The sequence below is a fragment of the Equus przewalskii genome, chromosome 2 (assembly GCF_037783145.1).
Source record: "Equus przewalskii isolate Varuska chromosome 2, EquPr2, whole genome shotgun sequence".
NCBI lineage: Eukaryota > Metazoa > Chordata > Mammalia > Perissodactyla > Equidae > Equus > Equus przewalskii.
In genome coordinates this window covers 88,230,582-88,364,875 of record NC_091832.1, presented here as the reverse complement: position 1 = coordinate 88,364,875, position 134,294 = coordinate 88,230,582, and the positions used below count along the sequence as shown (strand labels likewise).

General features: G+C 39.5%; 1 protein-coding gene and 1 pseudogene across 1 annotated transcript; both read right to left on the bottom strand.

The window, feature by feature from the left end:
- Positions 1-15,441: 15,441 nt before the first annotated feature.
- Positions 15,442-99,662, bottom strand: FREM3 (FRAS1 related extracellular matrix 3). The gene is made up of 8 exons (XM_070608961.1): positions 94,481-99,662; positions 92,734-92,823; positions 48,553-48,699; positions 44,730-44,960; positions 41,705-41,830; positions 33,572-33,823; positions 19,233-19,382; positions 15,442-16,296 (listed from the first exon to the last, which is right to left on the bottom strand). Exons 1-8 carry the CDS (start codon positions 99,660-99,662, stop codon positions 16,055-16,057), a joined length of 6,420 nt encoding a protein of 2,139 aa, XP_070465062.1. The 3' UTR covers positions 15,442-16,054.
- A 32,668-nt stretch (positions 99,663-132,330) lies between these two features.
- LOC103565491 (ethanolamine kinase 1-like) lies at positions 132,331-133,600 on the bottom strand (annotated as a pseudogene).
- Positions 133,601-134,294: the final 694 nt, after the last annotated feature.

The following is a 134,294-nucleotide window of genomic DNA, read 5'->3' as shown; positions in this document are numbered from 1 at the left end:
CATATGTTTATCTAGAGTAAAGCCAGATTTTTATTTATACTGTTAATTAAAGGAAGGAAAAATGATCAACTGTTTTAAAGTGAAGTTGATGGTGAAGAAGATAGACTCAAAATTAGAACTCAATTTCCAATTGATTTCCTCAATTTCCACTTGAGGAAGAGGAAGCCTTAAACTAGAATATAGTTTAGAATGGTGCCTAAAGCCAATGCAGAGGAGGCTGGGTGTTCACATAGGTGTTGGGGTTACAGTGATCTGCTATGGTAAGGTTTCATTTAATAAATGAGTAAGGCTGTCTACGTTATTTTTGTTAGGAAAATTATATTCTATTGGGAAGATAGCGAGGTAAAACTAATAAAATGTTTTTATTACTTTCAACTAAAATATTTTAAGAATGTTAAAAACCTTGGAGAAGAAAAGATAATCCTAGAAGGTGACATGAAATGTTTGGTATTAACTTTTGAACTCTAGTATTAAAAAGTGAATGGTCCATCAGTTCCTCCCTGACTAAAGTATAAACTTTTGATTTCAAGAATTGCCATTGAATAACTTTCATGAAACTGGGCTCAACAGATCTCATTGACCAGCCACACTGTCCACTGGTAGTAATAATATTCCCTGTTCGTCATTTTCTTTCTCCCTATGGTAGTATGCTTCTGACCATAGAGCAGATGGTTAACACAAGAACAAAAATCACATTACAGGATTTTGAACCTGTAGAGTGGGGAGGGTGAATCAGCCAAGCAGCCATGTTCCTTATGTTCTGGACTGTATTTGGGAACATATCCGTCTGCTCCTGTGCATGGGAACACCTTCTCAATGAAAGAGTCACTTGAATTTTGAACTGGGTCCACTATTACATGACCGTAGATCGTTGAACCTGAAAGAAAATATATGTCTGATGTCATGTTGATGATAAAGAAGTCAGATCAGATGAGAGTTGTGTGCTAAAGTGTGTTCATGAGTTTGGCATCTATGTTTTCTTTTTTTAGATGCAAATCCAGTGATTGAAATGTTTCTGAAGAGTGAAAACATCATAAAGACCTAAAGGAGACATTTTTCAGATTTTGTCAAAAGCAGCCAATACATGAGATGCCAAATGTAGGGTTTTCCTAGAATTTCCTAATTGCGAAATGCTATACAGTCATGCGTCACTTAATGACGGATCATACATCGTTAGGCCATTTTGTTGTGCAAACATCATAGAGTGTACTTAGACCTAGAAGTTATAACCTACTACACACCTAGGCTATATGGTACTAATCATATGGGACCACTCTTGTATAATGTGGTCTGTTGTAGACTGAAACGTCATGTGGTGCATGACTGTACAAATTATTGAGATAGATGATGGCATCACTCTCTCCAGATCTTTTTTTTTTTTTAATAAATAGGTTACTTATCCTGAAAAAATGAGAGACTTTCAAAGTCTTATTACTACAGACTTGGAGATTTTGAGGGTTCAGCAGAAGGGAGAACATGGTTAACATGTTTGTCTTTAAGTTTAGAAAGAATGATGTCACACTCTACATGGGCCATTTATTTGCCAGCCCTAGGCTAGAGATTGTGGACTGAAATGTGTACAAACTATGAATATAACTAAATAGTTCCTTAGATAGAGAAGGGCCTTTACCTTCAGAAAAGACCAAATCAGTTCCTTCCTCAAAGCCCACAGACCCATCAGCTATCCAGAGCTCCTTTATGGAGAAGAGAAACGTCTGGGTATGGAGACTGAATTCAGCTGCAACTGGATCACTGATCTAAATGTAAGAGGAACAGAGACAGATATATAAGGAAAACCAGAGAATTCAAAATAGATTTATGACTTATAAATCTAAAATGAATTAGTAAGCAACATAGATGTTTTACTCTCATACTTAAAGGTAGATGATCCATTTACTCTCATACTTAAAGGTAGATGATCCAAAGTTCTCAGCAACACTATGATGGTGATAGATCAAATGATATTGTGGTTTAAAGACATGATTAATATCACCATGTTAAATATTCTGAGAATTCCTAGTACAAGTTATAAAAAATAAATATGTATTATTTTTTAATAAATATATATTGGAGACCATAACTTCTTGAAGAAAAGACCTTCCCTGAAGGGTGAGTGCCAGCGTTCCCATGCTGATCCAGGATTTGCTGAATATCTAATAAGGTCAAAGGTACTTTTCTAGTCATTGAGAACAGAAAGGAAGACTAAACAAATGTCTGGTATCATATTTTGGAAAACAGTGTGGATCCAAACGCCTTTTAATATATATGCATAAAAAGCTAAGCTTTGAGAATAAGTGAGCAAGACAGACACAGTGCCCTCTGTGGAGTTTATATTAATCTTGGGGAGACAAATGATTAATATATAGGAGTTTCTCAACCTCAGTTCTATTGACATTTTGGACCGTGGAGATGATTATTTATTGCGGGGACCTGTCTTGTGCTCTGTAGGATGTTTAGCAGCCTCTCTGGCCTCTACCCACCAGATGCCAGTAATACTCCTCCTATTGTGACAACCAAAAATGTCTCCAGACATTGCTAAACGTCTCCTGGGAGGCAAAGTCACCTCTGACTGGGAACCGCTGATAAATCACTCTTGCATGAAGTGATAAATGCTGTGAAGAAAAACAAAGCAGGGTTTAAAGGACTGGAGAATACTGAGGAAGAGACGAAGGCTAATCTAGACAGCATGTTCTCTGAGAGGGTCCATTTAAGCAGAGACTTGAAGTGAGGGGTGAGCTTTGTGCAAATAACTGGGTAAAGTTTTCATGCAAAGAAAAGAGGAAGTGCAAAGACTGTGAGGTCAGAGGAAGTTAGAATTATCCAGAAACAGCAAGCTAGACCTTTGTGGCTAAAAAGGAATGAACTAGGGGAAGAGTGGGTTGAGGCTGCAAAGAGACAGGGCCCAGTGGTAGAGGGTCTTGCAGGCTATGGTGGGAGTTCATGTTTTCATTCTGAGTGATATGAAAAACAACGGAAAGATTTTGAGTAAAAGAGTGATATCTGTAGTTGCTCAAATCAAATATTTTTTTTAGATAGTCTTCAAAACTAACTTATTCCAAAATAAGTAGAGAAAACTAGCTATAAATTATTTCTATTTTTCTCAAAACCATATATCATTATTTACACATTCTTGAATTACTAAGATTACTGCAAAGCCATAAATATTACAAAGGTAATTAAGCACACCTTTTCTGTTGCTTAATTGTACATCTGACAAAATAAAGTGCTGGCAGCTGTTATAAACTATAAAATATTATTTTGGAAACCATTTGACATACTCAAACTGAATGTGTCCTGGATTATATACTTTTAAAAGCAACCAAAACACACCAAAAAGCAACACCATATTTCTAGGTCATTCATAAAGTTGAGAGAAGCAGCTCCTAGGCATAGAATACTTGGACTATTAATTTAATATGGGCCGATCATTTGAACTGATCTGCATTTAATGATAGAAGCTATCTTTGGCTTAGGTACATTTCTGAATCTCAACTTTTAAAAGTATTTATAAAATACCACTCTGGCTTTCCAGAAAAACTCTGAGTGAAAAGAAGCTTAATTTCTTTTTCTATCTCTTTTGAGTCTAAAAAATCTGTTTGGGATGATGTGCTATATTTCAAGGCAATTGTTTGCGGGTAGAAAGGCGTGTGGCTAGACACTCCTAAAATATAGGGATCAAAGGGGGAGATTTATACAAGTAAAGTGAATTGATAACTCAATATGAATTGATAAATCCAAACTAAGAGAATGCTAGAAGGCATGTATTAACTGAGTAGAAACCTTGAAATACACAGCTGTTATCAAAAACTATCCTCACCTGTTGGAACCTGATGTCAAGGTCAAAGGTGACGGGATCCTTCGGGTGACAGATAATGGGTAAAATGCATTCTAGGTGTGGAGCAGTGATGCATGGAATTGACTTCACTGTGTACATCCCAGAATAGTCTCAGATCTGCTAAGGTTTTTATTAAAATAATTAAACAAGGTTTTTGCGGCATTAACTTGACAGTGATTTTCAGAAGAGATGGTGATACAAGAACCAATATTAAAGTGAGAAAAAAAGACTGAAATGATGTGATTCTAAATAGGAAAATAAGGTAGCGGAATAGTTTACTGGAAGGTGTGGTGGGCAGAGCATTGTTTCTGAGCATTCAGAGCAAGTAGCCCTTATTTCTGTACCTTAAACTGTTGTGAACTCCCAATTTGTCTAATTCACGTGACTATCAGCAAGTTTTCTTTATTACTCTTCCTCCATCACTGAAGAACCCAGGATTTGAATGCCATACTCAATAACTACAGAATCTCCCTTTTCATCCCAAACGAAATCCTGTCCTGAAAACTTCCTGGAAAATCTGAGATGAAACTCTAGTGCCGTGCTGGCTGATGGAAGGTGGGGTCACTTCTCAAGAGGCTCAGCGTGAAGGTGACATTTACATGGTCTGCAGACATCACCCAAGAGGACAGAGAGGTACCTGGGTGTTTGGGAGAAGGAGTGATCAGAGACAACAGCAGCATCTTTCCAGAGCTCGGTGACAGTGAACGGCGGCATTACTCATCTGACACTCTCTTGTTTCAAAAAGCCTGGAGAAATCCAGCAAGGAATAAGCACCACTTCTACAGGCCACTGGCGTGTGTCTGCAGCCGATGTTTGAACTTTTGTCAAAGCTTCTGTGATCTCATGCAGATTGGTGACTTCTTTGCATGAGGCGGTGCTGTTGCTCAGAAGCAAGGCTTACCTGGGGGCGACATTACCAGCTGCCCTCCTGAAGCTTACCACCAACTGGCCTTCCTCGTTGATGCACATGCTGGTTGGGAGTAGGGAGCCTCAGCAGAGGGAAGAAGAATATAGACGACACGGGTTTACTGTGGAGAGGTAGAGTTCTTCCTGGCTCTCCTTCTCAAAGAGGTTGGTGGTTATCTGACTTGCTGACTCTTTTCTAGGAGGTGGCTAGGGGCCACCCGCTCATCTGGCTTTGCAAGGAGTAACTTAGCTCTTTTTCCCATAATCCTAGACCATGAATATGTTTGCTTTCTTAGTATGTTTTCCGGTTGTAAAGCCTTTTTCTCTGGGTACTGTTTTTTGTTTGGTTTGCGTTTTTCCTATTTCTTGCCCCTCTCTTTTCCTGGGAGCCAGTTGGAGGAAATGAATGGCCCACGTCCTGCAGGACGCTCCTGCCAGTCTCTTTCTAAGTGTGGCAGACGCTGCAGCACTTCTCACTCTTCATCGTCATCAGACAAGTTAGAGGGAGTTCCTTCAAAAGTAGACTGACCCTAGTTTCTCCACAGCAGGACAAACCTTTTAAAAAATTAACATTTGAATCCTCGTTGCCCCTGGATAGGACTGGGACCCAGTGCTTGAAAAGCGCAGGAATCGTTTTAGTAGTTAAGTGAAATTGCGGGTCCCTATAGAGGTCTCCCCAAGGCTCACCTTGAAGCTCTGACTCTGGGGGGCTGCAGACCCCCTCTCTCCACAGGATGGCAGTCATACACAAGGGTGAGCCGCTGCTCCCATGGCAGGTCAACATGCTGCCAGCCGCCCCCATGGCTGGGCTATGAAAGATGTTGAAGACGAAGAGCGGCATGCACGGGGTCACGGAGGACTGGACCAGGTGTAACACTTGAAAAGGTGAGGAAGGTCAGAACCCTCCTAAGTATGTGTTGGGAACACTTTTGATTTTCTAGCACCAAGACTTGTAAATACGGGGACAAACTATCCCTTTGATTGTAACTCTTCCTCAGTTCAAATCTCTTGATGCTTTTTTCTTTATTTTTAACTCTTGCTTTTTCCATTGCTTCAGTCTCACCTCATGGGTTGAGGTTGGCACCCACTGACAGCACGCACAAGCATATTTTTCTCTGGAGTGGTAGCCTCCGGTTTCTGACTTGTTGCACACCTCAGTCCTGCATAGTTCCCTATCAGACAAACCTCTAGGAGCAGAAGGCATCTTCTCGACATTTTAGAGGCCAGGAAACCAACAAAGAAAGGTGTTAAGAAATCTGATTCTTGGTTACACTATAAATAAGTAGTAGAAGGCAATTTTCCAAGTTCTTCATATCGGGACGTATGTCTGTTGTCCCTCCTGCAGCCGTTTGACCTCCTTCTGCTTGGCCCCAGAGGAAGCCTTGGGCATGTGGTCACGCACACAGGTGCATCTCAGCAGTGGAAATTCTGGATCCGGTGAGGCTTCCTGTTTGACTCTTACACTGAGCCCAGCAGAACACTGCACTTCCAGCACTAAGTTGTTTTGAAGAAGCTACCCAAGAAGTCTGAGACTTTGCTTTAAATCTAAAAGAAGAAGATAAGTCTAGAAAGGCTCTAAGAATGATCTTTCCGGGGCTGGCCCTGTGGCATTTTGGTTAAGTTCAGTGCATTCCACTTCGGCGGCCTGGGTTTGTGGGCTCAGATCCTGGGTGCAGACCTACACCGCCTCTCAGCCACGCTGTAGCGGTGACCCACATATAAAATAGAGGAAGATTGGCATAGATGTTAGCTCAGGGCTAATCTTCCTCAAGCAAAAAACAGGGAAGGTTGGCAACAGATGTTAGCTCAGGGGTAATCCTCCTCAGCAAAAAAAACCCTTTCAAATTCCTCTCTGTTAGAAGCAGTGAACACTGAACTAGCAGCCTGGAGAACAGAGTCCTAGTCTCGGCTCTATTGCAGCCAGTGTGATGCTGGGGAAACCAATTTGCTTAAACTGAACATGAATTCACCATTTTAAAGCACTTTTGTCTGTATATTTCAGCTGAATAAACCCAACCCTCAGTTTGCTCAGCTTCCATGGTTCTTTGTATTAGCTCCCAACCTATCAGCTCTGTGTTTATGTTCACTGACAGATCACAGGCACTTCAATGCACGCTCTACTTTTTATGGCATGACGTGGAAGAGGTGTAGAATTGAAAACCAGGTGATAAGAGTGCAAGTCTTAATTCTGCCCCTATAATCTGAGTGACTCAGGGGTGTTTTTATTTTTATCATGGTGGTGTTTGTAAACACTTCACATGAGACTAAGGAGGATTAAATGAAAAAATGACAAGAAAGCAGTTTGTTAACTTCAGATAAGCCAGCCAGTGATAGTGATGATGATGGTGTCTAAAGTCCCATGTGGAAGGACAGTTCTGGGGCCCCCTCTCCTATGAACCAGTTTAGCCAGAGATCACCCACACTTAGGGTTGCTCCTAGCCTTTCGTGGGCTGTTCTGTACTCATTACAGAGTCTGGATTGCTGCTCTGCTTCAAACCTTCCACCTGTCCCTTCCCAGCGGTCTCCCCTCAGAAGCGACCTGGCCATCAGTGCCCAGGGAGCCACGCCTAGGGAGTCAGCAGTTCCGACGCGTCAGAGGAACAGACGAATTCCCAGAGCGGCGCCTCCAGCGTGAGGTTCTGGTAACGCCGAGGGTGCTGGCGGATCTCAGGGAGGCGCTGTACCGCTAGGGGGCGCTCTGGTCAAGAACTTCCTGGCCCCTGGCGTGGGTCCCTGCGAAGGCCCGCTTGGTGTGGAGCTTGCTGTGGTCCAGGAGACTGGAGCACTTGTGGTTGCCCACATGGGTGCCATCAAGGCTGAGGGTGAGCTCAACGTTGTCCAGAGGCCACGTAGGGATGATGGTCAGCATTCCGGGAACAGAGAGAGGCAGCCTGCATAGGGCAGATGTTGGGGACAGGGGCACCTGGGTGCCACCTGTATCTTCAGCTCTTCCCGTGGCTTGAGGCATGGCCCTGAGGTTCCCCTCTCCTCCCAGTGACTGCACGATTGTGCCTTTGGTTTTATGCTAACACCTACCATCTGTGTGCGCGTCATCAGTTACTTTGATCAGATTGGGGTAATCAGGGTCATGAGTCCCCGTATATTGAATCTTGGCGGAGAAAGATTCGGGCCCCACTGTGCCAAGCAGACGAGGCTGACAGAGACCTGGGGAGACAGACGCTAAGGAAAACGTACGGACCGTCCAGTCCAGGGTTAATAAGAAAAAGAAATAATAGTAGTAGTTACGGTTTGTTGATGCTAGTAAGTACTAACGTACATGTATCGCCACATTTATTCCCCACAATCCTACAGAGGAGATATTCTCATTTTGCAGATGAGAAAACTGAGTCATTGACATGAGAGTCTTTGTAAATTATTGACTTCTATATTATAAAGGGAAAAGGCTTAGAATAAATTAAGAATAATTATCTGATGTATTTCTCTCAAAAAATTCCTTGTCCAGAGGAGGCCTGATTTCCTGTTACTTCAACAAGAGGCAAACATGTGGGGCACTTCCCCTAGTGGCCGGCTCAGCTGACCCTGTGACTGGGGTCTCTTCTAGTCCTCGGAGGATACGACTGTCGACATAGAAAATCATAAACATGTACATATGCTCACAAACACATATTTAATGAAATTATTTCATATTTGTTGATTGTTATGTAAAAACCCCACACGTAGTAGATCTGTATTTATTTGGAATGGCTTGAGAAAGAAAGAGGGGGAAGCTCAAGCATACTTAGGGCTTACGATGACCTGCCAGCTGGGGAGAACTGAGCAGGATATCTGGACCCAGGGAAAAAACATTAGGGTTAAACATTGTTACATGAGGTTTGCATTGGTATGAGTTCCAAGGGGAGCCCCAGCCCACCCAGCCCTGACCTGGGCCCTTTACACATATATCTCATGAATGGGGTTTTTTTATCTTAGATAAAGTTGCTGTCCACCTCACACGCTGACCCTAGGCGTGCATTCTGATGCCTGGAAGTGGCTATCCCTTTGATTTAACATTCCCTTTAATGGGTACAAGAATTGTGAATTTCAAGGTTCCTCCTCCTTGTAGCGTTGTATCTATTTGAGTTGAACAATTCAATTCAATTGTAGATACCTTACAATTCAAAAAAATACCTCATATTTACATATTATACATGATATATACAATGCAATCTGTTAAAATAGACATTAGGAATATGTTGATCCTTATATCGTATGAGCAATATTGATAATTGTTAAAAATTACTGTCTAAGGGATGCTTACAGATCTTACAGCACTTGGGCGTCATCATTACATTTGGCTTTTATTACTGAGCGATGCCATATGAGGCACAGAGTGAACTTGCTTTAGAATCCGGCTGAGGGGCAGCCTTGACTCTGAATGATCTTGGACAAATTGTCTAACCTCTCGGAACCTCAGTTTCATTACCTATAAAATAGTTCATTCTCCTGAAGACCAAATAGAAATGTTGTGAAAATTAAATGAAAAAATGTGTGTAAAGCACTTAACACAGTTGCTGGTTGATGGTCAACTCAAAATAAACGCGAGAACTTGATATCATACGGTCCTGCTAACATGGACGTGGGGACTGGACTTCAAATTTGCAAAACTTATAACATCTTGGAAAGTTAAAAAAAAAGCTATCTTCCATTTGTCTCTTTAAAAATAATATTATTAATTATTAATAATATTATAATAAAATGCAAAATATACGTTAAAAAATCCCTACTCCCAGCTCTGGTTTAATATGCTCTTAAATGTTTTACATAAATATTTTACATAAATGATGATGTGTTATTTTAGTGCTGAAAAATGAATGTCACGTGGAGCAAGTTCCATAATTTTCTCTTTTCATTATGGAGCCCTTGTGGCAAGGGATTTCCTTTCAGGCCACCCCTGCTTACTATCCTCTTTGTTTACAATGACTATTGGACTCAGAAGCTCAGGCCCCACGTGATGACCAGCACTAACAGTGCAATCTGCATGCTACAGCCTTGACCTGGTTTGGAAATAGATGGAGTGTGATAGCTTTCATGTCAGTGAAGAAAGTGTTGAGGTCCACTTCCTACATTGGGCTGGTGACCCGGTCACTTTTGTTGGGAGCCCCGACCAGCCAGTGGCACAGGATCAGGATGTCATTAATGCTCTCAGCCGAGCAGAGACTCCTGTCTTCTCATAAATGGAAGATTTGTGATTAGAGACCTAAAATGGGGCAAAAAAATGGAGAAAAAGATGGATTCTTTTAGTTTATGTCTGTATAGATCAAATGTTTGTACTGATGGCAGCTCTGGCTGCAAACAGACTGAATATGTGTCACCCTGGGGATGTGAGCAAGAAGCAGAAATGGCAAAGTGTTTTTAAAGTTTGTGGCTTGTCTTAGTAAGGCAAATTTTCTGTTTTAGTGCATAGTATTATTTGTTTTCATTAAAATGTTTCAGATGCATCTCACTAATGCTTGAGGGAGTGTTATGCACCTACGGCTCCTGCTTCTCTCTCCCTGGGGCTCCAGTTCTTGTTCTTTCCAGTTCTGGTCACACTGCTCTGTCCTTGTCTCTTCAAGCCTTGCAGTGGTAGTGGCTCCTCATTGCTGCTGGATCCTCGGTGCTTCTGCACCCCTTTGGGCTCCCTCAATCCTGCCCGCACCTCTGCAGCATGCCCCTCATTGAACACACTTCAGTTTGAGTGTGCCATGGTTTTCCTGCTGGGACCCTAAAAACCCCTTTAGGAAGAATAGCACTTTAATCATACACTTGGAGTCATCAATTTAATTGCTCATTTATTCATAATCTTGGAACACTTCCTATGTGTGGTGTTAGGTGCCGGAGATAAGAAGAGTAATACGACATCGACTCATCCTTTCTCTTACTGAAGATGTTTTAGGAATTTAGAATGCAGCATCTGCCTTAAGGCATTCATGGAGGTGCTTTGTAATATTCACAATAAAGGAATAAGGCATAAAGTAGAACATTCCAACCTCATCTTCTTACAGAGCAGTCTCATATCCACAGTGTTCATTGTTGACATCAATAAAATATTTTTTTCATGCATTTTAACATTTACAGAACAAGTAGATCGTATAATAGTTAAGAACAATAAGTAAACTACTGAATCTCTAGAAAGATGAGTTAAGAGTAGTTCTAGTTAATTAAACTTTTGGTTAGTAGAGAGTTACCACCTGAATCACCAATTTTTAAAGAAATAAAATATAATAAGATATTCTTAGCACAAAATTATGGTTAGACATTTCTTTTGGTTATAATTTTGAATTCAAATTCCTAGTTTAATGTTACAAATGCAGTTTCTGAAAACTAGGGGATGCTCACTCCCATGGTTTTTTCCATTAACAAGGTACAAGGTGTCACTTAATGATAGCGGATTTGGAAGTTGGAAATGCCCTCAGAAGTTAATGTCTATTGAACATATATGATTACCAACATAACCATAAAAGTTAAAAGGCTATATGCATGACAGTCCCTCAAAAGGATAGTTATAGAGTTACCATATAGTTTCCCAATTCCTTTCCAAGTATCTACCCAAGAAAAATGAAAACATGCATCTACACAGAAACTTGTACACGAATGTACATAATAGCATTATTCATAATACCCCAAAGTAGAAGCAACCCAAACGTCACTCAACTGCTGAATGGGTAAGTAAAATGTGGTACATCCATAAAATGAAATCTTTTTTAGCCATAATAAGGAAGGAAGTACTGATACATGCTACCATGTGGATAAGCCTTGAAAATATCATGCTAAATGAAAGAAGTCAGTCACAAAAGAATCTTATATTTTATGATTCCATTTACAAGAAATGTCCAGAATATGCAAATCTATAGAGACACAAAGTAGATTAGTGGTTGTTTAAATCTTAGGGGGAGGGAGTTTGGGAAGAAATGAGGAGTAACTGCTAAATGGGAATGGAGTGATAAAAATCTTCTAAAATTGATTGTGGCGAGGATTGCACAACTCTGTGAATATACTAAAAACTAACCTGTATACTTGAAATGGATGAATTGTTAATCCAAGGGCATATATAGGTGAGTTTTACTATATTTTAAACTTTAAAATGTATAAAATTTAATGGGAGTAAGGTGGGGAAGGCAAGCTCTTGTGGCCATTCCTGACTGCCTATCATTTTGTTTCTTATTGATGTTCCATTGTAGAGTCAAAGAACAAGGTTTTACAAAAAGTCCAGTGTATTTGTGTTTGCTCTCAATTGAATTCAGTTGACATATTGTGTTGTCAAGATATGCCACGAGACCAAGAATGGAGGAGTCTGAAGCACTGGTCTTTCAAATGACAATATAAACTTCAGGTCAAGAAGTGAGATTGGTTAACTAGTCTTATTGTGGTGATCATTTCACAGTACATACAAATATTGAGTCATTATGTTGTATACCTGAAACTAATATAATGTTATATGTCAATTATATCTCAATAGAAAAATTGAAAAAAAAGTAAGATTGGTGAATGAGTCAAGAAAAAAAAAATGGAGATAGAGCTGCACAAAGGCCCCTGCTCTGAAAATATTCTTTCAAGGATATGAGGATCAACTCATTACTTGCCCTTCATCTGATCATTATGAATTTGATTTATAGAGGGATATATAGAGGGGGGTAATATATCCACTATAGAGAGAAATATATATGTATTTTTTTCTCCAGTCACGCTCCAAATTTGGAGTCTTATTCTACAGTCTTGAGATCACCAGATTTCTTAATACTTAGATTGCTAGTATTCTTGATACTGGACAGCATACAGCTTCTTTCTAAACACAGCTTTCCTGAAGCTGCAGGTTGGAATTTACATTGCTTTCACGACACGGCATATCTGTTGGTGCTGCTTGCCAAGGATTCCCTCTGGAAGACAAACTGAGTTGTGCCTTCAGATTAGAGTCTTGAATCTGTACAAAGTTTACCTCCTAGCAGAACACTGAGTGCCAGACTCTGTCTGGAGTCTCTGAGTGTGTTTTCTAGTTTTCTTCATTTTACTTCTCAACCAACATCAGCAAACTCTGCTGATCTGTAATTACCTGTGGTACTGGTTTCCTGTAGCTGCTATAACAAATTACCATAAACCTGATGGCTTAAAACAACAGAAATGTGCTCTTTCACAGTTCTGAGGGCCAGAAATCTGAAACCAGTATCACTGGGACAAAATCTAGGTGTCAGCAGGGCTGTGCTCCCTCCAGAGGCTCTAGAGGAGATCCACTTCTTGCCTCTGCCAGATTCTGGTGGCTGCCAGCCTTTCTTAACATGTCACTCCAAACTCTGCTTGCCTGGTCACATCGCCTTGTCCTTTTCTATGTGTGATCTCCATCAGCTTCTTCTTATAAGGACACTTGTGAATACAGTTGGGGCCTACCTGAGGTGATCTTCTCCCCTCAAGATCCTCAACTTAATCCTATCTGCAAAGATGCTTTTTCCATATAAGGTTAAACTCACAAGTTCCGGGGGTTAGGATCTGAATTATTTGGGGGCCATTATTCAGCCTATTACACATGTCAAATTCCGTGTCTTGTTTCCACCTTATCATATTTGGAGACACACTTGGTGACATGTAGTTTTTGAACTCTATTTACCTTTTATTTTTGTTTTCACTTCTGTTGCACTTAATTTTGGTGACGTGCTTATATCTCTTGGTATCTGACCCATTTTTCTAAAGTCAGGGCTAATGTCCCCAAAGGGACCCCATGAAACTCTGTCACAAGTTGTGATAATATAACAGAATAAGGTCATTATAACCTGGTTAATTTCCTTAATTTCATAAATAGCAACAACTTGCTATTGAACACATGTATTTACCGATATAACAGTGGAATAAGTTTGGGAAAAAATGACTAATAATCTCATTACCCTAACACAAAGTTGTTATCTTTTCTAAACATATTTTTAAGAGTTGCAATAGCAACACGATCACTGGTAATCTAGAATTCATATTATTTTATCAAGTGGATATCCCATAAATCAATTAACAATTTCCCCAGTATTGGGCATTTAGGTTGCTTTTAATTATTCATTATTATAAATAGGTTAGGAGGAGCAACTCTGTGGTGCCTAGTGTCAAAAAATTTTTAGAATGCTTACTTGGCAGAAAATTAATTGCGGAGTCATCAGTGTTGGGCCGCTCCTCATAGTCTGTCGTCACCTGGGCTGAGCCCTGGTGGGTATAGCAGTGCACTGAGGACCTACGGCTGGTGTCTTCACTCTGGTAAATGACTGAACTTAGCTGCCTACCTTTTTCTTTCATCCTGTAAGTGGGCTCCTTAAATTGGGCCCTGGGTACTGGAATAAAATATACAACATCTTTCCCTTTAAAGTTTACACAGTAGCAGCAACATCTTGGGGCACCTTGTACATCTGCATTATGCTTTCCAAATCCCTAAGAAAAGTATTAAATGAGAAAAAAATGTATATACCTTTTTTCCATGAAAAATGTTAACATAGGGTAAGAATATGTGAGAAATTAAAATGAGCCCAATTTTTCATAGAGTGTGATTCCATTCTTGGTAGGAAATCAGGCATTTTTCACTCTTTTAGGTCACTAGAACTCTTTCCCTATCCAACTATAGAATATACTATCGGTTGTATCTAGAATACACTAGGTTTTATCCTAGAAGCCTAAAACCATGTAGTTTTGCTCCCCTGGCATGTCTGACTGGGAGGAAACTAGGAATGGAACAGACTGACTTCATGGAAAGCACTGTTGGCAATGTCATGCCCGCAAAAGATGTATGCATAAATACTGCATTCATCTCGATGTAGTTTCTTAACAAAAGACAGAACAAGAAAGAGAAAGAGTGATTTTCTGCAAAACACTGAAAGACTGGGATTAATTTCATGTTCAAAACCAAATCCTCCATGGCTCTCTCTACAAGCCTGACAATGTGAATTTTTCCTGGGCACAGAGGTACTCAGTGGGAAGTTCAAGATGTTTGCTTTATTTGGGGTCTGAATCAGGGCCTCTGTGGGGCCTGTTGGGTGTATCTGAGAGTTATCCTGGCCAATAGGTAGTTTTTCTCATTTTAACATTTATGAAGGGTTCATGTCTCTCTGATGTGTTAGAGAAGCCCAATAAATGTTTGTTGAATTAATTGAGTTTACAAGATTTTTGATCCTGGTAGCTGGGCAAATTGCAAGACGAGGGAGTGTGATTTTCTGTTGGTAGATATGTACTCAGACAGCAATTAGCCAGAACTGGAAGGGACTTAACAAATGGAGTCCAAGCTTCTCACTTTACAAAGGGAGAGTGAGGGCAAGAGTTACAAAGTAGTTTGGAAAAATCTCCTCTCCGGTTGGGGAAGCTGATGTTGTCTAGCAAGGAAGCAAAACCCGGGCTGGTAGTAGATAAGGACATCTCTATCCACATAGGCAGACCACATGGCAGTCAAGAGCCTTCTTGGCCCTTCCTCAATATTTGCGAGGAAGGCTTCTTAAAATGGCTTCGATCATGTGCCATGTTGGCTTGAGAATAGGTTAAGTCATGTCTGAAACACAAATTTAAAAAAGGGTTGCACGAGAAGTATCTAAAAGATAATGATGGGGCACAGAGATGTGGTTTTCAAAACAATTTGTAAACTCCAATTTGTGTAGCATTAGCTGAAGCATACTAATGGTTATTTGTATTGTCACATGAAAATTAGTTAAGACCTAATTGGGCAGTTTGGGGATTATACAACTCTTCGACTCTTCTTTCTTCCCCCTTCTGCTACTTGTATTTTTTTTTTTTTATCACTTTCTTTTGTACTATCCTTTTTTATAAAGTAGTTTGTAAAAGAAGGGAGAGTTGATGAAAGGATTTCCCTACCCAAGTGCCTCTGATAAAGACTTGTTGTGGAGGAAAATTGAGCATTTGGTAAGAAGGAGCTTTAGGCTTATCTGCAAATTTCAGTTAGGGCACTCTTATCCCAGTAACCTGAAAAACTGAAGGAGGATGATGATACATAAATATATATATATATAGTTGAAAAAGATTCAAGTCCACCATCCATTGGTAAAGGAGGTCAACCCTTTTGTTCGTAACTGTTGATTTAATTGATGGCAATGGGTTTCACTGGCCTTAGAAACAAAGTAAAATAAAACAGGAAAACAAGAGCACGGTCTAATCCTTTGTGGGCTCAGTCTTTTCTCTGTATCTCTCTCTCTATATATATCCATACAGTAACATAAACTATATTTGCACATATCACCAGACTATATATAACACAAATGACAGTATAATGTCATTGACATCCCAGAGTTGCTAACGTCTAGAAACAGAGTTTCATTCTGTTGTTCAGAGACATCTTTTGGCTGTTTCCTTCCCCTGAAAAGTCTTTCAATCAAAGGAACTCCAAGCACTCTGCTCACAGTCAGTGATGGTGTCATTGATGAAAATGGTGGTTTTATTGGGTTCTCCAAGCACTGCACCCATAGGCATCTGGAGAAATAATTCAAACCTCTCTGGACCCTCCAAGATGGGCTTTTCCGGGTCATCAAGGATCGTCACTTGGAATATCTGCATGCGCACTCCTGGAGCAAAGTCCAGATTTCGGCTGACACCAATATAATCTATTCCAGCTAGCGGGAAAGGAAAAGTCAAGAGTTAGACTGTAGAAGTCACTGTCATGAGTTTTCCTTTAGAGAAGAATGAGAAGTCTGTAGCATTCTTTTTTTGTGCCCAGCACTCTCAGAATCATATTTTGTGGGCTCGATCCCTAGAAAGAGGAAATCTCCATATTCTACCAAGTGCCATCATAGTCACTCATCCATGACCAAGTGCCATCCTCATCAGCGCTCTCCCTGTTGAGACCAGGGACATCACCTTCCAAGCACTTCCACAAAAATCCCCCTGATCCACTGAAGGCTCTCTGAAGGCAACTTCAATTTGTAAGGAAAGAATTTACCTTTTTAATTTTTAACTATTAAGATAACTGTCAGGAATTTTATTTTGATTAGGTTTTACTCATTCATCTTTGTCAGACATCTGGGTTATCTTACAACATTCTGCTCAGTTTTACTCAGCCATCAAGTTTTCTGCCATTTTCTGGGTTATTGATAATTTTGCAAGCTGGCTCACCTGATCATATAGATTGTTTGCCACTTATTTAAAAAGTCATTAAATGTAATGATAGCAACAAGTTACAACTAATGGAATAAAATAGGAAACCCTGAGTGATAATAAATATATAAATAAATCAAGGAACAGAATATTTACATTGTCTCAAGGTATCTCTCCACAAAATACTTATTAATTGCAAAGCAAGACAAGTAACTTTATAGTGGAGAAACTTGCAGATACCACCTTAACCAGGTGATCAAAGATAACACTACCACTAATGGAATAAACGGAAATTGTATACCATTTGATAGACTGCACTGAGAACACAGTATCATCTCTGCGATATTCCTGCTGAAGATACATAGCCTGAATCTAATGATGAGGAAACATCAGATGATACCAAACTGGGAGACATTTTACACGCTACCAAAACTGATCAAAAATATCAAGGTCATGAAAGTTAAAGAAAGAAAATGAACTTTCTAGACTGAAAGAAACTAAACAGACATGATGACTAAATACAACGTGTGACTCTGAACAGGATTCTTTTGCTATAAAGAATGATTTGGGGGACAATTGGTGGAACTTGAGTGAAGTTTGAGGATTAGATTATAGTAACATATCCAGTTAATTTCCTAATTTTGTGCTTGTATTGTGGATATAGAGGAATATATCTTTGTAGGAACTGCATTCTAAGTTTTCAGAGAGATGCTTCTTAATTTACTGACAACCTACTCTCAATGGTTCAGGGGAAAAAAGTGTTTTACAATACTTGTCACTTTTCTGTAAGTTTGAGATTGTTTAAAAAATGTTTAAAAAGCCATTAAATAATTACATTAAGAAAAAACAAAACAAGATTATGGTGAAAAGTACCAAGGCAGGAGAGTAAGAGAAAGGTTTTTGGATCTTTTGTACTTTGGTTCAAATCTTGATTCCGTTGCTTACTTGTACAAACTATTTAACCTCTTTGAGTCTCAGTTTCTTTAACTGCAAAGTGAGGATGATTATTGCTATTTTACAAGGTTATTGTGAAGATTAGACATAATACAGCAAAGATGCTAGCACAGTCTCTGGCAAACAGTAGTCATTTAGTATATAGAAGTTTTAATTATTACTCATGTAACAAATTATAATGATATTTTATAAATATATATGCATAATTAGTATTGTTAAGTAACCAACCTGAGCAGATGTCAAATATTTACTGGATTCTGTAGATTCTCAAGTCTAAACTGTTAGCTCAGCTTTCTCCTGTTCAAGCCCATGGAGCCCACCCAAGCATAGACTTTACTTCTGTTAGTCCATCCTACCTCAGAGCTAGCAGTAGGGTCATTATGTGTATGCAAGGGGGTTTATCTCAATGAATTTGAATTTCTGTTCCCAACCACAAGCAAAAAAGTCCAATGAGCCAACTGGTCTATTCACTTTTTGTTCCACTAATACACAAAGAGTGAGAAATGACCCTCTCTGAAAATTAAGAAAAAGAAAGAAAGAAAGGAAAGAAGAAAAGAAAACAAAAGAACTTGTAAGGATCATCACTGGTTTCAGTGCAATATGCTGTAATATATTCGCTGAAATGTTGTAATATGTCAAGAGCAAGCACTGGGCTGTAAACCTAACCAGCTGTCTTATTTTCCTTAACTGTTTCTGGGTTCACATTTTCATTGATAAATTTTCTCTTTAGGCCTTGGCAGTTAGTGTAGGCTTTTAGATTGCTGAGTTTTATTTGCAGGATTTGTGTTTTCACTTTGCTTTTATCTCAAAATATTCTTGTGTGTCTTCGCTGTATAGGATGCTAATCCTGACCTATGCTCATCATCCATATGCCAGGAGACTGAAAATCCCAGATGGTAAATGAGAAAATGTGTGTATCACTGTAGATGGAGATGTCCCTCTATTTTCCTGTTGAATCCTACTGTTTTTTTTTTCTGGTAAAGCATCTGACAGGTTCACCAGAGAAAGTGGATTCAGAACTGTCTGGCCCCACCACAAGCCAGACCTTTGTTGTCCATATCAAGAAAGGCAAAGTGAGTGGGACATGAGGACACACTGCTTGAAGCCAAGGAAAATGCCTAAGAGTCAGAAGTGAAAATCTCCTACCCTTCCAGGGCCTGATAGGTGTCTGGATTCTCCCAGAGTTGGGATTTGCTCAGCTATTATAGGCACACCTTGGTCTGAAATACTGTTTATGAGCAGCTTACAGTATCTACAAATATTCTGACCTTTGGAAAATTAATTTGGACCCATGACAAGCAAGTGGGTAATAAATGAATCATAAAGGCTGCTGTTTGCATATTCTATTTATTTTGTAAACAGCAGAAGTCATTGATATGCTCAGGTAGGAAAAAGTAAATCAGAGAACGTCAACCAAGACTGGGCATGCCACACTTGACAGACTAGACCGTGCCCTATATGCACGTCATGTTATGATTCATGTCTAAAATGGCACTCTCACCTTCTGCTGACGCTGTCTCTGTCCTCCTGGAGCGCACGGCGACGGAGGATGCTTGGGAAAGGTCAGTGCCTGTCCTCCAGACGCAAACCTCCACGGAGCCAGCGCTTTCCTCCACGTGATACTCAGCGTCCCCAAAGTGCAGGGCAGGCTCTAGGGAGGAACAAAAGGACAGACTGAGAATGCTTCAGTCTCCCAGGCCTGCTGTCCCCACGGGCCCTGTGTGAGCCTGGGTGTTTGTCACCATCGTCAGACTTGACGGATCCCAAAGGCTGGAGGAGAAAAAACCAAAACACACAAAAACCACATCAAAGAGTCACAGGCCACACTTTGACTCCAGGAAGTGCAGGGAGATAAAATCAGTTGGAATTCTATTCATTTTTTTGTTTTAAGAGGTTTCTGTAGCACATAGAAATTTCCTTATTGGGGAAAATTGGCCAACTAACTGTAACTCAGGCAAGTCAGCTATTGTTTGGGAAAAGGTGGTGGGAAATTTAGGAGGCTTTTTCCAGGGAGAAAATTGCTCTTTGTGTTGAGGGTCAGTCCAGCCAGCGTTCTGAATTTGGGGACTGCTACTGTGCTGTTTCTCACGGCATTTGCTGACCACAGGAATAGACAGCAGTCCTGGGGGGAGGCGGGATCCTATGAGCTGAGATGCCAGAAACACCACCCTCAGAGGCAGAGAAGGAGCTTCCTAGAAACAGAAGACTGAGAGAAGCCAGGTTGGGCAACAGGCTTTGGGGGCGAGTGGAAGAGAAGTGTACATCTTCTAAAAAGAGGAAAAGTTTGCCAATGAGAAACTTAAGATTGGCCGAGTAGATATACCTATCCATATCCAGTTCTCTCCGTTTTCAACAGCAGTCCACGAACTTAGCTGGCTATTTAAAGCTCACACAGGCTTAACTGTTACTCTAGATAGACTGTCATGAAAAAGGTTTGGAAATGAATGTTTTTGTTTGGACTGTGAAATCTGGAGGCAAAACAATGTAAACACCGGAAAGCAGCTTTGCTACGGAGGAACGGTCCCTGAGATATAAAAGAAAAACCAACGTTAGAGAGATGACGCTTTCGCAAGCATAAGGCAAGTAAGAAGTGTATCTGAGTTAAATTTAAAAATTGGGGAGGTAGAAATCAAATCTAGTAAGTATTATTTGCTCAGGATATATTTTGGTAGATCTCTTAATCTTGAGGGAAGTTTTACTAAAAGTTTCACCATGGCATACAAGACCTCTCATAATCCGACTTGAGTCAATTTTTTCCAGAATCATCGGGTACCATCCCCAACCCCGTGTCCCAGTTGCACCAAACAGCTGACTGTGCGCCCAACACAGTATGTGTTTATGGGTCTCCATCTTTGCTGGTGATGTTCTCTGGGCTGAATTCCCTTCCCAGCTTACCAGTTTCACACACTTTTACTCACTCTTTAGGACCTTGATTAAGAGTTACTTGCTTTCTGAAGTCATATATAATTCCCTCAAGAAATTAGTCATTTTTTACCCTGTGTTTCCCTAACTTTTTGAATAGTTCTATAACTTCAGTGATGGGTCACGCCTACTATCAGCTCACCTCAGGTGGACTGCAGGTGGGACGCAAGCACACAGAGAAAGGTGGGTGGGGGGGTCATTCCCTCTTTTCTTCTTACCTAGAAGTTCCATTCCACCTCCCCATTGTTGCTAATGGATGTTTCTGATGCTTTCAAGTTTGGGACAGGAAAGAGGGAGGAGAGGCAAGAGGAGCAGGAAAGGCCTTTCATTATTTGTGGTGATGAAGATTGGCCCTGAGCTAACATCTGTGCCAGTCTTCCTCTATTTTGTATGTGGGACGCTGCCACTCACGGTGGTGGAAAGTCTGTGTCCTGGATCCGAAACCGTGAACCTGGGCGCCGAAGGGGAGCACGCCCAACTTAACCTGTACACCACTGGGCAGGCCCCAGCTAAGGCCTTTCATGATGGGTAGTTTCATGGTGATCACACTCTCTGGTCTTGGAAGATGGAAGAAAATGGATTCTCTTTATCAGGGGCACTTTTGTGTGCTCTTTGGGGACCTCTCATTCCCACAGTTGGGTATTTCTCATCTGCAGTTCCTTTGATAAGGATGATGCATCTTTATTCCGGCTGGTCACTTAATCCTTCTTCAACCCATTAGCATTTGGCAATGCTTCTGCTGAGGATTGTTCAGCCCTCTAGATGGCGCTTTTGGATAAGACCTAAGACAAGAGTATTCCGGCTCTCTTGCACGCATGGCTCACATCTCGTCCACAGCAAACCTCCTGCATCCTTTGCCTTGATAAACCCTGGGAACACTGCCAATTACCCCTTTCGCCCTCCTGCCACCCTCCGCCCCCTCTGGTAACCACCAATCTAATCTCTGTATTTATGTGTTTGTTTGTTGTTGGTGGTATTGTATTATAATGTATTCAGCAACTCATTTTCCTTCATAAATGGATGTAAAACTAAAAAAAAAAAATACTACCTAACTCTAATACAGTCTCTCTCTTTTGCGCATCCATCAAAGCAGCCAACCAGCTTGTCTCCTACATTGAGATTTTCCAGGTAGAGCCAGACGTCAGTTCACTGTGTCTTCCACATTATAGGTGACACACATTATACTTTCCAGTCTCCTTAGAAGCCCCCCGCTTGATTTAGTACCTTTTTGAAAAGTTAAAATGTTAAAGCTACTATTCCAACACACTCTTCTGTGTTTTTATCAGAGCCTTACCAACTTCTCATGGTCAGGGACCATATTCCCACATGTCTTTGTGCCTTTAGTGACACAGAGGCTGGTGTGTTATCGGTACTCAAGAATTTGTCGAAAGGATAGTTTTAACTCACTTCTGATATATTTTGAACTTATTACAAAGGTTCTTTTTTAAAGTTGGGACAAAGTGATCTAATTTTTTAGCAGAGAAATTATTTTGTGTGGTATTGGGGAAGGGAGAGAGGTGATAAAGATAAAAAATATTTGGGTCAGTTATGCCACTGTTCAGAGAAAAAAGGTAAGAATCAAGCCTCTCTGAATACAGTAAGACATAAGATGTAAGAGGAGGACAACGACACTCAGAAGAAAAATCATGAAATTCTTCTGAGATGCTCTGTGTATTGAGCATCAAGAGGTTTGTTGAAATAGAGAAAACAGCTCCTCTGTGCAGCACAGCGGTATCTCCTAGCCGTCTTTAGTCTAGCTCTGTCTAAAAAACGGAGATATTGGCAATGATTCTGACGGGTGGGCAATTCTGACAGTATGATGTTCTGACCACATTATACTTACGTTAAATGGATTCCACCAGCCATAGATGTGTTTTTATCTCCTTTAAAAGAAAATGTTCTTTAAGCATAAATCAGGAAAAGAAATATAACAAGGTGGGAAGTGAAGCTCTCAAGAGATATGACCATCACTTACAATGAGTTCAGGGGCTCGCCTGGTGGCACAGCGGTTAAGTGCGCATGTTCTGCTTTGGCAGCCCAAGGTTCGCAGGTTCGGATCCTGGGTGTGGACATGGCACCACATGGTATGCCATGCTGTGGTAGGCATCCCATATATAAAGTAGAGGAAGGCTGGCACGGATGTTAGCTCTGAGCCAGTCTTCCTCAGCAAAAAGAGGAGGACTGGCAGTAGTTAGCTCAGGGCTAATCTTGCTCGAAAAAAAAAATGAGTTCAATGTCTAGATTCAAAGACATCTCATACCAAGATCCAAAAAGGACTTGCAGGTGAAGTAACAGAAACACTTTTGGTAAACTTGAGAAACCACCCAGAACAGGATAGATGCCAAAAGATGGAAGATAGGAAAATGTTTTTTCAGTTGCCTCAAAAGAGAAAATAGGTTCTAGAAACAAACCAGTAAGCTTAATCTCTACAAAAACTCTAGAACAGCTGTTTTAACAGTTTCTGAATTATTAGAAAAGAAAGAGGTAATGAATGCCTGAATCAATATTAGTTCTTTAATATCAGGTTTTTGAAGTCAAATTCAGTTTCTTTTTAGTTCAGTCAAACAAACATCGACTGAGCATCCTCTGTGCACTGAGCACTGTGCTAGTCACTGGGGATGTAAAGAGATGTGCATTCTTGTCATTGAGGTGTTTTGGTATAACAGGGCTGCCACACCAATTTCAATTAGTAAACCCTGAGTGATACGACAAAAGAAGGAACCAACCTCAAGGCTCAGAAGGAGTTCTGCGAGAAATACTGCTGTGCTAGATCTGAGGGAATGAATGAGAATTGACCAACGAGAAAGGTGGGAAGAATGTTCCAAGCAGATGGGCTAGTATGAAAAAAAGCCACTTAAGCATGAAAAAGCCTAGTGTTTGGGAAGGAATAGAAGCATTTCTTTCTTAGTAATGTGTAAGGAGAGAGTAGGAGAATGTTGGGAGTGAGTTTAGAGAGGAAGGTAGAAGCCAGATACTGCAGAAACTTAGATCCATTTTAAATGGAGAGGACTATACTTTTTGACTCTGTAGAATGTGGGGACTGATTTTTAAGCAGTGGAAAGGTGGTTGGTTTTTTGTTTTCTGTACATCTGTCCAACTTCAGTCTAAGCCACAGATTTAAGGAAGAGTTGGGGCTACCAATTAGAAAGCTATTGCAGTTATATCCAGGTGAGACATGAGGATGGTTGGAACTGTGCACTAGTATTAGGGATGGAGAAGAGGTGAATGTGCCAAGTATCCTGAGCAGCATCCAGTGATTGGATGGAGGTGGCTTCTAAGATGCCCTGCAGGTGTGGCAGTGGCACTGTCATTAACTCAGTTAGGAGCACAGGAGGAGAAATAGTCTTGACTGGAGGTAAGAGAGGGAAAGATGTGAGTTTGGTTATAAATATGTTGAATTTGAGTTGCTTGTGGGACACCCCAGTAGATAGGTCTAGAAAGGCTTTAATGTATGAATCTGGAGTTCAAGAATCAGGTCAGTGCTGGAGATAAGATCTGGGCGTCCTAGGCACACAAGTGAGGTTGATCCCATTTTGGATGGTACGCTCATACAACCTGAATGAATAAAGAGAATTGCAGCAAGGGGCGTCAAACCTTAGGGAGACTGGCAGAGGGGAAGGAGCCCAGAAAAGAGACACGCACGCACACATGCACACACAAAAGGAATGATGGAGAGACACGAGTGGAACCAGAAAAATCAAGAAAGTAGAGAATATTGAGAAGAACAAGTGGTCACAATGTCACATGCAGCAAGCATATCCAGAAAGATATGTGTGAGAAATAGTGGCAATCAGTGGCAAAACAATCAAAATACATCCTATGAAACTTTAAGCTGCATAAAATGAACTCTAGCACCCAAGTTTAAAAAAAGAACTGAAATGAAAATTTTTCTACTTTTAAAGCCTGTAGCAGTTGTACGATAATACAACTAGCCCTACAAAGCGTAGTGATACTCTTTGTTCTGAACGCTTTCCTGGATTTTATGGCAGAGCAATACATCTTTCAAGTTTTAAAAACATTTGCATGTTGAAGTTTATCTTGGTCCATATCCACAGTATAACCACGTTTTTAAGAAAGCTGGATGTGCTGATTCCACCAAAATGACACTTCGTGTGCAATTTTTCTTTACAACGTTTTTAAAATCTGTCATCATTCTGTCAGATGCCCATTTAATTACAAAGATACTAATTTAGCTGGCAATCTTTCTAGATGAATTTCCTGCATGTTATGCAAATCCTATTGCCTCAGGACAAAACGAACAGCCCTCTGTGAGACTGGACATCAATTCTTTTTTGTGGGAGATTTCAAGAGTTTTCAGAGCACATACTAAAAACCGAAAGAAATTTGTTCAGTAGGTAAGCAGGGATCTGCTATAAAGCGTTTATGCATAGAACAGACACATTTTGCTAAGTAACAAGTGTCCTCAGCTTCATTTTGCCCCGGTACAGGGCCAGCGGAAGCTATGGTCCAAAGACCGGTGAATGCACATGAAGTCTGCCAGGCGTCCATCCAGCTGACGTTTATTGGCCGCATTCTGTGCCTCTGCCCTCACGGAGATGATGTTTTTTATAATGGTTTCTGTGGCAGTGTGGGGCCAGGGTCTTGGGTTGTGGGGTTGCCTCTGCGCCTGTACAATTTCTTTCCTCAGCATTACTCTATGGTAGTGGCCTTTCCAAAGATATTCCTGCAGGTGACTCATTTGACAATGGCATAGTCAATCTCTGTGTAAGGAAGCAGAACACTTCCCAGAGTCCAGCTAAACAGAACAAAACATTTCATTCCAGTTCTAACCGGAAAAGAAAAGTTTTCTCTTGAGCTGCTTGGGTACATCTTTAGGTTTCTGGAAATTGTGTCACCCCTTGGCCTAAATGAAAACATGCTTTAGCTACAAGATGATGGACTTGACACTTCTGAACAAAGGAAGCATCACTGATATTTAACAAGTGCCCAGACTGTGGCAAATCACACACAAAATCCTAACCCTGGAAAATGAGTGTGCACTTTCCCCAATATTTTCTCAAATAGTCAATTCGAAAGACGTGTGTTTTTATTCCTGACTGAAATACAACTAAACTACTGTCCAAGATACACTGCATACTAGAAGTTGTTAGATGATTAGTGCTTCAAGACTGAATTAGGGGAATAATTGTTTCACATCAGTATTTTAAAATATTATAATCATGTGGTAGGTGCGCTGGTAATCCTGATGGTTGTTTCCTCAAGGCCAAAATAAAATGGTACCATTTAAAGGAACCATTAGCATCATGAACGGCAAAATCTGTGAATATCTTTAGAGACTAAAGCAGAAGTAGTACCCGAAGAAGTCATTCAAGGACAGCTGCTCAATGAGCGCCCCTGCCGGATGCTTGAAAGGGCAGGAGGTGGTACTGTAGTATTTTCCAGAAGTAACACCCAGTCTATAATATCATTAATTCTGACCACAAGGATGGAGATTTTTTAGGGCATCACTCAGGAAAGTCAAACTTGGGCTTAATGGAATGTGACCATGCAGCTTCAGGAGGGTGGGGCTAGGTTAGTGTGGTCACACTGCTAGTACAACCAACTGTCTTAGCTGAAGTTCACACTGCATGGAAGCTAGAAAGATAAAGCAGCAAAAAGAAAAAAAAATGGGCTGCCCGTTTTCAGCCATGTTAAGAGAAAGGATATTCTGGCCATGGACCTTGAGGATCCAGGACCCATGGCCGTTATTTGCCCGAGATAGAGGTGGTTCTGTTGGCCTCAAGGCGTTGTTAGAATCCCATGCTCATCAAACGACTTCCTGCTGATAAAGTTGCAGCCCATGTAGAGTCTCCTTTAAGGAGAGGACATATTAACCAGAACATGCTGGTATTCTTTATTTATTTATTTAATTGTTTTTATTGAGGTCATATTGGCTTATAACATTGTGTAATTTCAAGTATACGTTATTACATATCATTTTCTGTATAGATTGCATCATGCTCACCACCAATAGTCTATGTTTTTATCCGTCACCATATATATACATGTTCTCTGTTACCTCTTTTGCCCTCCCCCACCCCCCTTCCCCTCTGATAACCGCTAATCTGTTCTCCAATCCATGGGTTTCTTTATCTTCCACATACGAGTGAAATCATACGTTGTTTGTCTTTCAGAGGATGCTGGTATTTTTAAGCTTAGCAAAGCGCTCGATCCTCTATAAATGTTATAGAATCTGAATGAAAGTTCCTTGGATCCACAATTATTAACAGTGGCTTGCTCAGAAATTTATGCAGCAATTAAGATTCTTTACACCAAACTAAGAATCTTCCTCTGTTACTTCGGTACATGCTTTTTTTTACCATTAAAAAGCCACCATGAGTTTGAGAATAATCTAATTAAAGATCAAGTCAGGTGCCGGCCCGGTGGCATAGTGGTTAAGTCCACGTGCTTCACTTCAGTGGCCCAGGGTTCACAGGTTCAGATCCCAGGCATGGACATAGCATGGCTTCTCAAGCCATGCTCTGGCAGCGTCCCAAATAAAATAGAGGAAGATTGGCATAGATGTTAGCTCAGCAACAATCTTCCTCAAGCAAAAAAAGGAAGATTGGCAACAGTTGTTAGCTCAGGGCCAATCTTCCTCACACACACACACAAAATATCAAGTCAGATGTGATAGAAGGCAGGAGAAAGACCCTACTTGACTTTGTGATTCTGAGCTAAGTGCACAGTAGGCCACCATGAATGTTTCTTGAATGAATTAATTACTTGTTAAGAATCTACTAAAACCATTTCAAACAATATTGGAAGTTAACAACTGGATCATATACTGAATTTTGTGTTAATTTTCTTCCCTCCTTTGCTCTATTTTTAAAGAAATTTTTTTAACTTTTGGCATTGGAGATTTTTGAAATTTCTCTGTTCTGAACATGGGAAGTTTTAAAACTACTAAGGTTTTAAAGTAAATAGTAAGTGGGCATATGGCAGGAGCTCAAGGAGAAAAGATTTCTTCAAGAAATAGGTATTAGGACTTCTATTTATTTTTGTATATTCCTGCATATAGCTACTCTGACAGGTTAGCCCAGTTCATCTTATCTTCCTACCTTTGTTGTTCACATAATGACTTGCTTGTTCATAGAATGCTGTGGCACCATCAAAATTCATTTCTGGTGTTTCTGGCTTTCACAACTGGAATTTGATGAGTCATTCTATTGTCTCAGTGACTGCCATGATTTTCAGATGTAAGTTTATTACTTGAAGTATAAACAACAGAGTCAAATAGGGAGAAATGCGTAGCCAAAGTGGATTACCGGGATACGCACAGGACTAATGAAGAAAGCAGTGGTGGCCAAGGAAGCCGTTTACATTCTTTATCCTCTTTCTGTCTTTTATGTGCCGCCACATGAACTATCATTTCAATTTCCTACCACTTAACTCCAATTCTGAGAAGCAAGCAATTTGCTACTTTATAAGTAAGCAAAAAATTCTCCTTTCACTGTTTTATAATGTTTATTTACTATTCTGACTATTTCATAAACAAAAAATACTATAAATACTCACTATTTCATAAAACAACTGTTAATTTAATTCCATTTTAATTTTTCTGAAAATTCAAGCATTCTTAAAGTGTTTTCTTGGGTAGGCTACTTATATTGGCACATGGTTCTCCCTTTCATTATGGGCGGTTTTCATTTCCTCATGGAATTTTGTTCAGTCTATGAAATGACTGGCAAAATGCACAAGCCCCCTTTATTTCGGATATTTGTTCACTTGTAAAGTAGAAAGTTGTTTGCATCTCTTTCTTCAAAGTCCGCTGATGAGTAGCTGGATTCTTTGTTCAGTTATGTGCACTTAGTCGGCAGGTACGCACATAAAATGAGACAATGATACAGAGCCTATAGAATTTAAAGGGGATCAGGGCCCACGACAAAACTCTGTAGTTCACCTCTGTGGAGAGAGCCACCATTAAAGGTCTGGCAACTTCTCCAGACTCCTTTTTGGCTGCTGTGTATATATAAACATGTTCTTGAAAAGGTTTGCTTGCCAAATGGTACCTGTGGAGTTACTGCATCATGGAATAGCACAGCTTTACACACACTTGAAAAGGCTGCAACCCTTTTATCTAATGATGGGGTCAAACTGGGGTGACTGGTGGTTTCCTGCTGGTTTTCAACATGAAAGTAGCTTCCTGCTAACAAAAACACTATGCCAGTGTATAGAGTGACCTTAAAAGAAAGAGAAGATTTCTCTGTGAAGGCTTGGCTATTTCTTGCTGGTAAATACATCCCAGAACCATCCCACCAAAGTGGCATAGTGGAGTGCAAAGAGCCGAGGAGTCAGGGGCAGGAATCTGAGCTTTAACCGGCTGGGTGACTTTGGAAAAGCCGCTTAGTGTGTTTGGCCTCAACAATGAGGAGGCTGAACCACATGATCTCTAGGTCCCCTTCTGTTTCTAAGAGTTCATGCTTCTGTGAATCTAGAAGGAGTTTTGTCTATTACCTGTCCTTAGGCAAGGCTTATATGAGAACAATTTTAGTAATATTATATTGCATATTCTCTTCTTAAAAGTGTTTCAAAAAAAATCATATAATCTCTCTCTGTAGTATATTTTGATACCTAGAATTTTACCAAAAAGTTCTTCCTAAAGTTAAACCTGAGCTGCAATTGCTGAAAATTTACTTGTATCCTTATACAGTCTCTGGGAAAACTCCAGAACAGTGGTTCCCCCTTAGTAATATGATAGTTCTGTATTTTTCGCTGCTGTCTACCCACTGCCTTGCACAGTTCCTGGCATGTGGTAGGGGCTCAGTAAATACTTTGGAATGAATAAATTAATGAACAAGTGATTCTTCATAAACACGAAGCATGAAGCTAGTTCTCAGTCTTATTGAGTAAAGGAGTTGACCCACGGCGTTTCTGCACAATTTCTATCCGTGCCCTTTGCATCTCTTCATTTATAACTTTTCCCAAGTTGTTCCCTCCATCTGAAATGCTGTTGCCCTTCATTTCTCCATCTTCGAGTTCCACATACCCAACCAGACAGCACATATGGTACTTTCTTCTTTGAGCTCCTCTAGCTGGAAGCAGTCTCTGCTCTTCTAGATTCCCTTAATCTTTCATCTGGCATCTCTTGCCGTGGTCACTTTTTACTTTGCACTAAAATTAGTTCACAGGATTACTAAAATTGGGATTGAAGAATTAGGAAAAGGACATGCAGCTGGAAAAGAGGAGCCCATGGATGAAGGGTTAGGTTGAGCATCTTTGGCCTCGCCTCCGATAGGCAGTGCTCTTGTAGAGATTGTGAGTGTAGCAGAGAAGGCTGTATGTGCTTTCTGACACTGGGAGGTCATCTTTTTGTTCAGATTCCACACTTTTCTCTCAACCTTATAATTATAAATTGGCTTCTTATACAGATTTCCCCACCTGGTAACAATACTTATTGTATTCGTTTTCTATTATTGCTATGACAAATTACCATAAATTTGGTGGCTTAAAACAACACAATTTGTTCTCTTACAGTTCTAGAAGTCAGAAGTCTAAACTCAAGGTGCTGGGAGATCTAGATTCCTTCTGGAAGCTTCAGGAGAGAATGCATTTCCTTGCTTTTTCTAGCTTCTAGAGGCTGCCTGCATTCCTTGCCCCATGGTCCCTTACTCTATCTTTAAAATGCATCACTCCATCCTCTGGTTCCATCATCACATTTTCTTTTTCTCACTGATCCTGCTGCCTCTCTCTTATAAGGATCTTTGTGATTACATCGGGCCCAATCGGGATAATCCAGGATAATCTCTCCACCTCAAGATCCTTAATTTAATCCCATCTGCAAGGTCCTTTTTCCATGTAAAGTAACATAACGAATTCTTGGGATTAGGACATGGACTTCTTCGGGGGCCATTGTTCAGCCTAACACATTGACCAGTGGACTTGAATGTCCACCCCTTTGACAGCCATCCATTTCTTATTGTACATACAAACACTGAAATTTGGGTTAAGAAGCTCTGTCCATGTTCTTTTGTGAGGTGGTCCTGAGTCAACTCACTTCTGAGCACACCAACAAAGTCATAGTCCAGTGAGAGCCCCGTTGAACTGCTTGCTTAGCTCTGATATCTGTTGGATCACTTATAGACATCGCTGGTGTTTGCAGCTTTTGGCTATGCTCCAGTTTGCAGACAAATTCTTAAACAGTGTTGGGTAAAGAGGTAGCAGGAAACATACTTCTCATTGGAAAAAAAGAGAATCATTGAAGCTCAGATAATTTTATTCTTAACTTTTGTTTTAATTTTTCAGTATGTTTTTAAGCTAAATTTCTTCCTAAGTGTGTAGGTAACATTATAATGCACCTCCTTATCAAAGGGTAACTCAGTATATGCTTGGAAAACGTTTAAGCATGAAAGACGATACAGTGCGTAGACATATTGTTCATGGGGTCTCCTAGCACCCAAGTGGAAAAGAATAGCATGGTCAAACAATAGAAATTCATTGATTAGTAGGTGGCCTTGAAGAAACAGAAGACAAAATGGATAGCCTAAAACACAAGACCATTTGAGTTCAGTGATTAGCGCTCTTCTTCACTTGACTTGTTCAGAGTAAAATTTTGATGCAGATTCCTAAATTTATCACATAATTTTAATGAAAAAACTCAAATATTCTACTGGATACATCATTTTCTGGACATAGGTGGTGGTTAACTGAAGCCTTCTTCTTAAGATGACTTCAAGAATCATTGCATTCCAGTGTTGGAAGTGTCCCTAGAGACAATTCATTTAGACCTTATTTTACAGACTGGGAAACTGAGCCCCGGAGAACTCAACCCTGCCCATGGCTACTGGAGAGGTAGTGGTGCCCCAGGCTCAGAATTCAAGTCTCCAGGCCTCCAGTCCAAGCTTTTCTCTACCAGCTTTTCTCCCTCTATGATTCCACTTCCTGATTCTCTTCCCTTTCTTTCCTTGTATACTTTGACTGATATCTGGGTCCAGCAGAGAAGGTGAACTGAGGTTATACTGACATCACTCTTTCTGTCTATAGAAAAGGATATAGTGGTGAAGGGAAAAGGAATTTGAAGTTATATGTTTACAGATTTCAACCTTTTCATTTTAATTCCTCATTACCACAGAAAACTAAGAATTGGTTATAAAAAGAAAGAGCTCTCATAAAGAGCAGTATGTAGAATAATGTAAAAAAGTCCCTACCTCTGTAACTTTGTTTCTCTCTCTTCTCACTTTGCCTGGTCAAGAACTTCTCAGTATCTGGGACTCAGTTCAGCCAAAACTTTTCTGACCTCTCAGTAAGAAATAGGTGTTCTAGCCATAATCCTAATTATAATGCTGATATTGAAAAACAGGCTAATCTTTCAATTAGGCTTCAAAAACCACGTAGCTTCATATTGTCATTCTTTTCTGTCAGAGTGTTCCTGTTCCTCCATTTGTTCTCCATAGTTATCAGACAGACCTGACCAACGCAGAGATTTTACAGAATCTCAAACAATTCAATTTACTCAGATTTTCCTTCTTCTCTGTTAGGAAAACAACAGACAATCTGTATATAAGACAGTGTGAGCAATATTTCTCTTTCCAAAAAATTTCTTTCCAATAAAACTAGGTAATACAGATTAATATTCTTAGCAGACACTCCATAATATTTCTGTAGTTTAACAGAGAATACAGTACAAATTCTAAATTTCCATAAAGGAATATATTAAAGATTCATACTCATTATTTTAGGAAAAACAATCACTGTCTTAATTCTAATGGGGAAATTTTTGAAAAGAAAACTACGCAATGAAGAAAGCATAGACTCCAGGGTCTGTACTTATTCTTAGCCCTTGATACTCGTGAAAATATGTTTTGGAACTGAACTTAGTCCCTGAAAACATTTTTGTAATGGTGTAAAACAAGATCTGGTCCACAGGGCACAATGTCAACAAGCAAACCCATTTAGGAGACCCAACGAGGAAACAAACAAACAGCAAACCAGCTTTAATCTCACTCATAGTTTTCCCTGTTCTATGGTTGTTCTAAAGACATCATTTCACCCAGAACAATATAGTACATGAAAAATATGTCATACCCAACTAGAGAGTATATACACTCTTCAACCTCTACTCCATCTGTGTTTATCTCTCGGCACAGCTCTCAGTTTCGTGGAAGCTGTGCTGTATCTGTAAAGCAGTCACACTAATTTTGGGTCTGTAATAGCAGCCCAGTCTGATCCTGCCTAGATCTGACCACAACAACTCACAGCCACTCAAGTCCTGATGGAGGTGTGGTTGAGAGGTGAAGTGGTCAATCTAATCTGAGACTAGTAATAAAATAGTCTGATCGCAGCGCTGTCTTTATCACATTTTCTCTTAAAAGTGCCTCTTGTAAAAAGGGCAATTGAGATCGAGGAAAATAATACTGGGCTTGATATTTTTTATCATGTCTGGCAGGGGGAGGTTGGTGTTGAGGAGTAAGGAGGCCCCTCCTCTGGCTGAATGTCAGCTGGACTCCCCAGAGCCTGAAGCCAAACTCCCTGCTGGGTAGGGCTAGGAAGAGAAGTCTGGATGCCTACACATGGGAGCTCCATGGTACCATTGTACCATTTGAAGACTCATATACTTAATGTTGTGAGGGGGCCCCTTGTGCTGCTAAGTCTCTGTGGGGTGGTCCTGGTTGGGTATTCAGATACTTAACTTAGGTCTTCTTCTTGGCTTCCTTCTAAGTTTTAGGTCAACTCCCTATGCTGTGCATTTTTTTTTTGATAAAGTTATACACAAATATTTAATCTTCCTGCATTGCTGCTTTGTCCTTGGTGTTGGTAATATCTACATATTTGAAAAGCTGATCACAGCCTTCGGAGAAACAAGAACATCAAATATACCTTTAGTAGATAATTTAAGCTAGATTTGTCTTTCAACTATTGAGAGAAAATGTGAGAAGAAGGCAGCTATCACCAAGAGTTGAAGGCAGGACATGGACTTACCATCATCACGATCGGCCTGGATAATCACCTTGGTGCTGGGGAACTTGGCTCCCAGTTGCCCTCCTATGGGCAGGCTCAGCGAAACACTGAAGGATTCCTCTTCTTCATAAAGGGAGTCATCGATGATCAGGACCTGGCAGGTCTTCTCAGTCTCATCCTTGTCAAAGCGAAGGGTGCTGGTGTGGTCTTTTGGACGTGAGACATAGTCAGAGAGAGACAACATGGTGGAAGAAATGGTGCCTGTGGCAGAACCTATGGGAATATGAGATGGAGTAGAGAAGGGGAGAAGAAATGGAATTCCAAACAGGAAGCTTCTTCCCCACTGGTTCTTTAAACTGTTTTTAGATAGTAGCTCTCTGAGTTATAAGGCACACTTATCTCTTATAGTCACAAATATTAACATTGTAATTACAAGGCTTTCAGAACAAACCCTGGTAGGTTGACATGATCCACAGTTAGCGGTCTTCAAATATGGTGTACACCTAATGAGTGTGGTTTAGATTAGAGGCTAAATAAACCGAAGGATCATAGGATGCAAGGCCTGTTTTAGCTTAATTTGTTCATGTTATAGATGGGAGAATTGAGGTGCAGGGAAATTAGGACCAGAGAATCCATACCATGATGATGGTACGGATTTTTCCTTGCCCTGCCCTTCCCATAGTGGCAGAGCTGTAGGTAGCATCTACATAATCTGACCTTCACACCCTGACTAGAGTTCTTTGCATGACACAAAAATATAGCCACAAAATTACTCGTTATTTTACAAGAAGTGCAGGATTGATTGGAAGATTTCAGTTTAGATGCAGTGCATTTTAAATTTTATTACAATAATTTACATACATTAAGATTTACCAATTTAAATGCACTATTTAATGAGTTTTGATAAATACATGCAGTCATGTAATCATTACCATAAGCATAATATAGAACATTCTTATCCACCCACAAAACTTGACGTGTACCCTTTGTAATCCATCTCCTTCCCTGTCTTCCAGTCCTGGAAACCACTAATCCATTTTCTGTTACTATGATTTATTTGCCTTCATGAGAATTTCATGTAAATGAAATCATCCGGCACTCAGTGTTTGGTTTCTTTCACTTCGCACAATGCTTTTGAGATTCCTCCGTGTATCAGGATTTTATTCCTTTTTGTTGTTGAGTAGTGTTCCCTGTTGTATGGGTAAACCACAATTTGTTTTTCCACTTACCAGTCGATAATTTGTTTTTTTTTCCAGTTTTTAGCTATTCTGAGTAATGCGGCTGTGGAGGGATTTCTGGGATTTACCGCACTTTTTTTATCATGTTAAAATAAACCTAACATTTACCATCTTGACCATTTTTAAGTGTATAGTTCAGTAGTATTGTCTGTTCATGTTACTGTGAGACAGATCTCCAGAACTTTTTCATCTTGCAAAACTGAAACAAGGGTTAACAATAATTAAACAGCAACTCTCCATTTCATCCTTCCTCCAGTCTCTGGCACCCACCATTTTACTTTCTGTGTCTATGAATTTGTCTACTATAGGTGCCTCATGTAAGTGGAATCATATAGTATTTGTCTTTTTGTTACTGGTTTATTTCACTTGGCATAATGTCCTCAAGGTTCATCCATGTTGTAGCATGTGAGATGATTTCCTTCTTTTTTAAGGCTTAATAATATTCCGCTGTATGTATATACCACATTTTGTTTATCCATTCACCCGTCTATGGGTACTTGTGTTGCTTCACCTCTTGGCTATTGTGAATAATGTTGCTACAAACATGGGTATGCAATGTCTCCTTGAGACCTTGCTTTCCATTCTTTTGGATATATACTCATAAGTGAGATTGCTGGACCATATGGTGGTTCTATTTGTAATTTTTTGAGGAATCTCTATACTGTTTTCCATAGCAGTTGTACCATCTTACAATCCCACCAACAGTGCAATTCAGAGCACTTTTTGTAGCATAAAACACATAGCAACACACAGGTTTAGAGCTAATAAAGTGAAAAGTATTCACAGCAACTTAAATAATTTAGACAGAACAAAGATTGTAAAAAATAACTCAATACATATACTAAATAAGCAATTTTTGAAAAGCATAATATTTCCTACCACACTTTTCCTTAGTAAGAAGCGATGGGGATATGACAGTGAGCTTCTGGACTGGTACTCTAGTCTTGCAAGGTCTCTCTTGCTTACAGCTATGGTATATGCATATGTGCATGCTAACACCAATGTCCACCAGCTTCTTGCTAGTATGAATCAACATAAATACAAGTTTATGTCTTTAAGTATGTGTTACCTGTATACATATAGCTTGCTAAAAAGTGAAAATGGTTTCCAAATTGACTTCAGAGGCTTTGCTCAGAAGAGCACTGACTCACAAAATGTTTCAGGATGATTTTTCAATAGAATAAACTTTAGAATTATTAGGAAGTATCAAATTGACTGTTTTGCTATTCTTGGAACCTAAAAAAAAGGTTAGAGCTGGAGAGACTGATAAGAATAAAACATGTTTACAAGGGCAGAAGGCAGAAACTGCTAGAAATGGATAGCTACAAGGGGGGGATTATCACTTGGCAGGGAAGCTAACCAAGTTCCCAGGCCAACCTGTGCTTTGAAATCTTATTCTTTCAGGATATTCCCTCCCCATTCAGTCCTGGGAAATCTACTCATGAAAGAGCTCTCTGAACTTGAGTCAGGAAGAGAGGCTGGCTCTTAGGATGTCTGAGACAAGAGCTAGCAACAGGTGCTAGAGTCAGGCAGCCCCCAACTAAATGAGGAAGTAAGTGGCTAGCAATATAGAAAGCCCACAGAACAAACTCTGTTTGTTGGGGAGACTTTTTATGCCCCAGGATACACACACAAAAAGGAAAAAAGTTCGTAAGCTCTTACAACAATCTGATTAAATAACGAACAACTGTTGGAATGCTTTTTGAAAGAGCTCACAGTTTAAAAAGGATTAAACATTGGAGAATACACTTTTTTATTTTCCCTGGTCATCTAGCATGCAGAATGTTGGTATGGCAGATGGTGTAAAAAAGATTCTTGTCAAAAACTGCACATTTAGCTCCTCAGGATAAATACCAAGAGAAGATAAACAGTAGACTTGCATAGTAAGTATCTAATACTGTCTTTATTAAATAGTAACTATCTTTATCAAATCTCTTTCTCAATATATTTAATCTAATGCATAGTAAGATAATGATTTCTCATAGTTCATGAAACAAAAGTGATTGGGATTTTCCCCTTTTCTGTTTAATTTTTTTCAGCTGACTGATCTGCAGGTTGAAATAGACATGCATTTAAGTAGACAGATTTCTGGGTTAAATGAAAGGCTGAAATATAATTCTTACTGAAAATCATTCGGCTGTGGAACTCTACTAAAATAGAAAGCAAAACAATACATTTACAAACTTCTTTTTTTTTTTTGTGAGGAAGTTTGGCCCTGAGCTGACATCTGTTGCCAATCTTCCTCTTTTTGTTTGAGCAAGATTGTTGCTGAGCTAACATCTGTGCCAATCTTCCTATGCTTTATGTGGGACACCACCACAGCATGGCTTGATGAGTGGTACTAGGTCTGTGCCCAGGATCCGAACCTGTGAACCCTGAGCCGCTGAAGTGGAGTGTGCAAACTTAACCACTATGCCATGGGGCCAGCCTCTAACAAGCTTTTACTAACAATGAGAGTTGATGCAAAAAAAAGATAGTCTAATTACATCTCATTTAAATCCTCTATGGAGAAAACATCTTCAAGTAAAGCCCCCAGATCTTTCACAGATTTGGATCAAATAAATGTGAGAAGAACTTAAATGCATAGAAAAGATAAACCACGACAAAGACGGCTTGTAGACTAATAGCAGACTTCCTAACAACAACAATGGAAACTGGAAGTTAGTGGAACAACAACTTCAAAATGCTGGAAGAAAATAACTGTCAACCCAGAATTTCAAGACTGAAGTTGAAATAAAAGCACATTCTCATATTAAAGAACTGAGAGAGTTTACCCTCAGCAGACTCATAGTCAGGGAACTTCTAAAAGTTCCAAAGGACCCCTCTGAGATGCAAGATATAACTTCTGTGACCTATAAACATGCCTATAACCAAAATAAATAAACACAGAATATTTTTTTAAAAAGGAAAGAAAGGAGAAAGCCTTTTGCCTGGATGTGCTTGGAACACTCTCAGAATAATCTGCTTTCTACTTCCTCCTTAACACGACCCAGAGAAACAGCCCAATCAGAAAAGGGGGCTGGCCCATGGCAGTGGTTTACCACACAGCCCCTTTCAACTGGAGAAAGTTGATAATTAAAAAACCTCAACATATTTGACTTGGGGCTGACCAAAACCACAAGATAATTCAATACTGCTTCTGTTCTATAGGTTTTAGGTTCTGTAGTTTGCTCTTCATTGGCTGTTTTTTTCAATAAGAGCAGTTTCCTAATAAGAAAGTGACTAATGAGAAGAAAAAGATGGATGACATCTATCTTTAGAATAAGACACGGCCAAGAGATGTCTAATTTGCACATCCTTTCCCAACGTATCCTTGAGCTTAAAACATTTCACCATAGAGCAGCAGTTCTCAGTCAATGAGGGAGTTTATTCCTCCACCCCTTCTTCCTCTTCCAAACAATGATTTTGTTTGCTTGTTTGTTTCATTTTGTTTTTTAATACAATACCCCCACAGCATTGTCTGAGAATACTGATGACAGACATTTAGGGCAGGCAACGCCACGGCAGACTGAAACTTTAATGGTGGGACCTTGAGATCCCCAGAAAAGCACAGCATGAAACTAGTCACCTCTTTCACCTACCTGTAAATGTAATACAGATTTAATATCTATGAATTATTATTAATGTACAGAGCGTGAGTCTGTTTTCCTTTCAACTAATTTATGCATAAGCTCATGTTTACTTTATTCATGGAAATAAGCAATTGGTAAACATTTATGATAACAAGAATTCCAGAAGGGTTTAAATAACCAAGTTGAACTTTCATCCTCTGAGATATTTAAGTATCTGTGGGGAGGAGGTGAGGACAAATACCACAATGATACTTAAATGTGCATAAAAAATTTACACGTTCTCCCCCCTTTATAATTCCATAGAGGGGTGCAAGAATCAGGGTGCGACTATGCACACCACGCTTCATGCTCCAGGGAAGAACCTTGACCTTGTTAGACTCTCTCTCTCTCTTTTCTCTTTCCTGTAAGCATGAGAACAGTCTTCTATGTGGGGAATCAAGGGTCAAAGGTCAGATGACAGCAGTCTGAGTAGTGTGTCAGTCTGCAGGGAGTTTTCTGGGAACACCAGCTCTTGAACCTGGAGACTTTATGGGAAGTTGGGTCCCATGGGCGAATCCTCTGGGAAGCTAAATTTGGGTGTAGCTTCCCCCACTTGGGGAGGAGGCATCCCCTTATCCTAGCTGGCTCACTGCCAGACAGTCTGAGCTTCCTGGTTCATTCTGCTTGTCCTCCCACAGCATAGGTCTTTCCAGAAGCAGAGAGATGGGCAAACCCTTGGTGGTCCCTTTCAGCTTAGCAATTGCATATAATCTTCCAGGTTTGGCTATTACCACCTCATTTCTCCCATTCACATCTGGGAGACCGGAAAATCATTGTCTTCCAGACACTCTGCTTATGGACAGGGAATATGCCACTGGTACCAGAAGAAGCCCAGCTGGAGACCTAGAGCAGGGAATGAGTGCACCTCCTCCAACAGCTGCTCTGCTCAGCTACAGCCATTCCCCTGAACGCCCAGGCTCTCATTCATTGTAAGACTCGAACTGGAGCCCAGTGTGGACTTGGAAGAGAAAGCTAGGCACGTTCTCCCAGGGATCAACTGGCAAAGAAGACCTCAAGGATGCCTCATCTTGCTGTTTCTTCTCATTGCTTTTCACTTCCCAAGTGAGGCAACACTAGGTTAGAACTTAAGACTTGCTGAAATTACATGAGGCTGCAGTATCTGGTGCCTTCAAGAGGGGAGTCTTAGTAAAGAAGAGGCTATAGGACTGTCCATTTCTAGACATACAGACAAACACAACGTCAAGATCTTGAAGATGTGCTACAAGGCTTGTCCTTGTAGTTGGCTTTAAATATCTCAAAATAAATTATTGGCTTACTGCCAAATCCCCTGTGCTCTGGGGCAGAGGAGAATTTATTCTTATTCCTCTTCTCAACCTTGGCACTATTGATATTTTGGATAGATAATTCTTTACGCGGGGCTGTGCTCTGGATTGTTGGATGTTTAGCAAGTGTGAGCATAGATTTTGACAGACTGGATATGTGAACAGAGAGTGGCCAGACCATATATGAAAACAGAACTCTGACCCACGATCGGCAGTCCAGGAAGTCAAACCACAACTTCTGTTAACAGTCGGTCCCAAATGGTCAGGACTCAATCAATAACTGCCAGTTTCTCTAATTTTTGCCCTGGCTTCCAATTTAGGACCAATTGGAGAAAGCCAAATATGCTCCCCTAATCAATCACATAGGCTTCCCGTCAGCCCACCTCCAGCTTCCCCAGACCAACACCTCCTGTCGGAGTACACCTGGAGCCTTCCCTTTTTTTCCACTATAGGCCTTTCCACTCTTCTGCCTGCTTTTGAGTCTCTGCCAAATGTAAGGGATGGTGGCTGATCCCCTTGCTAGAGTGAGCTCTGAACAAATTAGCCTGTGATATAATAATAAATACATATTTGGTTTGTGTCCTGTTTCCTGGCACACAGCTTCTAAAACCCTTGGAACCTTTGATGTGATGTGTCTTTTTGTATGCTAATGAAATAACCAGTGGCTGGGCATGGCTGGGGGCTCCTGGATAGCCTCAGCATGGGGGCTGGCTGCCAGGGGAATCAACCAGGCGATTAGAAGATTGAAAGTTTCTGCCCCAGCCCCCTGACCTCCACATAGGAGAGAGGTGCTGGAGGTTGAGTTAATCCCCAGTGGCCAGTGATTTAATTACTCATGCCTATGTAATGAAGGCTCCATAAAAACCCTAACCAAAGGGGTTCAGGGAGCATCCAGGTTGCTGGACACATCTAGGTGCTGGGAGGGTGACACCCCAGAGAGGGCATGGAAGCTCCATGCCCTTTCCCACACAGCTACCCTATACATCTCTTCCATCTGGCTGTTCCTGAGTTGTATCCTTTATAATAAACCTGTAATCTAGTAAGTAAACTGTTTTTCCAAGTTCTGTAGGCTGTTCTGGAAAACTATCAAACCCAAAGGTGGGAACCTCCAATTTATACCTGTTTGGATGGGTCAGAGGCACAGGTGACAACCTGGACTTGCGATTGGCATCTGAAGTGGAAGCAGCCTTGTGGGACACAGCTTGTAACCTGTAGAGTCTGTGTTATCTCCAGGTAGATAGTGTCAGAATTGAACTGAATTATGGGACATCCAGTTGGTGTCTGCTGAAATGGGAGAATTGCTTAGTGTGAGAAAAACCTGCACATATTTAGCGTCAGAAGTAAAATATTGGTGTGAGTGTAGAAAAATGTAGTTTATTTTGTAGCCTATTCTTGTTCTCATTTGGGTGGTCTTCAAGTAGTTCCATTATTTTTGTCTGTTACATAGTTCTAATGAGTTAGAAAATATGACCTTGTGGGAGTGGACACAGGACAGCTAAATTTTGACTGTATAGAAGTGGTAAGATCAGAGAGAATGAGGTGTTGTTTTGAGGTGTGAGGACAGCCGGGCCCATGCTTGGGGGGCACTTTTAGTTGTGGGGAGGGAGGAGGGAAGAGAAGAGAGACTGAGTAGTATACACAGGCAATTTTACAATTCCTAGGCACAATGCTGACTGTTAAAATTAAGAAGCCTTATTTATATTTTCCACCAGCATATAGAAACTATTTTCACATAAAATGTCTCATTGGACCTTCACAAAACTTTGTGAGGTAATCACAATGAATGTTTTTATCCCAGTTTTGAGCAAAATTTTATCCGTGGTTGAGGAGCCCAGCTGACAGGAGTTAGGCCACCTGCACAGGGTTGCCAGGCAGTTAAGCAGTGGGACATGGACCATGAAAGGCCCGGGCTTCTTAGTTCTCCCCAAGGACTTGGCTCACCACCAAGCTACTCCCAGCATCCTCACAGTCCTGTGCTAAGAGTCTTATTTCTGAGTGTAAGTACCCGCAAAAGCCTCCTACCTTGACGTGTAGAGCAAACGACTGTTAGTTCTTGGCTTGCATCTCCAGATCGTCTTACAGGAATCAAAAGCTCCCCAACATCCTCTTCTATTTTGTATTCTGCTTCTGGAATATGAACTGTTGATTCTAGAAAAGACAGTAGAAGGCCCTTCAGCAAGACTGAAATTTGATTGATGATATTGGTAATATTTTAACCAGAGTAGAAATGTACATAGTCTTTGACCCCCATATTTTTGAACACGATCGACTGTATCAAATATAGTGAGAATAGGAAATATTTTATTAAGTGGAGCTGGAGAGGCTGCGGAATTGGATTCAGGGGATCCCTTTTGAAAGGTTAGAAAGGATGTATAGCCCTAAAATGGGAAGGAAAGTCTTGCAGGAATTGTCTGTCATTTTTTTTTGAGGTTCCATTTTGTCTTCTAAACAGAGATCACATATTTCTGCCTTTGCTTTACTTTTACTGTTTATGTTTTTAATGCTTTTTAACAATCAAGTAATCTAATTCATTAATGCAGGAACATCTTTTCTTGCTTTATTCAACAAACATTTTATTCAACATTTATGAGCAGATACTATATTTAAGACATAGTGTTGGCCTCTCAAAACGCTGAGAAAAATCAGCTGATGGTCCTGCCCCTGTTATTTTTAAAATAATAGTCACACTGAAATTTACTGAGCTGTGTTTGGGGTGTGTGCACATGCACACATATACGTGCGTATATTTATGTATATGTAACTATACATATATATACATCAGCAGAATATTCATTGAAATATGAATATGAATATTGATCATCTTGTTAATGGAATTGTATGTCCTAGTTTTCCTTAGGGTTTTCAGTGTTTTCCAAGGCTTTTCATTAAGCATGAATGTATAGTTAAAATATATGTTTGTTTAGAAAAAATAAAATTTCAAAGTGCATTGTTCTTGCTTGCAGAGTCAAGTGGAGAACCAAAGCAACTACCTGGATCAAACCACATTTAATTGACTCAGTTTCCCCCCCATATCATATATACACATAGCTTCTTCCTCTTGGTGATGGAAACAAGAAGGAAAAATATTGTAGTAGACCATTCTTTCTTCTTTTGGAACTAAGTGATAACCCAGAATTCAAGGTTGAATTATCTGGTTACCATATTAAAATTTTTTCTTCTTTATTTTCCTGCCTAAATTAGTTTCAACAGACACTGATATTGACCTCTAGGAAAGCATTGGTCCTGAGTGACAGAGGAAAAAGACCAGTGATAATTTTCTGCCAATTTATCCACCTATGGTCTATTATCTTGACATGTCTCGATTCAAAAGGTTGGCAGCATGGGAAAAGCTAAAAGTAAATTAAAGTTATTAATGTCAAGTGAAAAAATTGATAGAATAGGACTGAGTTATTCAGTCACGTTCTCTATTTTTCCATTCTGGAAAGCCTGCTCCTGTCCATTTATGAATCCGGATCTCATTTACACTTCAAGACTCAGCTCAAACACTGCCTCCTCCATAAGTCTTCATTGCTTGCAACTATGCTGATCTCTCTACTCTCTTACCTCAGGACTCTTACTGGTTTTGCCATGTATCCCCACGTTTGGCTTTCCTAATTGATCCACGTGTCTAAGTGTCGTTACCAGCCAAACTGAGTGGATACCTTGCTCATTGATGTGTTTTCTACTTTGTCTGCCAAGGTGCAGAGCATATAGAACAGTATTTCTCAAATTATGTTTCAGAAAAACTAGAACTCAGAGATTTTAAAGGATATTCCTTAGGGACAACAAATTAAAAAAAATCTGCAGCCTAGTTTGGGAAAACCAGTCAAAGTTAAACAGGCTTCCTTATAAGAGTTTCTCAGAAATCTTAATATGCTTAATATGTGAATTATGATGCTTCAAAGAAGGGAAGATATTTGAAATGGTTCCTAGGCTTCTGTGTTCCAGGGAAAGCTTTCTGACCCTGTTGTGGGAACTCTATTGTACTACTGTTCTCTGTTAGGCAGTTTGGGACATGCTAACCCAGAGGGACTCTTCACAGATTTCTGTGGAATTTAACTAAGACTTATTCCCTGGTGGTAAGTCACTCAAGTCTAGGCGATACTTGAATTCTTTCAATTATTGTAATAATCCATGTGTCTAATTAAAATTCAAAGATGAATATTAAGCCTTTTAGAGAATATTGTTTTGCTTTCACAAAAAGGGGCAGCAAATAAAGCAAAAAGTTTTCTTTTTTTTCCTTTTTAATTTCTCCCAGGAGATATTTGCTGAATGAGTGAACAAGCAAATGAATAAAATGATGAATCTGTGGATTCAAAACTATGATACACGGGGGCCGCCCGGTGGCACAGTGGTTAAGTGCGCACATTCCGCTTCAGTGGCTCAGGGTTTGCCGGTTCAGATCCCGGATGTGGACATGGCACCGTTCATCAGGCCATGCTGTGGTAGGCGTCCCACATATAAAGTGGAGGAAGATGGGCACGGGTGTTAGCTCAGGTCCAGTCTTCCTCAGCAAAAAGAAGAGGATTGGCAGCAGATGTTAGCTCAGGGCTAATCTTCCTCAAAAAAAAAAAAAAAAAAAAAAAAGACTATGATACACAATTAGAACAGAACTTTGTGGAACACACACCAAAACCAATCAATTGACTGGTTCCCAGCAGCCAAATCTAGGACAAGGGATATCTGCAGTCCCCACCTAATCTCGTGGGGAACTCCCACAAAACTGTGAGAAGATAGTGGGCCTGAAGTGAGCCCCAAGGATTAAGCATCTGGGGGCAAAGCTGTGCCATACTGACTGTGCAATAAGCTAACAATGAGTGTCTATTTAAAGGAATGCTGGTAAAGAGTCTTTCGATCTCTTATATTCCTTTTCAAAAATCCTAAAAGCGAAGAAAAAATTACTGCCTTAAAGTGATTTACTGAACTTTAAATCCTAAATGGTATGAACATGTCCTGTGGCTTATGGAGCCTGAGGGAGATATCAATGCCTGAAATGGACCCAGGAATCTGTACTGTTTACTAGGTCATATCAATAAGTACCACATACCATCTCCAGGGTCTATGATTTCAGTAGTTGCCATTTCTGGAAACTCCAGTGCAGCCATGACAGGGTCCAACAGAATGATCTGGAAGGTCTCTGAAACCTCATATTCATTGTCAGATATAATTCTCATTCTCCATGTGGCTGTAGTCTGTCCGGGATTGAATTGGATCTGTTTCTGGGCCTTTCCTTTAAAATCTTTATCTTTTTTTGCAGTTTCATCTTTGGTTACAATGCCTAAATAAAAATCAGGAAACTATAAATATACAGCCAGGTGACTGAAGGAATGTTGTCCTTTCAAAGTGGATTCTATTGTTGATGAAAAACAGATAACATAGAATTGTTTCTTTTAATGCTCCCACAAGATGCTTGTAAACTATACTTATTGGCTGAGAGAGTGTATATAAGCAGAAATGTGCAGAAGTGAGAGGAAAGCAGGGAAGGAGGAGTGACAGAAAAGAGAACAGAGGACAGTCATTAACTTATTTATTTTGGCAAATATTTTTTTTCCCTTTCTGCTTTTTCTTCCCAAATCTCCCCAGTACATAGTTGTGTATTTTAGTTGTGGGTCCTTCTAGTTGTGACACTATTTTAGTGAATATTTACTGAGGGATCTGATGCGCCAAACTCTGTTGGGTGCTCAGGATTCAGAGATGAGTAAGAGACTGTTCCAGCCCCCAGAAAGCTCAGAATCTAAAAAAGAAGACACCAGAATGTGAAACCTACGGCAGTGAAGATCTTTGGCTGTGTTGTTCACTGATGCTCTCCTCATGACTACAACAGTTCCTGGCACAGAGTAGGTATTCAACACGTATATATATATTTTTTTTTGCTGAGGAAGATTCTCCCTGAGCTAACATCTGTGCCAATCTTCCTCTATTTTGTATATGAGTCGCCACCACAGCATGGCCGCCAACAAGTGGTGTAGGTCTGCACCCAGGAACTGAACCTGGGCTGCTGAAGCAGAGTGTGCCAAACTTAACCACTAGACCACAGGGCTGGCCCCCAGCAAATATTTTTTGAGTGACTATTTTACCTGATAATTTCAATTTCTGCAGTCTCTGGGAGCAGAACTCTAGGCTATTTTCTCATGCAGATCTTTACTCATGGTGGCACAGTGCCTTATGTGTTTGGTGATTTTTGATTGTGAGATAATTGTTAGTAATTTTCCAGACAATTAGGACGCTGTGTAGAAATGGATAGGTGGGATATATTTGAGCTCTGTTAAGAAATAGGAATTAGTGATTCATCGAAGAAACTGAACAACAAAACAGTGTTAAAAATACCCAGTGTGAACTACAAGGATGAAGGGTGCTACCCCATCAAGACTGACTAGATCCTCCTCTCACCACAAAATGTTCAAGCACCAAGCCAGTTTTGTTTGGTTTTGATTTTAAGAAACCAATGAAGGCCTCATGAAGCAAGAATACCTATGCCTCCTCACTAGGTCTCATTATAAGGTTTAGACGCTGCAATTGTTGGAATGTGCCAAATCAAATAATCTGATCTGACACCAGCTGTTGTGAAAAGCTTCACATAAAATGAAACTAATAGTCCCTTGTGCCATTTCCTCTGTCTCCCTTCTCAGAGAATCCGATATCTTGTAAAAGACACCCAAAGCTATAAAGGGTAAAAATAATTTCCAAGATATAATTTCAAATAAATAATATTTCAAATATAATTTCAAATTTGAAAAATAATTTCAAAACTGCTGAAGAAAGCCTGCATTAGTACTAGTTTGGTGACTGAGAATGAATGCCCAATATTTAGGAAGAGCCTCCTTTGGCCACATGTTGAAGTGGAGAATATAAGGAGGAGAGAGAGGTGTCCTCAGCCACGGTTTAGATAGAGCTGGGTGGCACTGCTATATAAATGGAGTGGACATGTGGCTATTCACTTAATTTTTGGCGAGCATTGGCTCTGTGCTAGGTGCTGAGGATGTGATGCTGAATTAGGTACAGCCACCACTACCCTTGAGGGGTTTACGAGTCTATGGGGGAGATAAACAGGTGATTTCCATTCTGTTTCATGTGTGCCATGGAATAATAATGGTAGTTAACATTTATTGAATATTTAATGTGTGCCAGGGACTGTGCCAGATTGGTTTATAATCATTATCACGTTTAATCCACAGATAAATCTTGAGATAGATTCTTTCCAGATAAGGAAATTGAAAGTCATTAGAACATCACAAGAAAAGAGTAGGTACCAGAGCAGGAATTCAAACCCCACAGTTGTTTTGACTTGTTTTCTTCTAGATCCTTTGACTAATCCTAGCAGGGAGTTGGGATGGGGAGATTAGGAGGGCTTCCTGGAGCTCTGGGTATGGTGTTTTGTAGGTTCTCTTCTGTGGTGTTGATGTGGTTTTAAGTAGTGTTTTATAAAACAGAAGAACTGACTGCATTTCACTTAACAAATATGGAATGACTACTATACGCCCCATGCTATTTTGGGGTTGGGCATAACCCAGGATATAGTTTCTGCCCCTATGGAGCTGGAAATCTACTGAGAAAGACAGGCAGTGGACAGATGGACATATGATGCATGTCAGGGATGGGTAGCACTGTGAAGAACAATAAAGTGGGGCACAGGGATAGAGCAAATGGAGGTGCTGGTTCAGATAGGGAGGCCAGGGGACATCTCCCTGAGGAATTTAGTTACTTGACAAACATCCAAATTGTTCTGAACAGATAGAAGCGTTTTTTCCCTGAGCCAGGCAGGGTATGAAAATGTTTCCTGACATAACCCAAATCTTGTGCCCATGAGAAATCTCAGAGATAAAGAATTGTGGAGACAGAATCCTGAAAGAGAAAAGAGGCATAGTTCTGCTAAAGTTCCTAGCAGCAAGTTCCACTGTGCGTTGACTAAGTAGCCTGCAGTGTAGACCGAGGCTGAGGGTCACCTGGAAATCAGGGTGGTCTTTGGCTGACCTCTTCTCCCAGGAGAACAGCCTTATCCCAGAAGCCTTGAGTCTGGAGAGGAGACTAGGTAATGCTTGCCTTTTCTTGATTGCATGTTCTCAGGCATCTCCTTCCTGGCTTCTCTTCAGCAGTTTTGATATGTAGACAGGACTCTGATTGGGAAACTCAGAATGTTTATTTGTAAAATGAAGATAACACCCCCGATCTGTCTCCTCAACAGGTTAAGAAAATAAAGACAAAATGATCTCTGAAAGTTCTGGCAGCTAAAGATGTTATAAAAATGTAATGCATTATTAGGACAATTATTGTTAATTATTAATGATGATAATGAGATCTATTATGTAGGCATTACATATCCGTTTACCCCAAGGAGGCAAAGGTCTTTATAGAATTAGAATAATTTTGACACTGTACATGCCTTAGCGGAATTTATAACCTAATAGCAGGGTGATGACAATTATACATAATAAAAAAATAGCTACAACTAAACACAAGAATGGATCATGAACTCATAAATAAATTTTCAAAAGAAATAGCTTTTGTGTTTTTAAGCATACAATGTATTGTATACTTAAAAACAATTTTGAAAGAAACTGAGTGATCTGGGGATTGTGGTATATGGCTGTGAAATGTTTTAATTTTCCTGGAATTCTTTGGATTGAAAAAGAGAAAGAATGTAACCCTCCAGAAAGGGGAAATCAGAAGAAGAAGGATAAAAAATTGGTGTGTATATATAAGCCCACAACTCACATGGAATAAAAACCAGGCCACAATGCCACACATATTTTTTTAAAGCTTCCCCCAAACCCGTTACTGATTCTTTTCCAATCTATTCTCTTATAATTATTTTTAAGCCTGGATTCTTATTGCCATTACCTTTCACCAATAACCAATCCAAAGTTACTTACTGATGAAGGATGTTTCTCCAAGGTATCCTCTGCATGTGAGGGTCACTTCTAAGAACATGGAGTCTTCATCTACAATGTAGTACTCTTTCTCCAAAGAAATCCAAGCCCAGTTTAGAAGAAAAGGTTGATTTGTTAGCTTATTTCCTCCTGCAATTGGAAGGGGCAAAGGAGAAGTTAGATGGAGTATTTCAGGGAAAAACTGGTGATTGGGGTTTGCATTTTGCTTCTGAAGCCAAGGGTTTTAAAATAAGTGCTCCTTTTCTTATATAGAGAAGAAAAGCACTTTGCTTTTCTAGAGAATGTCATGAGCACCATCTAAAGCCCTGTTCCCCTGCTGGAAGGGGACAGTGCCCCCCCTGCCATCAAGGCCTTACACGCTAGGTTCCAAAGAGTCAGAGCTTAGTAGTTTTAAATTTAACTCAAATTCAACACCTCCATCCTTTCCTCACTGCCTCCCTTGTTTGCTTCCTTTCTCCCTACCTCTTGCTGTCACTTACTGGAACTTGGCTCTAAACACCTTACCTTCTGCTAAGTTTCATGTGGTCATTTATACACTAGGCTAATCTAAAACTTTCTGGGGTCACAGATTTCTTTAGGCACACGATAGGAAACTTCTTCCCTCAAAGTGCACATATTCACCAAATGTTACATGCAGGGGATTTTACATTCCAGGCGATTCAAGGAAGCCCATCAGCCCACTTATGGACTCCTTAAAGATCATGCTAGGCAAAGAAACTGATTATGTACATAAATCGGCTATAGGTTTCCAGAGTAAGGGATATATTAAATGTTTCCTTGTGACATTAACCATAAAGACTTAGTTAGTACAATCATCATGTACTTGAGGAAAGGAAAGGAAATTCTTAATGTCAACCTATGGCTCATGAATAGTGGAGAATTAAGACACATTATTGGGTATATTTCATAGATCAAATACATGAAATATAATCCTATCCCTTTATATCATAGTCATATATTGTATTTTCAATCACGCACAAAAATCATATCTATCTACAAGTGGAAGCTTTTCTGATTGCCAAAATACCTAAATACTCTTACCACAAACTGAGTATCTTGATAACCTGAAAATGTTCCAGGTGGCCAGTTTCTCAGGTTTGATAATTCTAATAAAAAAATGTAGTAATGCACTCTGGAATTCTCTTGTAGATGTAAGTTATATTCTAGGCTCCTTAAGGCTGCTTGATGAAAAATTACAACTAATCAATTAAATCATCCATCCAATTATTCCACAAATATTTGTTGAGCATCAATTAAGTGCTGGCTACTCTTCTAAGTGTTGAGGATGGAGCAATGAGAAACAACAGAGTCTCTGTTCTCACAGAGCATACTTTCCATTGGAGGCAAATAAATAATGTGTAATATGCTTGGTGGCGATATGTGCTACGAAGAAAAATATTCAGGCTCCGTGAATAAAGAGCCACAGGGAGAATCAGAAGGGACTATTTTATACAGAATGGTTGAGTTTAGCTTTTCTAAAGGGATGATATTTGATTAGAGATTAGGAGTGAGAATATTCTAGGCAGAGGGAAGAACAAGAACAAAATAATTACGTACACATTCTAAAGGTAACAAATATTCTGTCATAGTCAACTGTTTACTTGGGCTCTAGTCCCTTCTGACGGCTATTTCATTCCTTGCATGTCAATCAGTATTTAAGAAGGTGGGCTAGCTTTTTCAGGCCATTAATATTCTCTACGGCCATTTAGTTATCATGATTTTGTTTTCTGACTATCCAGCAGCTTTGAACTCACTTTCTCTGTTTGGAGAATTTAACATTTGGTGAGTTCCACCTCCTCTAGAAAGAAGCCAGAAAACATCATTTTGCAGCCTCCCTTACAGCGAGGGCATGAGCATGTCACCTAGACTCTGCCAATAGTGTGAAACTGATTCAGAAGTGTGCAATGTGAGGGTGCAGGTGTTGTATGGAGTCCATATTGTGGTGAGAGTTGCCACGGAGGCATCTGGCTTTCATGGGTATTGGTGGCAGAGGTCCAGTGTCCAGGGTCAACTGTGGTGTCTGCGCCTAGTGGTAATGGCAGTCCATGGAGTGCTGATGGCATCCTTTCTAGCTGCATAGACGATCATTCTGTCTCTCTGGCCTCCTACAGATACTACCAGAGCTTACTACTATCCCATAATGAATGTCTTTTTTCACTTAAGTAGCTAGGGTAGGTTTGCAATTAGACACTTGACTGATACACCAATGAATTCGTTTTTGTCTTAGCTGAGGTTGTAAATTAATAGGAATGCACCCAAACCGGTTTGAAAAATAGAGGATTGTTTCTTTTGGAGGGCAGAGGGGGTAGTTCACATAACCCAACGGCAGGGAGTACAGCTGGATTCTCAAGAAACTGGGCCTAGGAACTGAAAATCTTTAGGACTTAATAGCCACCCTGAGTCTCTGCTTCCTAGAGCACCTAGGCTTCTCTCTGGGCTTTTGCTTCATTCTATATTCTCTGAAGACCAGACAGCCTTCTCTGCTTCTCCATGTATGTGGCCCCACCCATCCTGAGTTTGATTATCTTCAGTTCAAGAGACCAGTAGAGATGGATTAACATCTCGGCATTTCAATGGCCAAGCTTGGGTCTGGTTAGCTGGGGTGCGATTAGCTGTGGCTTTGGCTGCAGTGTGAGGTGGGGGAGGAAGGCAGTTCTTAGAGATGGGGGCTCAGAGATTGAGAAATAATCTAAACGGTATTTCATAATCTAATGAAATAATTAGATAATAATCTAATGGTATTTCAGGCGTGCATTATTTTATACCAGGTTCTGTATAGACTGCATTGTGCTCACCTCCAATAGTTTAGTTTTTATCCATCACCATACGTATGTGCCCCTTTACCCCTTTCACCCTGCCCCCAACCTCCCCCTATTGCCTCCTTGTCTCCAATAATTTTTCTGTACACAGACTCCAAAAACAAAATGTATAGTAATACATGGAAGCAAATAGGTGGGATAGAAATAGAACAAACTTTGGATATAAGGTCAAATGGTTGCTCTGCCACTAATTAGCTATATGAACTTGAGAAACTACCCAGTCCCTTTGAATTTTAGATTCCTTAACTATTAAATGGGGATGCTAACAATAACAATGATTGGGCCCTGAGGAAGCTGATTCAGGCATTGCCTTTCCACCCTCTCAGACCAGTCAGGCCCTGGACTCTGAAACTCCAAGCCAGGAGCAAGGTTGAAGGAAGGCTCTTGGTCTCCCCGAGTCACCTGCCTCCTCATGGCTCTGACTGAGGCTCCCCTGCTGGCTATGCAGCATGACTGGCTGGGGAATGGGAGGGAGTAGAGGAGAGAAGGGAATGCAATATTAGAAACGGAGAGGCAGTGGGCTGGGGCAGTGGGAACCCCTGATAAGATGGAGGCTCCGTGTGTGAGGGTCGGTCACAGGCTCCTTGGTTTCTGAAGTCAGGGAGTTCCGAGGGGTTGGGGGATGGGAGATGTGACTGTGATCCCTCCAGGTGGGAGCCAGGAAGATGGCTGCCTAGGTCTAGGTTGTGTCTCCACAAGCTTCAGTTGGGAGCACTCAGGCATAGTTTCTTGCCCTGGACCCAGCAGCAGGCAGCCAGCCAGCTGATGCACTAACAATGACATTCCACCTACGAGAGGCCGTTTAATGCATAATGAATAAGAGTGAAGATTCTGGATTGCATGAAAGTACAAAGGAGGTAAATCAAGGACTTTGCGTAGCTGATGCTACGTACTTCAACAAGGGAGTAACTGTTGAAAAAGAAGACCAAGAACCAAAGTTTGGGAACATTCGCATTTGGGAGCCAGTGAAAGAAATACACGTAACAGAATGGAATGGAAAATAAGAAGTATTTGAATTAGTTTTATCAAAATGTGGGGGTGTGGTATAAAACTATCATCTAGAAGTAAAAAAGAACAATTTCAAGCATAAGTATAATCTTCTCATCAAAGGATGACACTTTGTTATTTGCTAAGCCAAGCTGTCCTATCTACATATCTAGTTGTACTCTAGGGCAGCATTTTTCAACCTCAGCACTATTGACATTTGGGCTGGATAATTCTCTGTTGCGAGGGGCTGCCCTGTGCATGGTAGGATGTTCAGCAGCATCCTTGGCCTCCGCCTGCTAGATACCAATAACAGTGCCCCATTACCCCTATCTTCCAGCGTGACAATCAAAAATATCTCCAGACATTGCCAAGTGTCCCCTAGGGAGAAAAATCATCTCAGATTGAGAACCACTGGTGTAGGGGAAATTAAGGGATTTTATTGTGTCCCTGATAAAAGTCTTCATGTGTTTCATACTTCTGTGTTTTAGGACACTGACCAACAAAACATTTTGGATTTGAATTTGGCATTGATAATCAAACACCCCTATTGAATTTAGAAGGCTGTCTGAGCCTAAGTTAATCTGAGGGAAATCAGAAGGATACAATATTAAGTACATTAAAACTATTTGTGTGTGTGTGTGTGTGTGAAAATCAGAGCTCACAAGCTGGGGAAAAGAGCTATTTAGTGGGGTCTGATTTACCATCACACTTTTTCCAGGCAGCAGTTTGAAGTGAAAGCATCAGGTTGTCAGGTTTAGATAGGAAGACCTGAGGCTTTGTCCACTCACACAGGATCTCTGTGCCTTAGGCAAGTCCCTTAGTCTCTGTTCCTTCATCTGTAAAATGGGGGTAAAGATAGATATAAATGAGGCATTGTATTTATTATTATTTTTTCTTTTGCTGAGGAAGATTAGTCCTGAGCTAACATCTGTTTCCAATCTTCCTCTTTTTTTTGATTGAGGACAACTAGCCCTGAGCTAATATGTGTGCCAATCTTCCTCCACTTTATATGTGGGTCGCCATCATAGCATGGCTGATGAGTGGCGTAGGTCCACACCCAGGATGTGAACCTGTGAACCTGGATAACTGAAGCAGAGTGGGCCAAACTGAACCACTAAGCCATGGGGCTGGCCTCTAGGCACTGTATTTGAGAGGCCTTGTATGTAGAGAAGTGTGGGCAAATGTCACTTTTATAGTTTAAACATTACAAAGTTTCTCTTTTTCCTTCATGAGACAGGAGAATGAATTTTTTTAAAATAAAACTGTGTAGAATAAAATTGATGTCCTAATGTTCCAAAAAGAACACGTAAGTTTATAATGGGGGATGAGGGTAAAGAGGGACCAACACGCACCATGTGCCTGTTAGGTTTCAGGTGTGAGCTAGCCAGTGCACCATCTGCCAACAAAAAAGAGAAAGAAAACAGGAGGCAAACAAGGTGAAGGAAACAGGAGTCAGTGAACAGGCACTGACAGGACCAGCCAGGATGAGGAAAGGATCCGAGTGCACAGTGAGATGGAAGAGAAGTAGAAAGGTGAATTTTGGAATAGAAGTGGCTTAGGAACCAACTATTAAAGTAATGATGCAGAAAAACACCCAATTGCAGAATTTCTGACTTATTGAATTTGAAGGGCATAATGCATTTACTTTTTCATAATTATCTCCCACTAGGTTAAAAAAAAATGGGAAAAAGTATTTTATCCAAATACTGTATTCAGGGAGATTTAATTTGGATGGAATTTATTTACTAATTCTAGTTTCTGATATAATATCTTATTTTGTAAATGTAATAATTTTAAAATTAAAATGAAATAAAATTTAAAATGAAAAAGAAGAGATCACATATTGCTAAAGATAATTTTGAAAATACATCTAATAAATGCTGACTCTCAAATAGGCAAAAGCAAATACTCAATGATAAGGTAGCCAGCTACTGTCAAATGTTAATGGTTTATAGCCTTGAACTTTGAAAAATATTTAATTGAATAGGATATTCAATATTACATGTTTAATAATTACCGAATGAAAATCTAATATTATATATACTTATGTTTTCTAATACTCTGTGACGTTTTCAAATAACTTCATTATCTTAAGCATTTAGCTTCTACAGCTACCAGCAAAATATAACTTTAAAATGTATTTGAATTCCATAAACACTTACTCACGCATTTGGAAATAATAGTTATAACTAACAATTGTCACAGTGTCAGTTAATATCATTAGTCATTTGAAAAATGCTCCACAGTGCCTCAGTGTGAGGAAAAGTGCTCTTCTGAATTGTGGCTTGACATGCATAGTTCTGTTGCATGTCTACAGACTATAAATATAACAGTTTTTTTCAACAGAGTTATAAATTCAGGAAAAAGATAGTAACTTGAGATAGGAGAATTAGAAAATTAGGTAAGACAAAAGGTCAAATTACATATCAGACAGACCTCCATTTTCTCCCCGTCTCCCATGTTCCTGGAGCTATGGGTGGCAATTTAAAAAATGTGCTTTTGGGGGTGGCCCTGTGGCGTAGTGGTTAAGTTTGGTATGCTCTGCTTTGGCAGCTCTGGTTCGCAGGTTCAGATCCTGGGCATGGACCTACACCACTCATCATCCATGCTGTGGTCGCAATCCACATATAAAGTGGAGGAGATTGGCACAGATGTTAGCTCAAGGCTAAGCTTCTTCAAGCAAAAAAAAAAAAAAAAAAATGAGGAAGATTGGTAACAGATGTTAGTTCAGGGCTAATCTTCCTCAGGAGAAGAAAAAGTGCTTTCTTGGGTGAAATATGCCATATCCCCTTCCTGCACAGGGATATTATTCCACTCCCATTTCTTTTGCATAATTCTCTTCTAGTCAGCGATTCCTTGGGTCTGCCTGATTCTCCCCTTTTAGTGCTTCAGGGTGCAGCCACCTGCTTTCAGAGCTGGGAAGGAGACATGGCTCCTTTTGGAGTCTCCAGCACCACAGGTTCATTACCATTCTCTTCTTGAGGAAAAATAGGCCATTTTGTGTGATGACACATCAGGTTTTTCAGAAAAGGGGGGAATCCCCAAGAGCAAACAGATGAGACATCTGCAGTCGTTTCTCCTGTCGTACTCTCCTAAACCACAGCAGTGCTACCTCGCAGACAATGCTTCCGAATCCACCTCTGCAGTCTGATAAATGTGGGGGCAGGCAGCCAAGGGAGAGATCTCTGTGCTCCCACGGTGGGTGGATGGGGGCAATAGGGAATGGCGGGTGTAATGCGGTTTAAAAAGAAGTATTTGACATATTCTTTTTGGAGATGTCCCCGAACTGTCTTGATAACATATTTGGCTCTCCATTTTGAAGACTAAAAACCCAACATGTTGCTGCTATGTATAACAATACAAGTTTTCTGGGCCCTTTTTCTCTTTCTTAAAATAGAGTTCTTTAATTGTAAGTACAGTGGAAGCAGCATGAAAAAATAAGGACCATAGGCTTTTCTTAGATTCTTCTGCACAACTTGGTAGGGGCGCCGCATACTGCTTTTGACACAAAATAAAACTACACAAAGACCTTTCAAAGCAAGACCTTAGAGAATGATAATAATAAAGAGATTGTATTAGCAGGAGTCTCCAGGTAGTAGGAAAGTAGAAATACGCTGATGGAGTGACCACAGGCAATGGGCATTTCTGTTTGGGAGGTGGGGCTCCACACAGCTTCACTGGAAGGGAGAAAACCTTGTGCCTTCTTCCTTCTCAAGAGTGTATAGGATTCAAGGAGGCTGTGAAACAGACTCTTCCTTTCAAAGAATGTAATGGAGTATATATAGCAACTTCCTGTTTGGAGATCAGAATAATCATTCTTATTTTGGGATACACTCTAGATGAATTCAGAGAAAGTGACTGTGTAATTTCATGCACTGGACTAGAGAAACTTTTCCTCCATTTTTATCTCACTCTATTTTATTTTCCCTCCACCTTGGAAGTGAAGACTATGTTTGAATACTAAGCTCTAGGACCAGGGACACCAGGGCTCTCTGTGTCCTAAATATTCTAGCAATTTAAATAAATTGCCCACGACAGAGTCCCGATTTATTGTTAATGAGAAGACATAGATGCAACATATTCCACCTTCACCCACCAGACTCCTTGGGGAGCTGAGACCACCAGAAGGGTCGTGGCACTTGGTACGATGGAGAGCCAGTGGTAAGTGCCACATCCAGGTGCGTTATCTGCTCTTGGTATCGCTTATTTCACATTTAGTCTTCCGATTAGTGACCGTGTGAAACAATTTAAACTCACTTCCAAAATATTAATTTGGTGATATTTTGGTACATTTTTTCTTTCAGAGATTCTTCCCTTCTATGTTGAAATTGTTTCAAGGATCAAAGTGATAATGGATGTGGAAGTTTTGGAAAAGTCGGAATTTCCCTGAACCTAAGTTTGCCAGAATCTGAATGGGAAGAGAACCTTCTCCACCAGGAGAGGTAATGGAAGGAGAGCAGGATTTGGCTAACAGGCTGGCCAGCTGGGGGAGTCCTTCTATTAGATGGAATCATGGGAAATCGTTGTTTTCTTCAGGTCAGAAGTGGTTGGCTGTCAGCAGTTTCGCAGAGTTCAGCTCCATATATAGAGAGGTAGCAGGATGTAGTGGGAAGAGAACTGGACTCACGGTGAGGAGACCCATGCTGCAGTCTTAGAGACACCACTGACTGGAGATGCGGCCCTGGATGGATAATTTACTTCTCAGGACCTCATTTCTTCTTCTCTCAAATGAGGGAGTGGAATTAGAACCTTTCTGAGTCCCTTTTCAGCATTAACATTCTATGATTCTTTCTGCCCCCCTTAATATGTGGCACCGTCACAGCAATAGAGAAAACATGTGAACTTACTACGTCCTACTCAGCATAAGTTGGTGTAACTTGATAAATTAAATGTGAGCTTTAAGCTCTCCGGAGAACTAAGTGTGCCTGAGGAGGATGAGTTCTTCGGAAGGCACACGAACTATCTGGCTACAGAGTGCACTGGCACATCGAGAGGTGTGATCTTGTATTATAAACTGCGTATTATAATCAAGTCCTTTCATACCCATTATCTCATGTGAAACTCCAATCTTTACTACAGCCTTGAAGAGTGGGAGCAGGCATCCTTAACATTAGACAAATGAAGTACCTGCTTGGCAAATGAAGTACCCATGGTTCAGTAACTGTGCCTCACTCGAGGTCACAGAGCTAGTCAATAAATTAAAAAATATGCAAAGCCCTCTGCAATCTGGATCCTTTCCACCTCTCCATCATCTCCCACCTCTCTTGCTGCCTTTGGAGTCTATGAGCTAGCTCTGCTAAACTATGTGCAGTTGGTCGAGCTCACCGTGCTGTTTCAAAGCTCTAAAAACTCTTAGTCATCCTTCAAGGCCCAATTTGAGTACTGCTCCTTGACCAAACTTCCTGGGCGATGGCTTATCTCTGCCACTCATGCACATACCTCCTTGGGAGTGCCTCTCACAAGTAACTGCAGTTAATCATCTCCATGTCTGGCTCTCTTTCTATATTTGAAGCTGATTACTTGTGTCTTTTCATCATGGAGTCTCCAGCTCTTAGCACAGTTCCTGGCAATTAACAGGAGCTTGATAAATACTCACTGAATAACTGAAAGCTTCCTGGAGAAAAACTGACCTAAATGTACATTGAAAGAATAGAATAACCCATGAACAGTTTGTAAATGTATTACTTTTATTACTTCGCTTCCTAAGAATGTAGATAATGGTTCTTAAAAAAATCTGGTAATATCATAGTTTTATTCTCATTAGAAACAGAGCCAGGGCCTCCACACCAGGCTTTTAGATTCTTAGCTTAGAGTTTTTTCTTCTACAAACTACTGTGTACAGGCTGTGAACAATCTTTAAGTCTGAGGGTCTTGTTCTAGAGAAAGCTTTTTAAAAATGATAAAAATAATGCTTTACATTTCCATAGCATATATTATTTAACTTTTTTTCACAGTCCAGCATTCTTCTCGTGTTCTAGAAATTGATCATCTAACACTGGCCTATACATTCCTGCTTGATTGGCATTAGAAATGAGATAGTTTAATAAAATTCTATGTATAATGAAAAGGAATATTTCCTGAAAAGCCATAATGCACTGCGGACCTTAGGAAGATGTGATCCCTTAGCAAACCAAGCCCCTACGGTTCCATCTAGGCATCCAACACTGGACGCAGCCCCCAGTGTGTTCGTGCTAATGTCAGTGACTAGCAGCTCTGAAATAGTGAATGTGAAAGCCAGAATCACTTATTCTTCTAAGGAGAAGAGATAGCTGTCATACCCCCATCCCAGCTTATGTACATGGTATGTTTGAAGGAGATTTAAGATGGTTCCAAGAGCAATTTGATTTGTAAATGTTAGGAAAGGAGGAACCCATGAAAAAGGTCCACATGAAAAAAAGGAGATCAATAAATAGATAAAAATAGAGTTCTACTGATCACAGGCAAGATTTTAGAACAAAGCATAGACACACACTATTGTAAGTGGGTTTGGCCGAACCTTGGAACCATCCAACAAACCTCTAAATAATGAGGGATGACCTCCGGTTGAGAATTCTTCTTGATGGCTGAGAAAATGATAATTAGGGAGCAAAGGTTGAAAGTTAAAGTAAACCACGGCCCAGCTCTGTAGTAATCATCTCCATTGTTAGTCCATGCATTACAAAAATGGTCAAGCTGGAGAGCCAGTAGATGTCATTAGTCTAGGTCTTGGCAGGCACTTATCAGGCGAAGAACGTAAGCTGAGCTTTTCTTTCCAGGAGAAGCATTCCATTTGTCAGCAATTTCTTTCTGCCAGACCACAAATCAACAATCACTAGATAAATGAAAAGCTTCTACTCATCTTACAAACTCTTGGGTAAAATTCCTTTTCTAGAAATAAAAATGCTTTTTTTTACAGCACAAGCTAAAAATGGTCCCAGTGAGGGGGCTGGCCCCATGGCCGAGTGGTTAAGTTCGCGCGCTCCGCTGCAGGTGGCCCAGTGTTTCGTTGGTTCGAATCCTGGGCGCGGACATGGCACTGCTCATCAAACCATGCAGAGGCAGCGTCCCACATACCACAACTAGAAGGACTCACAATGAAGAATATACAACTATGTACCGGGGGGCTTTGGGGAGAAAAAGGAAAAAAATAAAATTAAAAAAAATAATAATAATTCCCTTTAAAAAAAAAAAATGGTCCCAGTGGGTTCCACCAAAGTGATCAAACGTCAAGTCCATAAATCTTATAAACCCTTAAGGAAAATGGAAGTGAATCTGTTAGGCATCATGTTGAATGATGCTATAGATTGGCAAGAATACAAAATGGTGGAATAGGTCATAGCTAACAGGTCAGTGACAGGCTAAACCCTAGGTACTGCCTGTAGTAATGATTAGGGAAATTCAGTTAAAAAATCACTTAAGACATATTTTATTAAAACAAAATTTGTTTTAAAGACTTAGGACTATGTTTGTTATTTTATGAGTTATACTGCTGCATAATTTGACATAAGGTATTATTATATAATGATCAGAGGACATTCAAACATGGAAGGACATGTGACCAGGGCCAAACACACACAGAATAGTCTAGGCTTTCTGTCTCTCTGTGTCTTTCCTTCACATTTATTCCCTTTGTGCTGTGTGTGTGTGTGTGTTTCCTTTGTCAGAGCTCTTTTCCCTCTGTTTCTTTTATCTTGTCTCTCTCCCACATTGCTTCCTCTCTTTCTGTATTTCTACTTCTTTGTCTTTGTGTATACATGAGCTCTTTCCAGCTTCCAGAAGACTAGTTAGTATTAGTATACACTATCTTTTTAAAATTTAAAACATAAAGAATGGTTATTTAATAAGCAGCATCTCCAAAGAGGTTTTGCAATTTGTTCTTTTCCTTTACCCTACTGGTGGAATCAAATCTAGTGGTTCCCCTCAAATTTGTGATAAAATCTCAAGGTCACGCTTCACTCTCACATCTTTCATTGAACAAAGATATAGAAATGGGCATGATCTCTGAGGTCACTTCCAGCCTTCAGGTCTATGACTCTGAGTATAATAATAATGATAATAGTTTCTACACTTTTGCTCTTTTTTAAATAGCAAGATGAAGGCTCAATCTAAAAAGCATAAATTTCTTTTAAAAAGTGTTTCTTGGATTTTGTAAGGAAAAGGAATACCTTCCCACTAAAACTTTATGGTACAAGCTATAGAACGAAAATATGACTGCCCCTTAAGCCAAGGTCCTTTGCCCAGCATTAGGTTTCCATATTTATATTAGTGTAGGTGGCCTTTTGGTTTCTTGAGGCAGGCCCAGGCAGAAGTCATGAATCAAGGATTAAAACAGCTATTTCTGTCAAGACTACCCTTTCCACAATTATTATTTTCAAAATTTCCCACATTCTAGCCCTCTCTCTGCCTATTAATAATGAGTGACACAACAAACTTGGAGTAAATATCACCAGGGAAAAGAGGAGAAACACCTCATAAGACCTATGAGGCTGCTTTTGTCATGCGGCCTGTATGCATGAGCTTCAGTAGGGCTGGCCGTGGGTCTGTAGTCTGCCTCAAGAGGACAGAAGCTCACCGCTCTGGGAGGACGGTGAGATGATCAGTGAGAGCAGAGGGGTTTTGCTAGGGGTTAATGAAGAGACTAGTGGTCTCTGAAACTGCTGATCAGCTCTTCTAAACCCCCCTAGTAGTTAAGCCTGAGAAAAACAGACGCTGATTGACCCTGATTGTCTTTCATCAAGTGAGAGTACTTCTACTCGCTTCAGGAATGGTTAAAACTTTTCCACATAACTGCCACTGTGATCAGTAATATTATGTGTCAACTTGGCTAGGCTAGGGTGCCCAGTCGTTTGGTCAAACACTAGTCTAGATGTTGCTGTGAAGGTGCTTTGTAGACGTGATTGACATTTATGATCAGTCAACTTTAACTAAAGCATAACATGGGTGGACGTTCAATCATTCAATCGTTTGAAGGTCTTAGAAGCAAAGCCTGAGGTTTCCCCAAGAAGAAGCAATTCCACCTCAAGACGGCAACATAGAAACCCTGCCTGTATTTCCCACCTGTTGGCCTGCCCTGCAGATTTCAGAAACAAGACTGTAGCATCATCTCTTACCTGAATTTCCAGCCTACTGGCCTGCCCTGCAGATTCAGATTTGCCAGCCCACACCATTGTGTGAGCCAATAAATCTTTGTTTCTCTCATACACACACACACACACACACACACACACACACACACACACACACACCCACTACTGTTCTGTTTCTCTGGAGAACCCTAACTAATATAGTCACCATAATATTTCCTTCCTTTTTTCTCTGATACATTAAGCTCTGACCTAGTTATGTTTAATCATATTTACATGTTTGAAACCTGTTTTATTTGCTTGTTTTAATCCAGTCAGAAGCATTTAGCACATATCTTTTGCAACAGGAACTTTATGTAGGGGGAATTCTGCTCCTTCCTCAGTGAGAGAGATGAGCCATTTTAATGCTATCTAATTCGCCCAAAGAGCTTACCTGAAGCTTTAAACCCAGATCCTTCAAAAAAGAAAACATAACAGATGAAAAGGAAAAATAAATCTGTGTTTATAAAACTCACTGAACATTTAGAACTGCTTGAAAATGCTGGGAAGGATTAGAAATATAACACAAAGGTTTAAGAGTGTTTTTATGTAAAATATACCTAATATCCATTCAAAAATCCTCCAGAGGAAAACTTGAGATGTAAATGTGATGTATTAGCAAGTGTCACTTAAAGTGCTAGGATAGATCCTGATGCATTTTCTGGAGCTAAGGATTAGCTTTTTTAACAAATTCTGTGGCTTACACATCTTATTTTTACAAAGTAGAGCCAATTTTACATTTTAATAAGAATATTAAAACAATAGAATGTCACTTATCAAAAAAATTTGTAAGAATGAGATTCCATATTTGTTAAATTTCACAAGAAATTTCCAAATGGATTCGATCACAGTTGTAGATTCTGTCTCACCAGTATGAAAATGTTAACAGCCAGATCTGAGCTCCAGGGGCAACTTTCAACCCCCCATGGTAACTACCTTCCCTTTCGTCACACCCATGTTCCACACCCTGTGTTCTTCCATCTTCCTCTGCTCCTCATGTTCATCAGGCAACCTTCTCATGAGCACTTCAGCTTTCTGGAAACCTCTGCATTCCTCCTGACACCATACATGAGTGTAGAGACTCTTGTTTATTTTTCCTTTGTGAAAATTAAATATATTAATGCTAATCCAGGGATAGAGAAATGTCAACCGGGGAATGTTAATAAGACCCTTCACAAGATTTAAATTTTCCATTGTCTTGAGGCATTCATGATACCTACTGACCAGACTTTTGATGTGGCAGGTAGGCCTTCCTGGAAGAGTTGAAGACACTCATCACTTTCCATGAAGCTTTCTTGCCTGCCTTGGAGTACTTGCATTATAAAGCTGTATGTAAATCCTTCTCACACCTTGCCTGTCATTGCAAATAAAACCATGTCTGCAGTGCAGGCTTAACATAAGAGCCTCCACACGCTTGCTACAATGGTACTTGATAGCAGAATTGCTCCAGATTATTTACTGGCAAGTCAAGGTTCTTTTTTCACACTGGTTAACACCTTCTGTTGCTTCTGGATGAATGTTTCAGGACTGGTTCAGGGAGCTTTACATAAACCTTAAGAACAAGTCAATTGCTTCAAATTGTGCAACTACTTTCAATTTTTCATGGCATCTACTTTTATGGCTTAGGTTTGGTGAAACAGGAAGCTAGTTGCGGGTATTCTGTACGCATTAGTTATGCTGTTTCTATCCATCATGGCTGTTGTGATGTCAATTGTTAGCAAAATCATATTGCACAGTTACCATTCCATCAGTTCATAATCTGATTCTAGAACAAATGGAGTCTGAAGTGACTCTGACAAAGACAATGATATTGTGTGGAATTAGCCCCTCTCACCAAAACAGTGGTACAAACCTGAGAATCTGATAGTTTGCCTATCCTTCTGTAATTGTCTTGTTTTGTCTGGTTGTATGAAAACTAAGAGGAGGGACTGTGAAAAAACTTTCCACTAGCAGTAGCTCTTGCCTAGGAGATATCGAAATAGAATGCTGTACCTCGTACAGTTGGTTCTAAGCAGCCATAGCTGATAAAGTGCTATGAAGTTAAAGCACCCACCAGCCAAAGATCAATGACTTAATATCCTAGATTTCCACCAGATCCAATTGAAGAGGCTTCTGTGGTCAATGAACAATGAGACTTGTTTTAATCAATTATGTCAGCTATGGAATCATTCCACCCTCTCTTATGTGCAGGTTTTGGTCCTTAATTAGCATAATCCCAATGAACTTTCCCCTTCTGGGATACACAGGTCCCTGACTCCTCCTGTTCAGTGAACCACTCTGAATTTCTTTATTTTATTTTACTTTATTTTATTTTTTATTTTTTATTGAGTTAATGATAGGTTACAATCTTGTGAAATTTCAGTTGTACATTAATGTTTGTCGTTCGTGTTGTAGGTACACCCCTTCACCCTTTGTGCCCACCCCCACCCCACCTTTCTGCTGGTATCCTCTAAACTGTTCTTAGTCCATATTTTTAAATTCCTCATATGAGTGGAGTCATACAAAGATTATCCTTCTCTAGCTGGCTTATTTCACTTAACATAATTCCCTCAAGGTCCATCCATGTTATTGCAAATGGAATGATTTTGTTCTGTTTTGCAGCTGAGTAGTATTCCATTGTATATATGTACCACATCTTCTTTATCCATTTGTCAGTTGATGGGCACTTAGGTTGCTTCCACGTCTTGGCTATTGTAAACAGTGCTGCAATGAACATTGGGGTGCATAGGACTTTTGGGATCACTGACTTCAAGCTCTTTGGATAAACACCCAGTAGTGGGATGGCTGGATCGTATGGTAGTTCTATTTTTAAATTTTTTTTAAAAGATTTTATTATTTCCTTTTTCTCCCCAAAGCCCCCTGGTACATAGTTGTATATTCTTTGTTGTGGGTTCTTCTAGTTGTGGCATGTGGGACGCTGCCTCAGTGTGGTCTGATGAGCAGTGCCATGTCCGCCCCCAGGATTTGAACCAACGAAACACTGGGCTGCCTGCAGCGGAGCGCACAAACTTAACCACTCGGCCACGGGGCCAGCCCCTCTATTTTTAATTTTTTGAGGAATCTCCATACTGTTTTCCATAGTGGCTGCACCAGTTTGCATTCCCACCAGCAGTGTATGAGGGTTCCTTTTTCTCCACAACCTCTCCAACATTTGTTACTATTAGTTTTAGATATTTTTGTCATTCTAATGGGTGTAAGGTGATGTCTTAGTGTAGTTTTGATTTGCATTTCCCTGATGATCAGCGATGATGAGCATCTTTTCATGTGCCTATTGGCCATCAGTATATCTTCTTTGGAGAAATGTCTGTTCATGTCTCCACCCCATTTTTTGATTGGGTTGTTTGATTTTTTGTTGTTGAGTTGTGAGAGTTCTTTATATATTATGGATATTAAGCCTTTGTCAGATATATGACTTGCAAATATTTTTTCCCAGTTAGTGGGTTGTTTTTTTGTTTCAATCCTGTTTTCATTTGCCTTGAAGAAGCTCTTTAGTCTGATGAAGTCCCATTTGTTTATTCTTTCTATTGTTTCCCTTCTCTGAGAAGGCATGGTGTCCGAAAAGATCCTTTTAATACTGATGTCAAAGAGTGTACTGCCTACGTTTTCTTCCAGAAGCCTTATGGTTTCAGGTCTCACCTTTAGGTCTTTGATCCATTTTGAGTTTATTTTGGTGAATGGTGAAAAGGAATGGTCAATTTTCATTCTTTTACATGTGGTTTTCCAGTTTTCCCAGCACCATTTGTTGAAAAGACTTTCTTTTCTCCATTGTATGCCCTCAGCTCCTTTGTCAAAGATAAGCTGTCCATAGATGTGTGGTTTTATTTCTGGGCTTTCAATTCTGCTCCATTGATCTGTGCACCTGTTTTTGTACCAGTACCATGCTGTTTTGATTACTGTAGCTTTGTAGTATGTTTTGAAGTCAGGGATTGTGATGCCTCCTGTTTTGTTCTTCTTTCTCAGGATTGCTTTAGAAATTCGGGGTCTTTTGTTGCCCCATATGAATTTTAGGATTCTTTGTTCTAATTCTGTAAAGAATGTCATTGGGATTCTGATTGGGATGGCGTTGAATCTGTAGATTGCTTTAGGTAGAATGGACATTTTAACTATGTTTATTCTTCCAATCCATGTACATGGAATGTCCTTCCATCTCCTTATGTTATCATCTAATTCTCTCGGAAAGGCCTTGTAATTTTCATTATATAGGTCCTTCACCTCCGTAGTTAAATTTATCTCAAGGTATTTTATTCTTTTTGTTGCGATTGTTAATGGTATTGTGTTCTTGAGTTCTTTTTTCTGTTAGTTCGTTATTGGAGTATAGAAATGCTACTGATTTATGCAGATCGATTTTGTACCCTGCAACTTTGCTGTAGTTGTTGATTACTTCTAACAGTTTTCCAATGGATTCTTTGGGGTTTTCTATATATAAGATCATGTCGGCTGCGAACAGCGAGAGTTTCACTTCTTCCCTCCCTATTTGGATTCCTTTTATTCCTTTCTCTTGCCTGATTGCTCTGGTCAGGACCTCCAGTACTATGTTAAATAAGAGTGGTGATAGAGGGCATCCTTGTCTCGTTCCTGCTTTCAGGGGGATGGCGTTCAGTTTTTGCCCATTGAGTATGATGTTGGCTATGGGTTTGTCATATATGGCCTTTATTATGTTGAGGTAGTTTCCTTCTATGCCCATTTTGTTCAGAGTTTTTATCATAAATGGCTGTTGGATCTTGTCAAATGCCTTCTCTGCATCTATTGAGATGATCATGTGGTTTTTATTCCTCAGTTTGTTGATGTGGTGTATCACGTTGATTGATTTGCGGATGTTGAACCATCCCTGTGTCCCTGGTATGAATCCCACCTGATCATGATGTATGATTCTTTTGATGAATTGAAGAATTCTGGTTGCCAAAATTTTGTTTAGAATTTTTGCATCTATGTTCATCAGTGATATTGGCCTGTAGTTCTCTTTTTTCATGGTGTCCTTGTCAGGTTTTGGTATCAGCATGATGTTGGCCTCATAGAATGTGTTAGGAAGTGTTCCATCTTCCCTAATTTTTTGGAATAGCTTGAAAAGGATAGGTATTAAATCCTTTCTGAAAGTTTGGTAGAATTCCCCAGGAAAGCCATCTGGTCCTGGGGTTTTATTCTTTGGGATGTTTTTGATTGCTGTTTCAATCTCTTTCCTTGTGATTGGTGTGTTCAAATTGTCTGCCTCTTCTTGAGTGAGCTTTGGGAGATTGTAGGAGTCCAAGAATTTATCCATTTCCTCTAGGTTATCCATTCTGTTGGCATATAGTTTTTCGTAGTATTCTCTTATAATCCATTGTATTTCTGCAGAGTCTGTTATTTCTCCTCGCTCATTTCTGATTTTGTTTATTTGAGTTTTCTCCCTTTTTTTCTTTGTAAGTCTGGCTAGCGGTTTGTCAATTTTATTTATCTTCTCAAAAAACCAGCTCTTTGTTTCATTGATCCTTTCTACTGCCTTTTTCGTTTCAATAGTATTTATTTCTGCTCTGATTTTTATTATTTCTCTCCTTCTGTTGACTTTGGGCTTTATTTGTTCTTTTTTCTCTAGTTCAGTTAGGTGTAGTTTAAGATTGCTTATTTGGGATTTTTCTTGTTTGTTAAGATGTGCCTGTATTGTGATGAATTTTCCTCTTAATACAGCTTTTGCTGTATCCCATATGAGTTGGTATGGCATGCTATCATTTTCATTTGTTTCCAGGTATTTTTTGATTTCTTCTTTAATTTCTTCAATGATCCATTGCTTGTTCAGTAGTGTGTTGTTTAGTCTCCACATCTTTGTGCCTTTCTCAGCTTTTTTCTTGTAATTAATTTCTAGCCTTATAGCACTATGATTGGAGAAAATGCTTGTTATTATTTCATTTTTTTTAAATTTGTGGAGGCTTGCCTTGTTTCCCAACATATGGTCTATCCTTGAGAATGCTCCATGTGCACTTGAGAAGAATGCGTATTCAGCTCTTTTAGGGTGAAGTGATCTATATATGTCTATTAAGTCCAATTGTTTTAGTTTTTCATTTAGCTCCACTGTTTCCTTGTTGATTTTCTGTCTGGATGATCTGTCAATTGATGTGAGTGGGGTGTTGAGGTCCCCTACTATTACTGTGTTTTTTTTTAAATTTTTAAAAAAATTTTTTCCTTTTTCTCCCCAAAGCTCCCCGGTACATAGTTGTATATTCTTCGTTGTGGGTCCTTCTGTTTGTGGCATGTGGGACGCTGCCTCAGTGTGGTTTGATGAGCAGTACCATGTCTGCGCCCAGGATTCGAACCAACAAAACACTGGGCCGCCTGCAGTGGAGCGCGTGAGCTTAACCACTCGGCCACGGGGCCAGCCCCTATTACTGTGTTGTTTTTAACATCTTCCTTTAGGTCTGTTAATAGTTGCTTTATGAATTTTGGTGCTCCTGTGTTGGGTGCATAGATATTTATAAGCGTTATTTCTTCTTGATGAAGTGTCCCTTTGATCATTATATATTGTCCCTCTGTGTCTCTCTTTACCTGTCTTATTTTGAAATCCACTTTGTCTGATATAAGGATTGCAACACCTGCCTTTTTTTCCTTGCTATTAGCTTGAAGTATTGTCCTCCACCCCTTCACCCTGAGCCTGTGTTTGTCCTTGGGGCTGAAGTGTGTTTCTTGGAGGCAACAAATTGTTGGATCTTGTTCTTTAATCCATTTGCCACTCTGTGTCTTTTTATTGGAGAGTTCAATCCGTTTACATTGAGAGTGATTATTGATGCATGTGGACTTAATGCTGTCAATCTGTTGCTCATTATCTTGTTTTCCTGTGTTTCTTTTCCTGTGTGCTTTAGCCTACCCATTTAATACTACAATTTCTTATGCTGGGTTTCTTAGATTTTTCCTTATTTATGATTTGTGATTCTGTTCTGTATTTTATTTTAGTGTCTACCCTGAAGTTTGTATTTAGAATCTCGTGTATAATATAGTCTATTCTCTGGTGGTCTCTTACTTATTGACCAATACTGATTTAGACGCTTTGCTCTTCCCCTCCTAAATAATTATTTTCATTTCTTATTCCAACTCGTGTTATGAATTTGTAATTAGAGTGATAAGATCGTCCTTGCTTTGGTAGTTTCCTTACCTTTACCCTAATGCTATAGTTGAATATTTGCTATCCTGTTCTGGTTCTATCCATCGGTCTCCCTAGTCTGTGGATTGTGACCCCTTTCTCCCTTTTTTTTTTCAGGTATGAGAGCCTTCTTGAGGATTTCTTGTAGTGGAGGGCTTTTAGTTACAAATTCCCTTAACTTTTGTTTGTCTGGAAAAGATTTAATTTCTCCCTCATATCTGAAGGAAATTCTTGCTGGATAGAGTATTCTTGGCTGAAGATTTTAATCTTTTAAAGCTTTGAATATGTCACTCCATTCTCTCCTAGCTTGTAAGGTTTCTGTAGAGAAATCCACTGACAGTCTGATAGGGGCTCCTTAATAGGTTATTCTCTTCTTTTTTCTTACTTCCCTGAGTATTCTTTCCTTATCTTTCCTTCTTGCCAATTTTACTACTATGTGCCTTGCAGTAGGTCTTTTCACATTGACAAATCTAGGAGATATGAAAGCTTCCTCTACACACATTTCTCCATCAATCCCTAGATTTGGGAATTTCTCTTCAATAATTTCGTTAAGCACACTTTCTGCTCCATTTTCCTTTTCCACGTTCTCAGGAATTCCTATGATCCTTAAGTTCTTACTCCTCCTTGAATCCACTATCTCTCAGAGATTTTCCTCAGTTTTTAAAATTCTTAGTTCTCTTTCTTCCTCTGTCTGGAGCCATTCAGCCTGTCTATCTTCAATTATGTTAATTTGCTCTTCTATGGTGTCTACATGGGCATTCAGGGAATCCATATTCTGTTTTATCTGGTCCATTGTGTTTTTCATCTCTAGTAATTCTGTTTGAGTCTTCTTTATGATTTCAATCTCTTTTGTGAAGTAACTCCAGAACTCGGCTTGTTTCTCTATCTTTCTCTCTACCTCATTGAGTTTTTTGATTATAGCTGCTCTGAACTCATTATCACTTAGTTTACCTAATTCCAAGTCCTCAGGACTTAATTCTCTGCTTTTATTGTTTTCCTTCTGGTCTGGGACTTTTATAAATTGCTGGATGGTAGAGGAGCGGTTTTTTCACATGGTGGTAGAATTTGGTTGCAGTTACAGCCTGTCGCCACTAGATGGGGGTCGAGAGCCGCATGTTATGAGCTCTCCGCCTTGGGGCAAGATGGCTGCGCCCACTGGCTTTGCTGGGAGGGAGGGGCTGCTATTCTCGTACCCCGATCTGGATTCAGATCAGTTCTGTTCTCCAGTCTCCCAAGGCCCTGGGTTTATGGGGTCTCCACCCACAGAAGATTTTCCCCCATCAGCGGGTTTCCACTGAACCAGTGGCAGGAGTCCTGGCTGATCACCTGGTGGCGCGGCCCCTCCCCTGCTCCTTCCTGACCTGCGCAGCAGCCATCGCAGACTCTAGGGGAGGGAGCGATGTTCTCTCCTACCGTTCCAGCACTTCCGAGGGTGTAAGCAAGGTTATGATCTCCGCCTTCTTGGTATTGTAGGTCTCTAACGAGCTGGCATTATGTTTATTCTCTGAAATTCAGTTCTTCCAATCCTTTGTTGTATTTTGGAGGGGAGAGAATCCCGGGTCAGCTCACCCTGCCATTTTGCTCTGCCCCTCTGAATTTCTTTACTGCTGTGTATTTCCTTGCCTGGCAAGTCAATAAACTTCAGCGCTTATTTGATCACTGCAGAGGTCTCAGTATTTCTTGTAATAATGTTCATGTATGTTTCTATATTACTCACTATTTAAATAGGAGAGAATCCTATTTGGCTTTTGCCAGAAGCACAGGCAAGTAATACACCTCCATAGTGTTAAACCATCACTTAAGAAATAACAGATTCCTCAAGTGGTTTTTAAAACACATCCCACTCCTACTCCCTTTTAAATTGTTGCTAGTTTTACTCTAATCATCACAGACTCTTGAAGCAAATAGTTAATGTTCATCTATTAGATGGTTTCTCTAATTATTGTTTGCTATATCTCTTCAAGCATTCGGCTTACTGTATATGAATCAAGCAAGAGAGAGACTTTTGATTTCCTATGAATTCAACAGAAGCTCAGAGGATGGTTGGAAACACATTACAAAAGACCAACATCCTAATTCTCAAATACTCAGACTTCAGATAAGATGGTCCAGAGTTTCACTGGTAAGCACCCCAATGACCTTGATGGGGAAATACAGAGGCAGAGAACAGGATGCTGGAGCCTGGAGGGCCTTAGAATTCATTTGCTAACAGAAGGTAACTTGGCTTTCATTTCAGTGGGTACTGAATAGTAAAGTGGTCAACTAAAATGCTCTAAATATTTTTCTTTTACTAATGAGTTGATAGGACCCTCAAAAAGACCTGGTTTCTACATTAATTAGAATTATGTGCACCCAAAGAGGACATCAGAAAATAACAAAAGCCACTTAAAACCAAATGTATTTATTTCTATACCTCTTAGAAGATGAAAGGGGAGAGGAGATATAGATGGCATAGGTTGCTTTCACATAAAAGAATCAGTTAAGTATTGAATGGAATTGTGCACTTTAATTCAATATTATTAATATTTTCATTTCAATAGACCAGTTTTTAGAGCTACATTTTTTTTTAGTCTCTGAAGAACTAACCATTTAAAAATGTTTTCTGTTTTGTATTTCCGCAAAAGTCCCCAGCTCTGTATGGCATCTCACCATTTTGTGCTTAATATTAAATGTCGCCAGGTTCTTCCCCTGTTTATTTGGTTTTCCTGGTATGCTCTAAAGACATAATTTTAAAAATAACAAAGCTATTCATTCAAATTGGCTTTTTTTCTGTCTTTCAAAGAAAAGAATAACACGTGAGAGTCTTGAAAACCACAGTAAATAGAAACAATAGAAAATGAAGCTGGTGAATGAAATGGAATATAGAAATAAAGCCCATTGTGTCCCTTTGGGTCTTGTGAGTCAAACAGATTGGGGTGAAGACCGTGCATGCTTGCCTGCTTTCTTTTAATCATGACATGAAGAACTTGGAGCAAAAAGCTATACAGTTGAACCTAGAGTCCCGCAAATCAGAGGGCTTAACTCTCTTCTTGTATATTCTGGGCTAACCTTATATGGTATAAAGAGTAAAACTGAAGCACAAATGCCTCTGATATCATTATTAGAGACTGGTTCCTGTATTAGTTTTCTACTGCCATGTGAAAATTGCCACAAATTTAGGAGCTGAATAAAACACACATGTATTATCTCCTATCTTCAGTGGCTCAGGAGAGCAGGCACGGCTTACCTGGGTCCCCTGCCCAGCATCTCACAAAACAGCAATCAAGGTGTTACCTGGACTGCATTCTCTCCAAAGTCTCCGCTAGGGAGAATCTGCTTCTAAGCTCATCCAGATTAGGGGTAGAATTCATTTTCTTGATACTGTATGGCTGAGAGGTCCAGCTTCTTACTGGCTATTGCCTGGAGGCTGCCATCGGCTCCTGGAGGTCTCCCAAAGTTCCCTGCCAGGTAGATCTTCCAACAGGTAGTTTACAACATGGCTGTGCTTCCTCAAGGCCAGCAGAGAATCTCTCTAGTATGTGCTGGCAAAATATATGCATACATGTATATGTGATATGTGTAAACCTAATCACAGGGCTGATATCCTATCATCACTTTTGACATACCTATTGGTTAAAAGCAAGTCCCAAGTCCCACCTACACTCAAGGAGGAGAGGTTTTACAGAAAGTGTACATGACGGCTATTTTAGAATTTTGCCTACCACAGTTTCCAATCTCACCGCACAGTAGAATTGCCTAGGGAGTTACTAAAAGTACTAATATCCAGGATTTACCCCAGATGAATTAAATTAGAGCATTTGGAGGGTTGGGAACAGATTTGTGCTTCTGTAAAATTTTGCAGATAATTTAATTATATCACAAATATTGTCACAAGCATCATGTGTGCCTATTAAGTAATTCTTGATTACCAGAATGATTGAAACATCAAAAATTTTTTTTTAAAAAATTAAGCTCTTTTCAGTAGTAAGGTACATAAAGTATGAAGTTTTGAACAAGCAAAAACAAAAATATCTAGCAGCTGAGCTATTATCTTTAGGAGGACTACTGGTTAAAATAGAGATTTAGTACAACAAACTGTTGTCTACAAATTAACATTAGTAACATGGGGTGTAATGGAAAAAGTAATAAAATGTCTGTCGCTAAGAATAAAAAGAAGAGATAAATTAGAGTGAATCCAATTCCTTCCTATTTTCTAGCTATACTTGCTTCCCGTTAAATGTGGTTTATAGATTTTGCCATATGATCTGTGTAACAGCTTCTTCCTAAACAACTGTGAACAAAGCAGTGACATCCCCTAATCTGGAGTGGCCCCATTTTCCTTGGCATTTGGAATTCCTGCTCAAAGAAAAGACTCCACTTTCCTGAACTTGCCATGCAATGATTCTTGAAACAGTCTTTCCAAACCTGTGTTCTTTCTCTTGTGTCATGCTACTTTGCAGTGAACTGGGCAGAGAGTACGTTGGGCATAGTAAGGAAAAGTTAGAGCTAAAGAAAGTTGCAAGTGAAGGAAATGGTACAAATGGAGAGGTACAAACAGCTGGTGGACATGGTCACAGTGGAGCTGTTCCCTCTATTTCCACATTAGGTGGTCCAGCAGGTGAGTCCTGGGGGGTGTCAGACTGTGGCTAGGACCCACAGTCTCTGTGGAAATCTGACTGTCAGGGACTCCTACCAAATATCCCCGTTATACTGTGCACCAGCAGTCTCCTACTTAGAGCTCTTTTTCCTAACAAATGCATTCACAGGAGAGAAAAATTGGAGCTGCAAAGGAACATCAATTTAAAGCATGAAAGGTGAAATTATGTAGAAAAATATCACCCTTTCATGCTTAATGAATCACAGAAAATGTGTTGGCCAGTATGAAGCTATTTTATCAGAAAACAGCCCAGGTGAAACGGTTAAGGAAAGGGCATTACGAAACCCAACACTGTCACACATGACAAAGTGAGAGAAGGGAAACTTTGCAGGCAAACAAAATCGTAGTCAGTGGTTCATAAAATTGGAGTGTTTTACATCTAGAGAGACTCTTTCATGAATCTCTTCTCGGTGCTCTCAAATTAACATTTGAGCTGATTTCTAATTAATTATTTTAGTCAATTTAACTTTTTAAATAAAAAGCAAGGGTGTGACTTTGTCAAAATGCTCAACAGGCTTAAGGCCACCAGTGGAGCTCACAGTTTAAGGTTGCAGCAAGTGCTTCTAGACATTTCATTTTGAGCAAGAGATAAAAGAACTCCCTGGAACCTGACAAGTTTTAAATTAAAGAAACTATAAATTTGTTAAACCCATTATTTCTTAAACTTATTTAAACACAGGATTTCTTTTTTTCTTTTAATGCAACACCTTTTAACAACTAGTTTCACAGGACTCCATTCAGGAAATACCATTTAAAATATTTTGAAGTCATGTCAAAACCATATGAAAAAAATAAATTCATTCCATTAGTGCTTCTCAAATCTTACCCCAGAATAACCCTAAAGGCATATGAGAGAGAACCTGTCCTGAGAAGGAGCAAGGACCAAAGACCTGGGCACAGCTACAGACTATGACCTTCAAAGTCTCAGAGATAGCTTTACAAATTTCCTGTGAATTTTGTATTCTGCTTCATAATATAAGAACATGTATTAATCGAAAAGCAAAACTCTGTTCAGATTTGTGCCAGATTTACTGAGACTTCCCACATCCCCCAGCTCATGGACACAACCCCTATATTAATGACCAGTATTACTTACAATAAGTGCCATTGGAAGTTATAAAGTCTCTTAAGAAAACAGGTCACAATCTTAGGAGACTGAACTTCTCTAATGCATTGCACCACAAATTTATCACCCCATCATAACTGTAAACTTGGAAACAAGTCATTTGCACATACTTAGAAAGTGCCCTGGCCTAGACATGTTTTCAAAGAAAGCCAATTGCTTTCCTATCAGTTAACACTCATTATTACTCTTCCTACTGAAGTAAAAGATTCCCAAAGGCATCAATGAGGGCAGATATCAAGAAGCTCTGGGCTCTCAAAACTGAGGGCAAGGTTTCTATTCTTAGGTATCTACCCGAGAGAAATGGAAACAAGCATCTACAAAAAACTTGTTCCTGAATATTCCTAACAGTATTATTCATATTAGCCCCAAAGTAGAAACAATCCAGATGTCCATCAACTGACGGATAGATGAATAAAAAGTGGTATATCCATACAATGGAATATTATTTGACCATAAAAGGAATGAAGTACTGATATATGCTACAATGTGAATGAACCTTGAAAACATTATGTTAAGTAACGGAAGCTAGACAAAAGACCACATATTACATGATTCCATTTATATGAAAGGTCTAAAACAGGCAAATCCATAGAGATAGAAAGTAGCTTAGTGGTTGCCAGTGCCTAGGATGGAAGGTAGAGTGTGTGGAAATGAGAGTGACTGCTAATAGGTACAAGTTTCTTTCTGGGGAGATGAAACTGTACTAAAACCAGATTGTGGTGATGGTTACATACACTGTGAATATACTAAAAACCATTGAATTGTATACTTTAAATGGGTGAATTGTATGGCATATGAGTTATATCTCAACAAAGCTATTAAAAATATTGTATAGTGGCTGGCCCAGTGGCCGAGTGGTTAAGCTTGTGCTCTTGGCTTTGGCGGCCCAGGTTTCACCACTTCGGATCCTGGGCACTAACACAGCACTGCTCGTCAAGCCATGCTGAGGCAGCGTCCCACATGCCACAACTAGAAGGACCCACAACTAGAATATACAACTAAGTATTGGGGGATTTGGGGGAGAAAAGGATGAAGGAAAAAGAAGACTGGCAACAGATGTTAGCTCAGGTGCCAATCTTTAAGAGAAAAAATTTTATAGGATACTTTCATGGAAATAAACAGATTTTGTAAATAACACAACAAAACAAAAACTAAGGGGAAAGCAAAGCCCACGAGTGGCTGAGTATTTATATTCAACAATATGGAACATAAAACAATTTAGAAAGGAATTGTTTAGGGCTTTACAAACTTTCTGCTGTTTGCAACTAAAGGCACAAGGGAGAAACCAAGCTTTATGTATTTGCATCCACAGAATAAAATTCAACAAGAGATGCGAGATTTATTTTATACTTTTCTTGACTGTTCGTTGTAGTAAATGAATCACATTTTACCCTTCATTAGTCATACTCAATTACACTGTTTCTGCAACACATTCGCATTTATCAAGCAACATATTACTCACATATGTACTTATTTGTATAATAATGGTTTCTGGGAAAGCACAAACCTTCTTTTCTCTGTAAAGTAGGTTAATGATGACTGAAAATTCTTCTTGAAATGTTTTCCATGAGAATAATCTACTTAGACCTACTGGGATCACGCTGAATATTCAATAGAATTCAATATTCTAAGAATTCAACAGCATTCTTAGAATTTTAGGTCTGGAAGGGCCTTTGCTGACGGTCTGTTCAATTTCTTCCTATTTCAAGGGAGAACCAGCCCTAGATCATAGAGAACTGGACTGACACTCAGGTCTCCTGATTCCCAGGCCTGTGCTTTCCCACTAAGCCTGTCTCTGAACGATAATTCGTGATATCAGTGATGATACTGAATAAGGGTTGAATCAATTGCAGAAGCACCAATCTCAGTCACAGTACTTTTCAGTTGTATAGTAGTTAACTGTTTACAAAGGGTTTCCGTATACATAATTTTATTAGGGACTCATCATACCCTATGAACCAGGCAGGAATTAGCATCTCTGTTTTAGAAAGAGGTTCAAAATGCTTATAGGATTTGCCCAAAGCCATAGAGCTTGTAGGTACCGGATCTGGAATGAGAACTTCACACTCAACATTTTCCAAGCAGATTATTCCTTCCCACCATGTCACCCAGGTGCCCACGCCAGAAACGTGGGTGTCACACTTGACTTTTCCTTGTTACTCTCTCAAATTCAAGAACTGTCAATTCTAGCTCCTACAAACTAAAAAAAATCCATGCATTTCTCTCTACCTTTATTGCCACTGCTTAAGTTTATACAACATGATTTCTCACTTCTTTTACTGCAATCTCTCCTTTTCTAATTTCGTCTCTACCTGCAATCTGTTCTCTACACTGCAAACAAAGTTATGTGTGCAGAGCCCGTGGTGGTCATGCCACCACCCTGTCTACACCTTCAGTGCTTCTTCCTTGCCCTCAGGATGGAGTCCATCGACACACTTAGAACATCCTGAGAGCTCTGGATCCTGCTCACTGCTTCAGCTCCTGCCACAGCCTCCGCACTCTAGTCTACGCAGTCAGAGGGAACTCAGCAGTTTCCCAAATTTCCTCTGCTCTTTCTTCCCTTATGCTTCTCCGCTGTCTTTTTCTTTCTCCTTCACCTGGCTAACTCCTACTCATGCAGGACTCAGTTTAGATGTCACTTTCTTGGGAAGCCTTCATTGAGTCCTCAAAGACTGGATAAGATGCCTCGTCCAATTGTTCTCATAACAAACTAGGCTGACTCTTAGTATAGCATTTACCTTGCCTTTTAATTTATCCCCTATTAGACTGTAAGTTCCCTGAGAGAAGAGACCATGTCTTTTTTCTTGTCATATCTCTTGTGCCTGGCATATAGCAGGTACTCAATAAATATCGTTAATTGAATAAATAATTCTACAGTAAAAGTAGTATGCCATTTCTGAAATTTGAGTCCAAGATCCAGCTGTTTCTTTTTATACTTGATGACAATCATATTCTGAATCCTGAACATTTAATTTAAGTGGTTAAAGTATTTTTCTCATTATAAAAAAAGAATTTAAGTGAAAATTTGTATAAATGACACAGTAATGCTAACAGTAATATACTATTTAGTGGTTACAAGGTTTCTGTTTGTGTTGACGAAAAGTTTTGAAAATAGATAGCAGTGATGGTTGCACGATATTGTGAATGAATGTGTTTCATGATGTTTTAAATTGACTACAGTTCTGTGCAAGAGATGCAAATTGTTGAAGCATTTCATATTTTTCAAAACTCCAAATGAACTGATTGAGTAAATCAACTGCATTTCAGGAACTCTCTGGCTTTTCAAAGTGTACTCATCTAACCAACCTTTATGCTCTGGCATATTAAAGGCCTGAATTTACACTTACTCATTGAATTGTATTTTATGTTGTCTCAATATATGTTTTTGGTAAAGATGCTTATTATGTTATCAACCCAGAAAATTTGGTTCTGAAAGCACTTTTTAACTTTAGTCATTAGTCTAGCTCATCTGCACTAAACTTCCAAGATAATACAAAATCACTATTTTTATAATGATTGCTTGTTTTAGTTCTAGACACCAAACACCTGCCAGAATTTTACAGATTTAAATTATTTTGCCTTATGCAAAACAAAAGCCAGTGTGCAGAGGTTCCTGACCTTTTTTGTGCCGTGGAAGCCCTTTGGCAGTCTGGGGAAGTTTCTGAGAACAATGTTCCTAAATGTATACAGGAAAATGCGTAGGATTATGTAAAAAACAATTATATTGTAATACAATTATCGGAATATTAAAGAAGAAATTTCTGCAGCTGCTATAAAAAGTTTGGCAGTTACTAAAAAAGCTAAAATGGAATAAGCACTTGAGGCCCAGCAATTCCATTCTTAGGTAAACACCCAAGCGAATTGAAAGCAGGGACTCGAACAGACACTTATACACCAGTGTTCACTACAGGATTGTTCACAATAGCTGAAAGGCGGAAACAATCCAAGTACCCATCGACAGGTGAATGGATAAACAAAATGTGGTATATAAAGACAATGGAATATTATTCAGCCAAAACAGGAAGCACTGATACATCTACAGCATGGGTGAAGCTTGAAGACATTAAGTGAAATAAGCTGGACCCAAAAGGACACATATTGCATGATTCCACTTACATGAAATATATAGAAAGGCAAAGTCATAGAGACAGAAAGTAGATTTGAGATGACCAGGGGCTGGGGGGAAAAGGCACTGGCGATTTGCTGTTTAATGCTTACAGAGTCGTTTGGGGTGATGAAAAGTTTTGAAAATAGATAGTGGTGATGGTTGCATGACATTGGGAATGTAAGTAATGCCACTGAATTGTACACTTAAAACTGGCTAAAATGGCAGATTTTATGCTATATATATCTCTACAATTTTAAAAGTTTAATGATATCATATACCCAAACCACTGAATTGTACGCTTTAAGTGAGTGAATGTGAATTATTATGGTACGTGAATTATCCCAATAAAGCTATTAAAAAAGAAATTTCTGACAGTAATTACTACCAAAATTTCAAAGTAATGATGAACGCAAAGGGTATTTTGCCATCTCCACAATGCTTGTAATTTGGTATTAAAATATCTGTTATTTCTACTGGTTGCAAGGCCACAAGCACTGTTAGCAGCATTGTCATTTGTTTCCTGCTTTTATAATTGGGGGGAAATGCTATATTTTAGGTGGAGGTTAGTAAAGATATGATCTTTTTTCTCCATTCAAGCTCACTGACTCTCTGACTGCTGTCTACAGATCTCAGGGTTAAGGTCTGTGGATTTATTCTATTGAAAATCTACTACATACAGGAAAACATTGCTTTGCCTTAATCTCTTTAATTCATCTACATACGTAATTTTGGCCACTGAGTCTCGAATACTGGGCAGCATTTATTAGCTCAACATTGCATATTGAATCAAATTACCTTTTTAAGGACAGGAAATGGGAAATCCGTTATGTCAGTCCACAAATAATCATTTAACTTCAGCAGTTATATCCAGTCACTTAAAAAGACTAGAAAGCCATTGTCTCAGGAAACCCATTTTCCTTTCTCGCAGTTCCTTGCCAACTGGTGCATATCCCACTTTTCTTTCATCACAGGAAGCAGAGACCACAGGCTGTTTTCAGTCTATCATAACTTTTTCAGCTGAGTAACTCAACTGGCTCCCCCGAGCAAAGATGCTGCCAGTTGTAATAGCGCCAGCTCTGCAAAATGCCTGCCCCTAGGATGGCTTAGTGCCTTCCCTGAGTGCTAAGCAGAGGATGTCTAGCTTTTTGAAGCTCATTGTGGGAGTGAAACTGTTTATGCAGCCAATCTCAAAGGGAATTTAATTTCCCTCTGGTTAGTAGGACTTTATTTTCTAGTTGAGTGTTTTAATGTTCTTGGCATATTTTGGTAAACATTGTAACAACTCATACTGTTTCAGAGAATTTTTACTTCTAAAAATAACAAATCGCACACCTTCCTCAGCACATTTATTAGACATGAATAAAGTCTGATATAACGAAAGTTCTTTATTATAAAACGTAAGGATTATTTTAGTAATAGAGTTGTTACCTTTATGCAAATACTTTTTAAAAAGTACATGAAAGGATGTATTATATGTATATATATTTTTGAGGAATATTAGCCCTGAGCTAACTACTGCCAATCCTCCTCTTTTTGCTGAGGAAGACTGGCCCTGAGCTAACATCCATGCCCATCTTCCTCCACTTTATACGTGGGACGCCTACCACAGCATGGCTCTTTTTTTTTGCCAAGCAGTGCCATGTCTTCACCTGGGATCTGAACCGGCGAACCCCAGGCTGCTGAGAAGCGGAACGTGAGAACTTAGCCACTGTACCACTGGGCTGGCCCCGTGGATGTTATATTTTCTAAAAGCTAATTTGCAGAATAAAAAATAAGACATAAGCAAGATCAAGCAGTGTGAACAAAGTCACAGGTGGAGGGCCTGCCCTATTTCCAATAACAAACCTAATTAACAAAACATTGTGATCCTTGATCATTTAGTCAGTTATCCCTAACATTTAACATTGGCTTGAGATTTCCTCAAGGGGCTGAAATCACATCGCTACTGACTTTCCAGTTTTGCCCTATTTCTAGGTCGTAGGCTTCTGGAAACCTGACTAGGTTAAGCACCAGATATGTTTGCATATTTTGCTATATGGTCTCTTGCTAAAGGGGCCAGGGTTTGATATCCATTCCATGATTCTTACATATATGTTGTTTTTCTGCCAGTTTCTCATAAGTTTAGGCTGAGAGAAAGTGTGCAGAGGGACATGTGCGTATTTACTCCTACTTTTTGTAAATTAGGTTTAAAAAGCTTGAATCATTATCATACATGGAAACAACAGATGTGTGTCTGTGTCCTGATAAATGATAAACAAAATGCCCAGCAGCCCAACTTATTTGAAGCTCAGTCAGAATGTGATCTCTAGATAATTTTTCTATTAAAATTTTGTCTTTAGTGACTCCAGTCAATCAAGACTATAGATGAGTCGACTGACTTGAGTTGAAACAGCGATCCCTGGTTTCTAAAAGCGACAGTGGCATCATTCAGTCGTTTGTGCTGCTCACCTTCCTCTCACTAAAGGATCTCTCTTTATGCACATGCTGGATATAAACATCAGCTCCCAGATGTTGGCCTATAATTTTGCTTTAAACTAAATGTCTTCTGCATTCTCGAGAAACATGTAATTTTTGAACTAAGAGTAGGTCAATACATTTAAGGATAATTTTAATATTGACCTAATTTCAGAAGAGTTGGGATTTTGTGATTTTTTTTTTTAGACTTTTACATGACTCCCTAGAATGTTCAAGTGGTAATAACATTAATAGTGATAACCATTTCACTCAACAGCATCAAGATTTAGCTTCTTTATCTATAAAATGAGGGATAATGTCTCTCTCATGATGGTACTGTGGAGATTGAATGAGAGGAGAGCTATTTAAATGTCTAGCACAACACCTAGGACAAGATCGATGTTCAATAAATGCTGAACTTGAATTTGAAACGGAAATATTTTGCCTCATTATCAAGAAGATAGATACGTGTTAACTAGTCATTCCAAATGAATCAAAATATTTTTCTCTTTTTAGAGAGCTGTATGTGTACATATATACCTCATATACCAAGATACACATATATGTGTGTATACACACATATGCATTTGTTTATTTATAATTATCTATTTATTCAGTACATGTGTATGTACATGGAATTTGGGACTTAATCCTGAGGTCATAACATTTTATTTTAAATTTATCCCTGAAGTGATTATTTAAGAGTCTGCTTACATAAACAAGACAAGAACAGCTTTGACTTTTTCAAGCAATAAAATGTTTCTTAAATTGAAGTATGTGGTAATCAGGACATTGAGCAACTGGAAAATGAAAAGCAAGAGCTACACAATAACGAGCTATAAATCCCATTCTCCCAAGTACACTAGGTATTGATTGGCTAGTAGAGGATATTAAAAGAACAACATTCATAATATTTCTTTTCTTTCAAAACTGTTTTCTCCTTCATTAATCATTTTTGTGAAGTGTGATTATTTTCTTGTTCCAGAGCTTTCATAGGTTGTTGCATGCTCAAGCTGCCTTTCTATTTTCATACATGGAATTGCATGGTTTAAAAAAATAAATTATGGTTAAAAAATAAGTCCATGTTTTATTTGATGGGGAGAAAAATATAAACAAAAATGCTTTCATGCAAATGCTCAAAGATGAAGAGACCAAAGCCATTTTGCTTTGAGGCTATTTGTTGTGCATCATAAACTCTACAATGCATTTCTTTCTTTCTTATTTTCAATAGGTCTCCTTCTGAATCATCTCCAGTTATGATCAATACTATTTTTTAAATCACAGCTACAACTAAACATTCAGTCTCTACAAATCACAAAGTGAATTTGAGATTTGGCAATTTTTTCATGAATTTGTGTTTATCCTTTTATTCAACCAATATGTTTGGGCATGTATTATATATCAGGTACTGTCAGGGAGGCATTTCAATTCTAACACAGATTATGATCAGGATTATATCATTTGATTGTCCATATCAATTTAATAAACCAGATTATCTCCTCTTCCTTTTTATGTAGTATACACAGTCCAAGCTGAAATTCTAAATGGCTTCCTCTTACATAAAGATTAAAACTTAGACAATAAATAAATAAAATCTAAGTTTATCTGCTATCTCCCAGACTCCTAGGACTTTAAAAATTAGTGGAAGGCAAAATTACAGCTAGACGTATGTCTTGCTTGAAGCTTGTCCAAGGTCTGACAACTAATTTTTGGTCACCATTTACAAAGGAATAAAAGATACAAGCAAGAAGGACTCACAAGGGAAAGAGTCAGCAATAAGTATAATTGTTGATTCCTTCCTGCCTGAGAAGAATTCGCCCTGATTCTCCTTTCTTTGGATTTTTGAATCCATTACCTTATTTAGAGGGGCATTTTTGAATTAGTTATAAGCCAGACTAACATAGTTAGTCATTTAAATCAATATTATTGAACCAAGTTGGTTGTGATGTAGTCAAGTGTTCTTTTTTCTTAAATAGAAACTGTTTTTTTCTGATAATAATAGTGGTCATTGTAATTTACACAAGAAAATGTAAAGAAAAGTCAAAAGAAATAAAAACAACATAATCCATCCTTGCCATTACAAACCATTTTTAACATCTTGCTATATATACTTTAGACCTTTTCCTATGCATGTATAAATATACATATATATGAAAATGTAATCATCCTTTACATCTTCAAATAGTTTTCTACTTGGTTTTCTTCATCAAGCAAAACATTGTGAACCTCTTTCCATATTTATAAATATAGATTTATTATGACATCATCTGAAGGCCTACAAAATGTTTTATAGTCTTACTATAGTTATGCATTCTGCTATATAATAAGTAGATATAGAAAACGGTTAAGAATTTTGGCCCATCACTACATTGCCTCTTGGTTCTCATGAATTTGAATTATCTGCTAATTTTTATCTATTTCTTCTGCATTCTATAATTCTCTTTGCTTTTAACTCACTCTCTTATTCCCATTGTTTTTATTTAAAATAAAACTAGAATTTTTTGGGAAATAAGAGTAAATAGACTCCAAGTAAAGCTTTCTTTGAGGCAGGTGTGAAAATGTTGTGTCACAGATTTTGATGATTTGACTACTCAGAGACATTCCTGCCTTGCTTTTGAATTCTTTGATGGATTCTAGAGAGTTTAAAATTCTAAATAAGTGTGATATTACTGTAACTGAATGTTAAGGCAGACTCATTGAATTTATGGTTAGCTCTATCACTGTCTTGGAAGCAACCTTTTTATCTCCTATTACTTTATTTTCATACCTTGCTTGAAAAAGACAGCTCACCAAAAGAGAAAATTGCTATCTATATGGATCACAAGGCAAGTATCAAGTCAAATTCAAACATTAAAATGCACAGTGTTAATCAAATTAAACACCGAAAATTTAAAAGAAAATGAAACCGTCTGATTCTGGTCTTAAGAAGAAAGTTAAATATCCATATTACATCCAGAAACTAAAAGTCTCACTCCCATATAGCTATTTAGTGTTGTTTACTGAAAAGAATTGACTTGGTTCCTCTTATGGTTCCTTTCTATGGATCATTTAATTCCACAAGCCCATTTCCTCATTTTAAAATTTGAGATAATGGAGAGTCACATCAGCATTGTAGTGGAGTGAGTTGTTCCCTTTGTCTCTCCCCTTTAAGTTACAACTGAATGGACATTCATTAACCAACAAAAGATTCCCTACACAGCACAACAGGAAGCCTGAGAGATCCATGCAGCCATATATCAGAAGTTGGGTGGACTGGATCCCCAGGAAGCAGTGGAACTGGGTGAATGGACCCAGTGGCAGTGATCCAGGTCATGGGTCCTCACACAGTGGCCAGCACAACTGTAAGAGGAGGTGGGATCAGCCTGGTCTGTGCGCCAATGCTTGCAGGAATGCCCACTGTGCCATGGTGATTCCATCTTTGGGAATGCTCCCTGCTGAGTGGTGGTGGCTCAGCCCCCATGACAGAGCCCTGCCCAGCAAGCACGGTGGCTCAGCCAAGGCACCCATGAGGACAGAGCCAGCCTGCACATGAAATAAAGCACCCATCACCTCCTGCCTAGCATGGCAGTCAGTTGGTCCCCTGCCAAATATTGCAGTCCCACTTGCATGAGAGCAACCCATCAGTGGAGCACAGAGGCCCTACCTGTGCACGCATGCATGAGCTGCCAGGCAGCTGCAGCCAGCCCAAGTAAACACTGAGCAACCCTACTGGCACAACTTCCAGCAGATGGTGAGGGATAAGAAAACACAGTTCCTGCCAACCCCACCCAGGGGTGGCAGGTGGAATCTGTGACCTGATAGTACTGCAAATGCACCAGCAAAGGATCAATTCATCAAACAACATGAAGAACTACATAAAACTTCAGAGCAGAAGGGAAATGACAAATTTCCAGAAACCAATCCTGAAGTCACAGAAATTTACAGCCTAAAAGACAGAGAATTCAAAGTAGTTGTCATAAAGAAACTCAGTGAGTTACAAGAAAACTCAGAAAGACAGTTCAATGAGCTCAGGAGTAAAATTAATGAGCAGAAGGAATACTTCACCAAAGAGATTGAAGCTCTAAAGTAAAAAAAATGTGAGCCAGAAATTCTGGAGATGAAGAACATAATAAATGAGTTAAAAAATAATCGAGAAACTATAAAAAACAGAGCTGACACTAAGGAGGACTGAATTAGTGATTTAGAGGATAGAAACATAGACTTGCTTCAGGTGTAGGAGAAGAGGGAACCAAGATTTAAAGAAAATGAAGAAATTCTTCAAGAAATATCTGACTTGGGGCCAAGAAACATCTCACCCAGTGGTGCAGTGGTTAAGTTTGTACATTCTGCTTCAGTGGCCTGGGGTTCACTGATTTGGATCCCAGGTGTGGACCTACCCACCGCTTGTCAAGCCATGCTGTGGCAAGCATCCCACATATAAAGTAGAGGAAGATGGGGACAGATGTTAGCTGAGGGTCAGTCTTCCTCAGCAAAAAGAGGAGGATTGGCAGCAGATGTTAGCTCAGGGTTAGTCTTCCTCAAAAAAAAAAAAAAAAAGAAAGAAAGAAAGAAAGAAATATCTGGCTCAATTAGGAAAAGCAACATAAGGATTATAGGAATTCCAGAGGGAGAAGAGAAAGAGAAAGGAGCAGAGAGCTTGTTCACAGAAATAATAGGTGAGAATTTCCCAAACCTGGGGAAAGAATAGAACTCCTAATTACATCAATGCAAAAAATCCTTCTCCAAGGCATATAATATTAAAACTGTCAAAAGACAATGACAAAGAAAAAATATTAAGGGCAGCAAGGCAGAAGAAAATAACCTAGAAAGGAACCCCTATGAGCTTTCAGTGGGTTTCTCAGCAGAAACCTTACAGGCTAGGAGAGAATGGAATGATATATTCAAAATACTGAAAGACAAAAATTTTCAGCCAAGAATACTCTATCCAGCAAAACTATCCCTCAGATGCAACAGAGAAATAAGAGCTTTCCCACATAAACAAAAGCTGAGGTTGTTCGTTGCCACTAGGGCTGCCTTATAAGAAATGTTGAAAGGAGGCCTCCCATTTGAAACTAAAAGGTAAAGCTTTGCAAGCTGGGACATGGCGGAGGAGGGTAGTGGCAGATGAGATTGAGGAGGCAGCAGGCAGCCACATCCATCAGGGCTTTATTGGCAATTGCAAGATCTTTGACTTTAGCCTGAATGAGCCATTGGAGGGTTGTCAATACAAGAATGACAATGATCTGACTTAACTTGTGGAAAAGATATCTCTGTGTGAAGAATAAACTAGGGGAACAAGAATGAAGCAGACTCCAGCTAGAAGGTTATTTCAACAGTCAAGACAAAAAGAGCAGAGCCTTGGACTAGGATGGAAATGATGGCAGCACTGGGAAGTGATCAAATGCTGCATGTATTTCAAAGTTCCTATGTCTTTTATAAAACACAAAATCTACTCTAGATTATATTTAATGAGAAGACTGTAATGTATTCCAATGATGTGGGATTAAAATTTCACTACAAAAATACCTCTATCTCAGATATTGGCTTCTTACGATTACTTTTTTCATCTGACAGGTCCAGGAAAAAACTGTCTTTCTTTCCACCTGGCGTTTTGTCAATAAACCATCCTCCATCAGGAAAAAAAAAAAAAAAAAAAAAAAGTAAAGCTTTGCAAAACCTTGAGCAAGAAGATAAATAGACAGAATCAGAAAATTGCAGCTATATATCAGAATAGATTAGTAAACACTTAATTATAACATATGAGATAAAGGGAAGGAAAGCATAAAAAATAACTATAACCATTTCAATTTAGTCACAAACTCACAACACAAAAAAGAATAATTTGTGACAACAATAACTCAGAAGGGGAAGAGAAAAGGGATGAAACTTGCTTAGGCTAAAGGAGATAAGTGGCTATCAGAAAATGGACTATCTTGGGGCCGGCCCAGTTCCCGAGTGGTTAAGTTCATGTGCTCTGCTTCAGCTGCCCAGGGTTTTGCTGGTTTGGATCCTGGGTGGGGACATGGCACCACTCATCAGGCCATGTTGAGGCGGCATCCCACATGCCACAACTACAAGGACCTACAACTAAAATATACAACTATGTACTGGGGGAGGGGCAGATTTGGGGAGAGAAAGCAATTAAAAAAGAGAGAGAGAGAGAAAGAAGATTGGCAATGGTTGTTAGCTCAGGTGCCAATCTTTAAAAGAAATTTAAAAAAATAAAGAAAATGGATTATCTCATTTATGAGATCTTTTATACAAACCTCATGGTAACCAATAAAAAAAAATCAGAGCAGAGCCACAAATCATAAATAAAGAGAAAGCTGAGGAAATCATCACAAAAACCACCAAAATGAAATGGCTGTCAGAAATACAAGGAAAGAGAAACAATGGAAATATAAAACAACTGGAAAACAAGAGATAAAATGGCAGTATTAAGCTCTCATATATCAATAACCAATCTAAATGTAAATGGATTGAATTCTTCAATCAAAAGACACATAGGGACTTGGTGGATTAAAAAATAAGAGCTAAAAATAAGCTGCCTCTGGCAAACACATCTCAGCTCTAAAGACAAACACAGGCTCAGAGTGAAGGGATGGAAGATGGTACTCCAAGCTAATGGCAAACAAAAGAAAGCAGGTGTTGCCATACTTAAATTGGACAAAGTAGACTTCAAGATAAAACACGCTATGAGAGACAAAGAGGGGCAGTATATAATTATAAAAGGGATATTCCACCAAGAGGACATAACAATTATAAATATATAAGCATCTAACACAGGAGTACTAAAGTATATAAAGCAACTATTAAAAGACCTAAAGGAAGAAACTGACAGCAACACAACAATAGTATGGGACCTCAACACCCCACTAACATCAATGGATAGACCCTCCAGACAGAAAGTCAATGAGGGAACAGTGGCCTTAAATGAAACACTAGACCAGATGGACTCAATCAATATATAAAGAACATTCCATCCCAAAACAGCAGACTATACATTCTTCTCAAGTGCACATGGAACATTCTTAAAGATAGACCATATCTTGGGAAACAAGGTAAGCCTCAATAAATTCAAGAAGGTTCAAATAATATCAAGCATCTTTTCAGACCACAATGCTATGAAACTAGAAATCAACTACAAGAAAAAAGCTGGGAAAGGCACAAATATGTGGAGATTAAACAACATGCTACTGAACAACCATTGGATCAATGAAGAAATCAAAGGAGAAATAAAAAAATACCTGGAGACAAATGAAAATGAAAATACACCATACCAATTCTTATGGGATGCAGCAACAGCAGTGCTAAGAGAAAAATTTATAGCAATACAGGCCTACCTCAACAAAGAAGAAAAATCTCAAATAAGTAACCTTGAATTACACCTAACAGAACTAGAAAAAGAAGAACAGACAAAGCCCAAAGTCAGCATAAGGAGAGAAATAATAAAAATTAGAGCAGAAATAAACGAAACAGAGACTTAAAAAACAATAGAAAGGATCAATGAAACTAACGGTTGTTTGTTTGAGAAGGTAAACAAAATCAACAAACCCTTATCCAGACTCACTAAGAAAAGAAGAGAGAAGGTGCAAATAAAATTAAAAATGAAAGAGGAGAAATTAAATGGATACCACAGAAATACTAAGGATTATAAGAGAATACTATGAAAAACTGTATACTCACCAATTGAATAACCTAGAAGAAATGGGTATTCTTAGACTCATACAACCTCCCCAAATTGAATCAAGAAGAATTAGAGAATTTGAATAGACCAATCACAAGTAAAGAGAGAGAAACAGCAATCAAAAACCTCCCAAAAAACAAAAGTTGAGGACCAGATAGCTTCTCTGGAGAATTCTACCAAACATTCAAAGGAGACTTAATACCCATCCTTCTCAAACGATTCCCAAAAATTGAAGAAGATGGAATACTTCCTAACTCATTCTATGAGGCCAACATAACACTGATACCAAAACCAGGCAAGGACAACACAAAGAAGGAAAATTACAGGCCAATATCTCTGATGAACATAGATACAAAAATCCTCAACAAAATATTGGCAAATTGAATATAGCAATACATTAAAAGGATCACACACCATGACCAAGTGGGATTTATACCAGGAATGCAGGGATGGTTCAACATCAGCAAATCAATCAATGTGATACACCATATTAACAAAATGAAGAATGAAAATCATCTGACCAACTCAATAGATGCAGAGAAAGCATTTGACAAGATCCAACATCCATTTATGAGAAAAACCCTCAATAAAATGGGTATAGAAGGAAAGTATCTCAACATAACAAAGGCCATATAGACAAACTCACAGCCAACATCATTCTCAATGGTGAAAAACTGAAAGCCATCCCTCTGAGAATAGCAACAAGACAAGGGTGCCCATTCTCACCACTCCTATTCAACATAGTATTGGAAGTTTTCGTCAGAGCAATGAGGGAAGAAAAAGAAATAAAAGGTATACAAATTGGAAAGGAAGAAGTAAGCCTTTTGTTGTTTGTGGACGACATGATTCTATATATAGCAAACCCTGCAGAATCCAACAGAAAACTATTAGCAGTAATCAACAACTATAGCAAAGTTGCAGGGTACAAAATCAACCTACAAAAATCAGTCGTCTTTCTATACACTAAAAATGAACTAGCAGAAAGAGAAGTCGAGAATGCAATTCCATTTACAACTGCAATAAAAAGAATAAAATATCTAGGAATAAATTTAACCAAGGAAGTGAAAGACCTATACACTGAAAACTATAAGAAATTATTGAAAGAAATCGAAGAAGACATAAAGAAATGGAAAGATATTCCGTGCTCATGGATTGGAAGAATAACCGTAGTTAAAATGTCCATATTAGCTAAAGCAATCTACAGATTCAATGCAATCCCAATCAGAATCCCAATGACATTCTTCATGGAAATAGAACAAATAATCCTAACATTTATATGGAACAACATAAGACCCTGAATAGCCAAAGCAATCCTGAGAAAAAAGAACAAAGATAGAGGCATCACAGTACCTGACTTCAAAATACACTACAAAGCTGTAGTAATCAAAACAGCATGGTACTGGCACAAAAACAGACACACAGATCAATGGAACAGAATCTAAAGGCCAGAAATAAAACCACACATCTATGGATAGCTAATCTTTGACAAAGGAGCCAAGAGCATACAATGGAGAAAGGAAAGTCTCTTCATAAATGGTGTTGAGAAAACTGGACAGCCACATGCAAAAGAATGAAAGTAGATCATTATCTTACATCATAACACAAAAATTAACTCAAAATGGTTTAAAGACTTGAAGATAAGACCTTATGTGTGCCTTATGTGTGTTGATTCCTTTAACACTTGTGGTAGGCAGACTAATGGCCTGCTAACGTCCACGTCTGAATTTCCGGAACCTGAGACTATGTTAAATTACTTGGCAAAACAGACTTTGCAGATGTGATTAAGGATTTTGAGATGAGAGAGAGTAGCCTGGATTCCCCAGGTGAGCCCAATGTAATCACAGGGTTCTTTTAAGTGAAAGGGGGAGGCAGGAAAGGGAGCTTCAGGGTGAAGCAGCATGAGAAGGACTCAGCCACTTCTGGCTTTGAAGATGGAGGAACGGGACAGCCTCTAGAAGCTGGAGAGGACGAGGAAATTGTAAGCCTCATTGAACATTCCATTTGGGAAGTATTTTAAAAGTAGGGATATTTTAAAAGAAAAAAAGATTAAGTTGATTATTGTAAAGAAATAGATTCATAGAACTTGAAAAGGTCAGATACAAAATGTTTAAAGTGAGTCTTTCATCAACAGTTGTAAACTATTCCAAGAAGTCTCATCATGGGCAGACATGAAGCTTAGCTCTGTGCACGGCACTCACAAGGCAATAAAAAAAATCCACTGAACAAGTGAATGCATAAACATTTAATTAGCTTGTGGATATGCATATGATCAAATGCGTCCTCAAATGTTTTGGGGTGGGGCTGGCCGGTGGCGCAGCGGTTAAGTTCACACCTTCAGCTTCTCGGTGGCCTGGGGTTCGCCATTTCGGATCCTGGTGTAGACATGGCACCGCTTGGCACGCCATGCTGTGGTAGGCGTCCCATGTATAAAGTAAAGGAAGATGGGCATGATGTTAGCTCAGGGTCAGGCTTCCTCAGCAAAAAGAGGAAGACTGGCAGTAGTTAGCTCAGGGCTAATCTTCCTCAAAAAAAAAAAAAGTTTCGGAGTCTGTTTCATCATTCTCATCACTTTAAATTACTAGGCGCTTCTTTGTCTGGTTAGGAAGAAGCTGTCTTTGCCCTGTTCTCGGACTTCCGTCCATGGTTTTGGCTTCCCAAAACAGAGGTAGCATAGCATTAGTGGGTAAGAGTTCTGGTTTGGAATCGGCAAGACCTGGATTTGATTCCAGCTCACCTGTTTATCACCTGTCTGAATTCAGGCAAGTCATTCAACCTCGGTGTCTTCATTTTAAAATGGGCATCATAACATTTACCTCCTGTTTTGCAGTGACGATCAAAATTATGTAAACACTGCCTGACCCACAGAAAGCACTCACAAAAGGTAGCTGTGTAAATCTCACATTACTTATCAGCACAGACTGACTCTTGTTTCTGATGTTGCCCAGAAAGCACAGTGTCCCAGTCGGATGTATTTCTTTTTGGGGTGTTGTCCTTCTCAAAAACAGAAAGGAAAATGGTTGCTATGAACTATTTGAGCCTTACATGTGCTTTACTTGAGTGAATCAGTTTAGAAGGCTCAAATTCATCCTCACCTTTTTAGTAACTTTGATTCTTGAGAATTTGGGGAAGGAAGGAAAGATCTGTTCTTAAACTTTAAGGGAGAAGATGGACAGGAGTGATCAGTGGTTTCCAGTGTAGTTAGAAGAGAGAAAGCAGCTATTAATGGCACTTACCTTGTGCCAAATGCTTTACATATATTATCTCACTTAATCCTCTAGGCAACCCTTTGAAAGAGGTGTGAAGACCACCATTTTATACACGGGGAAATGAACCACAGAGAGGACAAGGTCACACGGGGCAAGTTGGGATTCCAACTCAGTATACCATGTGGCCTTTCAGCCAGGACTGCTTTCCAATAAATACAGTCCTGACTGATTACACGTGATTTAGGAAGAAAATGCATGCTGCTTAAAGGGAATGAGTAATGATTTATATTAAAAGAGGTTATTGAGCGGCAAGCAGCACATGGACATAATTTCTGCAATTATCCTGTCATACTGCAAAATGAGTTTTCTTTGACCACATAATGCACATATTCCTAGCTGTGTAAAGAAAGTGCCTTCTGTTAACTAGTTGCTGACCATTATGTTACTCTGAAGACACTAAACAGACATAGATGAAGCATAAATAGGCAATTTTTAAAGCAAGTTTTCCTCTATGCCAATAAATATATTTTTTACCCCATCCAGGAAGATTACACACCTGAGATCAAGGAACCACTAAGATTCAGTTCTAGAGCTGAAAATTCTAACGAAATCTAAAGGTGGATTTTCCAGTTTGTTTCAGAATGATAGAAACCACTTGCAGGATTCTCAGAAGCCCCTGAAGAGAAATGTACTTGCCTATAGGAAGTCACACAGAATCCAAGTCAGGTAAAATGCTTCATATCTAATTATTGAACGTCCTCATTGTCTGCCCTTCCTAAAAAGCAATTGTCAAGAATCATTTGGCATAGGGCCAGAAACAAAACAAAAATCACACATTTATTGATATTATGACATTATTGATTGTGATTACTATATAAACGATTTAATTTTATTTCAATTTCATATTCATTTTAATGGACTAAGACTCACTTTCAAGGTTTCAATATTGGCTTACCGTTGTCTTCAACAGAGAGGTAGAAGACGTCTTCTGTTGCCTTGCTGCCTTCGTTCAAGATGTAGTGCATCCTCATCTCATCAATGTCAGCTAATAAAAGAGTGAGCATCTTACAGGTCATAAAGGCACAGTAGAAAATGAGTATGTTAAGAATTTCAGTGTTTTAATAGGTCATAAAAATACTACAACAAATAAAACTTAAAATGATTAAATGAAGACGAATCTAAATTTTCAAAAATGATTAAATGAACACTAATCTAACTTTTTCTGAAAGTTACAATGGCAAAAATAGAACTTTAGTTTAAAACTTTGTTACTGTGCTCCTATGTGCTCAATCTCTGTGATCATGCCCAACAAGAAGGCCATTCTACCTATGCGTGGTTCACAACATCCTCGCCTCTATGGAGAGCTGAGTCTACCCGGTTTTTGGTCATCTGTACAAGTATGGAGCTTGGCATAATGGTGGAGACTCATTAATTACTTGTTGAAATGAATTAAACAAGAATAACTACTGTATTCTAAGACACAAGAAAATGAGAATAAAATCATGATATTTTTCTATTGCCTATTCTCCTGGATTTTAAAGAATTTATCAATTGGGTCTATAATTGTGTTTTTGTATTGGTAATTATTAGTATTTTAAAGACAATTTACATTTTGGGGATATTTATTTGTAAGAACAATTCTTATGGAACCACATACGATTTCAATTGCTTTAGAAGCAATTCTGAAAATGTGGCTAACCTATTTTTTAAATATCCTTCATAAGTTTTACTCTAAGATTGCATCTAGGTTTGTATGTATGTTTTGTGGGAAATTGCCCGCATCTCTTGACATCTCATATATAGAGCTACATAAAAAAAGTTTGAAGACAATGTAAAGAGCAGCTAAAAGACCCCAGGTGTCACATCACCTAGGAGAGCTCAGGGACCTGCCTCTAGTTCACCATTAGTATGAACAACAAATATCAAAGAAAAATGGTCTTTAAAACGTGGGAAACTTAGTTCTATGCTTTTTATTTAGAGGCAGAAAGTACATTTGAATAGTATAATAATGTGCAGCATAATACTAATATTCAAAATGTAAATACCAAATATCATCTTTAGAAGTCTAGACTTACTGAAAAACTATGCACATCATGCCTAGATAGGTCATTCTTTACTTAAAATTAAAAATTAAGCTGATATGATCAAAATTAATGCAACCTTATCCTACAATATTTCAGGAGCAGAAGCTGTCTTCCTGCATTTTGCAGTTTTAAGGCATAACTACCACCCTTGTTAAATGTCTGAGGGTTCCTTTTTTATCTTTGAGGAAGATTAGCCCTGAGCTAACTACTGCCAGTCCTCCTCTTTTTGCTGAGGAAGACTGGCCCTGAGCTAACATCTGTGCCCATCTTCCTCTACTTTATATGTGGACGTCTATCGCAGCATGGCGTGCCAAGCGGTGCCATGTCTGCACCTGGGATCCGAACCAATGAACCCCGGGCCGCTGAGAAGCAGAAGGTGCGAACTTAACCGCTGCGCCACGGGGCCGGCCCTGAGGGTTCCTTTTAAATGGGGATTCTGATGAAACAATTGAAAAAGGTCTTGTTGCCATTTTCATTACAAGAATAATTTCACATTCCATTGTATTTCCCTAGAATCAGAATCTTTCTGCAAATGGGCTGAGGTCAGGACAATTTTACACAGAGCTGAGAGATCTGATCCACTCAAGGAGAGGGACAGAGGGGACATTGTACACTAACCTTGTGTAAACACTCGCGTGCTCTCGTTTCCAAGGCCAGTGTTGATAATGAAGCCATGCTCTGGTCCTCTGGTCACTTTATACTTCAGGAGCCTGTGGGGGCCATCCTGATGCTCTGCCTTCAGGGACTTGTTGGTAATCAGGAAGTCCACGTGTCCAGTGTGAAGGTGCTTCAAGGCTGGGGCTCCCCTGTTAACGGCAATCTGAGGGAGCCTGTTGTCTAGAGGGCATATGTGGATCTTCATTACCTGAGGTTTGTGTGTCTCCAGGGCAGTGTCTGGGAAGACATAGAAATCAGCATGAGTGCCATCTGTCACAGTCAAGGAGAAGCTGTCTTCAGTCGTCTCACTGCCATTGTGCCAATAGCTAATCAAGTTCTCGTTCAGGTCCCGTTTGGTGAAGGTGGTCACAGGATGGCTGCCATTATACAAAATCTTGCCGTGGAAGGGGACCTGGGTGATGCTAAAGAGGAGAAGATCATCTGGGGTATCCTTGTCTTCCACTGTCAACTCAAAGGGAGTGATCAGCTTGCTTTCCCCTTCCTGCAATATTAGTTTATGGATGGTCAAGATAGGTTTCTTATTGTCCACATCTGTGATGAAGATCCTGATGGTTTGGAACACAGGGTTGTGTCCATCAGTCACTTGAAACACAAAGCTGTCCATCTTTATCTCATCATTTGAAGTGTGGACATAGAATAGTTTGTTGCCAGCCAACTGAAGCTGAGTGAAAGAGGCAATGGGTTCCCCAGGGTGGTCAGAACTTTCTAAGTGCCCCAGGCTAGGAGCCTGTGTGATGCTAAAGTGAAGCTGTTCATCAGAGCTGTTGATGTCACTGGTGCTAAGTAGATCAGTGGTGAGGGCCACTCTGCCACCTTCTGTCAAAGTGACCCCTTTGCTGATGACCTTAAGGAAGACCCTGTCCAAGCTGCCAATGGTGACATAGAAGTAGCGGTCTATCAAATGGTTAACACCATCAGTCACATCAAACTTGATAAGGTCAAGAATTCCTTCTTGGCCTGTGTGGGTGTAACAGATGAGGCCTCTGTCAATCTCATCCTGGGTAAAGTTCATTCCCAGGGTGAGGTTGTTCCTCACTTCCCCTTTGGGTTGTCTCAGTCTCTGTAGAAGCCCTTGTTGAGGCCCAGAACGGAGGACAAAACTGAGGCGTTTATCATCTGAGTCAAGATCTGTGGCCTTGAGGACCTGATTTGTGATGACTGCAGTGTGTCCAGTCTCTAATTCCAGCCCACCATTGATGGTGAGCCGAGGGGTCTCATCATCTACCAGGATCACCACAATGGGTACCTTCCTGTGGGTAGTATGCTTGCCATCACTCAGCCAGACCTCAAAACTGTCCTCTGAGGTCTCAGAGTCATCATGCTCATACACAATGGTGGAGGCCTCCTGGATCTCCTGTAAGGTGAAGCTGTGGATGGGCTGGCTGCCTGTGGCCAGCTGCCGTATGATTCGTCCATGCCGAGGGAGGGCTGTGAGTTGAAAGTGAAGCTCATTTGGTGGCAAGTCAGCATCTGCCCCATTGAGCAGTGGGGTGTCTATGACCAGGCTCATCCCCTCTAATACCACAAACTTACGGGCAAAAAGTTCAGGCTGCTCATCATTGGTGGGTAAGATGATTATAGGGAAGAAGATATTTGGGGAGAAGTTAATGCCATCAGAGCAATAAAAGATAAATTGATCTTCTTGTGGCTCTACCCCCTTGTGGATACTTTGTATGTAATTGATATGCATCATCTGGACATCTCTGATGGAGAAAGCACTGATGGGGCTACCAGCCTGTGACACTTCTGAGCCAGGAGCTGGTGCAATATTTTCCAGGTAGCCAGAGGCTGGCTGACCAGTCACTGTGCATAGGATTTCATCTTGGGGAGTGTCCACATCTTCAATATTGAGATGTTCTAAGGTCAAGGGGCTCTTCCCACCTTCATAAACAACGTATGCCTCTCTCACCAAGACCTTGGGGACCACGTTGTCCACAGGCAGCACTATCACTTGCACCTGCACTCTCTCCACTATGCTGTCCCCAACCACCCATTGATAAGAACCCTTGGAGACAGCAAAGCTGAAGGTATCATGTTGCTTCTGGAAACCAACTTCACCTCCAGTGTGGACGTAGACTACTGCCCCACTAATGAGGTCCTCTTGAGTGAATTGTTCTGTGGGTAATCCATTCACCAGAATAGTGCCCAATTGGGGACTGTTTTCCATGATGAAAGACAGCATCAAGTCTCTTGTGCCCTTCCTTTTGCCATGGATGATACCCATGGTAATCTCAGTGGCTCTGTTTTCCAGTACATCTGTGGAAACATCTAATAATGAACTACCTGTAAAAGAGATCCTGGGACTTCTGTCAGCTGCAGTGGGATGCACAGAAATCTTGACAGTGATGGGTACGTGGTGTACCCTGTCACTTACCTCCAGATGGAAGGTGTCACTGGTACTCTGGTCTCTGCTGTGCTGGTAAGAGACACTCCCATTAATAATATCAGCTTGCCTAAAAGATTCCCCCAGGACCATACATTTTTTTAAGTACTGCAAGTGTCCATGTTGGGGACCCCAGACTAACATGAAGACAATCTGGTCAATGTCTGTGTCAGGGTCTGTAACATCCAGCTCATTACTGCTGAGGATAAAGCTTTCTCCCTCTAAGACAGTAAAGCCTCTGTTGGTAACTACTGGAGGCTGATTGTCCACAGGCTTCAGGAATAATGTGAATGTGCCTGTTATACTGTTGCCTGCAGCATCCTTCACCTGGTAGGTGAACTGCACAACCCGTGGTACAATACCCAGCTTCTTCTGTGGAGGCTGGTAGGCGACTTTGTGGTGATTCATCTGGGCCTGGGTAAAGTGCACGATGGGTGTGTCTGGTGAATCAGTAAGCACAATGTCTCCAGCCTGGACTGGGTGGTTGCCATCTGTGTCAGTTGGAGGTGTCAATAGGGTGTACCATAGGTTCTGGTCATCTGAGTCCTGGTCAATGTATTGGAGGAATTTCTTCTGGAAGTGAGTGAGTTGATATTCTTGCACAGTCATTTCAAGGGTAGTTCCTGGAAAAAGCTCGGGACTCTGCAGATCCACTGGTTGAAACTTGATGGTGAAGAAGTGCTGCTTGGATAGATTGGGAGGGTCATGGTCATCCTGCACATGGAAAGTCAGCTGGGTCATAACAGATTGAGGGCTATGGGGTCCAAGATGGTGGTAGAAGACTTTCCCTTCCATTATGTCTCGCTGAAGCCACTCAGTCACTACCGTCTCATAAAGTCCTTCCTTTCCCACATAATGCCAGTCTTCCTCTTCGGAGGACAGAGGTGGTTCAACCTGCCGCAGCAGCATCTCCCCCAGGAGCTGACTTGAGTGGGAGGAACCAGCAGCCAGATCCCACCCTCTTTCTTCCTCTTTTTCTTCCAGAGGCTGGTCCTCCAGCACAAAGCAGATGGTTGAGTCCTCAGAGTCAATATCTGTAGCACTCAGGACAAAGGGGGAGATCTGGACCACCTGCCCTTCAGTCACTGAGAGCCCAGTGTTAGCACTGACCATTGGTGGTTCATCATCAACAGGTATAATGGTGACCGGGAAGAGGAATTCCACGTGGTTGTGCCAATCCTTCATCTGGAAGATGATGTTGTCACTGTAGGTGTCACTGCCATCATGCTGGTACACCACTCGCCCTGCTGCCAGGTCCACTGGTGGGAAATGCTTGCACCCAGCAGGTGCCCCAAGCACCACTAGCTGCCCATGTCTCAAGCCCCTGACTGCAGCTACTTTCAGCTCCTCCGGGTTAGAATTATCACTGATTTGAAGGTTGTGGGCACTGGATAGGGGCCTTGACTGACCTTCAAAAAGCAGTAGTCCCCGGTTATAGCTAGCCACTGGGGCCAAGATGTTCATGGACTTCACTAGCACCATGAAGGCAAAGGGGTCTGAGGTGGCGCCATCTCCGTCCATCACCTCCAGCTCCAGCTGGAAGAGGTGCTCCCCATCCAATTTCTCTGTAGGGGGCTGGTAGGCAATTGTCAGTTCCCGCAGCTCCCTCTGGGTGAAGAAGGAGACTGGAAGGCCCAGGGGGTCGTCAGTGCTGACCAAGTAGCCCTGGTGCCCTGAAGTAGTTGTGGGGGCTTTGAGAACGTTGAAGACCAGGTCATCAGGGTCAGACTCCATATCCTCCGCAGCTAGTGCATCAGGCGTCAGAGCCGTCAGCAGACACTGATCGACCTCCATCATCATCACGGCCTCGAAACTGGGCTTGGGCGTGGTGTTCTCGGCTCCCTCGAGGATCCTCACCAGGAGCTGGAAGTGCTCAGGGAGCAGCACCTCCACTGACCCAGCTCCTCGGTCCTCTCGCCCTAGCAGCTCCACCACCATGGGCACATAGTCCCGGTTGGGCGAGGGGGTGGTGGCGGTGTGCTGGTAGCGCACGCCGGCCAGGACAAAAGCCTCACAGTCTATGCCCTTGCCTCTGGTGAGAGGGACCCCCACGGCGTCCACCAAACGCCCGTACCTGGGCAGTGGGCCGCCCTCGGGTGGAAGAGGGATGAGCCAGCACCTGCGGGCGCTCGCGGCTCCGGACTCCAGGGAGGCGAAGTCCAGCACTCTCCTGTCGGTGGCCGGGCTCCAGCCCCGCAGCTTCTCCACCGCCAAAGGCGCGTTGCGCGTTACCAGCTCCAAGTGGGAGAAGACCACGACTACCGCCACCGTGAACCGCAGCGCCAGCGTGTAAGTCGGGGCTTCGCAGAGCAGCTGCAGCCGCACCCGGCCGCGTCCGGGGCTGCGGGAACCGAAGTGAGTGTACCGGACCTGGCGGGGCCCGAAGGCGCAGGGGAAGCGGCGCGGGGAGAGCGCGCCGTGGTGCAGAGGCAGGGCGTCCAGCACCGTCACCTCGCACCGGTCCCCCGGCTGCACTCGAATCACCAGGTCCCGGAGCGGGTCGAGCCAAAGCGAGCGCCCTACGGGCACCCGGAGCACAGGGTTGGCGATCAGGACGCTGGGACCGTCGCGGCTGCTGCAACCGAGTGCGCCCCAGGTGGGCAGGTGGAGCACCGGGTGAGGTTCAGTCCCAGGCGAGAGTACCTGTCCCCGTAGCACGGGGCAGTTCAGGAGCAGGTAGGCTAACGCCGCGACAAGCTGGCGGGGCGTAGCAGCAGGACGCCGAGATGTCCCAGCCATGGGACCTTGGAGCTGGGATGCCCGGAGGGTATCCTGTCCAAAGAGGGGCCCCGCTCAGCTGCAGGTGCAGGCGGTGGAGGTGGTGGCTGCTGTCCAGTCCGGAACCGATGCAAGGACGCAGCAGGAGACAGCGGCTAAGCTTCAGCTGCAGCAGGTAAAAGCAGCTGGCGGGAAGGGGCTCTGCCCCCCTTCTGCCCCGCCTCCGTCCCACGTCTCTCCTCTGCTGGCGCCAGGGGCCCCCAGATACTCCCCAGCTCCCCGACACCTAGCGAGAGTGCAGGAGTTCTTCCCTTCGCTTCTTGGCGATTTTACCCGCGCTGCCTTCCTGACCTTCGCGGCCAGGGAGTGGCAGCCACCGAGCAGCCCGGGCTGCCTGCCTAGGACCAGGTGGTCTGGATACTGTCCTCCCCGGGCGCCTCAAAGGGATCGTCCCTTAGTGCTGGGAGACCGACAGTGACTGTTCCCCGCGTCAGTTCTGCGCGTTTGAGCCGCTGCGCTCCCGCGGTCCATTCATCCAGGCGGTGGTGTTTCTGATAGGAGGGAGAGACACCGTTTCTCTTCCTTATCGCTGACAGGAGCGCATTTTCTAGACAAAATTGAGTCTCAGTCAGGACGTAGAAGAAGCTAGTGGGAGCTATTTTGCAAATAGGATTTTCTAGCTGTCTGTCTGATGAAGCAGCTTATTCCGGATCTTGTAATTCAGTGCTTTCGAAACAACCTTGGCATTTTTCTTCTGCTCAGTTTTTTGGGAAAAGGATTAGTATCCAGGCTGGTGAACTTCAATAGCTTAAAAAAATCTATTTCTCGTCAGTGGGGCTCACATACTACAATCAGGTGTGCAGGTCGGCTTCCTTCCATTCTCTCAGAATGTGGTTTCCATATCTAATCAACACTGACCCACCTCTGAGTTTATTAGACATGCTGTTTCCTAATTACTTTCTGTGTAGAAAAATATATGGTAGCCAGAGGGGAGGATGTCAAGAGAAACGGTCGCAGAGAAAATACCACAGATACTTGGATCTATTTCTGTGAATTAATCTATTTAACACTTGGAATCAGTCTCTTCATGGCTTTCCCGGAGGATGCCTGCCCTCCGTGGGTGTAGTGTTAGGTACTTAGTCTCAGATTCATTTTTTAATTATGAAAGGTGTCCATTTAGCCACAGTGTGGAGTTGATGTGCTTTCTTAGGCAATTAATGTGAATGCAACAGTGACTTTTTGATGACTATGAAAATAGACACATCCAAAATTGTGTTGATAAAAATGGCTTCAAGGGGAGTACAAATCTGTAGAATGTCATCCTCAATTTATTCTTTTGACTTTTTACAGGGTTGCAGACGTCTGTTTTATTCGCTTCAGCAGCAACAGCAGCAGCAGCAGTAACTGACTCCCAGAGCAGGAATAATCTGCTAGTGGCCTGAAAGAGTTAATTTTCTCTCTAGCTATTTAATCAGTCGGTGAAATGCTGTGGGTCTATATAATCCACTGAAGCAGAATGCTTGTACACCTCATTAGCACACAGATTTGTTCATAAAACAGAATATTAAGACATAGTAAATTTGTAACAATGTATGTTTAGCCTAATTATGCTAGTCCAGTGTGTCTGGAAAATATTATTTAAAGAATATTTTTAATTGAAACACAGGTAAAATTCCATTACCAAGGAAAGCGGCATTATGTTGCAGAAGGCTACTGCCTTGTCCAAAGGATGGTTTTTTATAGTAGAACTTTTATTGGTCTGTATATATTACATTTTACCAAGTGCATATTCTTGTATGAGTGCAATTTTGCTTCCTGTCCAAGCCCGGGTCGCCCTGGGCAACTAGCCTCTCCATGTGCTAGTTCACTATTGGCGGAGATGGGGGTGGGCAGCGGAGAAACTGCTATGTTTATATTTTTGTCCTGTGGCCCTCTGCTTCCAGCTAACATTCTCTCTCCTCTTTGTCACTACCAAACTTCTTGAAAGTGGTTTTTAAAAAATCTTTTACTTTACTACCTGCATTTCTTAACCGCCCACTCACTCTCTCTTAGGACAGTCCTGTCTGGCTTCCTTCTGGCTTTTAGACACATCCACAAAACTCTTGCTAAGGTCATCAGTAACCTCCATGTGGCAAAATCCCATGATTGTTTCTCATATTGTCCATTTGCCACACCCTCCAGTTTTCCTCGTTCCTCTCAGTTCAAGTCCTACCTTTTTCTACCCCAAAGTACCTTTCCCTACCTCAGGAAGCCTTTTTCCTATGTTGCCCAAGCCATATGACATCTCTGTTTGCGATTATACATTCATGGACAACTTGATTAACGTCTGTCTCCTCCGCTAGACTTTAAGCTCCACAAAAGCAGGGAGTATGGGTTGTGCACCCCTGATACTGACTGCTTATGTCAAGGATTGACGCATAGCAGGTACGTAATAACTATTTGTTGATTGAATGGGTAAAGGAACGAAGGAGTATGAGAAGTAATCATTGACATACTATGAAGTCTAGGTGCCAGGTGGAAGAAACCAGTGAAAATGCAGGAGATTTTCTTTCTTCCTTCCTCAGACTATGCCAATTCATTAGAGCTGGTGACAGCTCTGTTTACAGAATGCAAATTTGATTTCTAGTCAAACATTTATTTTATCAGAGTTTTCCTTCCGCAGGGCAATTTCACTCATTCATGTCGTATTTCTTTTATCTCTGGTCATCCCAAATTTATCCTTTAAAGCTGAGTGGCATTTTAAGTCTGTCATTAAGTGGCAAAGAAAAGAACTACAAACTGTGTGCTATGTTCAAGGTTTTAATATGCCCCGTGTCATTTGATCCTTGCAAAACCCTGCAAGGTGGTTATGTGTCTTGTTTCTAATTTGTATGTAATAATAGATCCTGCCTCATATAGCTAGTACAAGAATTAAATGGATTACTACACATAAAGAGGCTTTGAACAGTGTCTGGCACACAGTAAGCATTCAATAAATGTAAGTTATAATTATAGATGAGAAATTGAGATTTATGGAAGTTAAGTAGAAAAATTTTGCCCTGTAAATTAATTCAACTATCACTAAAATTGTGTCCTACAGGGAACGACTCTCACATGCCCTTGTCACTCCAGGGGACTTTCCGTCATGTCCCACTCCATAAATAATTGGCTCTGCCCAGAAGTACATAATTGTATTTAATAGTTCATAGAACTAGGAGACTATGTGTCCAAATATCCTGCTTGTACCTTGGCAGAGAGACAGTCCCTTTTCAGAAAAGTCGCATCCAGTCTTGAGAAGAGTGATGGAGAACAGGTAGGGAAAGGTCCTGCCTCACGAACTAGGAAGTTCTATCACAGTATGTCTGCTCCTTGTCAAGGCTCATGGAGCCAAGACCAGGTAGCTAGTCAACCTGATCTTTGCTGAAGCTATTTTTCTCTCTACCAGCTGGAGAAATAAAAGGTCCTAAACCCTAAATATCACAAGGTGAATGCCTTGAATGAGGTTGCTTGCAAATGCTTAACATTAATATACTCCAGTAAATCCTACCTGGAGGCCTTACTGTAATTAACCTTGGGCCAGCAGTGGACTCTTAGACGTTGAAGAACATGCTCCTGGGACGCTACAGGTTAAAACAAACAAACAAACTGCCTCTCCTAAAAAGCCTTAAAATAGCACTCATTGGCTGTGTAAGTCATTTGTCATCTGTCAGGACTGCAGCTTCAAGAGATATTAACTAAGTTAAGCATACGGCCTTTCAGTGGCCAAGCTGGCTTTGCCCCCATTACACAAGGAGTCAGTGAGGCATCTATGTTTCTTATCAGCCCCTCGTAGCCTGAAGAATGTGGTGGCTGCGGCTCCATCTCACTGACTGTATCCCAGGGCCATGTCTGCCTTTGTGTAGATCTGGACAGGGATCTCCATGCTCTGCAGGATGAGCACCATTGCTCTCTGTGCCTGCACACACTACAGAATGTTGTCAAAGGCAGGCTCCACCCACCAGGGCAAGGAGAAGATCATTATGCCCAATGGGAGTAACCACATAGCTTGCATCAAAGATATGATGCTGCATTCATTGACTTCTAAAACTTTCCCAACAAATCCTTCTAGTCATCCTATTAACGTCAAGGACACTGTGACTGTCAGTGCATTTGGGAACTGGGTGGTGTTGGGAAGGAGAGGGCGGAAGGGAATCAGAATATTTTGCCTGCTTTTCTGAGATTTCAACTGGCATCAGAGCCAGTGGCATCCGAGCAGGTGGCTCTGGCTCTCTCATGCCTGAGAGAGCCATCCTTCAGGCTGTTGGGTGCATGATCCCTGACTCCCAGGGCTCCTGTGCAGGCTGTTGCTGCTCAGGGAAAATGATGGGTTGCAGGGAGTCAGGAGCAGGGAGCAAGTGAGAGGTAGGGGAAGAAGGCTCTCTTCCGCTCTGTGCCAGTACAAAGCGCAGATTCAAGCTCCCTCATTCCTGGTTGAACATAATACCCTGGGAGAACAAAAGGGATTATTCAGCGCTAATTTGTGAGATGATAATTGATTATCTTACTTTAAACCATACAACATATAAAAGAAGTAACTATTTTTTACTTCAAAGGAAGGCATTGGCAACATGTGCAAAAAAAAAAAAAAAAAAGAATCAAAGCTAAAAGATTGAATGTTTTTCTAATCTACGTGGTATTCTTTGTTCATTTATAGAATATGTAAGTATAACGTCTATTTAAGCAGAGATTTCCTTTTAAGTAGTTTCAAATTCTAGAAGCAAAAGCTCTCATGATGAAGAATAGTGATATTATTTAATTGGCAGTGTTCTTTGGAGAAATCTTAGTGCAATGTGACCTCAGAATAACTTAAAGATGACACTATTTTGCCCATTATTTGGGTTTTCCATTAATCCAATTTGAATGAGTTAATAGGAAGTCTGGCTTTTAGGCATAGTCCTATTTATTTGTCTACAAGTTTTACCTGATGGGGAATTATGTATTTTTAATAAATCAGCTTTTTTCTCTCTTAAGAATTGATCTCTTGCATATCACAGTCAGGGTTTCAGCTCTGAAATTTAAAGCTCAGCCAAATTCAGAAAATGATTTGTTAGTATGTTTATCAATTAACTATAATTACCATTACTTCTCAGTTATTTTTTCTTTTGCATATGCTTTCAGAGCATTTTCTTTTGACTTTTTCCTTTAATCAATAGTGCAAGTGCAGAATGTGTGTAAGAAATACAGGACTATTAAGATATGATTGTAACTTTATTAAATATGTTTTATAAAGAAGTTAAAGCTTTAGAAATATCTTACTGCAAAATATGATCAAAAGCTGTTGAATAGAATAGTTGAAATATCATGTAAACATTTTTATTTAAATATTAATATGTTTCTATGTTAAATTGTTAGTATTAGTGGTGTTGTATGAGTTTGCTAGGACTGCTACAGCAAAGTACCACAAACTGGTTGGTTTAAACAACACAAATTTATTGTCTCACAGTTCTGGAGGCTGCAAGTCCAAAATCAAGGTGTCAGCAGGCTCAGTTCCAGGGCTGTGTGGGAGGGATCTGTTCCAGGCCTCTCTCCTTGGCTTGTCTCCTCCCTGTGTCTCTTCCTATTATCCTCCCTCTATCTGGATCTCTGCACCCAAATTTTCCTTTTTTCTAAGGACACAGTCGTATTGGGTTAGGGCCCGTTCTAATAACCTCATTTTAACTTGATTACCTCTGTGAAGATCCTGTCTCCAAATAAGGTCATATTCTGAGGTTATGGGCATCAGGACTTCAACATATGTACTTTGGGGAGACACAATTTAACCCATAGCACTCTTGCTTTGGCCTCCCCAAATTCGTATCCTTTTCACATGCAAAATACATTCACCCCATTCCAACATCTGCAAAAGTTTTAAACCATTCCAGCATCAACTCTAAGTCCAAAATACCCAAACTCATTTAAATCAATTATGAGTGAGATTTGGGGTATGGTTCATCCTGGGGCAAAATTCCTTTCTATCTGCTTCCAAAGTACAGTGGTGGGAAAGGCATGGGGCAGACGTTTCCATTCCAAAAGGGGAAAATCAGAAAGGGAAAGAATTATGGATCCCAAGCAAGTCTGACACTTGGCAGGACAAATTCCATCAGATTTTAAGGCCTGAGAATAATCCTCTTGGGCTGGTTGCTCTGTCTGCTCTGTCCTTTGGACCCAGCTGAGTATCAGCCCCACCCCCTCAGTTTAGGGTGGGTATGTAACAATATTCTGGACTAGTTGTGACCTATAAAAAATGCTAACATGGGAGGAAAAATTTCCCCAGGCAAGTTGAAGGAGGAAAAAAAAATCTAAAATCTAATTTGAATTTTACCTGATTAATAAGGGGCTGATTTACTCATCTTTAGAGTTAAGGCAATGCTCAATGTAAATTCACATGTGAGTGGTTAGGTGGGAAATCAACTCTGGAAGCCCTTTTATATGAGAGAAAATCATCACCTTATTATTAGATTCTTTCCAGAAATAATGATAATAAAAATTATCAATTATATAACATGTAGCCACACATTCTCAAGATTTTTTTTCTGCAGAGCCAAATTGTTAAGTAACACCTAACTGGCATATGGAAAATCCTCAGGTTGTAGTCGTACATATTTTCCTCAGATTAGGCTAAAAATGAGCGCAACTTTCCCATTTACACTGATCCAGGGTTGAAGATGGAGAGGGTGTCATATAAATGTTGCTTCACTACTTGACCTGTTGGTTTCGAAATATCATTCAGAATAACTGTAAAGAACTTTTAATTATGACGTTTAGAATATTTTTAAGGCAGTAACTTATTTACTTAATTTTGACTTTCAAGGGCATTTGCAATACATAGGTAAACTTGAATGAGGTTTATTACACAGTTTCCATTAGCGATCCCAAAGGAAATTGACTTAATCATTTGTTAAAGACTAATTTATAATTGGCATATCAAAACTATTTTTAGAAGAAGATGCTAAGAGTAGCCGGATGATGAAATGAGATTAAGTTTGTATGTGTGGATGTGTGTGCATGCTCTCCTTTTCAACGAAGGAGAAGCACCTTGACTTGCTGAAGGCAGCCTTCCTTAGACCCATAGACAGGGCTTCCCGAAGTCACAGAAGGTGGCACAACTTTGCATTCTTCCCCTCCCCACTAAGGATAGGTGTGGACACTTTGGAGTCACTTCAAAAATTTTGCTTAGAAGAAAAACTCCTAAGCATTTTTGAATCATTAACATTTTTGAAATTTTGAATCATTAAAGCCAAATGTTATTATTTTGGAGGGTTGACAAGGTTAACAGATTGATCAGGCTATGTTTGGAGAATGTGAGGGAACTCTAAATTCAAATACTTAAAGGGTTAGACAGATGACATGAATTAATTAAGCCATAGGATATAAGAAAATAAAGGAGAAAGACTAGATTTCAGTCTCTGCTGGGAACACATAAAGTGTGTGCTTTCTGCTCAAGCATGGTTTTCATCTACAAAGGACGCAATGCTGTTTCACAACGTATCTTTTGCCCTCTAGGATGTAAGATTTTTGGAAGATGTCTGCCTTTTAGGCAGTGTGGGAATATTTTGCACACCAAGGTGTACAGTGTAGCATGAGCTAGGAAGAAAGGACCTTCATATAAGTCCAGTTTTATTTTAATTAAGCATCACAAGAAATGACCATTGGCATAGATGTGTGTCTGTTGACCCCACAGCAGGGATGGCAAGGAAGCTACCCAGGCACCCACTTATTGACCTTGGTGGGCTGTGATGCAGCAGGGATGTTAGAGCTAAGAGTGGGCTCTGCAGTGGTGGTACACTGTGGATTGATCTTAAATTTTGTATGCATGTCACCTTCTTGGATCAATATCCACTCAGTGCCTCATTCTATTCCAGAGGATATATAAGGAAAAAAATCAGGATGTTTTAGGGGAGGGAAAGGAGAGAGGAAAGGGAAACAGAGATGGAGAATTGTAGGGGAAGATACAACAGAAGGGTAAAGACTCCCAGGGAGAAAGATGATGAAGGCACTTGGACAAACCACCCAGGGTGAGATTAAGTGAAATGACATATGGAAAGTGCCTGGCATCTAGGCCTCCGGGTCTCCCAACGTCTGTGGGTCCCTTGCTCATTCCTTCCATTTGGGGTTAAGAACTGGCTTTCCATTTATGGGTGTTCCCTAGGACCCAACACAAAGTGGGTGTCCAATAAGACTTTTTATATTTAATCATTGCAAAGTTTATGTTCAGCTGTTTATTTCACATAATTATATGGTATTTTGTCTATAGAGCTTTCTAAGCTTAGCCTTCTTCTCTATATAATATACAGAGGAATAAATACAGTTTGTGTTTTGAAGATTATGTCTATTTTCCTCTTCAGGACTTCTTGAAACAAAAGTCTTGTAAATTGATGAAAATATGTAGTAGATGAAGTTTATTAAGCTTTTGATCACGTTCATTTCATATATTTGAACATGTAGACATTGCAATATGAACATTGCAATATAAAGATTAAAATTTATGTTTTTAAGTTTAAAAAGTTATAGTTTTGAGTTATGAGAGAAATTTTAAGGCAGTCCAAATCAATATAGCATTTTAAAAAGTCTAGGTTTCTTTTGTGTCACTTGCAAAGTGTAGAATTTTAATAATACAAAACAGCTGCAGTGGGAGAGGAATGCACCATACCAGCTGCTTTCTTTTCTTTTGTTACCATTCTTGAATGAGTTTGTTTTTAGTAATGTAGCATGTTTATTATTCACTTAAAGTGATTGTAAAAGCAAATTTTGAATAGATGCTTTAAGCATACATATAAATTCTCTATGAGTTTTCTTATTGCACACATTATCTTGAGTGATATTTTTACTGGCTTATTTGTTATCAAGACATTTATGGTGTTCAACACTATTACTTTTTCTTGTGTGCTTTGTAATGTCAGATGCTCTAAATTAAAGATGTGCTTGGTAATTATTCAGTTATTTGAATTTGCAAGCTAAGTTTGCAAACTATGATGTTTATGAGAAAGAATTGGATAACATTTCCAGACTTGGCAGAAATAAAGAATGCCCTTTTATACAAAAAGGTCCACTAAAGCACTAATAAAAAATGATGAACAATTGAGAGAATAATTCCAACTAAATAATCTGCTTTTGGAATAAAAATATTTTTTTTTCTGATCTTAAAATAGCTAAATCCATGAGTATTAATCATTGGGTAACAGTTTAACCACTTTTCTGTACCTGTGATAGAGTCCGAGGCAGGCCAGCTATATTTCATGTTTGGCATAATTGCAGGTCCTTGAAATCTGAGGTCTGTAGACCCATTGCCAGGGTTTTCCTTCATCCCCGTGGATGTTCAGCATGACCACCTGGCACTCCCTTCTATTGGGCCTCTTTGGTGCTGCAGACTCAGGCAAAGCACCATCTGTACTGTTTTTTCTTTGCTCTCTTAATTACTTCATAGAGTCACCGAAGTTTTTGGCAGGTGCTAGGAACTCAGGAAAGAAGACAGTCATCCCGAGGAAAGGAATGACTCATATTGTTGTAGATATGCCAGAAGAGCTAAAAATAATTTTGTAGGTCAGTTACAGATTATGTGTGCTAAAGAGGAGTAGGGTAATAGAAATATTCCAATTCAATTTCGTCACCAGATTTCATTATAGTTATTTTTAAAATCAGAATTTTCTCACCACTGATTTTCCCTTTTTTTCCTTTTTTTGAGGAAGATCAGCCCTGAGCGAACATCTGCTGCCAATCTGCCTCTTTTTGCTGAGGAAGACTGGCCCTGAGCTAACATCAGTGCCCATCTTCTTCTACTTTATATGTGGGACGCCTGCCACAGCATGGCTTGACAAGCAGTGCATTGGTCCCCACCTGGGATCCAAACTGGTGAACCCCCGGCCTCCGAAGCGGAACATGTGAGCTAAACCGATGCACCACTGGACTGGCCCCTGATTTTCCCATTTTAATGAACAGTATTGTCTTTCTTCTAGTTGCCCAAGTTCAAAAGCATAATCATTAAAATCCTTCCCCTCCATTGCCTTCTGTATTTATTCTCTCTGCAACTATCAAGAGCTTGCTAAGTGTCAGGCACAGTGATGAATACAGCATGATCTCCATCCTCTAAAAGGTGTGGAGTCAGTTTAGAGCCCGTGGCTAGTTAGTACTGAATTTTTCTCATATCTTCACTTCCCTGTCCTTTTCTGTTGTGACTATTTTCTTTCAGACTTTCGTCACTTTATACTGGACTATTACATTACTCTTCAAGTCTCTAATCATCTTCTACACTGCCACTTTGATCCTGCTTCTCCCTCCCCTCAGAGCTTCCTGTGGCTCCCTCTTACCTCTCAGATCAAGTTCACACTCTGTAGTCTGTCAGGTAAGGCCTCCCACAGAAGGCTCCAGCCTGCCTTTATTTACTCTGAAGTGATTGTGATATCTCCTTTGCCTGAAGTGCCCTTCTTCCATTTTTCTGTGAATCCAGTTTCAACTGTCTGTTGAGGACCAACTGAACTCCACTACAACAGAGCTTTTCCTGAGCTCAGGATGGGAGCGATTTCTCCTTCCGAACCCCTTGACTACTTATTGTTGAGACTACTGTCATGGTACTGATTGTTCACTTCCCTGTACAGCTGGTTATCTCTTCCTGTTCGTACTCCATTGTTGACTTCTATTTAGACTGTCTTTATATCACCTAGAGTTGATAACAAGTGCTTTTTGCAAGCAGAAGTCACTCAGTAAACAGTTATGGATTGATAGTTTCAAATAAAGATGAATTAACTCACTTGTTTATTCATTCACTTCTATAAGCAAAGACACAGAAATATAATTATCGAAGACCAATTCTACAGCATTGTAAGCTTCTGTCATAGCCTTCTTGTACATCCAATTAATTCTTATTGATAAAGTCATTTAGTTATTCCCCCTATTGTATCCTCAAAGACTGAGAGCAAACTTTGGTGGTATATGTAAAAAGTAATACCTTTTTTCCAAATATTTGATTCTAACCTCAATTCATTATATACGCATATGTATCTATATATGTCTCTATTTATATATGTATCTCTATATATGTATGTACATACATATGTGTGTACACAAAGAGACACTATTTAAGCTGTATTACAAAAACAAGTACGTTGAATTGAATTCAGTAACTTCATATTGGAGACAATCAACGCTATAATTTGTGCTGCCAGCTTAACTCATTTTTGTGCAGTTATTGGAAAAATGCTTTTCCTACTATTTTTGTTTAATTGAAGTTTCCTGAAATTGCAAGGGGAGCTAATAAAAAACTGTTATCATTTACAACTGTGTATCAGTTTGAGTCACATTTCCTACATACTGCAATCAAAGCAGAATAAAGAAACACATTGGATCCTACACTGATGAAACATGCTGAAATTGATGTGGTAAGTAAGAGAAGTTGTTGTAGTTGCCGACAGTAAAGCTGGTGCCTCAGGTTATGACAGTGGAGTCCAGATGTGAGGTACTGGGAAGAACGCTGGGCTTGTGGTAGGAAGATCTGGACTCTGCTTATTAGTTATGCTGCCTTAGGCAAGTGCCACAGCTCACGGTCTCCTTCTGAGTCTCTGCTCTCCTGTCTCAATATGTATTTAATAATACCTGCCTCCGCACAATGAGGTCTGAACAGTGTAATGTATGTGAAAGCTCTTTGCAGTACATGAAATCCTCTATAATGTAAATAACAACCAGATCTGGAGCCCTGTTTTTTGCCTCCCTTCCCAGAGGTATCGTTCCACGCCCTTCCCTGTATTCCATATTTCACACTGACCTCTATCCCCTGGGACTGTCCTCCGTCCTCTGTCTCGAGCTGGAATTTCTGTTACTCTTGGTGCACTTGGTTTCTCTCAACAAACTAACTTCTCCTTACAGCCTTCCCCCGATCCCCAATCCTTTCCCCAACAGTTAATATCTGTGGTGGGTTTTTAATGTTGAACTGTGGATTTTTAGCATAAGATGTGTTACATTCCTGTAAGAGACATTTGGTAAAGGGCTATGAAATTAGATGCTGCCCTCACATGTGCCTTCTTTATCCTTTCACAGATAACAAAAGATCCAGTTAAAACATTAGCATTGGAACACTGAATGCAAGGAGAATTTATTTGTCTCTGGGTCACTGACGTCTGGGACTAAAATTTTACCCAGCTCCACGAAGTCTGCTGGCAGCTGTCCATCCTTTCTGATTTTTAAATTCAGAAACACTTGATTTTAAGCAGTTCAAAACTTCAGGGTCTTCAGTGGAGCTGGAAGATTTCAGTTCATCCAAAGGTAATGACACTGATAATAATTAGGAAGGAATGTGGTCTTTGCCTCAATTTCTATGTTTGAAAAAGTAGAAATGAGTTAAAATGTTCACTGTATGTTGAAAGACTTGTACTTATTGCTTAAACAGAACAAAAATTAAGTTTTCCAGAATGTAAAGCAAGTAGAAGTGATTATATAATATTGAATGTCTGCTCAGGAGAAACTGCATCCTTATTATCTCTCCAGTTGTTATTGCAAAATAACCTACATCTTTGGGAACAGACAGAAAGATGTTTGATCTTTTTTCAAGAGGACATGAGACTATGAAATACAATTAAGATATTTGTAGTGGAGAGTAGACCCTTTATGTGGTATTTGATTATTTGTGTTACAGTTTGGGAGTAATGTTATCTCCAGTGGATTTGTGAAGCGCTATGTAGCATGATGTAGGTTTACTGATAAGGATGGAATAGTTTCACTCGGATTATACCAGTTAATTTGGCAAACATCTCAAACAAAATGTGCTGGAGAAAATAGCTACCTTTCACTGCCTTTTGGCTTACATATTAGTTAAACTTCCATTTGTCTACTGGTGGAAAAGGGTCTATGGTTTCTTTATCTTTTAAAGCATTTCCCCTTGCGTTTAATACACTTTGCAAAAAACGTGCAACTTTCCATTTCTTGCCAACCATGTTTGATTTCCTGTTGTTATTTGCCTTGAAAATACCACAAAGAAGTGATCATCTCTGTATTTTACAATTCCAAGAGGTCCCTTGTTTCTTATTCTTCTCTTTTAAAGAGGAGAATTTGCAGCACTTTGCAACACCAGTAATAGTTTAATTAGTTGCAGGTCCGGTTTAACCTTTAGCCTTTCTGAGGAACTGTAAGCTCAAAAAGGGCTGGGACCTGCTGTGCTTTGTGCTTTGTGTGCACAGGGCTTCTGGTGTCTAGTACAGTGTCTGTCTAGACGCTGCACACGGTGAGTGCACAACAGAATTTTATTCACTGACTGAAATGGTGTATAAAACTCTGGCTTTAACACTTCACTGAGATAACTAATGAATAAATCCCACTTTCTAAGGTGCTGGCAAGTCTGCTTAAATGGGCTTCTTCAGCCTGAGAGGAGAAATGATTTAGATTATAGAATGTTCATATTGATGCTTAAATTGTTACAAGATGAAGATGTTAAGCGTGCAGCAAATCAGAAAGATCACCGCTCAATATTTTGGGAATTCTGTGACTTCATGTTCTAAGCCCCTGGAAATTTACTTAAGGTAATTAAAGTGCAGTAATAAGTAGAATCTGTGCCTCAAAAGTCTCAAAATTTGTAGAAAGAGGTAATTTGTGGAAAGAAAGATAACTTATCTGATTGATTCAATCTGGCCAAAAAACCATATTCCTTTTTTTTCTTCAGCTTTATTGAGATAGAAATGACAAAATCATAAGACATTTAAAGTGCACAATGTGATGATTTGATATATGTATACATTGTAAAAAGATTCCCACTATCGAGTTAATTAACTAGATAGTTAATTAACACATCCGTCACCTCACATCACCTTTTTTTTTGGTGAGAACATTTAATTCTACTTTCGTAGCAAATTTCAATTATACAGTCCAGTGTTATCAACTCTAGTCACCTTGTTAAGCGTTAGATCCTCAGACCTTTTTCATCTTGTAACTGAAAGTTTGTACCCTTTTACCAGCCTGTTTTTAAACTATAGATAAATGGAGTCATTTTGAATACATTCCTTTGTAACTGATGTTCTTTTCTTTCCTCATGTTTCCAACATACAGTCATATTTTTGCATGTAGCTATAGTTCTGTCATTTTCAATTCCTTATAGTATTTTGTTATATGAATACACCACATTGAATTTATCCATTTTACTGTTGATGGACATTGGCTCATTCCATTTGGGGTGTTATTAGAATACTACTATGCACATATTTGAATAAGTATCCCAGTGCAGGCAAAAAAAGTTATTTTATAACTCTTAATCCTTACGTACATGTCTCTCACAATAAAAGCATTTAGAGGAAATCTAAGATTCTTTTCTTTGATCACTGTCTTAGTCTATTCAGGCTGCTCTAACAAACTACCGTGGGCTTATAAATGGTTTATAAGCAACAGACATTTATCTGTCCAAGTTCTGGAAGTTGGGAAATCCAAAATCAAGGCTGAAGATCTGCTTCCTGGTTCATAGGTGGTGCCCTCTCCCTGTGTCCTCACACGGCAGAAGAGGCAAGCTAGCTCTCTGGGATCTCTTTCATAAGGGATGAATTTCATTCACCCGCCAAAGGCCCCACCTCTAATACCATCAGCTTGGGAGTTAGCATTACAACATGAATTTCAGGAGACACAAACATTCAGACCATAGCAACCATAATCTTCTACACGTTCAACTTTTTCATCCCCTTCCCCAGTGTCTGATTTCAATGTTACCTCAGTCCTTTGATTCCTTTGTTTTTTTCAAAGCCATCAACCCCGTCCTGACTGGTTCCTTCTCCATGGAGACCCCCTGGTATATCACATTCATCCATGTTACGTGGCACTTTTAGCGCCTTTGGTTCCTTGCCGCCTTCTGCATTTGCTCGGGAACTGCCAACAATGGATTATTCAATCATCTGTCTTCTCATAGGCCCTGGACTCTGAGGCGATGCAGGGGTAATCAAATATTGAACAGATTTATAATGACTCATTTATGTTATTTAGTCTTAGTTAGGCTGTTAATCTGCTTGTAAATCCTTTTTATGGTCCCACTTTGCTTTTTATTCCATTCTCTCAAGTGACTGTTCTGTAACTTTATCACTTACCCAGGGTTCCTTATCATGGTTTCACTGAGTTTCATACCCTTTTTGTAAATGTCCCACTGGACAGTTCCACCTGAAAATCCTAGAGACACCTCCCACTCAATATAGACACCTCACACTCAACCTAGACATGTGGAAGTCATCATATCCCCTCCTCTCCTCTGAAAAAGGAATATCTGCTCCCTCTATTATATTCCCTCAGTACCTAGGAATCTAAGCCAGACCCCCAGGACTCAGCATAGAAGTTCTCTTTCTTAATACTTATCACCAGTTCTTTACCATGTCTCATACTCTCCATACTCAGTATATCTCATGTTTCTTCCTCCTCTTTAGCCTCTCTGCCACTGCCTTAATGCAATTCACCATGATCTCTCAATTAGACAGTTGAAGAACTGTCTGTATAGTCCTCCTGTCTTCAGTCTCAGACTGTCCAGCCCAGCCACTGCATGCCAACTGCTTAGGCAATTATGCAGCTTAATATCCTTTAAGAGCACCCTTAAGTACAGGGCAAAAAACAACTCTGTAGCCTATGTATACAGTTTTCATAATCTGAACATAGCCTCCTGACTCTCTCTTCTTCATTTACCCTTTGGTCCAGCCAAACTGCCCTTCCTGCTATGATCTGATTGTGCTTCCATGCCTTCATACATTCTTTCTCTCTTTCCTAGTGAGCTAGATTCATCCTTTGAAACTTAGCTAAAGTGCTTTCCTCATCTGTGAATTCTTCTCGTCTCTCTGTGTCTGATTTAGAAGTTCCTTCTTCCACCTTATTGTTTCACCTTGCACATGATTCCACTGTGGCATTGATCACATCACACAGGCTGTTTACATGCCTACCTCATGCCCTGCACAGGAACTAGGTGTTTTAAACTTCCTGGAATTATCATGAAATCTGGTAACCTTAATACAATGGCTTCATGGATAGTGCTATATGTTTAAATTTTGAGGGCTGTGAAACCTGGTTTGGGCTGACTGGTGATGTGGGATAGAAAAGGACTTGGGTTGGGGGGAATACATAGCAAAATGATCACAACATTTTTATAAAGATGTTATAAGAATTTTTAAAGCTTGGTAAAATAAAAACAAGTCTTCTCATCTGCTTTTTTAATGCCTGTCATTAAAGGGGTTGGAGGATACAGAACATTCATGCTGCAACAGTGAATGAAAGGTCTAGATTCAAGAGATAGGTACAAACCTACAGGGTTTCAATCAGCTTCCTTTATTTTATGCTCAATTTGTTGAAGAGATTGCTAGCTGGTTGCCAAGCTTGTCCTCTTTCCCCTGGGCACTTCGAATGACCATTTTCCAGCTTCCCTTGCAGTTATCTATGGCCATATGACTCAGCTCTGCCAATGGAATGTGAATGGAAATGTTATGCTCTGTGGCCTGGCTGAATCACGGGAACCTCTCAAACACAATCTTCCATGCTTTTTTTGCACTTCCAGGTGGCAGGAACGGAAATGATCCCCATAGTAACTTTGAAAACTAGGTGTTGAAGAAGAGAACGCAAGATGGAAAAGACTCCGTGTCCCTGACAGTGTGGAGAAAAGCTACCTGACCAGGAACACCAGAGATCAGGCTGTTATGTGAACAAGAAATAAACTTTGATTGTGTGAAGTGTTGAGTGTTGGAGTCTGTTTGTTATAGCAGTAGGTAGAACCCTAACCTATACAGAAAAATATTTCCTTTTTTAGCTATTTGTTCATGAGTTCTGTTCCTTTGAGTTATTTAAAATGTCCAAGTAGGATTGGATCACATCTTCTGTCTACATCCATCTTAGTAAGTAAAACAAACAAAAAAAGAGTTTCATCCACTGTCAAGCTCTGTGAATACAATATTTTACCTTCTTGCTTTGTCACCCACTATAATTTGTCCTTGTCTGGCTGGTTTAGGCTGGTCCACCTCCCTCTACATTCTCCTGACCTTTGGAGGGGAAAAGAGACAGTCTAGGGCAGGCAGCTTTTTAGTTAATGCGATGCCTCAGAAGTTACACACAGCACTCTGTCTCATATCTCATTGATTGGAACCTGATTATATGGAGAGAGAAGCCAGAAATGTCTCTAGATGGTAGGCCTGTTACCAGCTTCTATTACTAAAAGGAAGAGGCAGAAAATGGGTACTGGAGGATATGTAGTTCTTCTGATTAAGTATCTAAATGCACACTTATTTTCACTCCTAGAACACCTTTGTCCTCTCCTCAAGGGAGACAATCCAGAGTCCCATCAAGTTTTCACATCCAGCTCAGAATCCAGAACTCTAAGTGGTACACACACTCTTTTCCATCAGTTTCAAATATGGTTCTTTGTGCTCTAATGAGTATACATAAGGCTGAGCGATCCACTTCCAAGATGCCACACTCATTTGGCTCTTGGCAGGAGGCCCGAGTCATTTGCCACAGGGGCATCTCCACAAGGCTGCTTGAACATCTTCATAACATGGCAGCTGTTTTCCCCCATAATGAGGGATCCAAGAGAAAGCAAGGAGGAAGCCAAACCCTGTTTATGACCTAAACTTCTATGTTGCACACTTTCACATCCATCATATTATATTCTTTAGAAGCAAGCTACTAGTCCAGCCCACACTGAAGGCGAGGGAAATTGAGCTCCACGTTTTGAAGAGGAGATTGTCAACAAACCTATGATCATATTTTAAAATGACCAGTCTGCTCTCTGGCCATATGTGTGCGTGTATATGTGTTTTTAATATTTCTCTATTGCAGTAAAAAATATATAGCATAAAATTTACCATTTTAACCATTTTTGAGTGTACAATGAGTGACGTTAGTACATTCACATTTTTGTGTGGCCATATATTTTTTACATTCCTCCCACATTCAAAATACATTCACCTCCTCCCAAGTCCCCATAGAAGTCTCACCATATATCTGTCAGCTCTGGGATTTGATTTTACTCTTCTTAAAAGCCTGTAAGTTAGCCTATTGCTGTTTTATTGATGCTGGGTGGAAAATAAAGTGTTCTATTACTCACAGCATAGCAAGCAGCAGGAGCATCCTGTCTGCACTGGTTCCCTTGCTCTCTAAATCCCATAGAGGTGACAGAGGGGTCCAGGTGGGCCCCTAGGGTGTCGGAAGGTGAATGCAGTGGACTTCTGTCATAGTTGAAGAATGCTGGGCTTGGGGAATCCACCTCTTTTGTAGCAAGCCAGCTCTTTGTCCCAGAGGGAGAAATTACTTCATCCCTTCAGGTTGCTTGCTGAAAATACAACCCCAGGAAATGGCCTGGGAGTAACAGTCAGGACTTTGCATTCCTGGCATATCTGGCCAGAACATGCAAGGATGCTTTGGATTATCATTTTCAACATCCCTCTTCCCCAATATAGAGCAAAGCTATAGTAGAAACTACCCATTTAGGAAAAGCAAGAAGAGAAAACCCACGGCGGTTAATGATCCACAGCAGTGATAGAATCATTATGAAGATTGCCTGACCTGGTTGAGGAGTAAGTTTCCTGGTTAGATTGGTTCTTCTCTTTGGGTAGACTCCAGTATCTATTGCCTCCATACCCCAGCTTTCTGCTCTGTGTGTTTCTTCCTTTCCTATTGCCCTCTCTGCACATATCTGATGAAGGTGCTGGAGAATGTGCCTGAAAAAGGGCTGCCTAGCTTTGCAGCCTGTTTCCTTCTGGTGCAGGTTTGGGGGTTTAGGTAGCTGTAATGTTTAATGCTCCCTCAGCACTGTTCCCCCCATCCTACCAGCAAAGATTTTCCAGTCTCTTTTATATTAAAACTTATCTCAATTCTGCATCTCTCTTGAGCTAAGTTGTATCTTTAGCCTTCTTTTCCTATAGAAGATTCTTGCACCAACTAGTACATCTCACTTCTCCTCTTTGATTCTTTCCTCAATCCACTGAAATCCTAGTTTCCACTTTGCCTCTGAAAGCTCTCTAGCTCCACATTGACAATTTTAGTGACTATAAAAATTTTTATCTTACTTATTTGACACCGTGAATCATTCTGGAGAAGCTTTGCTCCTATAGCCTTAAGGACATCACTTTTTAACCTCCCCTCTTCTTACCCTGTTGACTACCCACTATTAGCTATTTCCACAGTTTTGTCTTTATTTGCATATCATTAAAAGTTGGTGTCTTCTATATCTATTCTTAGTTTTCTTTTCTTCTCATTTTATATCTTCTCTCTAGTCTACTTCATTCTATTCTGTGGATTCAGTTCTCAGCTATATGCTAATGATTCCCAAATCTATATTTCTATCCTAACCCCTATCCTGAGCCCAATTCATCTAACTGCCTTGTGGACATCTCCTCTTAGAAGTTCCATAAGCACAACAAATTCAATAAGGGCATTGTGCTTCTCCTTTCATGTCCTTTCTCTCTCAGTAAATGGCACCACCATCCATCCACTGTCTTAACCAAGCAGAAAATTTGGACTCATCAGTAAGTCCTCCCCGCTTTTCTTCATTCTCATATCCAGTCAATCATAAACTCCTATTGACTCAATCCTCTAAATATCTCTTAATTCTTTAAACTTGTCTATTTATTTCTAACCCTATAGCTACCACGCTAGTTTGGGCCACCATCATATCTCATGTAAACTGTATATATATACACTATATATAATGTATCTTTTTGGACAGAACAGTCCAACAAAGAGCACACCCATGATTTCCTTTTCACAATACTCATCACCCTGTATTGTAATTATTTGATGTTCACCTTCCCGGACAGACCATTCTTCCCTCTTTCATTGGATCATCATTTGAGATAATACAGAACTTGTTGAAAGAATGACGGTGAGCAAGAGGCAAAGTTGTGGGCTGAAGATTGGAGAAGTAGGTCAAACCGGAAATCGATGCTGGAAAGATTCAAGCTAAAATAAACAGCAAGATCTAATCACAAGCTGGGGTTAGACAGAGAGTGAAAAGAGATGTGTGGGAGGTATGGAGTCAGGTCAACTCAAGAACAAATTTTATGAAAACAGAGTTCCATTTTGCTGCCTCTCTTTTGCATGAGGTTTGACAGCCTCATGGGCAAAGGACAGAGGCTTAAATTTTTGGACTTTTTCCCCAGAGCTACTGAAATGCTTTTCCGTGTCCTCACACTTCTCTTAGTCTAAGGAGTGTGATTATGTTGACACAGTCCGTGTTCCTCCAAACAAATTTTATGATCCACAGGAAAGAGAACAGAACACAGAGAACATGCACAATATTTATGGATGTATTGTTATGTTTCCCTAACTTTTATTTATTACCTTTTCTTGGAAAGAGAAGTTTGTATGTATGAGTCAGTGGCTAACTATTCATGCCCTTGGCTCCCCACTCCCCAGCTCACATGTAGTCTAGCTTTCGGTTCACCACCACTTCAAACAAATCACTATCAAGGTTTCATAGTACATGATACGAAAATCTTTTAACTTAGCAATTTTATTTTATTTATTTTATTTTAATTTTTTTGAGGAAGACTGGCCCTGAGCTAACATCCATGCCCATTTTCCTCTACTTTATAGTGGGAGGTCTACCACAGCATGGCTTGCCAAGCAATGCCCTGTCCGCACCCGGGATCCGAACTGGCGAACCCTGGGGCGCCGAAGTGGAACATGCGTACTTAACCGCTGCGCCATCGGGCCAGCCCCCAACTTAGTAATTTTAAAAACGCTTTTATTAAGGTGCTGGTAGAAGTTGATGTCATTGACTAAAATCAGTTAAAATATTTTGTATGCTTACTTTATGCATAATTTCTTTTACTTTCATATTAGAATTGATCAAAACAAGAGTCATGGTGAGAGTCCAGCTGTTTATTGCTTGTAATGGACTTTCTTTTTGTTATTTATCTTGGGACACAGGGATTTGGGGATCTAACTGTGGAAGGGAAAGATGGAAATTAAAATTTGAGGAAAAAGTTTGAGATCTACTGTTTCATTAATTAAGATCTACTGGCCTAATATTCTTTGAGATAATTCTAATACATACATTTGATTATGTTTAAATTATTTATAATTTATTTAAAAGTGCTATAATGGTAAGTTTAAAGCAGTGGTTCGAAAGTGGGGACAATTTTCCTCCAATGGGACATCTGGCAATGTCTGGAGACATTTTTGGTTGTCACGTGGATGGGGAGGAGCGGAGGAGGGAGGGATGCTGGCATCTAGTGTAAAGGCCCAAGATGCTGCTAAACATCCTACAATGCAGAGGACGGCTCCCTACAACAAAGGATTACAGAGCTCAAAATGTCAACAGTGCTGAGGATGAGAAACCCTGGTTCAGAGGATAAATATTTAGCTGATATAAAAAGAAATTTTCTATTTACTTTTCTCAATTTTCCCCTTTTTCCTTTTAATTCTGCCACACTCCACAATCTCTCTATTAAAATTCTTAAGTATTAATTTGCAAAATAGAAAAATAAAACGGGAGAGAAGGTGAGTTTTAATCTCCTTGAGGCTAAATCACTTCTTTCCCAAATGGCTCTTTCAGCCAGTAGGGAGCCCTGGATCCTGACTGGGTCAGCGTGATGGCAACAGCACCTACTTACTTCCAGGAGCTGGAGATACTCGATCTGTCAGCATTTGTTGAACTTGAGACTACTGGTGGGTGTTACTGTGTAGGAAAGAAGTCTATTTCTAGTATTTATTCAGAAACAAAAGGAGTCTAGAATGATAGGAAAAAATATGTATTTTTTTCAAGAGCTCTAAAGAACATAACACCTCAAAAATGAAGCCATGGGTTTGGTTCCCTGACAGCCAGTATGTAATTATGGTAATGTAACATCTCTGGCATTTATGGAACAGAAGTATATGGCTGCATTTATACCTGACCTTTAAGACAATACAAATCTGAGAACAGATGTTGGAGTGATTGTTTCTAGAGTTTTCAAATTAATGTCTATATTTAGATCTTGGGCAAAGCATCATAATGAATATTTCTCCTATAATGATATATTCTACCACATAAAAATAAGACTGAGAGCACGACTAATAATGACATTCAAAGAATGGATATTATAAATGTTTAAGGGTCATTGTTCTTAACCTCCACATGGCTCACTCTTTCGCTTTATTCATCCCTTATCTTGTCAGAGAGGCCTCTTCTGTCCACTCCACCAAAAAAAGCAATCCTAGGCCCACTCTATCACTCTCCTTCTCCCCACTTTATTATATTTATCATCATCTGACAAATTGTATATTTCTTCGCTTAATCATTTATTGTCTTTCTCTGCCGTCTCATCCCCACTATGATGTAAGCTACATGATAGCAGAGATTTGATTTTTAACATTCTATTTAATAAGCTTGTATATAGTACATACTATTTGCCAGGTACTCTTCCAAGGACTCTGTAGAGATGAGCTCACTTAAACTTCATTACAATTCTAAGAGGTCAATTCTATTTTTATTCCCATTTTTCAGATGAGCAAACTGAGGTATAGAGAACTTAATTAACTTGTCCCAGGATACACAGCTAGTTAATGACAGAGCCAAGGTTAGAATCAGACATTACTTTCCCAGAGTCTGTGCCCTTAACCCTTCTGCCGACTACTAATTATACAACTCCTAGAACAGTACCTGACTCAGATCAGGCTCAATAAATATTTGTTGGTTGAAAGAAATAGTACTGCAAACACATATGAAAGTAATCAAGCAGTGTTTTATCAAGTTATTTATACCAAGAATTTAACTTGTGAACACTCAAGTATGTAAATCACAATTACATTACTCAACATCAGACATAAATCCAATTATTCATTTTATGTATAAAGAGCAGTAAGCTTTAAAATTTTTCATGAGCAAAGGGGTTCCACTCAATAGGAAAGTATTTCAAATGTTTGGGAAACGGTGTTTGTTCAAGATGAATCAAGAAGTATTAACCCACTTCCACATCAACATTTGTTAACTTAACAAATATTTATTGAGTGCTTACTCTGTGGTTCTATGTGTTTGAGATAGATCAGTGAGAAAAGAGATCCTCTCAACATCCTGGACTGCAGAGTTCAACAGAAACTTTGAGAACGCTTAATAATCGAGTCTAGCTCTCTATTAGAAGGAAAAACATTATGGACAAGGAATAAATATATTATATAAAAATAATAATTGGGAATGCTTAACTTTATCCATTTGTCATTAATGCATCTCCATAAAAGGAACAAATATAACCTAGTGCTGTGACTGAGGGGTGACCACGGTAATGTGGGAGCCTATAAGAGGGGTTGCCTGGGACCAAGAGGAAAAGTTACAAAGCACCTGTAGACATTTGCCTGGAGAGGAGAGGAAGCACACTTCAAGAAAAAGAACAGTTTGTGTAAAGGCACATACAAATTTCATAAATTAGTCAATTCAATGTAAACATATTTAATGCCTAAATATTAAATTAAAAATTTTTTATCCCAGAAATAATGCCAAAAAAGCATATTATGCATATAATTGCGTAAAGGAATATATGTGTGTGTGTGTTATGGTATTTTTTTCCCTTGCTTTCTAACTGGAGAATCTACCTATATATAATGCTCAATCAATAAAAACTGGACTCTGACAAGGGCCTGTGGCTGAAATCACAGGAGAAAATGTACTTTCTCTGAGCTTATCTAGAATGTTTTCTTCCATAAAATGAGGCCATAATGGTGATCCCATCTACCCAACAAGGGCATTTCTGAGGATCAGATGAGATCATTTGGTGTGTTACCTGCATCTATGAATATCTTGCCTTTTGGAATATTAATAGTACATAGGAGGTGGCTCATAGTAATGACTCAAGGATAGATGATAGTGAAATACAAATAGAAAATTGGGACAGACAAAAAATAGTATGAATCTTAATAATAAAAGACAGTATTGTTGAGTTGGGCTTCAGATCTAACCAGGAGCTTCAAAGTAACCAAAAGAAAAAGTGACACATAATTGATGTTTCTTATGTGGAAAGAATTATGCACAAGTTCCTCAGGGGAAGCAGAGCTTTTCCTGGAAGGAAAAATCTAGAAGGAAATTTCTCATGTGGGGATACAGTGAGGATGTAGCAGACAGTCTTCATCACAATATTTTACAGCAACAATATCAGCATTAATATAGACTCTGCAAGGGACTAAGCAACTGGCTCCAAGTATGTAACAAGACATCTGCTGATACAATTTGATCTAAAGATTGAATTTAAAGTACATATGGGAGTGGATGGATTCTATTGTCTTTAAATGATGTTCAATAAATATCATTTTCTCTCAGTGTGCTTTGACAGACTTCCGTAACACTGATTTTCTGATTAGGGTCTGCAGCCTTTCTTTTTCTTTTTAAATTATGAACTATCTCAAATATAAAAAAAACGTAGAGAAATTAGCATGTCCTCATGTACCTACCACTCAGAATTAAGAATATTAACATTTGCTTTAGATTAAAAAAATTATAGATGAATTGGAAGACCTCTTTAGTTTTGTGCTCAGCTCCTTTCCTGCTTTCTCTGTATGGAGGCAACTCTGTTCTGGAGATCGTTTGGGTCCTTTCTGCACCCATATTTGAAATATTCACCACATATGCATGTGTTCATGAACAATAGCATCATTTTGTGTCCTCAACATAACTCTGTACATATCATTTCAAAATTTGGTTTCTTTTCATTAAGCATTTTTTCTTATCTTTTAAAAATTAATTTCGCTTATTGTTTGAATACTTGCTATATATGTATGGTACAAAGTACAAGAAACACAATAGGATATTCTATGAAAACTGCGTATTTTTAAAATGTCAGCACTGAATTTATAAATGCCCTTTCCCAGAGGCAACCACATTTCTTGTGTACATTCCAGAAATATGCTCTATATGTATTTCAATGTAGTTTAAATTTTATTTTTTCTTATTATAAGTGAAATTAAACATCTTTTTACATATTTAATGGTCCTTGTAATTCTCTTTCTGTAAACTATTTTCCAATATATTTTGACCATTTTCTCTATCGGATGTTGGCTTTTTTTCTTCGATTTTTCGAGCTCTTAGAATGACCATCTATAAATTTGTTTTCTAAGCTTGTCCTTCCCGTTTGTTGTTTATCTTTTTGCTGTTTTGTCTTTTTTCCCCTATGCAGAAATCACTGGTTTTCACGTCCTTGAAATGAGTGATTTTTTTTTTATGGCTTCTGGGGCTTTGTGGTATATCTAGAAAAGCCTTCCCCACTCTGAGGCTAAAAAGATTCTCCCATTTGTTTCTTCTGTTTTTATGGTTTTATATTTCATTCATTTAAATCTTTCATCAGCCTGGTAATTATTTTGGTGATGCATGTGAAATTGCAATCCAAGTTAATATTTTATTTTAGATGGACACTCAATTGTCCAAACACCATTTGCTGAATAGCTCACTGATTTAGGAGGCCAGTTTAGCATTTGCTAAACTTCTCTATACATTTGGATCTGTATCTGGACTGTTAGTTCTCCTCCATTGTTCCGTCTATGCCTGCATCACCAGCTAACATCACTGCTCCATTTTAATTATAGCACCTTACAGTGTATTTTAATATCTGTTAGGGTCATAATGTAGTTCAATATTTGGCTATTTTTGCTTGTTTGTTTTTATATGAGCATCATAATCACCTTGCACACTTTCCATAAGAATAATGTTGGCATTTCTTATTGAGAGCCTGTTAAGTTATTAAGCTAGAAGCCTTCATATTATTACATGATATTTGGCCTTCTGAGTCAAGAATGTGATTTGACTTTCCATGAGTTCTCATTTTCACTTTCTTTTGTCCTTTATATTATGAAGTTTTCTTCATATAGATTTTCTGTTTTTCTTGCTAATTATTTTCCTAGGTATTTTTTTGTGCTGTTATTTAATATGGGGTATTTTAATCTACTTTATATCTTTCAATTGGAGGTTGTTTATGTACGTACAGGCAGTTTTCCCTCCACCACTGTACCAAATTTTCTCTTCATCTGGAAAAGTTTTCTTAGGAGAATCTTTGTAATTTTCTAGGTGTGTAATTGTATTATCTACAGAAATGATAATTTTATCAGTTTCCCCCCAAATATTTATGCTGATTATATCTTTCCTTGTTTCTTGCCTTGTCGTGTACTATAGTGATAGTGGAGATCTTTGTCTTGTTCCTAACTTTAATTGGATAGTTTTTCTATTGAGCAAGATACTGGCCAACATTATCATATTTAGGAAAGTATCCATTTGTTCCTATTAAAACCTGTGTATTTTTTTTTTTTTTAAACAAGAATGGGTATTGAATTTATCAAACCCTTTTTCAGCATCTGTGGAGCTGATAATATGATTTTCTCTTTTAATCAACTACTGTGATGAGCTATAAGATTTTTTTATAGTGAATCATTCTTGAATTCCTGATGGGATATATTTGCTAATATTTTATTTAGAATTTTCCTTCAATAGTTATAAGTGAGTGTCATTAAGAATTTTCTTATGTGATCATGATGGCTATTCATTTATTTATTTTTTTGGTGAGGAAGATTGGCCCTGAGCTAACATCTGTTGCCAATCTTCCTCTTTTTGCTTGAGGAAGATTGTCACTGAGCTAACATCTGTGTCAGTCTTCCTCTATTTTGTATGTGGGATGCCACCACAGCATGGCTTAATGAGCAATGTGTAGGTCCATGCCAGCAATCCAAACCAGTGAACCAGTGAGCTGCTGAAGTGTGACTGCACAAAGTTAACCACTACCCCACTGGGCTGGCTCCCATGATGATGTTTAGAATCACATCAGATTATAAGATTAATCTAAAAAATATCCTTCTTCTATGCTCTGGAATACTGCAAGAACATCAGGATTTTAATTTTTTAAATATTTGGTAAAATTCCACTGTGAAATTATGTAATTATATTGCTCTTTTTGGAAGAATGTTTGCTGTTTAACAGTTTTCTCTAGTTTTTTTTTTTTTTTTTTTTTTGAGGAAGATTAGCCCTGAGCTAACATCTGCTGCCAATCCTCCTCTTTTTGCTGAGGAAGATTGGCCCTGAGCTAACATCTGTGCTCATCTCCCTCTACTTTATCTCTGGGAAGCCTGCCTCAGCATGGCTTGACAAGTGGTGCCATGTCCGCACCCAGGATCCAAACCAGCAAACCCTGAGCCACTGAAGCAGAATATGCAAACTTAACTGCTGCACCACCAGGCTGGCCCAGTTTTCTCTATTTTTAATGGTAACTCATCTGTTTAGATTTTTTATCTTTCTGGAATTAATCTTGGTAATTTACATTTTCCCAGAAAATTAATCTTGCAGGCAGGTTTTCAAATTTATTTTCTTAGAATTGAGAAAATAATTTTTCAATGATTTTGTAATTTTGTTTATATCTGTGGTTTTTGATATCTTTGTCTTTTTAATTTTGTGCCTTATGTGCCCTCTTTTCTTGATTAGATTATCTAATAGTTTATTTTATTAACTTTTCTCCCCTAAGAAATCAGTTCTTAGAAATATGTATTAGCTCTTTTTCTAGATTTGGTTTTCTAATTCCTGTCCTTTTCTTGTTTATTTTATTCTTTTTCTAACCTTTTGAGTTTTTTATTTTTTAAGATTGGCACCTGAGCTAACAACTGTTGCCAATCTCATTATTTTTTTCTGCTTTTTTCTCCCCAAATTCCCCCAGTACATAGTTGTATATTCTAGCTGTGTGTCCTTCTAGCTGTGGTATGTGGGACGCCACCTCAGCATGGCCTGATGAGGGGTGCCATGTCAGTGCCCAGGATCCGAATGAGCTAAACCCCGGGCTGCCAAAGCAGAGCACGTGAACTTAATCACTGGGCCAAGGCTTCAGCCCCCTAACCTTTTGAGTGTAATTTGTTTATTTTCTATTCTTTGTTGCTTATTAAGGTAAGTATTTAAGGTTATGGATTTTTCTTTTTTAGTACTGCTTTATCTGTGGCGAAGATAATAATTTTGACACATCACAACCACCCATAGAACATAGTTTATGTTAGTTATTAATTTTTAAAACATCTCATCAGTGTTTTATCAAAGTGGTTAATGGTATTCATAACACCGTTAATGGGTAAGATGTAAACAAAAAGATGTCCACATCTAATAGAGATTAGAAGAATATTTTAGCGAGCAATTTTTTTGTAACTAGAAAAGCTATCGGATTCATAACGAACAGAAGTATAGTGATATTTTAACCCTGCTGTTTCATAATATCAATGGTATAATAAGGCCATTGAGAATAGGAAAGAAAAGAAAGCAGATTTCAGGACAGAAACCTGCTAACAATTTGAATTCTGAATGTCTCTAACATAAAAGGTTATTTTCTACATCCACTCTCATTTTTTACATCCAAATAGTACAAATCTTTCATCCTTTTCAAATTATGAACCAGAAACAAAAATTTTTAGTGTAAAAAAATCTGTTCATAAAAATCTACGTCATCTTATAATGTATGTTATTAGTTTCAGTTTTCAAGTAATGCATACCCAAGTAGTTTCTTTTTTAGTAACACATTTATAGACTGAACTTCAAAGACACAGCAAAATTAATTTAAAATAATGGATACACTTTTCTGTCCAAAGATATCAAACACAAGACATAACACTATAATCACAGAAGTAGTATGAAACAGAAAATGAAAAAAGTGGTTCAACATAACTGACTTTAAAAAAAAGAAATAAAAACAAAACAAACAAATAAAATATATTACCTTAATATGTCCCCAGTGAGAACATTCTAAATTCCAGAGGACTAAAGAAGAAAAATTAGAGCAAATCCATTTGGATACAGAGGTAAAGCTGCTTTACCACATATTTGCAATTCTTTTTTCCTCTCTGCATAATAATTACCAGCACTTGCCTTCTTTGCTGTAAAGTAGTGCAAGTCACTGCCAATAACAAAATTCTCCTCCCAGCATAAAACTTTGTTGACTTTCTCTATGACTGACTAATATTAAAAGCTTAAGTCTATATGACTTTGGAATGCAGTATATAATGCTTATTAAAAGTAATTTAAAGCAGAAAATCAAACTATTAGATAGTATTCTTATTTATATTACAAAGTAAGGAATTCATAAAATGGTACTGAAGCCTTGCATGTAATTTAAGAAAAAAGTCTGTAAGAATAAAACCTCTTTTAAAGTAGAGGTTTCTAACTTTAAATTGAGAGTGTTTGGGGAAACTTTCTTTTCTTTAAATCTGGAAGATTTATTAACATGTATTTATGAAGTTAATATAAATATTTTAATTCAACAAAAATGGAAATAGCTGTAGTTAAAAGATTACTTATGTCTTCTCTGTCTCATACAATCTCATAATGATCTTTATTTAGAGAAGCCAACTGAGATATGCTTAAGCTGAACTAAGAGCTACTATTTATCATATCTGTTGTATACATGGGCTTTAGATTCACAGTGAGATATGTATAACTTCAAGGCTTTTTTTTTTGGATAGAAAAAGGTTAATAACTCTGAAAGTAGGCAAGAGTAATAGTTCAGTTTGTAATCATTGTTATATTTTTAAATTGTTTTAGCTTAGAATCATGACTCAAAGAATGGAACTCTTGGGGCCAGCCTGGTGGCGTAGTAGTTAAGTTCCAGTTCCCCTTTGGTGGCCTGAGTTCACGGGTTTGGATCCCAGGCACAGACCTAGCACTGCTTGTCTAGCCATGCTGTGGAGGCATCCCACATAAAATAGAAGAAGATTGGCACAGATGTTAGCTCAGCGACAATCTTCCTCAAAAAACAAACAACAATAAAAGAATGGAGCTCTATTAACATAAGAGCGTATTAATCGACTGCTTCCAGGACTCTAACCTCACAAAAACGAATGGCCAACTGAAGAGGCAAAGTCATTTTAGGCACTGAAAGCCTATATAAATAAGCACCGACATTAACTTAAAAAATGTTAACCTGTATGTCTAGTTCCTCTGTGTAGTTCCACCATGCAGTCAGAACTGTTGGCTATTTTCATTCTAAATCTAAAGAGCTGGATCATTTCCTGACAGAAGAATTTCTACAAACGGAAAGAGAATATGATACAGCACACACTCTCGCATGCAAGATAAAATTCACACTAATTTACAAATTTTTATTTACACTGTTTTACATACTTTCAAGGCAGATCTAGCTGATTAGTTTTGTGCTCATAATGATCTCAGATGATCATGTTCCACATCTCTTTGATTTCTAGAAAATGGTGGAAGTATGGGATTAGAAGGGGGAAAAAATCAAGTATCATACAAGTATGTAAGTTAAAAAGAGAAAAAAAATTGTTGAATTTTGCTTATAAAAGCATCCAGGCCACTATGGTCTATTGACTAACATTGATTATACAAGAAAACTACGTCTAACAACCATTTTCATATTTACAAATTGGGCTTAGGTAAAGTATTCAAGTTCCTTAGCTTAACATAAAAAGGCAACAGACATCTCAGCAAGCCACAAGACAAATTAGAGGGATATTTTTAAGACACTCTTGAGATTTACCTTCTTTTAGAATCTCTTAAAGGGTAAATATAAAGAGAAACAATTCTGAACCCTATTACTAACCTGTCCCATGATCCCAAACCTGTCAGGAAGTAAGAGCATCTCAGCGTAGGAAACACCCAGAATCTCACCAAAGAGTGAGGCAGTATCTTAAACATCGCACTTGTTCCTAGTATCCACTGCATACTCCCAGTGCTAGAGTGAGAGCCCTTTTTCCCTGTTATTCACTTCTACACAAATCTCTCTGAAAAAGCCTACAGTAGCATCACAGCTGGCGCCTGTGCACAGTCCACCAGCAATGGCCCAGTGAATCTCTGTTCAAAATGATTTGAAGTAAGAATATGGAATAAAGTAGAGAAATGATCTTCTCTCCTCCCACAGTTTTCCAAGATATATACTGTTGTACTTTAAGAGGTTGTTAAGCAAAAAAATCAAGAATATTACATATTCTTCACATTCTATAAAAACGTTCCAATCATAGATGAAAATTCCACCAAAAACACTTTTCCAAGTTCACCTTAACACTATAAAAATTAATTGTTTGATTTCATTCGCTTAATCAACTAGGTGAAATTCTATTGATGCTGTACTAATACAGTTTAAGGAAACAAAAGCGAACATTCATAACACCGAGGAAGTAGAAAACAAATCTCGGTCTAACACTGTTATAGATACAAACAGATTTTAAGATTCTATTTACCTAGCTAGAATTTACCATTTAAAGCGGACTTTAATTGTTTCTACTTAAATTATTAGCTTTAAACATCTTGAAATAATACAAGTATTTTAAAGCACTTCTCTGAGAATATAAGTCATTTGGAATAATACATCAAACTCCCCAGAAGATTTCTCAGGGAATAAATTTGTGGCTGCATATTCTGAATATGCAGATCCATTAAGCCAGCTTTGTGCATAGCACTTACATAACCAAAGTGCAAAGCTAGTCAGACTAATTTTCAAACTAACATTAACTATGACTACTAAACTTTAGGGAGCAATTTTAGAAACTTGATGTCTATTTTTCTACCCCAAAGGTCTGACTTCCTTCGGTATAATAATTGCTCCCTTCTCATCCCAAACAAAATAAAAAATACTCTTAAGAACAAACAAAACAGAAGCTCTTCTATCATGAGTATTTCTGTTTAATTCACATTTTGTTATATTAGATTTTAAGTATACAAGATCAATGTACTAAATGTTCCTCATTTAATTCTTTTAACCACCTCAATATGTTTCTCTGACCTTACATGTATCAAGTAATCACTGACTATCACTCTAAAGATATGGAATCAAACTAAAGCATGAAACCAAAATGTAAGGAATGAAATCGGAGAAGTGAAAAAGAATTAATCTAAATGATATTTATTTGTGCCCAGGCATGATAAACTTGCTACATTTGTTTCAAAACTTAGCAATAAAACTTATCATTTAATAACAAACAAGATCTAGAGTAGATCAATGTGCAAAAAGATTTTTGAATAGAAAGAGTTTGACATAGTAAAATTTTAAAAACTGAAATTTGTAACTTAAATGACCATATTTAGTACACAAAGACGTTAATACAGATTTTGAAAGCAGTAAATAACCATATCTATTCTAGGATTATGTAGTAAATATTGATATTTCCACTGCTAGACTCTGCAGGGAAAGGGGAATTTAATTCTAAGATATATTCCCTTAAAATAAATCCTGTCCAATATTCAGTTCAAAAAGATGTACCACCAACATAGAATGTAAATGTATTTCACCCTCCCAAACAGATATTTTTATTCGAACATACTATGTTATCTGTGTAAGAGACTGACAGTTCAAGAGCAAATGATTCATTTTTCTTACAGAGCATTTAGATTAAAATATTTACACTGAACACCTAGAACGTTTACTAAAATTAATCTATTAAAGCTTAAAAAATTGCTTTGGAACATTCTCATTGTTTACACTCAACAAACAGATAAAACAGATGAAAGCAGTCATAGAATCACATTGAATTTATAATAATTCACACAAAACAGATTAAATTCAAAGATATCAAAGAAAGGATTAAACTGACATCTTTATAACTTTTTGTAGATTTAATAAATTTCTATTCCTTCCTGTACTAATAGTAGCATGTGTATTCCTTGACGTCATTCAACATACTTGAAAGAAATAGATTGATTGTTTAGAGGCATAATTGGTAAAGTAAGGTAACCAAACTAAATAGTAGAATACCAACTGATACTGGCTTTTTAGAATTTCTTAAGAAAAGATATACTAGGAATGCTCACCTACCTGAGAATAATTAAATCTCCTCCTTACTTCAGCACTTTTAATGCAGTAACAGCAGGCTTCATTTTGAAGTACTAGTTAAAATGAACAGTTTCATATCCAAGGAAATCAAACTCACTAGTGGAGTAGTGGAGTATTTGGCTTGATTTAGAGCCCACAATCCCCAAAGAGATGGGAAGCCAATGCAAACTGACTGACTTGGATGAAGAGTATATGTCTACCTCCTTTTCAGTACCTTCTGTCTCAAAGCCCTTATGTTCTTTGCAGTCTTGAAGGTAAGAATGCAGCCACTGGCCTGAGACTTCTCTATCTGGATAGAGACTACAGCCTACATCATTCACATCTACAAATTCATTGAAATGGTTTCTAATATCACATAGCAGGTAGTTGCATTCAGAATATTACAATCAATGACCTGTATGCCACTCTGTTTCTCATTGAAGATTCTATTCTCACCCAGTAGGTCATTATGGCAAAGCACAACTGTTGCTCTCAGGTTGGAAAGAATCTCCTTGAAACAAGTCATCTCCTCCTGAAGAACCTGAAGGTTTGGTATATTACTTAATAACTTTATTTTAGAGATTTTATTTTTCCTTTTTCTCCCCATAGCTGTATATTTTTCTTTTAGTTGTGGGTCCTTCTAGTTGCAGCATGTGGGACCCTGCCTCAGCATGGCTTGATGAGCAGTGCCACATCCGTGCCCAGGATCTGAACCGGCGAAACCCTGGGCCACCGAAGTGGAGCATGAGAACTTAACCACTCAGCCACGGGGTCGGCCCCAGGAACATTTTGTTAATGTCTTTATCTGTAAATTCTGTGGGAATTAGATTTGGGAACCCATTGTATGCATGGATGGAATGGATTTTAACAAACTGAGGAGCAATTAGCCTGAAAATGGCTGAGTTGTAGACACATTTTTGAACCAATGCTTTTTCCTGTATAAATTTATAACATAGTCCATTACAGAAGGTACAATAGAGCTGTGGTGCACAGTCATGAACTTGCAACACTCAAAAACTCTTCACTTCTTCATCTCATCGACTAACAACTCAGTTTTATTGCCATCAATTTTTACCAGGACTACATCTTCCATTAAATTATCCACATAGCAGCCAGTAAGTTTGTATTTCATCTTTGAAGAGTTGCTACATTTGTTTCAAAAATTAGCAATAAAACTTATCATTTAATAACAAACATGGTTCCTGATCCTGAACCATGATGTTTAACTTGGGCACATCTGGGGGACCGATTGATGAAGTTGGCCATGGCCCAGTTGACAGCAGAGAGTACTATAAAGATGATGTCAGCCACAATAGGCACTGACCAGCTGGTGGATCCTTCTGTCCCGTGGTTTCTTGAGAAGCTCATACATGTGATGTCTTCTCTTTAGTTCCCTATAGTTTATTACTTCACTTTAGTTGACTCCAAACCACTAGTCCAAAGCTGATTAGTTTTCTCCTTCTTTCCTCTCTATAGGATCAGTCAGGATTTTCTTGTCCTCAAATTCTGGGCTTTGGATTTATGGCTTTTCCCCGGTTTCATTGATAATAGGTTATCTTCTTTGTTATCCATTGTTCAGGTTGTTTCTTTATTGATCCTAAGACATCCATTACCACATGGATTATTCTAGACTACTCCCCTCACCTATCTGTAAATTTTCACTCCAACGGTGAGAAACCTGGCTCCTGCCATCCACTAACCGTTTATTTAATTGTTAAATTCCAGGATGTATAAAGAGTAGTATCAGAATTGCTAACCTTTCTTCCTGTAGGAAACAACTTTATCAAATAGATTACAGTGCTTACGTGAAATCCTTTTTGCCTTTAGTCTTACAGATTATACTCATTTCCAAAGTTACTTAGGTGGGCATCTTTCTCCCCTACCTTTTTCAAAGAGGTTGTTTCATTCATGTGTAATGTAGTTAGATTCTCTTGTCACAGTCTGCATTCCATCCTGGGATCCCCTGACATCTGAACTAATGTTTAAAATG

Bases quoted from the DNA above. Each gene is read 5' to 3' on its own strand.
- FREM3 (XM_070608961.1), bottom strand. From the start codon at position 99,662: ATGGCTGGGACATCTCGGCGTCCTGCTGCTACGCCCCGCCAGCTTGTC. The intron at 48,700-92,733 runs GTAAGCCAATAT...TTCCAATTGCAG, and splicing joins CCTCTCTGTTGAAGACAACG to GAGGAAATAAGCTAACAAAT. The intron at 41,831-44,729 runs GTATGTGGTACT...TGTCTTTTCTAG, and splicing joins AATCATAGACCCTGGAGATG to AATCAACAGTTCATATTCCA.